The sequence below is a fragment of the Populus alba genome, chromosome 12 (assembly GCF_005239225.2).
Source record: "Populus alba chromosome 12, ASM523922v2, whole genome shotgun sequence".
Lineage (NCBI taxonomy): Eukaryota > Viridiplantae > Streptophyta > Magnoliopsida > Malpighiales > Salicaceae > Populus > Populus alba.
Genome location: NC_133295.1, coordinates 12,557,832 through 12,670,635, shown reverse-complemented (window position 1 = coordinate 12,670,635; position 112,804 = coordinate 12,557,832). Strand labels below are relative to the sequence as shown.

Sequence of the window (112,804 nt, the reverse complement as noted above, 5' to 3'; positions counted from 1 at the left end):
ATTCGCGAAGATTTTCAAGGTGAATAAAAAAGACAGCTTATCTTTAATGCAACGACTGAAAAGTTTAATAAGGATTCGTTGTGATATGACAGGTCCTTCTTCCACTTGCGAGAGTGTCTGTCCCTTTTTCCTTATAACCCTAGCCGCTCATCTGATTTATTTTATTCCTTATTGGTGGTCTCTCATTGATTTATCTTCCAATCTTCATACTTCCTTTCTTTTTCCTCTATAAGAATGGATCTCCATATGAATAGCCCTGATTCTAGAAGAACAAATTCGTTTTTGTCTCGAGAGGGTTGTGGAGGGGACCCAAACCCCCCTGAGCTTGAAGCTGGAGGAAGCCGTACCCCTCCTCCCAGAAGTCTCGGTAACCATACGCCCCAGAGGTGATTGCGAGTGCTGCTGCCAGTAGTAAAAAGAGGAGGCGCTCTCAATCCTCGACAGTTGAAGTGCCTGTCTCTCCATCTTTGGACCAGATGTCTAAATAAAGCTTCGACAGTCATTTGGCCTTGACTGCCAAAATGGCTTATAATGTACAGCTCAAATGGCTTTTAATTTACTGTCACTTTTTTATTTTTCCTCTTTGGGTTTCCTTTCTATCTTGTCCTTTTTCAGACTTTTATGATGTTCGCCTGCTCTACAGCGCGTTGGGCGGTGGAGGAAAGGCAATTGAAGGACCTTATTTCGCGACATCGAGTAGATCAAACCGCTCATCACAACCTTCGAGATAAGAAAAACGTCTTGGAGACTGAGTTACGGGATGTGAAGGCATCCTACGCTTCCTTATTTGCAGCTTCTGCTTGTCTCATACAATCCCTTTCTGTAGCCCAACGCCTCTAGAAGGTGGCACACATCATAAAAACCTGCCAAAAAAGGTTGTTAAAAGAAGACACCACCTGATTAAAATAGAATAGCAGCAGTTTTTCCTTACATTAAAAGCCATTTGGCTAACTAAAGCCAAATGGCGATGAAAGCTTTCATCAAACATCTCCGAGATGTCTGCTGGGATAGTAAGGACCCTCTCCAGAGTACTCATCGTTTGGAGGCCAGCCTCCCCAAGTTCAGTTCTTCCTCCAACTAGGGATTCCATGTGTTGCCTCTCCTCGTCCGACAAGTTTGGAAAATCAAACAAATTACGGCACAGAGCTAGCTCAGAGAAGACGTCCCTAAACTCCCTTAGAGCAGCTCCAGTGGAGGTACTAGCAACTGCTTCTTCAGTAGTTAGGGCCGGGGTTTGAGGCAAGGGAAATATCGTTGTGGGGTTGGGGGGCCGAGTGGCTACCTGTGCCGTAATTTTTCTCCTCTTGAAGCAGGTGGTGACACCCCCAATTACATCTAAATTCAAGATTACTTCCCTTGACAAGGAAAGACCAGGACTATCTGCTTTGGGGGTTTCGGCCCCCATTGTTGTCTGTAGGTGGATAGTGCCCTCAAGCGTAGGGAGTTCCCTTACCAACAAGGAAGAGTCTTCTCTCCCTTTTTCATCTCTGCCATCACTAGTGGCCTGAGACGAAGACCCCTCAGGGAGGCTCTTGACAGGAGGCATCCATGACGCCACTCCTCCAACTATCAAACCTAGAGAACAATAGGTTAGATTCTGAAACAAGCCAAAAAAAAAGAAAATCTAGTAGGATGACTATACCTTTCAAAACTTCCTAATAGTATTCCCTGGCCATCTTGTCAACTTCAAAGTTGGTTTTGGCTACATCCAACACGACGTAGTTCTTCGCCTCGTTGGTGGTTAGACGAGTCTTTCTATTTACTTCAGAGGGAGGAGTCCTCCAATAATAAGAACATCCCAAGATTTATTGCATTCCTCCCCGCTGAGTAATCGACCCGGTGTATCAAATGACAACCCACCTCTCCCTCCATTTTTTATGGGAGCAGAGCTTTATAGTAAACATATCCTTCATGGCGCCTTGGTTCTTATTAGCAAAGGTGAAGAACCAACGTACGTCAATGCCACCATCTGAGCTAGTGACCAGTTGGTAACAACCCCTGAAAACATTCACAGATGGCTCGAGCCCGACCATTCTACAAAACTTTTCAAAGGCAGACACGAGCATGCACCCGTTAGGATGCAGCTTTCCCAGGCTCAGTTGGTAATAGCTAAACACATCCCTCACAAATCCCTAGAGAGGGAAAGAATACCCTATCTTGTATATGGAGAGGGGGGCGGTGATATCAGAGAAGCCTCAGGAGGTTTCCTAGGTTAGTTTGCTGATACGCTCGTCAGGGAGAGGCATCTGGGCAATGTACTTGCCAGGTTGGTGGAGAGCCATGAATTCCAAGTTTGTCACACAGATGTTGCTGGGGACATCATCCTTGGGTGTCTGAGGCAACCTCCCTCTCTCCCTAGGGTCTCTCGTGGGAATAGAGTGGGGACTCTGATTGTACCCGCTCTCTTGAACAACACTTGAAGGGGAAACAAGTGAGCTCCTAGAAGAGGATCTTCTCACCTCCTAATTAGAGGACAACGCCAATGTGGCATCACCCCGACCCTTTGGACCTAAACTGAGGGACCCATGTGCCTTTTTACTCTTCTCAGGTTCTGGCTGGAACCTGAACTCCTCGTCAGAAGTTAGAGCACTTCTTTTTCTTGAATGGAGTTTGGTGTCTTTAGGCTCTATTGATTTTGATTGAAAAAGGTCCTTTAAAAGTTTTTTAGGATGTTCTTACAAGGATTTTTCTTGGGTCAAGAAAGACCTGGCTTGGGTTTTTTTGGCGAATGCAATTTCTTATATTTTAACAGATCTGAAGAAGAAGTGAAGGAAGGCAAAATATATAGAACCTTTCAGTGTCCTCACATATCTTGAAAAGGCTGAAGAACCTCATTAATCAGAACATCCCGAGATTTGTTGCATTCCTCCCCGCTGAGCAATTAACCTGGTGTATCGTATGACAACCCACTTCTCCTTCAACTTTTTATGGGAGCAGAGCTTCCCAGTAAACGTGTTCTTTATGGCACCTTGGTTCTTATTAGCCAAGGTGAAGAACCAACGCACATCAATGCCACCATCCGAGCTGGCGACCAATTGGTAACAGCCCCTGAAAACATTCACAAGTGGCTCGAGCCTGACCATTCTACAAAACTTTTCAAAGGCAGACACGAGCATGTACCCGTTGGGATGCAGCTGTCCCGGGCTCAGCTGATAATAGCTTAACACATCCCTCACAAATCCCTGGAGAGGGAAATAATACCCCATCTTGTACATGCAGAGGGGGGCGGTGATCTTAGAGAAGCCTCGGGAGGTTCCCTCAATCAGTTTGCTGATACGCTCGTTAGGGAGAGGCATTTGAACAACATACTCGCCAGGTTGGTGGTGAGCCACGAATTCCATGTCCGTCGCACAGATGTTGCTGGGGACGTCATCCTTGGGTGTCTGAGGCAACCTCCCTCTCTCCCTAAGGTCTCTCGCGGGAACAAAGTGGGGACTCCAATTGTATCCCCTCTCTTAAATAACACTTGAAGGGGAAACAAGTGAGCTCCTAAAAGAGGATCTTCTCACCTCCTAATTAGAGGACAACGCCAATGTGGCATCACCCCGACCCTTTGGACCTAAACTGAGGGACCCATGTGCCTTTTTACTCTTCTCAGGTTCTGGCTGGAACCTGAACTCCTCGTCAGAAGTTAGAGCACGTCTTTTTCTTGAATGGAGTTTGGTGTCTTTGGGCTCCATTGATTTTGATTGAAAAAGGTCCTTTAAAAGTTTTTGAGGATGTTTGTACAAGGATTTTTCTTTGGTCAAGGAAGACCTGGGTTGGGTTTTTTTGGCGAATGCAATTTCTTCTATTTTAACATATCCAAAGAAGAAGTGAAGGAAGGCAAAATGTATAGAACCTTTCAGTGTCCTCACATATCTTGAAAAGGTTAAAGGACCTTATTAATCATAACATCATGAGATTTGTTGCATTCCTCCCCGCCGAGCAATCAGCTCGGTGTATCGTATGACAACCCACTTCTCCTTCAACTTCTTATGGGAGCAGAGCTTCCCAGTAAACGTGTTCTTTATGGCACCTTGGTTCTTATTAGCCAAGGTGAAGAACCAACGCACATCAATGCCACCATCCGAGCTGGCGACCAGTTGGTAACAGCCCCTGAAAACATTCACAAGTGGCTCGAGCCCGACCATTCTACAAAACTTTTCAAAGGCAAACACGAGCATGCACCCGTTGGGATGCAGCTGTCCCGGGCTCAGTTGGTAATAGCTTAACACATCCCTCACAAATCCCTAGAGAGGGAAAGAATACCCTATCTTGTACATGCAGAGGGGGGCGGTGATCTCAGAGAAGCCTCGGGAGGTTCCCTCGGTCAGTTTGTTGATACGCTCGTCAGGGAGAGGCATTTGAGCAACGTACTCGCCAGGTTGGTGGTGAGCCACGAATTCCACGTCTGTCACATAGATGTTATTGGGGATGTCATCCTTGAGTGTTTGAGGCAACCTCCCTCTCTCTCTAGGGTCTCTCGCGGGAACAGAGTGGGGACTCTGATTGCACCCCCTCTCTTGAATAACACTTGAAGAGGAATCAAGTGAGCTCCTAGGAGAGGATCTTCTCACCTCCCAATTAAAGGACAACGCCAATATGGCATCACCGCAAACCTTTGGACCTAAACTGAGGGACCCATGTGCCTTTTTACTCTTCTCAGGTTCTGGCTAGAACTTGAACTCCTCAATAGAAGTTAGAGAAGTCCTCTTTCTTGAACAGAGTTTGGTATCTTTGGGATCCATTGATTTTGATTAAAAAAGGTCATTTAAAAGTTTTTGAGGATGTTCGTACAAGGATTTTTCTTATGTCAAGAAAGACCTGGCTTGGGTTTTTTCGGTGAATGCAATTTCTTCTATTTTAATAGATCCAAAGAAGTGAAGGAAGGCAAAACATATAGAACATTTTAGTGTACCAAACACTCTTAGTTACTGATAGATTAATTGGCTCTTCTGCGTTCTATGGGTTGTTCGACCTTCCTATAAAACGAATTTGAAACCCCATATCTCTCATTACATCATACTCAATATTGCAATTGCATGCATAAAAAATGTAAGCAGGCTTTACCATACCTTCATAAACGTCACGGAAATCAATGTGATTGAACTCCTCTTATCTCTATAAAAAGAGAATTGCATGCGATTGATTCCAAAGAGTGTCTCTATCAGGCTGTTGTACAACTCGAATACTTGTTCTCAAACCTGGTCGAAAACATTTTCCAGTCACTTGATGAGGTACTCTAGGATCATAAATCCAAACCCTTGCACCTTCCACCACCAATTTCTCACAAATATAGAGTGATGGGGAATCTCAGATATTACTTGTATTCGGCTTACAGGAGAATCCCATAACAACAATAGTTGTACCTTGCAAAGAAGTGAGGTTGCGTATCATTTTTTTCACTACGAGTTTCTTGAATCTCTTATTCGTCTTTATGGTATTCTTAAAAAGTTTGCTACGACACTCAAAGGCACGATTACCGGCTAGATATACTGAGTATTGCACATCCCTTTACAGTTTTGGACTAGAAATTCCAACATTATGTTTAATTTCTGTATGGTTTGTTCTTCTATCTCGAGAGATAATTCCTTCAACTTCAGTAACATCCGCTCCAAACTCATCGCAAAGTAGTGTAAAATAATTAATGGAAGCAATATCCATAGCTTGAATGACATTACAAGCCATCTTACTGATTATTGCTATTTGAGGAGAAATATTTCTGAATATTCTACCTAGAATAACCCATTTTTCATACAGCTCAACAATTAGATTCGAGTTTTGATTTTTACTTCTTGCTATGATAGTAACTTGTGTAGGGTTGCGAAGATCAGCTATTATTGTGCCCTGAGAAAAAAAGCAGGGGTTTGAGAAAATGTGATGGGAAGTGGCTAGACTATTGTTACGAAAAATCTCACCAATGAAATTCTTGAAAAGTGCAAGATCCTTAAAAGGAAAACATGACATGTCAACAATAAATTTTGCTTAGGTGGCCACATTAAGAATCATTCTCATTACCTCTTTCCATTTGACAAAGTCTAAGCATCCTCCCATTCCTTCCCCATTTCTCTTTGTTTGTATATCAGAAGCGACAAATACAATCTTGCCTCAATTATTTCTTCTCCTATGTAATTACTGAAACGTAAATTTGCATTCATTCTTTGCGCCAACAACATTTGAAGTCCTGGTTCAAACACAGGTAAATCTTGGTATTGACAAGCATTTATTACATCGTGATTATCATCGGCCACAACAAATTATTTCTCTCGCCAGTGTAATGCCATGATGAGCATTGTCATGGCTCCAAAATCTGTGCAGCCAATGCACAATATAGTGTGAATATTTTGCATAGTCATCTATGATTAGATGAAAAGAATGGTATAGGTCATCCATTTATGAGAAAAATAACAAAAAAAAAAAACAAATAGAGAGAGGTTGGGCTGCGGGGTTATAACTAATTACCTGATTTAATTGTTGGTATTGACTTGTAGATGGACCATCCATTCTGATTGCCCCATTAAGAATCATTCTCACTACCTCCTTCCATTTGGCAAAGTCTAAGCATCCTCCCATTCCTTCCCCATTTCTCTTTGTTTGTTTATTAGGAGCGACAAATACAATTCTTGCCTCATTTATTTCTTCTCCAATGTAATTACTGAAACGTAAATTTGCATTCCTTCTTTGCGCCAGCAACATTTGAAGTCCTGGTTCAAACACAGGTAAATCTTGGTATTGCCAAGCATTTATTACATCGTGATTATCATCGGCCACAACAAATTGTTTCTCTGGCCAGTATGATGCCATGACGAGCATAGTCATGGCTCCAAAGTCTGTGCAGCCAATGCACAATATAGTGTGAATATTTTGCATAGTCATCTATGATTAGATGAAAAGAATGGTATAGGTCATCCATATATGAGAAAAAATAACAAAAAAAAACAAATAGAGAGAGGTTGGGCTGCGGGGTTATAACTAATTACCTGATTTAATTGTTGGTATTGACTTGTAGATGGACCATCCATTCTGGTTGCCCCATTAAGAATCATTCTCACTACCTCCTTCCATTTGGCAAAGTCTAAGCATCCTCCCATTCCTTCCCCATTTTTCTTTGTTTGTTTATTATGAGCGATAAATACAATTTTTGCCTCATTTATTTATTCTCCAATGTAATTACTGAAACGTAAATTTGCATTCCTTCTTTGCGCCAGCAACATTTGAAGTCCTGGTTCAAACACAGGTAAATCTTGGTATTGCCAAGCATTTATTACATCGTGATTATCATCGGCCACAACAAATTGTTTCTCTGGCCAGTATGATGCCATGACGAGCATATTCATGGCTCCAAAGTCTGTGCAGCCAATGCATAATATAGTGTGAATATTTTGCATAGTCATCTATGATTAGATGAAAAGAATGGTAAAGGTCATCCATATATGAGAAAAATAACAAAAAAAAACAAATAGAGAGAGGTTGGGCTACGGGGTTATAACTAATTACCTGATTTAATTGTTGGTATTCACTTGTAGATGGACCATCCATTCTGGTTGCCCCATTAAGAATCATTCTCACTACCTCCTTCCATTTTGCAAAGTCTAAGCATCCTCCCATTCCTTCCCCATTTCTCTTTGTTTGTTTATTATGAGCGACAAATACAATTCTTGCCTCATTTATTTCTTCTCCAATGTAATTACTGAAACGTAAATTTGCATTCCTGCTTTGCGCCAGCAACATTTGAAGTCCTGGTTCAAACACAGGTAAATCTTGGTATTGCCAAGCATTTATTACATCGTGATTATCATCGGCCACAACAAATTGTTTCTCTGGCCAGTATGATGCCATCACGAGCATAGTCATGGCTTCAAAATCTGTGCAGCCAATGCACAATATAGTGTGAATATTTTGAATAATCATCTATGATAAGATGAAAAGAATGGTATAGGTCATCCATATATGAGAAAAATAACCAAAAAAAACAAATAGAGAGAGGTTGGGCTGCGGGGTTATAAGTAATTACCGGATTTAATAGTTGGTATTGACTTGTAGATGGACCATCCATTCTGGATGCCCCATTAAGAATCATTCTCACTACCTCCTTCCATTTGGCAAAGTCTAAGCATCCTCCAATTCCTTCCCCATTTCTCTGTTTTTGTTTATCAGGAGCGACAAATACAATTCTTGCCTCATTTATTTCTTCTCCAATGTAATTACTGAAACGTAAATTTGCATTCCTTCTTTGCGCCAGCAACATTTGAAGTCCTGGTTCAAAAACAGGTAAATCTTGGTATTGGCAAGCATTTAGTACATCGTGATTATCATCGGCCACAACAAATTGTTTCTCTGGCCAGTATAATGCCATGACGAGCATAGTCATGGCTCCAATGTCTGTGCACCCAATGCACAATATAGTGTGAATATTTTGCATAGTCATCTATGATTAGATGAAAAGAATGGTAAAGGTCATCCATATATGAGAAAAATAACAAAAAAAAAAACAAATAGAGAGAGGTTGGGCTGCGGGGTTATAACTAATTACCTGATTTAATTGTTGGTATTGACTTGTAGATGGACCATCCATTCTGGTTTGCCCCATTAAGAATCATTCTCACTACCTCCTTCCATTTGGCAAAGTCTAAGCATCCTCCCATTCCTTCCCCATTTCTCTTTGTTTGTTTATTATGAGCGACAAATACAATTCTTGCCTCATTTATTTTTTCTCCAATGTAATTATTGAAACGTAAATTTGCATTCCTTCTTTGCGCCAGCAACATTTGAAGTCCTGGTTCAAAAACAGGTAAATCTTGGTATTGGCAAGCATTTAGTACATCGTGATTATCATCGGCCACAACAAATTGTTTCTCTGGCCAGTATAATGCCATGACGAGCATAGTCATGGCTCCAATGTCTGTGCACCCAATGCACAATATAGTGTGAATATTTTGCATAGTCATCTATGATTAGAAGAAAAGAATGGTAAAGGTCATCCATATATGAGAAAAATAACAAAAAAAAAACAAATAGAGAGAGGTTGGGCTGCGGGGTTATAACTAATTACCTGATTTAATTGTTGGTATTGACTTGTAGATGGACCATCCATTCTGGTTGCCCCATTAAGAATCATTCTCACTACCTCCTTCCATTTGGCAAAGTCTAAGCATCCTCCCATTCCTTCCCCATTTCTCTTTGTTTGTTTATTATGAGCGACAAATACAATTCTTGCCTCATTTATTTTTTCTCCAATGTAATTACTGAAACGTAAATTTGCATTCCTTCTTTGCGCCAGCAACATTTGAAGTCCTGGTTCAAACACAGGTAAATCTTGGTATTGCCAAGCATTTATTACATCGTGATTATCATCGGCCACAACAAATTGTTTCTCTGGCCAGTATGATGCCATGACGAGCATATTCATGGCTCCAAAGTCTGTGCAGCCAATGCACAATATAGTGTGAATATTTTGAATAGTCATCTATGATAAGATGAAAAGAATGGTATAGGTCATCCATATATGAGAAAAATAACCAAAAAAAAACAAATAGAGAGAGGTTGGGCTGCGGGTTTAATAATTACCGTATTTAATTGTTGGTATCCCCATCCATTCCCATTTGGCAAAGTCTAAGCATCCTCCAATTCCTTCCCCATTTCTCTTTTTTTGTTTATCAGGAGCGACAAATACAATTCTTGCCTCATTTATTTCTTCTCCAATGTAATTACTGAAACGTAAATTTGCATTCCTTCTTTGCGCCAGCAACATTTGAAGTCCTGGTTCAAACACAGGTAAATCTTGGTATTGTCAAGCATTTATTACATCGTGATTATCATCGGCCACAACAAATTGTTTCTCTGGCCAGTATAATGCCATGACGAGCATAGTCATGGCTCCAATGTCTGTGCAACCAATGCACAATATAGTGTGAATATTTTGCATAGTCATCTATGATTAGATGAAAAGAATGGTAAAGGTCATCCATATATGAGAAAAATAACAAAAAAAAAAAAACAATTAGAGAGAGGTTGGGCTGCGGGGTTATCAGTAATTACCTGATTTAATTGTTGGTATTGACTTGTAGATGGACCATCCATTCTGATTGCCCCATTAAGAATCATTCTCACTACCTCCTTCCATTTGGCAAAGTCTAAGCATCCTCCCATTCCTTCCCCATTTCTCTTTGTTTGTTTATCAGGAGCGACAAATACAATTCTTGCCTCATTTATTTCTTCTCCTATGTAATTACTGAAATGTAAATTTGCATTACTTCTTTGCGCCAGCAAAGTTTGAAGTCATCATTCAAACACAGGTAAATCTTGGTATTGCCAAGCATTTATTACATCGTGATTATCATCGGCCACAACAAATTGTTTCTCTGGCCAGTATGATGCCATGACGAGCATAGTCATGGCTTCAAAGTCTGTGCACCCAATGCACAATATACTGTGAATATTTTGCATAGTCATCTATGATTAGATGAAAAGAATGGTATTGGTCATCCATATATGAGAAAAATAACAAAAAAAAACAAATAGAGAGAGGTTGGGCTGCGGGGTTATAACTAATTACCTGATTTAATTGTTGGTATTGACTTGTAGATGGACCATCCATTCTGTTTGCCCCATTAAGAATCATTCTCCCTACCTCATTCCATTTGGCAAAGTCTAAGCATCCTCCCCTTCCTTCCCCATTTCTCTTTATTTGTTTATTAGGAGCGACAAATACAATTCTTCCCTCATTTATATCTTGTCCTATGTAATTACTGAAACGTACATTTGCATTCCTTCTTTGCGCCAGCAACATTTGAAGTCCTGGTTCAAACACAGGTAAATCTTGGTATTGCCAAGCATTTATTACATCTAGATTATCATCGGCCACAACAAATTGTTTCTCTGGCTAGTAAGAAGCCATGAGGAGCATTACAATGGCTCCAAAGTCTGTGCAGCCAATGCACAATATAGTTTGAATATTTTGCATAGTCATCTATGATTAGATGAAAAGAATGGTATAGGTCATCCATATATGAGAAAAATAACAAAAAAAAAAATAGAGAGAGGTTGGGTTCCGTGGTTATAACTAATTACCTGATTTAATTGTTGGTATTGACTTGTAGATGGACCATCCATTCCGGTTGCCACAATAAGAATCATTCTCACTACCTCCTTCCATTTGGCAAAGTCTAAGCATCCTCCCATTCCTTCACCATTTCTCTTTGTTTGTTTATTAGGAGCGACAAATACAATTCATGCCTCATTTATTTCTTCTCCAATGTAATTACTGAAACGTAAATTTGCATTCTTTCTTTGCGCCAGCAACATTTGAAGTCCTGGTTCAAACACAGGTAAATCTTGGTATTGCCAAGCATTTATTACATCCTGATTATCATCGGCCACAACGAATTGTTTCTATGGCCAGTATGATGCCATGACGAGCATAGTCATGGCTCCAAATTCTGTGCAGCCAATGCACAATATAGTTTGAATATTTTACATAGTCATCTATGATTAGATGAAAAGAATGGTATAGGTCATCCATATTCGAGAAAAATAACAAAAAAACAAATAGAGAGAGGTTGGGCTGCGGGCTTATAACTAATTACCTGATTTAATTGTTGGTGTTGACTTGTAGATGGACCATCCATTCTTGTTGCCCCATTAAGAATCATTCTCACTACCTCCTTCCATTTGGCAAAGTCTAAGCATCCTCTCATTCCTTCCCCATTTCTCTTTGTTTGTTTATCAGGAGCGACAAATACAATTCTTGCCTCATTTATTTCTTCTCCAATGTAATTACTGAAACGTAAATTTACATTCCTTCTTTGCGCCAGCAACATTTGAAGTCCTGGTTCAAACACAGGTAAATCTTGGTATTGCCAAGCATTTATTACATCGTAATTATCATCCGCCACAACAAATTATTTCTCTGGCCAGTATGATGCCATGACAAGCATAGTCATGGCTCCAAAGTCTGTGCAGCCAATGTACAATATAGTGTGAATATTTTGCATAGTCATCTATGATTAGATGAAAAGAATGGTATAGATCATCCATTTATGAGAAAAATAACAAAAAAAAACAAATAGAGAGAGGTTGGGCTGCGGGGTTATAATTAATTACCTGATTTAATTGTTGGTATTGACTTGTAGATGGACCATCCATTCTGGTTGCCACAATAAGAATCATTCTCACTACCTCCTTCCATTTTCCTCCCATTCCTTCCCCATTTCTCTTTGTTTGTTTATCAGGAGCGACAAATACAATTCTTGCCTCATTTATTTCTTCTCCAATGTAATTACTGAAACGTAAATTTGCATTCCTTCTTTGCGCCAGCAACATTTGAAGTCCTGCTTCAAACACAGGTAAATCTTGGTATTGAAAAGCATTTATTACATCGTGATTATCATCGGCCACAACAAATTGTTTCTATGGCCAGTATGATGCCATGACGAGCATAGTCATGGCTCCAATGTCTATGCAGCCAATGCACAATATAGTTTGAATATTTTGCATAGTCATCTATGATTAGATGAAAAGAATGGTAGAGGTCATCCATATTCGAGAAAAATAACAAAAAAACAAATAGAGAGAGGTTGGGCTGCGGGGTTATAACTAATTACCTAATTTAATTGTTGGTATTGACTTGTAGATGGACCATCCATTCTGGTTGCCCCATTAAAAATCATTCTCACTACCTCCTTCCATTTGGCAAAGTCTAAGCATCCTCCCATTCCTTCCCCATTTCTCTTTGTTTGTTTATTATGAGCGACAAATACAATTCTTGCCTCATTTATTTTTTCTCCAATGTAATTACTGAAACGTAAATTTGCATTCCTTCTTTGCGCCAGCAACATTTGAAGTCCTGGTTCAAACACAGGTAAATCTTGGTATTGCCAAGCATTTATTACATCGTGATTATCATCGGCCACAACAAATTGTTTCTCTGGCCAGTATGATGCCATGACGAGCATAGTCATGGCTCCAAAGTCTGTGCAACCAATGCACAATTATAGTTGAATATTTGCATAAGTCATCTATGATTAGATGAAAAGAAATGGTATAGGTCATCTATATATGAGAAAAATAACAAAAGAAACAAATAGAGAGAGGTTGGGCTGCGGGGTTATAACTAATTACCTGATTTAATTGTTGGTATTGACTTGTAGATGGACCATCCATTCCGGTTGCCACAAGAAGAATCATTCTCACTACCTCTTTCCATTTTCCTCACATTCCTTCCCCATTTCTCTTTGTTTGTTTATCAGGAGCGACAAATACAATGCTTGCCTCATTTATTTCTTCTCCAATGTAATTACTGAAACGTAAATTTGCATTCCTTCTTTGCGCCAGCAAAATTTGAAGTCATAGTTCAAACACAGGTAAATCTTGGTATTGCCAAGCATTTATTACATCCTGATTATCATCGGCCCCAACAAATTGTTTTTCTCTGGCGAGTATGCCATGACGAGCATAGTCCATGGCTCTCTGTGCAACCAATGCACAATATAGTTTGAATATTTTGCATAGTCATCTATGATTCGATGAAAAGAATGGTATAGGTCATCCATATATGAGAAAAATAACAAAAAAACAAATAGAGAGGTTCGGCTGCGGGGTTATAATTAATTACTTGATTTAATTGTTGGTATTGACTTGTAGATGGACCATCCATTCTGGTTGCCGCATTAAGAATCATTCTCACTACCTCCTTCCATTTGGCAAAGTCTAAGCATCCTCCCCTTCCTTCCCCATTTCTCTATGTTTGTTTATCAGGAGCGACAAATAATGCCTCATTTATTTCTTCTCCAATGTAATTACTGAAATGTAAATTTGCATTCATTCTTTGCGCCAACAACATTTGAAGTCCTGGTTCAAACACAGGTAAATCTTGGTATTGACAAGCATTTATTACATCGTGATTATCATCGGCCACAACAAATTGTTTCTCTCGCCAGTGTAATGCCATGATGAGCATTGTCATGGCTCCAAAGTCTGTGCAGCCAATGCACAATATAGTGTGAATATTTTGCATAGTCATCTATGATTAGATGAAAAGAATGGTATAGGTCATCCATTTATGAGAAAAATAACAAAAAAAAACAAATAGAGAGAGGTTGGGCTGCGGGGTTATAACTAATTACCTGATTTAATTGTTGGTATTGACTTGTAGATGAACCATCCATTCTGCTCAATGCCTCAATAAACCCTTCCAAAATCCAAAACTCTACAAAGCTCACCAATTCGAATCAAAACCGTGAACAATAAAAAACTATTAAATAAGTGAAATATTCATCGAAAACAAAGAAAACACTAATTTTACAAAATCAACTAATCAATTAAAACAACAAAAGAAGAAGTCAAACTTAATTAAAGATCAATCAATACATACCTTGAAATAGAGATCTCTGAGAGCTAGAGAGGAATTTAATAGATCAATTCCTATTATTAAAATCGTTAGATAATTCTTGAGTGTCGATGTATAAGAGATTTTGGTACTAGAGACAGAGATTTTTTTCTTCTTTTTCTTCTAAATTTGTGATGCAATTATCCAGTTCTTGATCAATTTGAGTGTTATCCTCTCATCATAGGCTCTTTCTTTGGTGTTATTGTTGGTTTTGACAGCCATTGATGAATTAACAATTCTTGATTTTCACAGAGAGAGAGAGAGAGAGAGAGAGAGAGGATCGACAAGAAAAGTGAATGGGTTGGTGTTGAAGAGGGAAAGGCGCCAAAGTGAAGTGATTTGAATAAGGTTTTTATTTTATATTTTATTCCTCGTTGAGAGAAATGGTTAAGGCCACGTGTTGGTGCCAATAAGGTTTTTATTTTATATGTTTTTCCTGTTGAAATTGCTATATAATCCTTTTGTATTTGTTAATGAATAGACATCACTATACACTTAATATTATAATTACAATTAAAAACTAAAAGAGCGGGGTTTCACTGTATACACACTATCACTTTTTATTATGGATTACAATAACAACTTTTTTTTCTTTTTGATTGCATCCTTGCATGTGTAGCTTATGGTGTTTTGTGAGTTGATGGTTTCTTCACTCTACATGTTCTTGTGAGTTAATTTAATGAGGTATGGTTGGAATTTGTAGCATAAAGATAAATTTAAAAGAAAAGGGACCGAAATGACAGCAACAAAACAACATAACCATTCTCAAATTTGGTGAAAAGTACATTTTAAACCACATATTCTCCGTTGACTTCTTTTCTGGTCCCATTAGTTTTTGAATTTTAATTTTTTTTCCATGAAAATTTGATTATTTTTGCTTCAAATGAATTATTTTTGTTTGTTTTTAAATCGTTGTGATTTGAAAAATAAATAAATAAAATTTTAAAAAAATTATTTTGATGCATTTTTTAGCAAAAAAAAACTTTTAAAAGCAACCGCTACCACACTCCCAAATACCACCAGGTGTATAGTGCCTGCTTGAGGCTGCGGTTCAATATGTTTTTCATGAAAATTTGAAGTATTTTGCTTCAAATTATTTTTTAATGTTTTTGGATCATTTTGATGTGTTGATGTCAAAAATACATTTTTTTAAAAAAATAAAAAAAAAAATATTATTTTGATATATTTTTAATTAAAAAATACTTTGAAAAATAACCGTACTACACTCTGAATCACCTCCTTAATAGTTTCGCTAACTAACTAACTAACACATGAGTGAGCCAATGAGAGAGGTAAGGCAATTTATTGAACCCCAATTAGCTTTAGGCCAACATAATGAAAGCTTAAACAGAGTCCAACTCAGAAAATATTAGAGAATTCCTAATTTGAGAGCATCATTTCATAATCAATATCTCAATGTCATTGATGACTGCACATTGTATTGAAAGGAGAAAAGATAATTATTCCCCCAATTATTAAAAATTTAAAATTGCTAATATAACCTTTTTGTATTTGTTAATGAATAGACACCACTATACACTTAATATTATAATTACAATTACAAGAAAAAAAAACAAACTAAAAGAGCAGGTTTTCACTGTATGCACGCTATCACATTTAATTTTGGATTACAATAACAATTTTTTTTTATTTGGTTATCGAAGTTTTTTTATTTTTTGATTGCACCCTTGCATGTGTAGTTTGTGGTGTTTTGTGAGTTGATGGTTTCTTCACTGTATGAAAGCATAATTAGTGGCAGGCTAGCGGCTTGCAGGTGCTTATTTATTTGTTCAACTGCAATTACTTTCATGCAGCTCATTTACAAACACATCAAGCCTCTCATTAGAATTTATTTTTGTTACTCCTTACAGCCACTTAGGCAAGGGGAAAAGAAGATAACATCCAAGAAGATAGCCCAAAAATAAAAAGACTAATGAGCAAAAGGAAAACAAAAGATGAAAAGAATTGGACTGAAATAACAGGTCCAAGTATCAGCATATAAACGTTCACAAACTTCTAATAGCCGCACCATTTTTGCTTCTTTCTAAAACAAAGAATATCAAAAGAAGATATAGGTAATTCAGAGTAGGTTACTGGAACTTTATCTTGCAAATAAGTGAAAAAATCATTTCCAAAAAAAATTTCTTTCCTTTGTTGTTTCTTACTTCTTCTCACTAAAGAAATTTTATTATCATTAAAAGGTGCACAAGAAATCTTATCATTTAATGGATAATATATTTAAAGAATTCTGTATTTTTTGTTTCAATAATAGTATTGTAATGGGGCACATCACTCTTCAAAACTAGAAACCTATATGTTGCATTATTTGTGGCATAGCCAATAAACATACAATCAGAAGTTTTTGAACCTATCTTTCTCTTTTTCGTTCAGGTAACATAACCTTAGCTAAACACCCCCACACTTTTAGATATTTTAAATTAGGAGTATAATCTTTCCATAATTTATAAGGTGTTATGCCAGTTTTCTTATAAGGAATTCTATTTTGTAAATAACATGCAGATAAAATAGCTTCACCTTATAAATTATCAGGTGTTAAAGAACTAACTAGTATAGCATTCATCATTAAACATTAGCCTTCAAGCCTAACCGTGATCGGGTCTGGCCTTACGATGCATAAGGCTTGGAACACTTCCAACCCCAGGGTGCCCTGAGCTTGGCAAACTACTAAAGCCAACCATGGTCGGGTCTGGCTAGCGTCAGAACCACCGCACCTTTATTGAGGCATGTTTTGGTAAAGATATACTGATAGAATCTTGGTCCATCACCAAGTGACTCAGGAAGAGAGCGCGTGATAAGCGATTTCTTGAAAAATCGAGTGATTCTAGTTAATCCAATGAAATTGTTTCACCATAAGTTCAACGCCATTAACCGTAGAAGATTGGCTATTTTTTCTGGATTTTCCCCGATTAATCTGTTTCGAGAAAAATCAATAATCATTAACAGTCCAAGAAAGCATTCATGCTCATACCATCTTACTTTCCTTTCAACATAGGCCTTGTTGATGTTGGAACAGAACTACTCACAAACCAAGAAATAATTAATGGTTCGGCAAAAGCTAGTCCCCGAAACATCATTATCAAATTAAAATTAATCAAACACAAACATCTTCCAATCCAAAAGACAGATACACCCAATAAATCGTTCATAAAAAAAATACCATACTAATGTTTTTGGTAAATCTTTACCAAAAAAGTCAGTTCAAGAAAGACTAACGAGTCTAAATTTTCAGGAACATAAACACGCCCTAGTGAGAAGAAGGCTTGGTATGGCTAGTGTCAGACCCAGACATATTAGGCTTGGCAGTGTGCCAAGCTCCGGACACGCTGGGTCTGGTAGTGTGAAATGGTTATCCTTCCTTGTGTATACCCAGGGGAGTGTGCTCATTCTAGGCTTGGCAGTGTGCTCGTTTCTTTGGGCGGGTTCAAGGAAAGAGGGTTATTAAGGTTTTTTAGGCTCGTTAAAAATAAATTTATCACTTTGTTTTCCTTTTGTCTCTTATTCTGCATCTCCCTATTTCTTTAGGATAAAAAAATCTGAATTCTCTCTTCCAATTTGGATGTATATGAAATGTATGTATGATCCAAATATCAGTTCTCAATTTGGAATCATGTATTTTTAATGACACAATACATATGTGAAGTGCTAGTTAATAACTTCTTTTTTTCCTGTAAAAAGGGACCTTAATTTGATGGCAACGTGGTTAAAGAAACAGTCTCAAAAACTGCCAATGTCATAGGTGTCGCCACCGCCACCGTACCGGAGATGTAACAACAAAGTGAAAACCAATCTAAAAACAAAGAGATGGCAGAGAGTTTCAAGAAAATACACCAGCCACAGTAATAAAACAAGTACTAAGGCACATGCTACCAACCAGAATACCAAAGCAGAGAGAAGAAATAATGAGAAAAATACAAAGAATAAAATAGATTTTTAAGAAGCCTAGAAATAAAAGTGGAGAAGCAAACCAAGAAAGCATAAAGAACTGCACCGACAGCGGGGATAAAGCCTCGGAAGAACTATAAAAACAAATTAGCAACTTATAAAGCACACACAATTGATCAAACAACAGCTCAAACCAGTAAAAGAGAAACGCAAAGACAGGAAAAAGGAGAACATAAAGAAAAAAAACAAAGTCACCAATCACAGTCCCAACTATATAGAAGACCTGGCAAAAAACAAAGGAAGCAGAAGCGAAATCTAAAGCGAAGCAGATAGCACATGTATCACAGTGTGCGAGTTAGGAAAGTAACTATAATAGGCAAAGGGAAATGAAGATAACGTCCAAGAAGATAACCCAGAAATAAAAAGACAGAAGAGCAAAAGGAAAACAAAAGACAAAAAGAATTAGACTGAAATAACAGGTCCAAGTATCAGCATATATACAGACGTTCACAAACTTCTCATAACAGCTCCATGTTAATTGTTATTATTAGTATATAGATAAGAGCTAAAACCAGTAACAGGGAGTTGTATTTCATTTGAACCTGAGCAAGGGAAAATTTGCATTGCAATGTGAAGTTGACAAGAGAGCTTGGGTCACCTAAAACACATCATCAGTTGGTCTTGAAGCAATCCATTTCTCTATGGAACTTCCTATCAACAATTCAAAGCCTATATGGGAGTGGAATATTGACATTAAAATTATGTAGGGGAGAAATTTTATTACCTTAAGAAAATCGCCTTCCTAGAAGCTTGGGTACCTTTCACGAATGGAAATTCTTGATCTCGGCTTTAATGTTGATGTTCATTTTGACAGGCGATGTGAGTTACAAAACGATCCTTTTGAATTGGGATGATTTGCATCGAGTAAAAAATTATAATCAAAATAGTGAAGGGTACGCAAATACATTTCCAAAAGTGGACGTGAACTACTGTTTCCTAGCATCCATGATGTTAGACCCCATCAACTCCTGGGTTTTGCTATTACCAGAGTTTGTGTACTCGGGGTTAGATAAATTGCCAAACCCAATTTTGATTGGGTCTAGCCTGAGCCAGATCCAAAATTAATGGGATTAGACGCACTGTCAAGCTCAATCATAGCTGAGACTCGCTAGTTGCAGACCCGCCTCGCCCGGGGCTTGGCGCATTGCCAAACCCAAAATACTCGGGGCTTGGCACGCTACCACGCCCAATTATGGCCAGGTCTTGCTAAAACCAGACCCACCGCACCTAGGACTTGACACACTGCTGAACCCTGGGTGCCTAGAGTGCCAAGCCCAGCAGTACTCGAGTCTGGGAACACCATGCCTTTACTTGAATGTAAAAATATATTGATAAAATCTTAGCTCATCACCAATGAAATTGTTTCTCCATAAGTTCAACACCATTAACCGTAGAAGATCAGCTATTTTTTCTGGATTTTTCTCGATTAATCTGTTGCAAGAAAAATCAATAACCATTAACAGTCCAAGAATGCTTTCATACTTGTACTATCATCCATGTACTAGTCTACCCTATAAGATACTTCAATGCCTTTAACTTCATATCTAATAGCTCCTAAATCATTTTCTTTTGGAATTAACTTTATAATTCAACCATTAAAATTCATTAGTGACATCCAATTATTTCATTTAATACATAGTATTTTTTATGAATCGAACTTAGAAAGAATATTTCTTAAGATTAGAGTTGCTTATTTATTAGTCATGACGCAAGACCCCCGAGTCTGGGGCGTGGCATGCTGCCAAACCCTTGGCTGGGTGTGGCTTGCGCCTGACCCGGCATGCCTAGGACGTGGCATCCCCTTTTTGAAGTGTTTTGGGTCTGGCTTTGCAACCAGACGCAATAGCGTTTGTTCCAACTGCCAAGCCAAACCTAACAGCTTTTGGTAGAGAAGGTAACACCCCCAGCCACAATTCTTGATCAAAAACACAACAGAGGAACACCTCCTCTATCATTTTACAGTGTTGTCCATAGTGAAAACAGTCTATGGCTACAGTGTTATCCACGGTGCAATGTATATGTGTCCACTCAACGTTTTGAAAGAGGCCAATAGTCACTCCTCTCCCTCTACTTGATGCGAGGAGTACCATGTATCACAAGGAAAATGATACAACCTCTCTGTCACTCCTCTCCCCTTAGCTGACAAAGCCCTAAAAGGATCGACAGTCCAAGACTTAACTGATGCCGGTGGGAAAAACCGTGCTGGAATGGTGTGATTCAAACTCATGACGCTTAGTCATCAAAACTTTGATACCATGTCAAAGAATCAAGTTAATTAAAAAATTCTAAAGAATATTATTTTTAATGGGTTAATCCAAGAAAAAGTGAATAAGACTTTCATTTTTACTGATAATAAAGCCTAGTTCTATTTGGCGGTCTACTCGTTGCGTGATTTGCTCAAATTAATAAATGCAGATTCTATTTAATTTAGTTTCGTTATTTTTCCTTGATTATTCTATATCTTTATGATTTTTAGCAATCCTTTTGTTTTGTTTTAGAATTATGATTTTGTCTATCTTGTAAAGTCTATTTCAAGCCTATCTTTGTAGAGAGATAAACTTAATCAGATCAATATTTTATAAATAAAATTAAGATTTTAGAATTTTTTTTTTTTTTTTGTGTTTTAACTCTATTTGAATATTTAAATGATTGTTGTTATCCGTCTTGTGCTTTGGACTGCATCAATTACATGATGCTTTCCCCTTGGAAGATCCAAAACACCACGCTGCTGCTACAAAAATAAGGTTAGCAGGTGAATGAACAAGATAAAAAAATAAAAGAAAAGGCATTGGATAATTGAAAAGGTAAAAGCATCAAACCAGCAAGGGAAACAACTCATTCTAATACGAAATTTTGTCGGACAATCATCAATCACATTGAGCTCAAAGACACTTGAATCACATTGAGCTCAAAGACACTTGAATTGGATTATGATTGTTTCCTCAAGAGAGAAAAGAACAATCATCAATCACATTGAGCTCAAAGACACTTGAATTGGATTATGATCCTTCTCTTGTAAGTGAAAAGTGGAAAATCAAAAGTTTAACAAGCACGATGTTTCTTTCTTTTTCTTTTTCTTTTTAATTAATTGAGCTTTGCACTAAACCTCATTAATTGGAATATATTCCCAGGGAAAAAGCAAGGCTCTTCTGATTGCTGGTCTCACTTTCATGTCCAGGAGGAAACACAAGATCCCTCCACTCTAAATCTGGTTTTATAAAGCTTGCCAGACTTGCTTTAGAAGTAAGAAATTCGTGCCCTAATGGTGGTGGGGCCTATTCAGGATCCATGGAGGTGATAATCTTATCAGAGACTTCATGGTTCATGGTTATGAGTATACTGATAACCTAAAAGGATTTCATTCAAAGGAAACATTCAGCCATTTGGTTCCGAGAGCTAGTGTACTTTCTACAGTAAACGAAGAACATCAACGAAAACACGTCCACACCATAAGTTCTCTCAAATAAAATGGTAGTAATCAAAGTAAAAAAACACAGAGAGGAAGCTGAGGATCCCACTATGGAACAGTTTGCCAAGTGGTGAGCCAGTGAGTCAGAGTGGCAATGTTGTTGGTGATATCGTCGATAGAATCACTCCTTAACGCCACCACAATGCCTTCTGGATAACTTTCTTTTGCCTCCTCCAACAGTACTTGGAAGATTTCACATTCCATGTTGTTGGATATCTTCGTCTCTGAGTACCCTCTTTTGTTTTGTTTAAAAGAAAAATGAAGATGGAAAAAAGATTAATCCTGACATTTGCTATTGCAGAAGCTACAAAACACACACAACTATACTTTTAAGGACGTTCAAGATGAGTTAGATAGGCTGAACTACCTCTTGCTTAAACGATCGTACAAAACAGAATTGTCAGTTTGCAGAACCACAACTTGATCAAACCATCGCTCTGGAAAGAAATCACAGCCATGATAGTCCACTATGTTTCCACCTTCTTCCATTATATCTTCGAGTTCATCACACACCTACCTCCCGCCCCAAAAAAGGTAATATAAATTTTAGAAAATGAACATCCTGAAAATTTGACTAACATTTCAAATATCCATGTTAACATAGGAAATGAGATTGAAGTTCGGTAATATATGGGGTTTTACCAGGTCTTCATTAATTATGTAGCAGTCAAACTGGTCATCCCATCCATCATGCAAGTTCTTCTCTTTGACCAAATCTCCAATATTAATGTGGCGGAACTGGGTGGCCTCTGCCAGAGCAGATGCGGTAGTTGTTTTTCCAGTTCCGGGTGTGCCAGTTATCAATATGTTTGGTTTCTTCCTCATGTCACTATCTCTTTGTGCCATGCTAACTGCTTTTCTCACTAATGAAACTATCAATTTGGTTAATTACACGAAACTAGAAAAAACTATAATTGCATAAATCTCATACAGCACTAATAATAGCATATTAGAAGAGCAGCTCAACCCCACGTTTCCAATAATTAATTTGAAAGGAACAAAAAACCTCAAAATTTACAAATGAAGATTAAAGCTGGGTTTAGTAAGTCTTTTGAGGTCAAGACACCATTCCTTTGTCAAGGGCGCAATATTCCATTTGTTTGCAACTATTAAATAAGGCTGAATAACTATCTGTCTTTCCAACTGACCTCCTCAATAGGGAATATAATAGATATGGCCATCCAGAAATACCCAAGTGGTTTGTTCACTTCAAACCAGCAAAAGGATTTCAATTGATGGAAGCATATTGCATATATCCATATAATTTACATTTACAATGACTTACACAACCCGCATATATATTGTTTATTTAAAGAACAACAATTCAAAAGGGAAAACTTTACCCTTCCCAAAGGTTAGGGGTATTAATAAAAAGAATTAGACAAATGAAGATCGAAGAGTATAGAGAAAAGAACAGAGAAGTAGATAGGGTTTTGATTATCCTTCAATGATCATAGAAAGAGAGAGAGATTTTACTTACTCAATTTATAAAGTGAGAATGAAAGTCATGAGAGCAAGAGAGAAGCAGAGCCACCAACAAGAAGCAGAGCCACCCACGAGAAGGAGGACTTTTTTATCCGGTGGAAGAAGGATTTGTTTCGATGGGGGCCAGGGGTTTTGTCTCTTAGGATGGGAGCGGTGATTTAGGGTTTATGGATAATAGGGAGGGGTAATTTGGTGCAAAGAACATAACAAAAGAAACTATTCTCTTCTGTTGAGGTTGAACCTGAATTTCGAATGGTTCAATTTACTTAATGATAAACTTCTTCCCAATTCTAACCAGTAAGTTAACTAATCATTAAGGGCCTTGAAAGGCCCTTTTGTACAAAGCCCATAAATGGTTAATTGAATTTAGCCCATATTTGGACTGTCCCCTTTCCTTTCTTCCGCTCCCATTTCTAAGCAGAGAGACAGAAATTTCAAAACCAGATAGAGTGAGGGAGAAGGGGACGGAGGAGAGAGAGAAAGAGTACGGAAAATATGCAACTAAATGTGATAAAGAGGCTGACTACACAGCCTCATATGGGAATTATTAGGTGGAACCGTTCCTACAGTTCAGTACCAGTCTCTTCTCCTCCTCAGCAACATAATACAGGTATTGTTTGATCACTTGCTCTGGTCTCTAGGTAATTTCTTAAAAAAAAATTTATTGATGAGAGATTGACACTTCATTAGACACTTTTAGTGATGAAATTTGTTTTTGTGTTTAAATTAATGAAAGACTGTAACTTGAGACCCTTAACTGATAATTTAATTATCCCCTTAGAACTTATTCCGGTCATCAAATTATATTATTGTCATTAGTGAAAGATTCTAAGTTTAGACCTCTTTTTTTTTACAATTTAATGAATGGTACTTTTGCAGATTACCAAGAACTGTATAACCTTCTTCAATCAGACAAAACCTCAATGGATATCAAAACTCTGAGTAAAATCCACTCAAGAATTATTACATTTAGTTATGGTACCAGTCCGTCTCTTATGGCTTCTTTGATGTTGAAATATGTGCATTGCAATTGCCGTAGTATTGTTTATAAAGTTATTGATCAAGTTTTCTGTTGGAGTACTGATTTGGTGGAGTTGAATTTGATCATTGATAAGTTAATGAGAACGGAAAATTATAGGGTTGCCAAAATGGTTTTTAATAAAATGCCTGCACGAGATGTGGTTACATGGAACACGATGATTGGAGGTTATGTTAGAAAAGCACGATTTGAGGAGGCGTTGAGACTTTTTAGATTTATGAATAAATCCAACATTGAGCCAGATAAATTTACATTTGCGTCAGTTATAAATGGGTGTGCAAAACTTGGAGCCCTTAAACATGCTCAGTGGGTGCACGAGTTGTTGATTGAGAAAAGAATTGAGTTGAATTTTATTTTGAGTTCAGCATTGATTGATATGTATTCCAAGTGCGGTAAAATTCAGACTGCCAAGGATATTTTTGATGGTGTCCAACGCAACAATGTTTGTATTTGGAATGCAATGATCAGTGGTTTAGCAGTTCATGGGCTTGCTTTAGATGCAATCAAAGTCTTTACAAAGATGGAGGTGGAAAATGTTTTGCCTGATTCTATAACTTTTCTTGGAATTTTAACAGCATGTAGCCATTGTGGTTTGGTTAAAGAAGGTCGCAAATACTTTGATTTAATGAGAAGTCAATATTCGGTTCAGCCACATATTGAGCATTACGGAGCCATGGTTGATCTCTTTGGTCGAGCTGGGCTTCTAGAAGAGGCGTTTGCCATGATCAAATCAATGCCAATGGAACCAGATGTTGTTATATGGAGGGCACTTCTTGGTGCCTGTAGAACATACAAGAAGCCAGAACTGGGTGAAGCAGCCATGGCAAATATATCTCGTCTCAGGAGTGGGGATTATGTCTTGTTGTCAAATATCTACTGCTCTCAAAAGAGATGGGATACTGCACAGGGAGTGTGGGAAATGATGAAAAAGAAGGGAGTTCATAAGGTCCGGGGAAAGAGTTGTTTTGAGTGGGCTGGTTTTCTTCACCCATTTAAGGCAGGTGATAGATCACATCCTGAAACAGAAGCGATATACAAAATGTTGGAAGGATTAATCCAGAGAACAAAGCTGGCTGGATATGTGCCCACAACAGACTTAGTTACAATGGATGTCTCTGAAGAGGAAAAGGAGGGAAATTTGTATCATCATAGTGAAAAGTTGGCGTTGGCCTATGGGATCCTCAAGACTACCTCTGGAGCAGAAGTTAGGATTTCAAAGAACCTCCGAATCTGTTATGACTGTCACAATTGGATAAAAATGGTTTCAAGACTTTTAAGCAGAGTTATTATTGTAAGGGATCGAATCCGATTTCACCAGTTTGAAAATGGTTTATGTTCTTGTGGAGACTATTGGTAGTAGTTCCTTAAAATTCTTGATAAAATATGTGGTGCTTTTATGATTTTATGTAGTTCCACAACTCAACAAGCAGAGGTGGCTTGGTTAATCTATACCAATGACATCCACAATTCGCTTTCCAATGAATAAATTACTGTGAAGTTCAGGAGTTGCTTGGATGTTAATGAAATGATATGATTCTGCTGAGAACACAGTTGGTTGCTCACAAATTTGGATGAGATAGCCTGAATTTGTTGCTTGAAATAGAAGTCAAGTTCACTTGGGAACTAACAGCATTAGGAGGAATTTGCTTAGATTGAGCCTATGGAAATGGGACTTGCCAAAATTTGCAATATCTGGTAGCTGAAATTTGATCACAGGAAGAGTTTAAAGGATTGGCATTGATTAGAGCTAGCCCAATGAAACTTTTGGAGGATGCACATGTGAAATGGATGTTCTGTCATTGACAGGTTCAATTGGATGTGGGACACATTTGCATGAACCTCACAACACTTGATTGAAAACATTCAGCAAGGTGTGTCAATCTTTACAAGTTGAATGTTTATAATTGTATATTTTGTTCTCATTGAAATTAGTTTACTAATCCTGATGTCTTTAGTTCCTAATGCCCTTTTTCCATTACCTATACAGCTATCTTTCTTTCTGTTTCGAGACGTGAAGTTTGTGATTGAAATTTTGCTTTTATCAGAAATGATGAATGATTCATCATGAAGCTGAGGAAATCAAGCTTGGATTAGACTTATCCTATAAACAAAACACAAGGAAATTATATATAGCTAGTGATTCAATGAGTACTAGCAAGACATGCAAAGTTATTAGATTAGTTAGAGACATCATTTATAAGTTTGAGAATATGTGATATTGTGTATACAGAGCAAAATTACATGAGATGGTTTTTATTAGAATGCATGCATGAGATGTTATGTGGAACTCAAAGATGGGAGGCTGTGTTAGAAAAGCGTGATTTGGGGAGATATGAGACTTTCTTGAGTTATACTGACAGATTGAATGTTGAACCAGATAAAATTATATTTGCTTCAGTAAATCTTGTGCAAGACTTGGAGTTCTTAATCATGCTCAGTGGCCAGTGGGTGAATACAATTATCTTGTGCAAGACTTGCATTAAAACTATTATCTTCTACATGCAATTATATTATCATAATCCAGCCACCATTCCTACACCATCATAATGTTATTATAACCTTTATTTATTCCAAATACTGTCGGTAGGAATACTATTTGACATAGTAGTTTGTGTGATATTTAGCCAAAAATATTTTTTGCACCATCACTACCCTACCCTTTACAATTTTAAAAACCTCCTTTATCTCGTTCATCAATCGTTCTTATTTTAATACATATCTAATATCAAATAAAATATCTACTTTCTATAATATTAATGGAAATAAAATATCTTTTATATATCATTAATGATATAATAAATATAATAAGTTCCTTAAAAGATTTTATATACAACCTATAAACTTAGAAAGATCATTAGCTTAGTATGAATAATTATTCTACATAGAGAGGCATGACGATTTATTACATCATTAATATTTATATTATTGATGATTGTTTAGAATCAGATATTAAAATCTTAAAATTTGATAATATCTAAGTATTCCGAGTCTGACTTTATATACTAGTTCTATGTTACTTATAAAATAACATAACAATTTATATTTTCATAATAGAATATAAAATTAAAATAGCAATCATCATAGTAATCTTTGAAATCTATTTTTTTTTAATAGAATAAAAAAATGGTGGGGTTTATATTTTAAAATTCTTACAAACTCTTCATCAATGTAAACATTAATCTCTTTAAATTTATTTTTCATTCATTAAGTCACTGAAGTTTATTTCATGTATTTTGTTAAAGAAGAGCTTTAAGGAAATATTGCTAAGCTAAAATGATAATAGGTGGTATAATTGCAATAATTCATAAATTGATGATTTTTTTTGGAGTCTTGCCGAGGAACTGGTTAGTCAGCAGCTGTGCCTTTTCAAGTGTCAATGACACGTGCCTTCATAACCCGATTTTCTTTTGAAGCTCACGCATGAACACATTGTCAGATAGATCTTTCTGTTTCTTAAGATCAACTAACCTATATGTAAGTGTCGTTCACGTAAAATCTTTTTCCTTTTTCACATTCAAAGTTTTCATTTAAATATATCACCAAAATCTGCATCGATAACTGTTTCGCCCGGGTTTTCACCCCGAGTTTTGCAGCGATTGCCACACCCTTTTATTCACTAGGGCCTGGCGCTTCCCTCAACAATCAGGTATAAGTCGTGTACTTCAGTGTCAGCAGGTGAGTTGTTACTCATGGGTGGTTTTCGACTTTCATTTTGAAACTCGACCCGGTTGAATGGATCAATCCAAGATTGGAATTGACTAGGTTAAAATAAAAAATAAAAAACTTGGCTGACCCAATAACTCGATTGTAAACCTGTTTGCTTTTATTTTTTTATTATAATGATATTATTTTAATTTTTAAAAATAAATTATAAATCTAACTAACCTAATGATTCAATTAAAACTTGAAATCTGAATCTTAAACCGAGAGGGTATTAAAGCTATTCTTTCAACCACTTCCCTGCCGGGCAGGCTGATTCTCTTCATTTGAATAGAAGTCCGTGTGTTTCACGACTCCCCTTTCATTTCCAAAAATTCAAAATTCCCGGATTTTTTTTTTAAAAGAAAACCCTTACAGTAAACTATTTCCCGCCAAAATGGTGATTGGCCACCGTAGACCTCCGATCTCGCCGTCACCGTCAAGAGCGATTCTCCAGTCGAAGCTCACAAAACTAGTCTCTCGCCACGAGCAAATGAAGATCTCATATCAGCAGCTGAAGTCTCAAATCGACACCGGTTTGCATCAAGTACCAAATCGTATTTATCACTATCAGTTGTTCGCTTCGATTTTTTGGTTCTTCGGTTTTGTAGCTAAATTTCATTGATTTTGTAGGCAGAAGAAGTGTTTGCGTCTTTGGCGATTCCGTTGATGAAGCTTGTTGGTTTAAAAACTGTGGAAATGGCCAGTAGAGGACGATTCACTACAATTGTAATCGATGATAGTGATCTTAACCAGGTAATCATATCCTGAATCCATGCTTATTATTATTAGGTTATTACATTTTGATTTAATTGATATATTAATAGATCTGTTTGGCAGAGGAGTGGAGGAGTTGCTGGAGGAGCTGGAGACCGAAATAATCAGATTAGTGCATTTGAAGTATAATATATTTTTTTTTTTTTGAATTTTGAGATCTTGCTGTTAATTTGAATTAGAAAACAGAGTTGCCTTTTGCCATAGTCACAGCCATAGAAAATGCTAGTGGCAAATGTTCTGTTGGGACATGCCTTGTATTTACTCTCAACCGGTGTTCCATGTATGCAGGGAGAAAATTTTGCTGCTGGAGCAGCCATAGCTGGAAAAGAAATCATAGAGAAACGGAAGGTGCAATTTGTACAACTTGTCAAAGTCCTTAGACAAATTGAGTCCCAGGTCAATTCAAGCCAAGATGAAATCCTCCAGAACCTTGATAACCACCATGGCTTCCTACAAAAACTCATTCAGAAATCCATAGGTTTAGTGTCCACCCTTGACAGTGAAAACCACGACACCACTGTCATCACAGTACGGCTTCTCCAAACCATATCCCACCATGTAACTACAGTGCTTAGATCAGTAAAGGATGGTGTGGATGACCTAATACAGGGATTATCTCAACAGATGTGTAATCCTATGTTGGATTATGCCAAGAGCCTCAAGGATGATATGAAAAATGGAGCGTGCATGCGTTTATTGGCCATGGCGGATAAGATGGAAAAAGTGATGAAAGATGGCAGGGTTGAGTTGGAGGATGCAAGGAAGAAAGCGAGACTGGCTGAAGAGAGGAAGATTGAAGCATTATACAAGCTGAAGGAAACAGTAGAAAGAATGAGGAAATTGAAGGAACACCTGACCTCTCTTTCAGAACCCAAAAGAGGACTAAGAGATTCTTCATTTTCAGAAAAGGTACACTCACTTCACTCGTTCATCCTTGATAAATGACCTATCCCTCTTTTCTCCTCTGTTCTACATCAATCCCTTGTTCTCGAGCATTTGAGCATTTGATTTGAATTGATTACTGCACGTGTATGAAATGCATTGCTTTCGTGTTTTGATTAGGAGTACTGATATGGTGTAGAAGCTGGCACACAGAATCAGCGAAAGTTGATATCTCTATTTCACTTGGGTAACACAGTGGTTTTGCTAGAAAACGTAATGAGAGGTGCTGGCTTTAGCCACTCCATCTGATCATTATGGAACTACTTTGTTTCACAAGGATAGAAAAAAACTGTTGTTATTATTATTTTGCTACTGCAACAATAATTTATCGTTTTAAATGAGAAGGAAAACAAACTCCTTGGCTGTCTTTACAAACTCTTTGTTGCTTCTTTGACATTATACTGAAATGAGTCAATAAGGAGTTGGAGATTCCAAGAATGACAAGATTAGTGGTTTCCATCAGCTCTTCATTCTAGCAACCAGTATTTGTCTCCCCTTTTTTCTGGAAAATCTTAAGAAAGCAAAAGGTTTGACTCATTAGTTCCTGCTTCAAATCTGAAAGAATATCACAGAGACCACTAAACTTGTTATCGGACACATGATAAAAGCTATTGTATGTGGGTTTGTCGTTGTTCTGTGTTTTTCCTCCATCTCCATTTATTCATGTTCTGATTGGTCAACTTAACTCCAGGAAAAACATATGAAAGCAATTCACTTGAAAACATTTTCTTTTCTTTTAGTATTTGACGGTTTTGCTGAGATATTAAGCATCTGGATGGAGTCTTGCTTTTGTGAGTTCTTGGAAACAGTTGATAATATCTTTCTTTTCCATCTCTTTGAAGTTCTCAGACATGGAGGAAGACCGAACAAAAGATGACAAGCTATTGTGGGGGATATTGAAGAAGAAAAGAAAATGTAAAGTACCAGAGAGCCCCTTGGGACCTGAAATGCTTTTGTATTTTGGTGCCACTAAGGATAACCATAAGCCCAAAGGGGTGAGGCCATTGTCCATTCACAGACCAGCCAGAAGGAGCTGTACAGCAGGGCTGAGTCCAAAAACTCCATTCTTGAATGCTCTGATTCCTTTGGGCTCATCACCTTCAGCGGTAAATCAACCAGTAACTTCATTGAGGCACACTGCTCACTGAATACTTGCTTAAACTTGTGGATTTGCTAGCTTTCATTGTCAATGGAGGGTTTTGCTTCCTTTTCAGTTAGCATGCCTGTTAACCTTTTAACGGGCTCGCACTAAGGTGCCATTTCTCAAAATGGAAGCAAATGCATGATTAAAATAGCACAACAGTCCCTTAGTACTGGAAGAGTTCTTTGCTTGTTTAAAGTTCACATATAAGATTAGTTGTAGGCCATTGCATCCTGTTTGCAGAATGAGAGTGCACTCTATAGTGACACTCACAATGATTAGAACTGAGTGAATTACTGAAAAGAAATGAAGTATGGTTCCCTTTTATTAAAACTGTTTTCTACTTGTGCAGATCTTCTGCAAATCATCCAAAAGTGCATTTCTTCTCTTTCAAGCTTTTGATGGTTGGTCTTTCAGAAAAACAGTCACATAAGTTAGAAAGGCTCTTGGTCCAATTGGAGAACAGGCCTCAAAAACAATATTATGACGTAGTTTGTATAATCTAGTGGTGTATAATCTTCACCTCTCTTTGATTACCTAAACTGCAAGTAACAGTAAAGTTTCGAAAATTATGAAGCAAATGCTGAAAAATAGGCAAAGCTAGAGAACCAGGGGGAAAAGTTATAAACTAGAAATTTCCAGTAGCACAAAGACTAAAACAACCCAGGGCCGACCATAGCTTCATATCACAGTGCTCAACCCAATCTGGCCAATCAGGTCAACTCGGGGACCCCACAAGCCGACCCCTAGACCCATTGGGTTTTGTTTAAAAAAAATTTTAAGTTTTTTGAATAAAAATATAATAGATCTGAATTAACCTACTAACAAATATACATGGATCCACCGAAACTCATGACTCAAGTCTTAATGGAGACTTACTTTTCATATTGAATTCCATATAATCAGCACCTATATGATTCACAAGGACAATCAAACACTATTTTACCATACTTTGAGAAAGTTCGATAGACTAAATATTCTACTCGAGATATGATTTTGCAAGGAAGTTTATTTTAGACTTCTGCTTGATGATACAGACAATAGCTCTTCGTTATAAGGGTAAAGAAATGGGATTTAAAAATGATTATAAAGTAATAATAGCATGAGTCAAGCTAATTAATGCATGGCTTTGCACGCATCACCTAGCTAGATGATGTAGCTAGAGAAGAATTTGCTGCTTGGAATTTGGAAGGGACAATTGCAAGAAGAGAATGATACAGTATTAGTTTTCATACATGTTTCTGCCTAAGATTTTGCAAATATGACATTAATCCGTAGCTGGACAGGTTCGTTCAGATATTTGGAGAGATTAGATGCTTGTGCTAGTCAATTCAAAACCAAAATGGACGGCCTTGATTCTTGAATATCGATGTTCTCCGAATCGCGATAATGCTTCCAGGGATAATTTGATATATTCTGTCCGCCATAGATTCCAAGTCTAGAATGTATAGGGTTTGTAGCGGCATCTTCTTGTTAATTTCCTGATTTCAAGAGACATGTTTTCCATTGAAAGTATACATCAACGTTGAATCCCCCTTAATCAATGTGTTGACTTTTGAAGAGGGAATAATTCAATTGAATATCTATATATCTATTATTCTCCAAAAGCTGGCAACTATATATATACTGCTTTTGCCAGTGGTTTTACAGAAAACCAACAGCAGACAGTATATTTAAGTGGAAATTCAACAGTAAGGTGCACATCAGATATGATATCCCTTCACTTTACAGGTATTAATTGAGATTTGGTTATGTGCACATGAGATAATGTAGAACGCTAAAGAAAATGCTTCTTTTGTACGGATGATTCCACCAGAATTCAACAGCAAGGGGGCAAAACCAATCTATATAAACCCCATGAAGGCCTGTATTTTGTTATAGCAACCTAGAATAGGGTTTCATGTATAGTTCAACAATGGTTGCAGAAGCTTCCAATACCTCAGTTTATAGTAATTGCTTCAAATAAGGAGAATGTTGGATGCCTTTGGGGGAGATTGAGAGCTGACTCCCCACGACTAAATGGGATAGATTCAATAAATTTATAAAAATACAGTCCACGATTCCTTCTCACCAGCAAAGCTCGATCTATGCTTCTCTTTTCAAGGATGTTGAAGATCCAACTTCTTCTGAACTCTCTCCCTCAACCGCTACTCTAGAGCTTGGCAATCCTTGTCGATTGTTTCTGTGTAGCGGTTGAGGTGAGGGGTTCAGAACATGTTGGCTTCGATCAGCAGCGAACTCCAGGCCATTTGCTGGTAAAACTCACTTTACAGTATTTTCTTCTTAACTAATTTTTATTTTTGGTGCTCATTTTCTTCTCATGCAATGATGGCACCAATTAATTTCTTCTCACGTATCCTCCATGTTTTTCTCTCATTTTTTCCTCTAAGTCCACATGTATATTATAATATTTTTTTTTAAAATCAAAACCTATATAAAAACTAAAAAACAAATTTAAAAAGTAGGCTATTTAATGGTAGCATCACACTTTTAAAACATTAGAGAGGTAATGTTGAAAAATCTTAAAATGAAAGATTCGAAGTGAAACATTGAGGAAACTAGAGGGATAAAATTAAAGTTTACCCTAAATTATTTTAAAAAATATAAAAAGAATGGAACAGAGAATGGCAGCCATAACGTCCTTAACCTTTTCACGTGCCGAAAAGTATGTCGTTTGGCCCTAAAGGAAGAGGTCCATTGATGACCATTGTATTATGGACACCAATGACACATTAGTGTCTGCAAAACCAATCCACCAAAGCAAACCTCCTTGACCCATGGTCCCAATTAGGCACCCATGCTAGCACAAAAATGAATGTACTTGGCAACACAAGCCCACGATAAAAAAGGACCAAAGAGAGTGGAATGAGTCGGGTCGGGTTTTAGTTGATTCTTTTTTGTTTTTTTAGCTTTAAATTATTGTTTTTAAATTATTTTAATGTATTAATATTAAAAATAATTTTTAAAAAGTAAAAAAAAAAAATATTAGTTACTCAATATCCACCTTCATACTATCCTTAACCCAAGCAAAATCCTAATTTTTTCATCCACATTAGTCACTCAATATCCACCTTCATATTTTGTAATGCAATTATATATATAGGTTTTTATTTATTTTAATAGCGTATAAAATAATTGAAACGTCAACGAAATACATATATATATACACAAGGAATTATTAAGGTCAGAAGCAGCAAATCAGGGTAACAGCTATTTTGCAAATTTTCCAGGCATTTTAAAGCCTTGAACATCAACATAATGACCTCAAACAAAATCGTTATTTCTCAAATTTTAGACAAGAAAGATCCCAATAAAATTTATTTATTATAACGATAAACCCAAGGGATCATTGATCAGATCAATATTTACAAATACAGCTAAACGATGCTGATGATCGTGGTCAAACAGCCTGGATCTCTTCTGGGTCTTCAAAGTTAGGGTCCTTCACGTCCACAGCTTCCTTCTCGAACCCAATCTCGGCCTGGGTGTAGCCATCACCAACCCAAGTGAACTTGCCTCCATGGCCTCCTTTCTTAGGCGATCCACTCAATCCAGTACCTGATTTCCTATCTTTCCTAACTTCAGACTTCGGATTGCTGTTGCTTTTGCTGCTCTTCTTCATTCTCACTGTAATCTCTCTCTTATCTCAACAAGTGAAGCCTCTACAATGTGGAAAATGGTGGCTTGGGTGGTGTTTTTTATAGCGAAGGTTATCGATATTGAGGTAGGTGCGTCAGCCTTTGATTTGAGAACAGAAAATGGATAAGATCAACTATGTGAAAAATATTATAATATCATGCAATTCTGATTTCTGTGGGTCATGGATCAATCTTTTTGATGGCCCATGTGATCATGACTCAGGAAGTTCATATCTTGCCAAACCCTCGAGACCCTGTTTGGATCTGATTTGATAGCCGATGAGCTCGCACCTCCATCTATATTTGATTACTTGTATTTCCCTCTTCTTAGAGATCTCAGGTTGAAGCTATATTTGTAATAAAATAAAAAAATGATTTTGGGATTTTTTTTATCTGGGAAAATTATGATGACTCTTGACTGATCATAAAATTACAAATACTATCAATTCAAATACATTAAACACCAATATGGTAATGGTTCTTGACAAAAAAATCATGTGGCGGTGGTTCTAATTTAAATAATCGATGCATGATATTTGGATGTTAAGACAATGGTGGTCTCTCTCTCGTCCGAAGTTAAGTTTTTTTTTTTTTGTTTAATTTTTACTTTTAAAGGGAAAAGAGGACATTTGTTGAATTTATATTGTTTTGAATTCAAAAGAGAAACAAAAGAAAAATTAATCAGAAACATGTTTTTTGTTAAATTTTTATTTATGTATGTAGAATAGAAGTATTTATTTTAATTAGATGTGCTTTTTATCAGCTTATAAAATAAAAATACTTTACATTATTAATTTTGTAAACTTAGTGCTCAACTATAAATATCAAATGATAAATTCAAAGAATTGATTTTATAGCCTTAAGGATAAAATATTTAATATAACCAATTACATATAAAATATTTCAAAAATAAAATGAAACTAAAACTTAAACAAAATATTTAATATACTTATTTGTTGAAACATTCACACTGTATAAAAAGATGTAGACATTTTGATTTTAATGATTAAATCTTTATTCTTAAGATTTTATAACTAAAAAAAAATTACTCAAAATCTTTTTATCAAATATAAGAATCTAAGCTTCAAAATAGAAAAAATTAAGTAAAAACAAAGGAAAATAAGGAAAAAAGAGCTATAATGTACCAAAGTCTTATTAACCATTACAGTCCAATGTTTATATTTCAAAAATAAGGAATTGTACTTATTGTCGGGGTTCAGGTTCATCATTTGCTCTAAATTAAAAGGTTTTTTTCCTATCAATTTCATCCTTTTGTTTTTCCAATTTTATACTTTAAATTTTTTTTATTATTTAACTAGATTATCTTTATACATGTCAAGTCGATCAAGTCACTTTAGAATAACTATCATAAGGTTTAATTTTAAACTTGGATTAGACAAGAAATTAGATGAGGAAGTTCTTTTTTGTCTAACTCATCATTATTTGTCAATTGTATCCTCAAATGTTTTTTACAGGTTGATTAGGATGCTTTTCAATCAACCAAATTGATCGGATCACATCGACGCAACTCCCACGCGATTTAATTTAAAACTTGGGTTAGGTAGGAGTCAAGTTCGAAGGTTTCATGGTTGATATGTTTAGCCGAGTTTAATAAAAATATCAAATAGCTCTTTATAACTTGAATATATTTTTATTTATTTTAAAAAAATTATCTAACATGCAATGTAGCATATAACCATCACCTTTCCTCAAAATGCTTGTTATATTTTTAGTAATGAAATTAAATCTATAGCCCGTGTTCTAAGAGGTTATGGTGTTTTTAAAAGGTTATGAAGTGTGTTAGTTCCACGTGATAAGTTAGTTTTTTTTTTTCCTAATCTTATCATAGAAGAGTCGTGTAAGACCCAAAATTTTTAGCCTAAACTCAAGTCAACCCAAACCTACCTAAAATAACCTAGGTATTTTGAGAAAAATTTACTAAAAGCATTGTTTTCCTCTCATCCTTTTTCTTTCTCTTTGTCATGACTCTCATCTCCTGTATACAAAAGGATTTCAGTTTTGAACTTAAGATTTTGAGATCGAGAAAAGTTGAAGGATCAAGTAGGTGATTCCCTCTCATGTTACTTTCGATTATGGTTTGTATATGGAAGGATTAAAAAAAGAAATTATGGTTTTGTTATGATTTTTTATGATTGTTTAATCTTGGTGTTATAATTGAAATATTAGGGTGTTAGTTAGCTTAAAACAAATTAATTTGATGTTTGGATTATGGGTTTGTTGAAGAACAATTTGTGTATTTGAGAAATTTACTGAATTGAAGATTAGCAAATTATGATTCTGAGAATCTCGATCAACCGGTCGACCAGTTCACTTGTTGCTACCATTCGATCGGTTGGTTTAAACTGGTTGACTAGTTGGTATGTGTAGTAATCAATCGATTGGTCAATACAGTCGATTGGTTGACCTGATAGTAGAGTTTTATCATGTTTGTTGGGTTTGATCGGGTAAAAAAGTTGGGCCTTATAATTATGACTTGGTCTCTAAGTTTAGGGTTTTAATATTTTATGATATGTGTTTTGAGTTGTTTTTTAGTGTTTTCCATATCTATTATAGGTTTTGCTAACGTTTCTCCTAATTAGCTTCATTAATCTCTGATTTTGTATTCGTTTATCTTTTTGCTCTATTTTTTAGGTGAGCGGGAAAATTTATAGTATACATTACACACACACACACACACATATATATTGGTATTAAATGATGAGTAAACTATGATTATTAATTATATAAGCTTGATTGATTTGTTGTCTTTTTTATACTCATCATATGTTGTTTGATATAAACATGGTCCATATAACCCTTATTTTTGTTATGATGTGACCATGCTTGCATTGTGAATTATTGTTATTAAACCATGAACCCTTTACATATGATATTTATTCATTTGGAAACCTACGATTCTTGTTATCTTATCGGGCAGTTATCAGAAACTCCAAACTAATAGAGAATAATTAGTTACTCCATGCTAATAAATAGTAGTTAGCCTCTATGAATATGATATTATGTTTTCTAGCTGGCGAGTAAGGTGTCAGTATCGTGTGGATTGGTCTCCCACGGTTATATATATATATATATATATATATATTATATAGCTGATAAGTAGGATATCGGTAATATGATGTAATTATAACATGCATACCTCTTTGGTATACCATTTGATATGATATTTATGATATACTTGTTTCGTTATGTACTTGATTTATTTAACAATATTCATTTATTTTAAAATGTTTATTAACATGTATTATAGTTATTACCTCTCATTAAATGATTGGACCCACCTCTCCATTCATAATTTTTGGGTCTTTAGTTCAATTTCAGTAGCAAGATCTTTTAGCCATGCACTTCCTACTTTTTTAAGTTGACATGCCTCGTTTGTTCCCTAAAGCTACTAGTTTAATCTTTATTTGTTATTCATAGATACTTCATATAATTGTTTTTAATTATATTTTGAATTTGTTTTGGATTATTTATGAAAAGAGTCAGATTTTAACTTTATTTATTGAATTCCTCAGTATTTGATATATTTTTTTTATAATGTACTATTTTATTATTTTTATGATATTAAATATGTAAGTTTTGAGGCTTAACACATGCGGAGCACCTTGAGGTATTATGTTTGTGTTGTTAGTTATGGATCCGGGAATCAGGTCATAACAAGTTGTTTGAACAAATTTTTTTGGGGAATTTTAGGATTTAGTAGTTTGAAGATTGGTAATATTTAGAGTGTTTTTTTGTTTTTATGTAAATAGAGCAATGAAAAATTCATTAATCCCAGAGCTATTATCTAAAACCAAACAAATTCGATGAAACAACAAATTAGGTTGGATACCATAAAGATTAAAGCAATGCAAAGAAGCTTTAAGGATACCCATTATGCTTGCTACAAAGTTAGCATTATATTTATTGGTCTCTCCACGTTTGAAGGATGGTTGGAGGTAAATATAAATGGGGCAAGTTGCAAAAATACTGGGAGTAATGGGAATAAGGGGCTTGTTAGAGATCATATTGGTTGATTTGTTGCTGGAGTTGCAACATAGGAGTTGAAAGATGTGCAACGGTTAAACAAGAGTTATGTTCTGTTAAACTTATGCAACGGATTTTCAAATGGGTTTTAAATAGCATTTTATAAAAATTTAATTATTATTTTTTATTTAAAATTATTTATTTTTTATGTTTTTAGTTTTTTTAATGTATTAATGTAAAAAATAATTAATATATATATATATATTATTTTAATATATTTTTAAATAAAAAAAATATTTTAAAATAATTACTCGCTTTAGCTAGCAAAGGAATCTTAGAGCTCGAAAAATTGAACATCAGGTGGATTTTCAACTGATTAAAAGGCTCATAATCAATGATGGAGATGGAAGGGAGATTTTTGTTATTGTTATGAAGTCCGATTAAGTTATTGCTTAGGAAAATGGTGGTCGGTCTATATAAATCATTTTTGAACTTGGATTGAAAGTTTTTGTATTTCATAGAATTTTTCAAAGAATCCTCCATATAGTTTTGTTGTGGTTTCGTGGGCCCTCTTTCTATTATATATATTAAAAAAAAAAACAAAAAGAGTTCTAGTATGAATCCATAAAGTATCACATAATTCTAAGTTTTTTTCATTTTTCTTAATGAATAACACCAAGCGTTCCTCCAAATGGTACTTTTTTATTGCATGATGCATACAACTTATAAGAAAAATATAAACTTAATGGAAGAAAATCTAGTAATTTAAGGATCCATTTGAGAAAATTATAGCTTGGAGACCTAGATACCTATTAATGGATAAATTCAGGACTAATTGGGAGGTTTGCTCTTTTCTTAAGCATCTTCTCTCGAACCCTAAAGTTCAAGCCCAATAACCCAAATCTGTACCTTCTAGTGGGCTCGGTAAGTAACCGCCATATTGGTAGGGTGGAAGCCCGGACCTTTTTCCAGCGATGGAAACATTTGGTTTTGTTAAAACTCAAGACCCTAACATTTTACTTCCCCTTCAGCAAGAAACAACCTCAAACGACAACCTGCTTTCTCACAGCTTCAAATTTTCTCCTGTAAGAAGATTTTCTGCTTCTTTTGATCTAACTTTTTTATTGCTGATAAACTGTGTTGTCTCAATCAGTTCTGACGTTATCAATTCAAAGCTTGTTTATGAATAATAATGTTGAATGCCGCCTGGATTAGTTTAGCTTCTTTTAGAATTGGTTTTCTCTGTAAGAAAAGTAATCTTAACAATATCTTGATGGGTTTTGTCTCTCTTTTTATTTTTCAATGGTATTGAAGGATTTTTTTTATATATATAATTATGTGCATAGCAGTGTAAAGGGAGATATTTTGTGCTGCATTGTCAGTTTTGCATACAAACTCTTTAACTTTGGAAAATAGTTGGTAAATTTGAGTTTTAGTTTAGAAAGAAATGACTTGATCTGTCAAATTTTGAAATTTTTTTTTCAAGTTTGTTGATGATGTATGTAATTTATTGTAGATTGAAGGTGATTGATGAAAGCTATTGCGTAGCTGCATTATTAATTTCTCTTCATCTTTTTTTCTTCTGATAATTAAATATATATCTTCTTTGGAAAAATGTTTGTTTTCTTTATAATTTTTTAGGTTTCTTTGTTTTGTTTTTTCAATTACGTTGGAAATACATCTGTGTCTGAACAGCTTGCTATGACATTGTAGGTTTGTTGAATTCTTAACTAATCTTTCCAGGGCCTGCTGTTCTGGAATTATACATCTCCTCAAGCGATGGTATGTTTTCTTTGATCATGTTATTCTTTTTTTTTTAATCTTCTTTCATGCATCACATTACATCTCCTGACAAATATATGTTTTTTTTTTCTCCTGTCCATCCTTGACTGTAGATAGTTTTGTTGTGGTATTACCCTGTTGATAAGCAATTGAATGACTTGTTGCTGACAAGAGCTTATTTTGAGCACCATGGCTGCTGCTTCCTAAAGTGGCCTAGCCAAATCCATTGTCTAGTATCAGGGGTGCGGGTGTCATGGAGTTGTTTGGTCTCATAGTGAGCCACTTTGGAAACTATGTTGTCAATGCCTATTTGCTTGCTAAGTGCATCTCTTTTAAAAAAATAAAGGGGGAATAGTGCCATTTTTATGCACGGGCTTTATTTGGTGAGAGGTAGTAGGTTCCCTTATGGAAACTTCTTGGTAATTTACATGGCATTTTCAACTTAACTTGAAAAATATAGATGCTTTAAGAGTGAATCTATGTGATATGTTGCTAAATGTTTTGCTTGACTAGAAGTGTCATAGAGTTGTTTGGTCTCATAGCGAGCCACTTTGGAAACCATGTTTTCAATGCCTATGTGCTAACTAAGTGCATCTCTTATAGAAAAATAAGGGTGGAAATAGTGCCTTTTGTTTTTCATGGGTTTTATTTGGTGAGAGGTAGTGGGTTCCCTTACGGAAACTTCTTGGTAATTTACATGGCATTTTCAACATAACTTGAAAAATATAGATGCTTTAAGAGTGAATCTATGTTATCTGTTGCTAAATGTTTTGCTTGACTAGAATTGTAGGCACCAGATATCTTTAGATGAAAATGAAGGCCTCAATTCCCTTGACAATCTCATCTTAGTAATGACGTAATAACTAGTTTTTGATTGGTGTATGCAGTTTATCTGCTAGGTTAATATTGCCCATCTTGCCTTTTGTGCTTGTTGTATTTTCACATCATGGAGGTATTTTAGACCGTACAATCAGATAAGACAGGTTCACAATGCTTCAATTTAATAGTCTTTTGCAGAACCCAATAGATGATTTGTTTTGATTATGCTATTTAACCGATACATGTTCAATCTAAATTTTGGATAATGCTAAAGGCCTAGATGGGCACAGTAAGACTGGTTGCTGGTTTATTATTCTTGTCAGCCAATGTTATATGCTATTTGTGTGGAGATCAGTAGTAGAGTTCACCATGTGGTCCATTAGACAATTCGGAATGGCATGGATCTTTGGACCCAGCACACCTCAAGTGAAAGTGAGAAAGGGATTATTGAAGATAAATGATTATGTAGCTAACATGCTTTTATTTGTTTGTTCAGGCTGCAAGGCTGCTTGCTAATTTGCTTGTCATGGGATCTGGAATTATGGTGAGGGCATTTGCTCAAGCGTACCGTCAGGCACTTGCAAGTATGGTTTTCTTTCCAAATTCAGCACTTGGAGATCCTAACATTGGGTCACCAATCCAGAAAGCCTCACTTTTAGTTATATTCATTTTGTATTTAGCCTTCTTCAATATCTGGTTCACAACTTCTGTTACCAATTGCAGATGCTTCAAAATCTGGTGTTGCCCACGAAACAGTGCAGAATATTAGAAGAGGAAGTAAAATGATATCTGAACCAGAAGCCAGGCAAATTCTAGGCATCACTGAGCATTCAACATGGGAGGAGATCTTGCAGGTATGTCTTCAATCCCTAGTAATGTATGTCCGTGGTGGAAAATAATGCCATTAACTATAACACTATAAGTAGTTATTATTTCAGAACAATATGTTTTCTAGCAAATTAGAAATCCTATTTCAATACCTTTGTTCCTTATCGCATTTTCTTTTATGAGAAATGCAAATCCATTTAAATGAAACATCTAAGATGGTAAAAAATGAAGCATTCTGTTATGTATATCTTATTTTTAGCTTTTACATGTTGCATGGAACCTATTCTCCATGAAATATAAACAAGCATCATAGGAGATTAGCTCTTCTTAAATTTTATGTTCTGAAATTCGCATGGATTAGTGAAAATTACAGAATTAGCATACAAGTTAGGGATCACACTGGGTTCTCCACGAAGACATGAAATATTAGGAATTATTATTTAGATCAAACTGTACTTTGACTTTTTGTTATAGTATTAGATCTCTCATGGATTCCTAACAATATGTCAATTGTTGCTTGCTTGTAGAAATATGACAAACTGTTTGAGAATAATGCCAAAAACGGTAGCTTTTATCTCCAGTCGAAGGTTCATAGAGCTAAAGAATGCCTTGAAGAAGTATATCAAAAGAAAGCTGAGGGAAATGTATGATTTCTTTAGAGGTCTGATCTTGAATGTTCATCAATGTGTTGATGCATCCTCCAGAAACTCTACTTTGATTTCATAGAATTATCAGCTATGAAGCCCGTTTTGACCTCCTTGAGTTACTCTAGATCAAATAGGTAGTGATCCAATAGTACACCAATTGTCAGTGTCATAACCTTAATGTAATCTCATCAGTGGATTAAATTCTTGTGGACATTAATACATCAGTTGGGGTGTGTGGGTTTCTTTTAATTGGAAAGGATACTTTTGTATTTTGATTATAGGTAGCTTCTCCAATGCCTCCGGTGAAAAGCCAAAGGTGACTGGTCTTTTGCCGTCTTTCTGTAACGATTTCAGCATCAGAACAGCTGCGTTTTTGACTGGATAACAACAGGTTAATTTGTGCTGCAGCAGAAAATGACTGGTATCCAATCGAGGCAATGCCTTATTTTCTACCAGAGGCATTGGAAAAGTTCCCAGGCGTTATCTGGATTTGGAACTAGTTTGGGACGGACGGAGATCACACGCTGTAGGTGTCCCTGTTATTTCTGTTTCATGGCCTTCGCTCATAAATGACCTTATTTAGAGATTGAGCTTTATGTCTTGACAATCGAAAATTATGTTTGGAAATCAGGACACCAAGCATTGACTTGTGTGTCAGCCCTTGGGACCAGACAGCTGATGTCGAGACAAATAGATCGGACTTCGGTCAATTTAAAGTAGGATAGAACGAATTTGGTCAGTTTAGGCAGCTTCCAGTGCCATTCACCCTCTGCAAGTCCGCATCTCTCTTTCTATAACAAGTGGCTATTTTGGGCTATTAGCATAGAAAATAATATGTTTTGGTGAATTAGCACAATTTGATGTTGTTATAGTTCTAAAACATGATATTTAAATAATGTTTCTGTTATGAAACGGAACACAAAACTAAGATTCTGAAGTTGAGATACACAGAATTTGTTTGGTTGATTGTTAACATAAAATATCATTATATTCAATCCATTTTATGTGAAAAATTTTATTATTGTTTTAAAATTATCATCACATACATTCAATACAAGATAATATTCATATTCATCAACTTGACACCTCTAAAATACATCAACTACAATATTACTATAATTTCGTCCAGGTCCATGACTAGATGATACCAATGTTCATGTCAGGAATAATTTTACCATTGTAATGATATAGCATAAAGATATTATTAGACATTCTATAAAAAAAAAAAAAAATTGATTTCAATCAATTGAACATAATTTTAATTAAATTGAATTAAATCAACCCTAATCCTAATCGTCAAAATTCATAAAAAATTTAAACATAATTCCTCAAATTTAACTCAATACATTATTCACCAAAATCCAATATAATTCATGATATTAAACCTAATTGATATTTCCACTCTCAATTGTATAAAATTAAACATAAATTCATAGAAAATTCAAATAATTGAAGGAAAATATCAAATTCGGCAACCCATCCACAATTCAACGGCAAATGCATAACTCATCAAAATTCTACTTCATTCATGCTTTATTGCAAGCAATTGTCAAGCATAATTGATAGCATTCTTAGCTAATTCCAACCAATTCATAAAATATATATAATTCAATAATTTATCTAAAATTCTATGCAATGCCATTGTAGTGGAGACTAAGTTATTCTTGAGAAATTAGTTTATAGTATCCTTGTAGTCTGTTTGATATTATAATAGTAGTTGCTTTTCAAATTATTTTTTGTTTAAAAATATATTGAAATAATATTTTTTTTATTTTTAATATCAGTCCATTAAAATAATAAAAATCACAAAAAAAAATATTTTAAAGCAAGAAATATAAAAAATATTTAAATTTTTTTAAAAATATTTTTAAAGCATGAAAACAAATAAAGACTTACTATACGTAGCTTAGAGGTTTGGACCCCGCACCATGCTTCATCAAAAACCACGTCTGGTTACTCTAACTAGAATTGGAAATCAACCCTGGGATGATTCTGTTAGATTGAGCTTTGCTTTCAATTCTGAATGGACTTTCGTTGACTCCTGTAACGACGGTGCCCACCCACGACGAATGACTCCCTCAAATAGATTCCCAATTTTTTGAATGGTAAGAGTCCCAGTCCTTGAATGTATATATATACATAATTTTTATCTATCAAATAATAAATAATAGGTATTATTAAATAAAATTAAAAACACAAATACATGTATTGAATTGGTTTTGAAAACACATATGTAAATATTTAAATTTCATACTCGTTAAATAATAAATAAAATATAAATATTGGTTTTGATATCAGTGCATATGAGCACAGATATGCTATAAAAATCCTATTCATGTATTGAAATTGGAACACGCTTATTTGATTTAAGTATTCTGTATAAGGTTCAACATAAGTACTGGTCTCGGTAAAATTATTTTTATTAGTCAATATAAAACTTTTTAAAAAAATTGTTTGAATATTAGCCTTTTTGAATTTCCGATATGCAGACGTAATTCGTAAGTAAGAACATGTAGATTTTTTTTCCTCGTAAAGTTAAGTTGGTGTTCGTGGGAGTGTGCTTGTTTTATAAAATATTTTTTATATTAAAATATATTAAAATAATATTTTTTTTAAAAAAATATTTTTAATATTAACGTATTAAAACGATTTAAAATATTTAATTTTTTTTAAATTTTTTACAAAAGAAATTTATTTATTTTTTAAATACAGGCACCATTAAATAAAGCATCATTACTCGTTTACAGCAAGGGTTCTTTTCTACTATTAGAAGGTGGGTTGGTCTATAGATAATTTTTTCAAAAGTCCAAAACTCATTTATTAGCAAAGAAAGTATCAATAAATTAACTCGGAGATCATATCAAAGCACCTCTTATGTCAGTCACAAGCATAAACTCCCATGCTCAGATTCTAGAAGCATAAAGAAGAAACTAAGCCATGAGTTTGTCGACTTTAGCACCTTCAAAGTTCAATAAAGAAGTATTTAGCTTGAAGCTAAAACTTGGATTCCTATGGAGAAAAGGAGCAAAGAATATGTGAAAGGGGACAAAACCACGAGTCAAGTAAAAGGTTCCTTATTACGACAAGGTGAGAGCCGAAAACATTGACATGGAAAACCGACAAAAGCGCGGAAGCAGCCGAAGTTAGGGATGCGAATTATTGAACCCACAAGTTTACTCTTACTCCACCACCGCCCCACCGTCGGTTTCTGAGTACGTGGGGACTGGGAGGGAGTGTCACGGCTGCGTTTAGTGTTCTTCCACTTGTCTAGTGAACATCTTGAGCTTTTGACTCTTTTTGTGAGCCTGTCTCTCTCCAGAAAAAGGTAGAGGGAGCTGCTCTCATCTCTTGGATTCAGGCTTCTTCCATTCCCATTCTATTGTTTGACCTCTGGAGGAGTGTAGCGCTTAGTTCTGTTAGTTTTCATCAGCAAGCTCAATCTTACACGCTCAAACATAGATCTGGATCATGTATATTATTACAGGTATTTGTTTACAATGGATCGTCTTCTTGTAAGAATTGATCGTTGTGTTAGAATTGGGCCCAGCCAGCAGCCATTTGAAGGATTTGGATCCTTTAGATTCCTGATCTTATTCGTGACACAAAATAGGATTAGAGCCGATATTTTTGATTTTGTTGTTTTTTAAAATAAAATTTGTTATCGTTGTTTATGAAAAGTAGCCCGCTTTATTCCTTAATTTCATATCATATCAAAAAAATTTATAACTCCAATCTTTAAGAAGATAATTTTCAAATCAATCATTTTTTATGGGAAATCTGAAATCCAAGTCTTTGAATCAAATATTCAACCATTTTAATGTTTCAAGTACTGAGATTCAAAGATGCAAGCTTAATATCAAGGAGTGTTTTGAGTGTTTGAAACGGTAGTAATTTTAGTTTTTTAATAGGTTTTTAAAATGTGTTTCACTTAAAAAAATATATATTAAATTTAAAAAAAAAATTAATGTTTTTTCTTTATAGTTTTAACATGCTAGAATAATAATAAAAAAACTGGAAAAATTTATAATAATTTTAAGTGGAAAGCACAAGCACTAATTACAGCTTTTATTGAAAACACCACAACAATAGGACACACTAAAGCTAAGATGTACAAAATATAAAAGTAATTATTGAAAACAAGAATTTGGATGGTGGAATGGGTAGGTTCTATTCCAATTGCAGCTCTCTTTAATTAACCCCACTTCTCTTTTGTTGCTTTTTAACCCTAGAAGCCATATGACACACGTAGGTTTTATGTTGTTTTCCCTTTCCTTTTCTTCTCTCTTAAAGTGAACGGTGCCGTAAAGCAAGTTGCAGTGATGGGGATAGTGTAGCCGAAATAATTAGTAAATTACGCGTCTTCAACCTTTAATCTTTAAGAACTTGAATATATATATTTGCTTATTAAAAAATATATGATTTTTGTAAAATGCTATAATCATGTTACTGAACATTACAGTGACTTGGTTGTTGAGGATGCCCTCCTTTATCCTAGCTATATGTTCCAGCTGAGCTTTCTGCTAGTTTCAATGAACTGATCTAGGCTTTGCACTAAAGTGGGTTCAGATGTATATAATGGAATATAAATTATTGATGTCGGGGTTCACTTTATCCTTAATCCTATATGCAGGCCTAATTACATCTTCATGAGAGGCTAGGACTCCTAAGATAAAAGTACATGTATGTTTTCTGTGTGTAGAACAATTTGATAGAAAAAATTCAAGGAGGATGTAATTTAATGAAAAAAAAATATAAAATAATTTTAAATAAAATAAATATCAATTAAAAAATAAGAACCAAATTTTAAAAATTAAAAAAAAAAATCATAAGAGATAAAATTAAAAATATCTATAAAAACAAAGCAAATCCGGACAAATATCCTAAACATGATTAAAAATCATAAAAAGCTCACAACCTATAAAATTCTAGATCTGTGTCCTATCAAGAAGTTTATTATAAATCAATTTAAAAATATAAATTTTTAAAACTTGTCACCGAAAAAAAAAAAAAAAAAAAAAAAACCTCATGTGAACCCGTCAATCAACCTGGGTAAACAAATCAAATACATGAGATAGAAAATGAAATTGGGTTGACCCTATAAATAGAAAAGCAAAAACAATACTGCCCAAAAAATATTCAAAAAATGCTTTAAAAAAAATGGAATTCGACATAGACTAATTCTTCAAATTTATTATCCAGGTCATGAGACGGGGTGACTCCATTAATTAAAGACAAACCTGAAAAAATAAAGATGCAAGATTCTTAATCAAATAAATATTGAGGGATGAATTTGAGGGGTTAAAAAAGCAATGCAAAAGAAAAAAAATAGCAATTAAAAGAATTAAAACTAAATTTAACATAAAAATTAAATGTTTAGGGATTGAACTGTAAGAAACAAATACATTAAGAAAATGACTAAAAAATAGCAATTAAAAGAATTATGATCAAATCTGACATAAAAATTAAATAAAAATCAATTCCTAGGGGTGGAATTGAAAAAAAAAAAAACAAATCAATCAATAAAAACTATAATTCAAAACAAAATAAATTGTAATTAAAATAATAAGTACCAAAATTGAAAACAAATAAAAAAAATCAAATGAACAGGAATGAGATTGAAAATAAAATCCAATAATAAAAAATCAATATAAACAAAATAATTGCAAATAAGAGAAGATAGATTGAATCAAAAAAAAACATAAATTGAAGGGTTGATATAATTTTTTGCATGGCCAGCATGCAATCCGAGAAAGAAAGAGGGAAAAGAAAGAAAAAAAAGAAAAGCAACTTCATGCTAAAATAAGTTGAATCCCCAGACACGCGCCACCTAGATAGAAGAGGATGCCAAGAAAAATAAAATGATATGGCAGAATTACAATCATAACCATCAATGTCAGCTATACGTGGTGCCAAAAGGCAGCAGGGCAGCTGAGGTATACAAGGCTTGTGTTAGCAAATTTTTTGTTTTATTTGTACAAAATAAAAAAATACCTGTGAAGGTTAAAAAAAATAACAAACAAACTATGATGAAATTACAACCAAGCCCCTGAAATTAAGGTTAAAAAAATCAAATGATAAGGGTAATGTAATAATTATATTGTTCTATCAAATGCAAAAAAAAAAAAAAAAAAATCATTGTACAGAAGTCATTAGATTATTTTATTTAAGGGTAACACTACTAATTGTATTATGCATTAAAAAGTCAATCACCAAAATAGCCTCACAAAATCATCAAAAGATATTTATGTCAGGATGAAAAGATTATTTTATCTTTGAAGCAAAGGTAAAAAATAAAATATCAAGAGGTAAAAATAATAATTATACTATTATAATGAATAATAATATGTGTCTTTGGACACAATAACATCTTCAAGGAGTTCAATTTTTTTTGGATAATATGAGATGGATAATGCATGTAGGGATACAACAATATATTTATAGAGACAGGATATGATAATTCTTAAAAATAAATTTAGGATCACTATATATATATATATATATATAGAGAGAGAGAGAGAGAGAGAGAGAGAAAGAGATATATGTTGTACAAAAATATTATCTTGACAAAAAAAAAAAAAAAACCTTTAAAATTAATATTATAGATATTGTTGAAAGAATATGTTTTTGTTTGTATCTTTGAAGCATGAAAGAAAAAAAATTATTAAAAAAATTTTTGCTCATATTACAAAAAAAAAAAAAAAAAAAAAGAAGCATGCTGTTATTATGATTAAAAACAACCATTGTTATAACATTATGTCTTTTGAGATGTTAATAGTTTTCATTTCCTTGCTTAATGACCCCTGAAATTTTAGTATTAAACATTATCCCTCTTATTTATTAAAAAATAACCAGCAATAATATATGATCAATTGAAATAAAAATATATATGTGAAGTCATACAGAAACATAGACAATATCATGTATATATATTTCTTTTGTGATTATAAATTAATTTAAGTATTTAGAATAAAATTATCTTGATAATTACATTATGAAAGGATCTATGAATGCTTCATTTTTTCTATATTAAATTCAATTTTCACTCTGATGATTATTTCTTTAATTTGTTATCTTATGGTATAAAAACAAATGATTTTTAGTTTAGAAATATGTAATAATATCATGTTTATTTATAAAAATACAAATGATTTATCATGCTTAAAAAATAATTTTAAAAATAAATAAAAAGCAGTACCTATAAAAGTCAATATTATAACCAATAATAATATATAATCAATTGAAAATACAATGCGTGAAATTTATAAGATAAAAAATAGCCATCACTTCAATTATGTTTCTTTCTTCTTCGTCTTCTTTTTCGCAAATATAAAATTAAATTATCTTTATACTTATTATATATAATGATCATGAAAGAATGCATGGCAATTTCATTTTTCTATGTCAGATTTAATTATCAGCACTAATGGTTTATGATGAATATGGAATATATTTAGTTTAGAAATACTAATTTTTGTTATAAATAGTATTTAGTATAGAAATAATAATAACTAATGCATCTCATATGAGAATATGATCATTTATCAATCATACCATGACATTAATTAAAACCTATGAAATAAAAATAAGATAGTATAAGAAATTAATTAAATCTAGTAAAAGCAATTAATTCAAACAAAGTTGAAGTGAAGTTATATTTAATTTGTTTAATATTTCAACTAAAATTAAAAATAAAATCATAATTGGATCTAAATTATAAGTTCTTAATCCTAAAGCAATCTTGATTATGTCCCATTTTTTATAATTAAATTTACCTTTTCTCATATTAATCTATATTTATACATATTTATATTATATACTAGTGTCATCAGAGTTTGTTTGGTATTGTAATAACAATTATTTTTCAAAGTATTTTTTACATGAAAATAAATCAAAATATTTTTTTATTTTTTAAAATTTATTTTAATAATAGCATATCAAAACGATTAGAAAATACAAAAAAATTAATTTAAAGCAAGAAAACATAACAATTTTTTTTTTTAATAAAATTCTTTTAAAATATAAAAATAATCAGATTATTAAACCCAAATCATACCGCATAAAACATTGTTTGAATGGAAATTGGTTTTCTAATCATCCTAAGGGGATTCCAATGATCAAAAAACGCAAGAGACCAAGTCAAAATCCATCAAATCTTGTAATTGAGTCGATGGATCAAACATTATATATATGGTTAAAAAATATAATTAATTTGCATCCCACGTATGTAACTTAAACTTGGTACCGATCTATCCTCTTAAATCTTGCACTCACCATTTCTTGTAATATTTTATATGCAAAAAAATATACATATCAAGCCACCGGTCTAACCATTTATCTATTGGTTGAATAAAAAAATCGATAATTTGACTAGATCATAGCACTAGACGTCCGACTCAATAATTACCTGATATAGATGTAGTTGTCATTTGAACGTGTTCGTGTAGTTCATCTAAGAAGAAAAAAAGAACCTAAGTCAACGTACATTGTTTCTTTCTTCTTTTAAAAGTCTTAAGAAATCGTTTTCCCATAATTTATTTAATCGATTCATTTATAGAAATCAAGTCCACGATTAATTGTTCAATGAATCAATCAAGCTAAAAAAATAAAACCTCTAAAGTATTAAATCCGACAAAAAAAAATAAAAAGAAAACCGAGGAAATTAAGCAAAAGAATCATTTCTGATCGATACCTACATGTATATTATCCCATCCCCAGGGCTCTAACAGTCAAAACTAGAATGAAGTTGAACAAGAATTTTTCTTTTTTTTCCTTTTTCAACAAATGAATGAGTTTGTCTGCGATGGACGAGAGAGCTCGACGTTCCAGGGCTGCGCGCCTGACAAAATAACGCGTATTGCAAAAAACACGTATGGCAGCCCTAATTGTTCTTTTCTCATCTGTTTTGCATTGAACATCAGATTTCGTCAACTCTCCAGCCGAATTCCATGACAAATAAAAGTTGGAGATTTTCACACCACTGACTTGAAACTGAAACCGCTAGGTGCTGCCTCATAGCTCAAGTTTCAGTGGTATACAATATATATTTTCTGGGGGTTATACAGATAATTTAGAGATCCATATCAAGCTACTTATATATGTATTAAGTCTCTTACCGTATACTATATAGTCCATAACCACTTATATTAAAAATTAGAACACATGGTTATATGATAATATCCATACCGCAAATTAAACCTCTGCAAAAATATATATCCAAGTATATTACATCAGTACTCTTTGAAATCTGATCCCGATCGAGTTTGCATGGCTGCTTCTCTCTTTGCTATTCAAGGTCTTCCCTGCGATCGATCGATCCTGTTTCATTTATAGTGGCATTAGCTTCGTATATATGCATGATGAAAGCATGCACCTCCAGCCTCCTTCCCAGCTTCCACGTGTCTCAGGTTTCGTACAGTAGCTGGAGACACGGAATTGCAGTGGTGTATCTTAGATTTTCCTCTGCAAATATACTGTCGGAGATCGAGCTAGAGAGACATTAACAGTGATCAGGTAATATCTAGCTGCTGCTGTTAATTCATTCGTCATGTATATTTACGTGTCTGCTCTCGGCTTCACGACATGAAATCTTGATGATCAATACATCAGCAGCAAATTTTATCAACTCTCTTTGTGGCTTGTTGCACCAATTCTATCGATGTTTTTATTCTCAGTATTTACATAATCTCCATAAACTCTAATACAATTTTCATAAATTCGAATCTAAAATAAAGCTAGAGGTTATTGCAATTTGATGTGCATATATACATATGGAACTGAATCAATTGCACGGAGAGATTATCCAGGAGCGAAGATGCAAACAAAATTTATTAAACAACATTTCTTGATCACCCTAGATGGGATTGTGGAAAATTATATTATAAGCTCAACAAGGAAAGTAATTAAGACAAGAAGAAAAGAAAAGGTAAAAAAAAACAGCAAGTGAAAAAGAAACACCAACATCATAACTAGGAATTCAGCTCTCACCGATCTTTCCAACATCATAACTAGAAATTCAGCTCTCACTGATCTTTCCTAATTAACTTGCTCTCTTTGATCATGATACTTGATTAATCAGAGCCCCTCGTCTTTGTATTTAGAAGGATCATAACGAGAGTTGTAAGAACTTCCAAACTGCATTGATAATCTTAAAAGTTCCTCTTGCTGCTGCTGCTGTTGAGAAGATATCGGCCACGAATTAGAAGATGCACTGGAGGAAGTCGGTGAAAGAAATGTTTCTCCACCAAATGAAACTGCTGACGGCATGACATGGCTTAAGCCATAGCCTGATGTGGTTCCAAGAAATTGTGGATATTGGAAATTATTTGGATTATATGCTTCCAGTGCTCGTTGGGAACGATCTAGAGGAGCCATAATGTGATTAGGGACAGGTTCAGTAACCGTATGCAAATCTTGACCTCTAGTAAAGAAACCTAATTCGGTCCCGCCAGATGGAACCCTTTCAGGAAAGTTGAGCTTAGCCTTGCTTCCTTTGAACCTAAGAGCTGCTTCATCGTAAGCAAGGGCGGCAGCCTCAGCCGTTTCGAAAGTGCCTAGCCACACTCGAGCTGCCTTCTTCGGATCTCGGATCTCAGCCGCAAACTTTCCCCAAGGCCTTTGCCTAACTCCTCTATAATGTCGTCTCCTTGCATTCCCTTCACCAGCAAAAACATGTTTTTGTTTCCAGGTTAGTATTCATGAAATAACGTATAAATAATTAGTTTCATTCGAATAAAATAAAGTCATACTTGCTAGCTAAAAGACTGATTTAAAGTGTTAAAAAGCCCGAAGCATGGAAATAGCTAGAAAATTGATAGAACAAAAGGTAAAATATTAGTGGGGTAAAGGGTATACGTAACAGCACTTTCAAATGGTTTTCTTAGAAGAAAACACAATGATTATTGCACTCATGTCATGATGAACAGAAAAATTGGAAGTATATGATCTCTTCATTGCTTAACTATTATATATATATATAGGATCCATGCATTATTGTAAAGGTTCATCATTAAATGCTAAAAGTGATTTTAACCTTAAAAATGCCTTGTCGAAAACTCATTTTTGGTCTGATGTGTAGGAATTTGAATTTTATATAGTTCAATTCATTTTTGTTTGTTTGTATAGCTTCATAGAAGGGTCACAATTTAGCGTCGAGTTTCTTCATTCATCCATTCCTGGAAGATTTTTACCTTTAAGAGAAAAAAAATAATAAAAAAAAATTCATGAAGAATTTGAAAGACATGCAATCAGCAAACAAATATATATCCTACCCCCAAAGTCCTAATTAACAAGTGATCATGATCCATATATATATATTGTTACCTGGAGATTTTGGATAGGAAAGAAAGAATTTGGGGAATTTCCAAAAATTATTATATATGTGCATGATATATACCTTGGTCTTGAACAGCTGGTTGGGTTTGATCATTTTCTGTGCTCGATTGTGTTGAGGTCAATGGATTTTCATGCACTTGAGCTGAGTTATTGTGGCTGCTTCCAATTACTTGAGCTAGAGCTGAAACCATCACATCCATGTCTTGTTGAGATCGAGCTGAGTAGACAGGGAAGGTGTGATCTTCCTCTTTCTCCTCCGGTTCATCGGATGGAAGGGGCCTCTTCCCATGTCTTCGATCCACTTTGTGAGCTATTGATAATACCTTGTTATATGTTTTTTCTGCTAAAGCATGAAGCAATAAATTAATGAGAGCGACAAATTTGTTGCTAGAAGCTATCCTCGTTGCATTTTTGGGGGTGTCAAGTCAAGACAGGGAGCATAAGAGGGACTGGTATTAAGATCGGAAAGATGCCAAGAAAAGCCAGAAATTAAGTAAGAAAACAAGAATGGGAAGAAGGAAGACCTCAGCTCTAGGGTTTTTTATACATCTTTGGCGTGGCTTTGTGTGAACAGGAGTCAGTCCAGAAGAAACAGCTGGTTGTCCAATAATCTCTCTCTCTCTCTCTCTCTCTCTCTCTCTCTCTCTCTCCTTTTAACATAACATTTTTTTTTATTATTAAAAACAGCTGAACGTATGTATGTGCAAAGGAAGGTATCTGCTTCGGACTTTTAAGTATAAAGTTGCTAAGATGTATCAAGAGATAAATGGGGATCGAGATCCTTTCACATTTTAAATGACTTTAATTTATTAAACTAGAAAAATGAAATATAAAAGGTGCTCGCTCGCTTTTTTTTTTTTTTTTTTTTATCATTCATAATATTGCTATTATTATGTGTGGAAAAGGCGCTACTTATTAGTTATTGTGATGCCAATTTGTTTAAAACTGTGATGCAATGAGATTAAAATAAAATCCTTCTTTTATAAATCAAGAGAGAATCAAATCTTTATATATTTGAGTGTACGTACACCTCTAAGGATAGGAATAATATATGATCTATCATGTCGGTGAGATTCATATCAATATTAATTTGTATTTATCGGTTAAGATTGCATTATAATTTCACCTAGGTTAGTGAATGATTATGAATTTTTAAATTTATTAACTATTTTTTATGAATAAAATTAATGATTTATATATATATATATATAATTTTTAAAATATTTGATGATAATTAAAAGAAAAATGCTAGCAACTCACGAGTGAGAAAGTTTGATGTTAGTTAATTAATATTTTTTATCATTATTAATATGAATATTTGGATTAATTTGCATGCATCTTGACTAATTTTACAAGTTTTGAAATTAATATAATTAAAATCTTAATTAAAGAATTTCACGAGAAATATATCAACCATACGTTAATGTGAGATTTTTTTTGTCAATACAAAGTCAAATAAGTATTAAATAATTGAGAAAAAACAGTTTTTCAATTAATTGAAACATGATGCTCTCTTTAATTTCCCAACGAAACACACTGCTACACCTTAGAAAAAGAAGAAACATTGCTGCACCGCACCTTGACAATTTTTTATATTTTTTTAGATTAATATGAGTCTTCGGGTTAGTTTACGTGTACCTCAACTAATCCTACAAATTTTAAAATTAACGATTATATAAGTATTTAGTGACCATGAAGTTTATGAGATTCGAATTAGTGACTTCTAAAAAATAAATCTAAAAAAATTTGACCAGTTAAATTAATCTCTGATAATTATCTTAATGAATATAAATTAAGATATAAATACGATGATGAAGTAAGCCAGTGGACTTATTGATGTGGTAGTAAATATATAAATCAACATTCCATTAATTTGCCATGTAAGAAAAAATGTCGAATATTTTATAAGCAGGCAAATCAACATACAAATAGGTTGTATAATGTATATATCATGATATATATAGCATTCTATATGATAACTTGATGAACACTTGATGTGGGTCATGTATTGTGTGATTTTTGTTTTAGATGTTTTTATTACAAGTGCATAGATCAGACAGATAAGATCAAGTTCAAGAATGAGTTTGAATAAATCAAGCAACCTTTCTAACAGAAACGTGCTTAAGTTCTTGATCCGATTGTTAGATACAGGGTTAAAACAATTTGAGCATGTTCGTAAGGCTTGTTCTCGTATAAGATTAGCTGAGTCGGGAATTAGACTCGGAATTAATTACTAGCTGTTTTCTTTTTAAAAAAAATATTTTTCTATTTTTATCAAAATTCTATTTGATTTAAGTTTTAGTTAGCTATGGCAGCACTTTAGTTTACTATTTAAACAGATTCTGCGAGCTATTCACATTCAGAATTTATCAAATTAAGATTTCTTTATAATTTTAAGATATGTAAACCCTTTGTTTTTCCTCTATACATTGTGTTGAATAATGTTACAACGACATTCATATAAAGTCCATTAATTATTATTAAATTGATAAGAAACAACTCAGTTTTTTTATATTTATGAAGCATAACAAAATTATTAACTTGCCCTTAAAAATAAAAAAATATTTAACTGGTGTCTAAGGGATTTTATTTATTTTCACTTTTAAAAAACACATCAAAATAACTAAATCATCCTTAATTATAAAAGGAAAAAAATTAACTAACACCCAGGGGCATTTTTGCATTTTCACTATGATTATTTGGTTATAATCAATTTGATTGAGGAGCATTTTGGTATTTTAATAAATATGAAATCTAATTTTTTTAAAAAAAATTTAGTTGGCACATGCAAGGAACACAGCAGCGAGTGGGCAATGCCCGCGCATGAGACATCTCCCGATGACCAAACACTGCATTCCGCAATGGCATTAGAATCGTCTCAGTGGCACCTCCGTCCCTAAATAGCACGCGTGACTTACTAACCTTTGATTTGGTATCAATGGCTTTTTTTCCATTTCTTTTCTCTTTTCTTCTCGATTTCTACATCTGACTCTTCAAATTTTCAAAATAGCTTTTTAACTTGTTTTTCCTTCAAATTTGATCTTTGTTATTTTGATTACTATATATTTTATTTAAAATAACTTATAAAATTAAAATTCTTTTTCAATTTGAACCTCCTTCATTTTTTTTATCTATTATATTGGCCCCTATTTTTTATGTTATTTTTTTTTATTTGAGATAATATTTTTTTTTTTTTATGATTTTATTCTTCTTTATTTTTTTCGTATCATATTTGATCCTTATTTTTTTAATTGTTATTTTTTTTACTTTGATAATTTTTTTAAATTGATATTATTTTTCAAGTTTCATCTTTTAATATTAAATTGGTTGGGAATTGAACTTATTGATTAAGTCAAGGTATAGGATTTCACAGGTTGGGTTTTTTTAAAACTTATATTTTTTTTAATTTCATCATTCAACATTTATTTAATGGAGATTGAGCTTTGTTATTTTTTTTCCTTGCATTCTATACGATTTTTCACTAATATAGAAAATAACTTGGGTTATCTTGAGTATTATTATTTGTCATTATTTATTAAATTTAGCTTTTTAAAAAATAAATTTGTTTTTGAGTTAAAATAAATGAATTGAATGCTGATTTTATTATATTTTATTTATTTTGTTTTCTGGGTCATTACTCTAAAAGCGTATGTAGTCTCTTTTGTTGTCTTCATGCAACATTTAGTAGTGGCATTAGAACCATCTCTATGAGCTCTTGTTGATGGTGGGGCATTGTCTTTGGCGGAGCGATATTGAGTTTCTAACTAACTTTTTTTTTTTTTTTTCCTTTTAAGTATAATATTGGTAATTCATTTTTTATAGTTATTTACTTTTTTTTTTTGCTTGTTTTATTTATTATATTTAATCATATTATTAATTTAACTAAGATTATTGAAACCAAACAAGTTTCTTGAGATTTTTTTTAGGTGTTTATGGGTGAAACCACCCTGAAAACAAGTTTTTAAGATTCAAAAACTAGAACCCACCAAAGATATCTGGATTTTGAACAAGTTAACAACATGTTATCTACCGAAATGAATGATGAAGTTGTTTTTTTATATAAATATCTATTTTAATTGTAATATAACTGAATAAAAATAATTTTTTAAAACTGCTACGTAACATCCATGAGAAAAAAAAAATTCGATAGATACTGTATAATTAATTATATGGGAATGACATAGTGATTTCATCACCCAAATTTTTATAGCAGTCACGGTAGCGCTATGATGCAAGCTCATACGTCAGATTGTCTATTTCTCAAAAATAGTAAGTCAATGATTAAGGCACACTAATTATTAAAAATCGAGTAACAAGTGGAAATCTAATCCAATTTCACATTATATTTACATGCATATAATAATTCCAAAAAATAAAAGAAAGTTTTTCTTTTCATTTTTTGTATGGCTCAAAAAAAAAGAAGTTATTGACGCTGGAATAGCTCTAATACCCTGAAAATGCTTAAGAGTTTGTATTCTATATATTTTGATAATTATGTATTAATATGTAGTTATAAAACTTACCATGTGGATATAAAAAATATTAATAGTGTATCAATAGGGTTTTAACAAGGTTATCTAAATTTAATCAAGTTAATTCCTCAAGCGATTCAACATCAAACATGGCTCGGATTATATTTTGAATTATTAATTTAACCCATCTAATTAAATTTGATAATTATAATTAAAATTGATGTGTTATTCATTTTTATTTTTATATATTATTTTTGTTTTTTCAAATAAGATTAATCATGTTGACTTTAATGCAATATTCAATTTGTGGGCATGATTTAATATATGTTGATGGAGTGATAAATATTTCGCACTAGAGTTATTTCCAATTTTGTTTAAAATGAAATCATTTCAGGACATTATTAATTAGCTTATTTAAGCCTTTTTTAATATTTAAAGCGTATCAATATTATTCGTGTTTTTTAAAATCTGATAATTTAAATTTAAAATATATAATGAGATATATTACACACCGAAATATATAATCCGTGTAGTAAAAAAGGGTCAGCTTGGCTCTGATAGCGAAACATCAGCCGAGGGAGATAGAAAATTGAAAAATACCTCTTTAATTGACAATAGAAGGCATTAACACGTGGTCTTGGATAACATTTAGACCAAACTCAAGAGGATGTCGTTTTGGACCACAAAATTCGTAAGCAGTATTTTCAACCTGATCTAAGTGCATGCTTTCAGTCTCTATGACGGCCCAATACCCACAGTTTTTTTTATCAAGAACTTTCAATATTATATTCTTGGTATTAATAATTTGCAAGTTGGTCTCATGATTTTTGTTTTGCGTGTGGTTTAATTGGCTGATCATAGGAATTGTCAGATTTTTCTTCTTTGTGTGCTGTGGATATTAATTTATTCACCACATAAACATGATAAAACTTTATAAGAAGAACGGGTGTTGTGGATATAATTTTTTAGAGTGACTATGGATGAAACTTGGCGGTGTGTTAGGTGTGATTTCTTGTTGTGATGGCGATTGGAAAACATTGGTGGGTGAAATTTAGTTTTGGAGACTTGAATGTTATGATATAAATTTTTGTGTTAAAATGTATGGTAATGATTTTTTTTTAAAAAAAAATTATTTTTGACATTAGCACATCAAAATGATTTGAAAATAGTAAAAAGAAAAATTAATTTGTAGTTAATAAAAAAATAAAAAAAATTAAATTTTTTTTAAAAAAACACTTTTAAAATGTAAAAATAAATAAGCTAATTAGTAGTGAAATGTAATTTTTCAAAGTTAATAGATAAATATAATTTTGACCAGTTTTATAAGATGCTGGAGTAATTTTTTGTTTTTTTTAAAAGAAAAAAAGTTCCAACAGAAATATTTCTTTTGGACCAGGGAGTTCACAGTATCTTAATTTGCTGCAACACCCGAACTATATATTAAAATATATGCATATATTTTTCTCCCGAATTGTTCCTACTAATGAAGGTTTGATCCTTTAAACATAGGAATACAAAGTGTCATATGATATTGAACCAGGAATTGGGCCTGAAACACCAGACTAAAACCCAGTCTACCTGACTTCCGCATTGTTGTTATTGGACTTGGACCAGTGATTTTAGGCCTACCCAGAATTGCATCAAGCGGGGACGTTTGGCATTAGGGTTTCGAAGAAAACCCCAGCTATAAACTCTCTGTACCTCCTTTCCCAGCCTCCTCTCCTTTGTCTGCCCACCATACACCACACAGAGACTGAAGAGCTGGTGATCTGAAAATGGTGCAGCGTCTGACTTACCGGAAGCGTCACAGCTACGCCACAAAATCTAACCAACACCGTGTGGTCAAAACCCCTGGTCAGTAACACTTCCTTTTCATAAAAAAAATGTTTTTTTTTTTTCTTTTGTTTATGCTAAAGAAAGTAGCAAGGTGGGTTAATGGGTGTATTTTTTGTTTTGTTTTTGGATTGAAGGTGGGAAATTGGTTTACCAAACCACCAAGAAGAGGGCTAGCGGACCCAAGTGCCCAGTTACTGGCAAGAGGATTCAAGGGGTAATTTTTTTCTTAATCTGTAATGTTCTTTTTGTGCATCTAACTGGGATGTTATTTCTTGAAACTGAATCCACCATTCTTACAACATTGGACTCCTAAGGTTCTTTTTTATTTTTCTAGTATGGAAACCTGTGTACCTTTGATTTGCTTGTCTTAAGCTTTTGTTAAGGATTCTGGATGAAATTATAGACATGGTTGAAGTTGATGCGTCAATTTTTTTGGTTAATAGTTGGAAACTTAACAATCTGTATCATGTTGAATTACGTTAACTTTTTACATGCCGTAAGTCCATTAATGCCTGTATAAGGGTAGGTCGATTAATGCCTGTATAAGGGGAGGAGTGATTGGCTGAGAGTTTAGGAGGTACAGATCACTTCTTTTTTTGTTATGCTGATTGGTATCGCCCAGAAATCTGGTGAAGCAGGTTGCTGCAATCTCATCTTACAAGTTTTAAACCATAGAAGGGTGAATTCGAACAATATTTTGTAGTTTTGATGCTGGTTTGAAGTCAGCCCTGCTTAAATGCACTTCTGCGATGTTTGTTGTTTGCATGATAATCTACAACACTTTGTGTGGTTGTCTTATAAGAATTTTTTTCTTTAATCTTGTTAATGGTATTAACTTCTACATATTGTTGCTTATTTGACATAAGTTTCTGATTTATATGTGTCTGGTTCATGATTTCTTACTTATTTTTAAAGATTCAAGCGAGTGAGCACTCGATGATTGCAAACCGCAGTGTTTTGAACTCTGCTTTTCTTAACAAAGAGTGATCTGATAGTACTGGTTCTGATTGAATTTTCTCTTTCTTTGCAGATCCCTCACTTGAGACCTGCTGAATACAAGAGGTCTAGACTGTCAAGGAATCGCAGGACTGTGAACCGTGCGTATGGCGGAGTCTTATCTGGAAGTGCTGTTAGGGAGAGGTATGTAACCCTGATAATATATTGTTTTGTGGTTTTTTGGAAGTGATGAAGGCTGGCTTTGAGTGTGGTTTCGCGTGTTTATTCTACAGAATTATCCGGGCTTTCTTGGTGGAGGAGCAAAAGATTGTGAAGAAGGTTTTGAAGATTCAGAAGGCAAAGGAAAAACAGGCCTCAAAGAGCTAAAAGAGATGATGAAGTTAAGTCTTTTGAGTTAGAGGATGTGTTTGAGCAAAATTTTGTTATGATTAATGACAGTCAAATGTGGAGTTGATTGTTAGCGTGTTTGATTCTCCGATGACTTGGATGTGTTCATTTCACCTTTTGTCAATTTGATTTCCTTTGCCTATATTTGGATAGATTGCCAATTTCCTTTGCCTATATTTGGATAGATTGCCAATTTCCTTGCATTCCATGTTCTTGCCTCCTGCCATAAGATATCTAGAATCTGCTTGGTCTCTAACAAGTATGAATTCTTCTAGCTGCTCTTAGTTTTTTCATTATCTCTTATCTCATTTTTTGCTGCAGCAATTTAACAATACCTTTCATTAACATTTTTAAAATTTAAATTCAGTTAAATATATTAAATTTTTTGGAGGGTGAAGCCATGCATCCGTTATCCTGTGTAAGCATAAGGATGATCAGCTGATAAAGTGGGGAGGAATTAAAAGATGAAAGGAAAGAGCTTTGGTCGAAGGGTTGAAGATTATGCACATGATTAGGGCCTTCATTCATTATGCGCCAGTTGGTTCCTGCGCGTCAATTCCTCAGCAATTAATCAATTTAAAATAGTTTATAATTAAAAAATACGAACTTAAAACAATAAAAAATAGCTTACAGTTGTTTTTAAGAATGAAAACTACGATATTTTCTGAAATTTTGTATAAAATATTTTCCCAATAAGTTATTTTACATGGAATAAATAGAAACTTTAATAATCCTTCCATAACCTACTAAATGCAGTCTAACGTGTATTTTTTTTTTAATTATTATTTTGTTTAATTTTTTTTTATCAAAAATAAATTTTAAAAAATAAAAAATATATATATTATTTTAATATATTATTAAACAAGAAACATTTTGAAAAATAATTTACATCTCTCCTAAAACAAACTCATTAATCAGAAGAAAGTTTATCCAAAATTATATAAGGAATACTACTATATAAACGCTCAAATCAATCACCTATGTTCAAACATTTTTTTATCATAAACTCCCATCACAAATATAATTAAAAAATATATATAATTCACATCCTGCTCACCAACAATTTGTTTTGGAAAAAAAATCTTCACAAACATATTGCAGGCTTAACAAACCCAATTCTCACCAGGTTTGTTTATATTGGACCGATCATTTTTTAGGCCCGCCCAAACTCATTAAGCGGCAACGTTTTTGCATTAGGATTCCAAGGAAAACCTTACTTGTAATAAACTCTCTGCTTTTGGTCGCTGCCTCTGTGTCACTCGTCTGCATACTACACACGAACACAGAGACTAAAGAGCTGATACGAAAATGGTGCAGCGACTCACGTACCGGAAGCGCCACAGCAATCTAACCAGCACCGCGTTGTCAAAACCCCTGGTAAGTCCGTAACATTTACACTAAATGACCTATAATTTTGTTGTGTGTGTGTATATATTTGTTTATGGTGAAAAAAAATGGCAACTGGGCTAATGGGTATTTGTTTGGTTTCTGGATTGAAGGTGGGAAATTGGTATATCAAACCACCAGCAACATGGCTAGTGGACCCAAATGTCCAGTTACTGGAAAGAGGATTCAAGGGGTATTTGTTTAATAATCTGTTAAAGATTTTGTTTTTTATTGCATTTAATGTAATTTTGTTACAGCCTTGAATTGGTAAGTTTTGTTTATGATGATATTGTTTTGTGTCAAAGTGATGAAAACCAGCTCTAACTGTTCTCGGTGTGCGTGTAGGATTATCGGGGCTTTCTTGGTGGAGGAGCAAAGGATTGTGAAGAAAGTTTTGAAGATTCAGAAGGCAATCAAAACTATAAACTTAAATTTTGAGCAAAGAAAAGCAACATGCAGTTCTTCAGCAATTACAAAATCTTGTCAAACAAATTGATATTTAAGAAACATAATATAGAGCACCAACACACTTACTCGACTTTCATCCAGTCCGTCTCGAATCACAAAGTCGCTTGAATACAATCATCTCAGAACCATGAATATTGGACGTTACAATCACGACTTTGTTCCTTGCATGGTCTTCCAGCTCTGCAAGATCATGCACTTGGCCCGTAGGTTCTACCTCCCATCTGCATAAACAGGACTAGATGGTTCCAATGTATCAGTTCTTTCCTCGTAGGGTTGAATCCATGAAAAGATCTTCATTATGGATCCTCCCCAAGCATGTTTCAAAGCCATCAAAAGCCACTATTTCAATCTGGGAATGAACGTAGAACCTGTCCGGCCAATATGAACGTGACGAAGAATTGGATGTACACTATTTCAAATTGAGAGCCCACCTTTTCTGTTCAGCATGAGGTTTCTGTTGATGAATCAGTGTTCAAATTGGGAACGCACTTCTAACCTCTTCTAGTAGAGGATGACCAGGGCCCAATCGCCTAAGAAACATTGCGCGTTTGGCACCATGGCCTACAAAGGAAAACTCTAGCATGAATGTCCAGACAGAAAATTGTATGTACACTTCTTTTTACATGATCAAATGTTTGGTTGGATATTTCTCGATCGCATGTAGGATAAAAATTGGGTCGGTAGCTCTGCCAGAAGTTCTTGAACAACAGAAATCTCTCCACCTGCAAATATCATGCATGTTAAAAATAAAAAATAAAATTTACGAAACCATTGAAGCTTCCATCCCAAATTGATTTACTAGATATGCACTTACTTTGTACATCTCGTAATGGTATAAACTGGACTATATCACGCGAAGCTACACGCCCAGTTGAACTTTCTAGTCTATCTCCTTTATCAGCATCTAAAATCTAGGAAGCAATTGAACTTCAGATAATTGGAGGCAGCCATAAAATAATTGAGGTTTATACAACGGTACATTTCCACTACAGAGAGGTCTTGGTGTGAAAAAAGATACCTCCATTTCTTTAAAGTCAGCTCCTCCAACTCCAACAATGAGGATTGATAGAGGTAGGTCAGATGCTTTCACTATGGCATCTTTGGTTTCTTGGAGATCAGTTACAACTCCATCCTGAGACAGTCACGTTTAAGTGCACAAGAACATGAAAGGAATTAAACATGAAAGTTTTGTTTTCCCGAGAACATGATAAATCCATTTGGAAAAACATAATACATTACAGAATCAGAAAAGGCTAGTGCTGAAAAGAACGCCTCGAAATGAAAAACAAAAGGTGCTAAACCGTGAAATTGGTGATAGAACTGGTAAGCGCGTTTACCAAAGAAAAAACTAACAGTGCAAAGAAAGATCAGCTTGATTTTCTATCTCATTCTTACTGTAATTATTAACAAAACAAAATATTTTCTTCCTCCATTTGCAAGGGACTGGCTAGCAATTAGCGCAGCATTGCTGATCACAGGTCCAAAGAGTGTTGGCCCTGCCAGAGAAACATTATAGAGAGCACTGGTATATGCTATCATAATTCCCTGCACACCATCAACCTGGAAGAGAGGCATGCTCTTAAAACACGGGCATTGTAAGAAGGAACATTTGACTGCTGAGGCAATAAAAGCAAGTGAATGATTTCCGAGTATTTCACCTCACAGTGATTATTGCTTCCGTTCAAGTTAAAACAATGTGAGACTGGACCATCAATTGGTCGTGCTCCAAATCCCCAGGCTGGAAAGCGCTTATCTGAATCATAAAACTGCAACACTTCCCCGACCTCTATGATTGCCTGGAAAACAAATTGACCAATTTAGTGACGTATGTATGTTGTGTAAAGAAGGTAAAAGGTAATGAACAAATCAAATAGAAGGGAGCAATTTTCTTACTCTTTGGTATGCATTTAGCCGTCCAGAAGGATCAAGATAATGCAAGGAATCAGGGAGGCGGGGATTTCCATTAGAAGCTGTAATATGAAAAATCAAAGGCAGAAGAAGAATATGTTAGGGTGACTAAAACATATAAACTACAAAGTTATTTAATCATTTTACAAACTATTTATTCATTTTTATGAACAATTTTTTAGATGGAAACATCTTACATAATGAGTGGGAGTGAGATGACCACAAGAATAAATGTGGAGATAAATTATCATAAATGCGATAAACACCTCAAAACATGACTCTGCTTCCAGCTAAAAAGATTTAGCCCCTTGTGATTTATCATATTACAAAACCTCAAATTGTTCAGACATGCTTTGAATCAGAGTAAATTTTGCTCTTTTTTTTCCAGGTCTGTAGATCAAATAAAAATTCCTAAAGATCATCATAAGTTCTGTAGTTGGTTAAAAACATTGTGCCACCTGTAGTTATAGATGAAAGCTGAGAGAAAATGTCAAAGAAACTGACGGAACTGGAACGAGAACAAGGATATACAATATTCAAGAACAAGAAAAAATATTGACATGGAATCACAAACTAGCTCATCAAACCAAAAACATTTATGATTTGCATTACACTCCAAATGTTATTGGAAGAAAAGGAGCTTGATTCATACGGAGAGAAAAAAGAAAAAGCGCTGTCGCAGCAAACATTTACCTGTGAAATCAATTGCCACCATGAAGTTCAGTTCACATCCCCCGGTCAAGTAATCCAGAAAAGTGTGTCGGCTACTTTGGGAAAAATTTTCCACAAATATCTGGCTCTTTAATAGCTGCATTAAAATATGCAAATTAGGCATGCAACAAAAAATACAGAAAGATTAATGATTGAAATAAGCAGAGACCTTATTCTGATAGCTATGCCCAATGGTAGTGGGTAAAAATAAATGCACTCCTTCACCACTAGAATGAAGCTTTTCCAACTCAGCTAATGATTTTTGAACTTTTCTGATAAATCAACAATGAAGAAGATCCATCATCATGTCAGTGGATGGAGGTAAGGTAAAAATTAAAAACAGAAGAAAAAGAGATCACCGTTTACCCAATTAAATCATGCTTGCCACTGCTATTGAAGTTAAAGCACTCGATCATTAATGGATTTTCCTGCAGTTTCAATTAGAAAGGTAACATTGCCCTGGAAGGCCATAGTGGGTATTGAACTCAAATTAAAGAGAAAAAAACTTGGACAGCTCAAGGAACTTGCTGTTACCTTGCTTCCAACTTGTTGAATGCTCAAAAAGACTGGTTTCCATATTGGGTGGTTATCGTTTTTTAGGACTTCTGTTTTACACACAGGTATGGGGAGCCCAGCCTCAACAATTTTTGATATTAACAAAAAAGGGTCCTGCAAATATAAAACAAAACCATTATTTATGTTTCTCGTGAAAAGTCTAACAAAAGAACAAGAAATAAGATTAGCTCATACACTTCTTGAGAACAGATCCTTTTGTTCCAAATTTGAGCACTTTAATATCATCTCTGTTGTTGTCTTTGAGCTAATGCATTCCTCGGCATGTACAATAAGCTGTCCACAGCGACGTGGATTGCCTGGTATCGTAGGATCTTCTCTGTATACAAGATCTAAAGTCAATGACCTGCTTGGCCTGGTCACAACCTGCACCAACAGACACAAGACTGGTTCAGTAATTAAAATTTCAACTTCAAACAAGTTACTAAGGTCATTCAATTTTTATACATGTATCTCTCTTACTGAGAACAAAACATATTCGATAGTAATTTAGCTCTCAGCTTTCATCGTGGTTACTATAAGGTCTTTCTCACTAGAATAGAGTAAGAAGGATTCCCTCCTTTAGACGTAAAATAATGAGATTCCCATTCTTTGTTATTTATAAAGAAAGAAGTGAAGAAGAGTGGCACTCTAATCATACCTCAGATAACACACAAGATGCTTCACCAAGAAATTGTTGCTCCTCTAGCTTAAGCATCTGCATTTGTTGAATCACTAATTATAGATAGGGCATGCTTCCATTCATTCCAATGACAATAACTTGTGATTTCTGCACTGTTTCTTGAAAACAATGTTCTGAACACTGAACTATATCCATGTAATGGGTGATCATTTACGTGCATCTTACAAATCAACCAGCAAAACACCTTTGATATGGAAAGCTAAAGCCCAGGGAAACAGGCAGCAATTTGCTCAAATATAGTCAGTGCAAATCTATTTATGAACACAAGTTTCTCTCCCCTGTTTGCACAGAAATACATCATCAGCCATAAATATGGGGCATAACAACCATTAATTCCATTTTTTTTTCCAGTTTAAATTCATATCAAATTAAGTACCTATAGAGATTTTTGTATTTTATCCAGCGAAACTGATTTATCCTCAACAGGGAGGGTGCAAAGGAGTGTCTCTAGTTTAACTGTAATTAGCTGTCCAATTTCATCTCAAATTCAAAGAGTGTATCTCTTGAAAATTTATTAAAAACATTTTTAGAATATAATGTCACTGTCATTTACTGTACCTAGAAACATATTATCCACCTCCAAAGTAGTCCCTATAATAAAATATCGACAAGGATAAGAGCATGTCCCTTAAGGAGGCCATTCAGCGCTTAAACTTGGAGATTTGAAGGTCAAATTCAGGGATGAGAGGACAGAAGTTTAAAAGGTTTACTTTGATTATGAAGCCCATGGCTTAATCAGTCTCCTGATGCCCTAAACCAAAAACAAAAGTAGCATTAAGGATGGGCGGTTTATGGAACCCTATTTCAAGTTGTGCAATTGTGGATTTCTTTTCCTTGTTCTCATTTGAGTTGTTAAGTGCATTTTCAACGTTATCAAAACCATAATATTTGACCATCCATCTTTTTAATTAAATTGATCCTTTACACTTGGTCTTGCAAATTCCAACCAAGACTTCACCAAGAATAGCATGAATGGTGAAACATTTACATGTTGCTCTAGACAGAGAGTTATTATTGACCAAACATACTGATCTTGCAAAGAGAATTAACTTTGTTAGGGAGATTTTTTTATAATAAACTACAAATAACAAAATCACGGTTAAACCAATTTCTTCCTCAACGAAGGGCAGAAACAAAGGAAGAAGTATACATGACTATTACAGGGTTACCTTAACATCTATGTTGTGAAATTGAGTGTCAACGTCATATGCGTGAAACCTGTGGTAAATTACACAGATTAAAATAGAGTGAAACCATTAAAACTCATATTTGGTTGAGGAAAATATAGAGATACAGGCACAAAACTTACACCAACGTCTGAACAACTTCAAACTGGAATGTAATAGTGTGTTTTGCAATCCACGTTGGATTTAATGAATTAAGAACTACTTCTGTGCGAAAAGCTTCAGTAAGTGTTCCATCTCTTCCTTTGGTATAACCAACCAACATAGGGTCACTCTAAAGCAGATAAAACTTAAATGGTAAGAAACAGAACATACAAAAAAATCTGAAATTATTAAAAATATCAGGCTATTGAACAAGAGCTTAAAAATATCTAAAGTAACTAAACATGCCCCTCTGATCCCATGATTGGAAGTTCAATCACTGTTTTATAGCAGTGTCCTTACAGTCAACCCCCAGCTTTAGGCTAGTCATTTGAGAGCCAAAGGCAATCAAAATCATCTTTAATGAAGTTATTATAATCAGAAAAAAAATGAGGAAATTTGCTTATATCACATATAACAAGTTGGAAGCTACATGGCCAACTTATACAAGATTAACACATGACTTCAATAAGTTGCCACTCTTCAACTATTAATTCTTAATCAAATTGCATAAGAAAACAAAAAACCACAAACCTTTGAAAGCACATCCCGGTCACGCATGTTCGTAGCAGAAAACGATAACTGCAAAGATATTTGTTTTCAGAACACAAAATCAATACGAAGTGCGCAAAGAGCAACCTACACATGAAAATACACTATTTGTGTGTGTGTGTGTGTGTGTGTAAAACAATCTATCATTCCATTTTGTTGCCAAATGTCTAATACTTACTGGCTAAAATTCAACAAAAAAAAAAAAACCTAATTAATAATCAACCAACTCTGCTTCAGCTGATAGCTTCTATTTAATCAGAAAATTTAGCATCTTAACAACACTAATTAACTACTGGCTAAAAACTGTTAACAGCTGGAAAAAAGAGTCACTTCAGAATTTCATCTAATCTAACTAAACAATGCTACACATAACATTACACAACTTGATTTTCAACGGTTAATAATTCTAAATCAAATTTATTTGCCGTAGTGAAGCAAGCGAGATAATCAATGACTGACCTCGATCTGAGAGCCGTACAAGCCACGAGACTTAAGAAAATGATCTACAGCGTCGTTTCCAGCTGCGGCAGAAGCGGCATCGGCGCTGCCGCCAACTGCCGCCCTACCGCCGGCAACGTCAGAGAAGCAATTCCCCATTATACTGCGCCAGTAGTCAACGGAGCTGTAAATTAGCAGCAAATATACGTTTTTTTTCACAAGAAAAACACGGAAAATAAGTAAAGAGAGGAGAAGAGAGAAAGAAGTCTGATTATTTTATAACAAAAACAAAAAAAGACAAAATAGGTAAGTAAACTGTAAATGTAAGTAAACTGTAAATAAAGGAAGAGGTGCATGTTTGGTACGTTTTGTATTGGGGTCCCCGTCGTGTCGTCTCTGTTGTTTGTCGAGTCTGTCTCTCCCATTATATACATATCCGTTTCTTTAATAACGCGTTTTGCTTAAACCAAACTACATTTTGATCCCTGTAAGTTCATCGATAAACACCTGTGGTCTGAAACTTAATACTATTACTCTTGTAATCCTTAAGAACCTTTTTCTAAAAAACAATGAGTCTTTTCACGTTTTTATTCTTAATATATATATATATATATATAGAGAGAGAGTTAACGTTTGGTTCGAGTATAAAGTTTATATACCATTTATCAAAATGGGCAGGTGTAAGATTTTTATTACGTAAAAAACTATGAAAATAAAAAATCCAATTCAAAGTGTAGGTTTTTCTTATAAAAATAGTGAAAGAGTTTAATTATTAGGGATGGTATCAAAACTAATTAGAAACAAGGAGGATAATATTGAAAACTTTTAAGCTGAGTGGTAGAGAAATGATTTACCGTTTACCCTTAAAATTTCTCGATGGTCTAATAAGGTGAACACCTATCATTTTATAACAAGCTAAAGCTGTATTTAATATTGTGTTTTGAAAATGTTTTTTTTATAAGAATTAAATAATATTTTTTTAGATTATTTTGATATATCAATATTAAAAATAAATTTTAAAAAAATAAAAAAAAATATTATTTTAATTTATTTTTTAATAAAAAATATTTTTAAAAATAATTGCTATTATACTTTTAAATATGGTCATGTAATCCTTTAAAAGGATTTTTAAGGACCAGAATAGGATTTGAGATGAGGTCAAATTACTTTGATGCCATCGAGTCTGGGATTTGTGGGTAAGTGACTGGTGCTGCATATAGTTTGAAAAATGGTTGGTTTTACGGCTTCAAGATTGAATTTGAAAAATAAAAGTAGGAAAGTTAAAGATTGTATCTGGGGCGGTGATTGCTGAGAAATTTAACCATTTTGAATGGAAGGCATCGTTGAATTTGAAATTCCAGAAATAACTCGAAACTTGGAAGGCAATTTCCAAGTAATTTTCCATGTATATGACTCACCAATAAAATATTAACGGGGTGAGTTTTATATTAAACCCAAAAATAAATCAAACTGGCTAACTCCGTTAACCATGTTAAAATTAAGAATTGTTTTTTTAAATAGAATAACATTATTTTAATAAAAACAATTGACTCGGACAGTATTATATGATTTCGCTTTTAATCTTCTGGTTTTTAAAACCGATATGCTTGGACTTTACACTTTATTTTTTTTTTATAGCCTAAGTTAAACTGGAAATTAAATTTCAATTTAATGCTTTGAAATATTTCTTTTTATTATTATTATTATTAACATGAATATTTGGACCAGCTTGCGCATATTTAAACTAATTTTATAAATTTTAAAATTAATAATCATAATAATATTTAAAAAATAAATTTAAAACTTGATTAATTGAGGTATACCTTTTGAATTTTAAAATATTTTTTTCTTAAACAATAAAGACTTCGAGCCTAATAAATATGATTGAATATATCACGAGGGGAAAACGTGTGGGACCTTTTTACAAGAATTTTTTATGTACAGCAACTATTTATTTATAACACAATTTAGTTTAGAAAACCTTTCATTGTGTAATTTTCTTAAAGTTGCTCATCTTGTATTCTTTTTTCCCTTCCAAATCTTGATTAAATTTCTTGTTAAAACACACACACACACATATACACACACACACGTCACAATAATTCTATGTTGAGATTTTATCCTGTAATTCTTGAAAAAATATTTAATATATGAAGAGTTGTATTTTTCATATAATAATTCCGCCCTCTCCTGTTACTTTCACAAGACCAGGGACCTGATCTCCAATTGGAATATTAAATTTTATTTTAAATGTTTTAAATTTATGTCCTGGTTCATCTGTATTTTGAAAATCGAGTGGGTCCATCATATAAAAATCAGCCAATTATTCAATCATTTTAATCACCAGCACCAAGACATGATTCAGATTTGTCATGGACCCAGGGTTATAATCTCACAGCTTCTTGAGCAAGTTTATGAAAAGTATTTAAAATATTAAAAAGAATATAATATCTTTTTAGAAACGCCACTAATCGTGTCTATCAATGTTAGAATATGACTAATTTGTCCTTGTCAGCTTAACATATAAGAGTCTATGATGGGTAACCCTCCCACCTATCCCTTCATGTGTGCTAGTTTCTTGATCAAGGATAAATTTGAATTTTTTTTTTTTTTTCTTGATCCAAATCTCATATTGATAACCAATAAACAGTAAAAAATTATGAGTTCAAATCTTATCTCTAAAATATTCGAGTTCATATCAAATCTTGATTTTCATAGCAGTAAATTATCTAGTTTGATATATTTCTATCTTAAAACAAAATTTCATGTTGATAATTCATGATGACCATAAGTAATTATTGAGTATTTACTAGTAAATAACAAGGTTGCTCTCTTTTTTTATTTGATTTGTTATTGATGAACAGCCAAAAATTCAACTAATTTAAGAATAGGACTCCCGAGTTAGATAATTGGGTAATCAATTGGTCCTAACAATTCATCCATTCTTCTTAGCCAAAGTAGTTGATAGGTTATACTTGATGTTTGGTATATCAATGTGGCTTATAACTAGTACTGGTAAAAGGTTTCATTTGGTGGAAGTAAGGACTCTCTGATGCTTAAATAAATATATTTTTAGATAGAGAAAATATAATTATATTCTAGAGAGAATGCTATGAAAATATATGTGCAGTTGAAAATGAAAATTGTGAACATTTATTCTGAATGTTTCATAGTGTATTTACAACTCATGAGTCTTGTTCTGTTATGAAGAGGAAAGTCTAAAGTATAATCTTACTCTAATAACATTTAATAAAGGATAAATACCCCTTACATCTATATTAATGTTTGATGGGAATTTGGTGGATCATTAGAAGACTTTTATATACTAAAAAAAAATATAATCTTATCCTAATAGCATTTAATGAGAGGTACATATCCCCTGCACCTATATTAATATTTGATGGGAATATGTTAGGTCCTTGAAGAACTTTTATACACCTAAAAGGTGTAGGGAGATTAGGGTTCAAGGTGTCAAATTTAACTAAGCACATGGAGGTTGAGTTCTTCTCTGATGTTAGACCCAATGGAGGTTAATCATTCACTTAAGCATGCCAAGAGAAGATGATCGTTATCTTGAACTTGGCTGACTTCCACATTCAAGTATCTTGGGTCTGGCATGTTTACCACACCCACGTTGACTTGGACGTTGCTGACGACCATGTCCAAGTGTCTTGGAGCCGACTGACTATTAAGTCCAAATGCCTGGGTTTGACATGTTTGTTAAATTTGCATTACCTCATTCCCTTGGGTGTGCCAAAGAAGGATGGTCATTCTTTTGGACGTTTCAAGGAAGGATGTGCATTATGATGGGCATGTCAGGGGTTTGACATACTATCAAGCCTAGAATCTAGGGCTTTGTACACTGCATACCAAAAATAACTAATCAAGTTACATGGAAATATCGATATCAATGTAGCTCATCGATATCATTAACTATTCCTTACCCGGAATAGTTAATTAAGTTCAACATCCCTCATGTTCCAGGATGATCATGTCGATGTTAGTAAACCATATTGACATCATTAGCCTCTCATTCTCAGAACTGACTAATCAAATTCAGGGGAATGTCGATATCAATAGAACTCATTGATATCATTAATTATTCCCAACTAGAATAGTGAATCAAGTCTGTTTCTATTTCTCATTCATTTCATTATATGCTTTTTTTTTTGTAACATTTATATGTAAAATCCAAAAATTAAAAAAGCTTTCATAATTATGTACACTTAAGAAAAATATGGGTGTAGAACACTTACCTGTTGCAGAAGCTCCACTCGTGCTCCCTTGTTGTTGTTGTGTAGCTCTTGTGGTCCCTCCTGTATTCACAGATATGCCACATTATTTCATATTCAAGTTATATTTCTTTTAATAACAATAAAATCAACAAATATTGACTTCCCTTCAACAATTTCTTCCTTCATATTTATGTTTCCCAATGCATCACTTAAGGTCATTGTTTTTTTTTTTTAATCATAACTAACATTACAAATCTCAGTTCCAAACACAACTTATTTTCTTTGAATGTTAAAACACAAAACTACACATATTCTGAAGGAGAGAAACCCAATTTTTCCCCTAACACATCTAAATTACTTGTTTTAGCAACTTGTTGAAATTGCCAACAAAAATGATAGCTTAACCTCTCTTCATATTCTTAGTTATATCTGGATTTCTAGAACTTCAAATTAGACGTTGTTGGAAAGCTAACATCCTTGGCTATAACTTCTATAAAATGATTTTTCCCAAATTCTATCATTTATAGGCTCGAGTCCCTTATGAAAGTTAGGGAGATGAATCTGTCTAGTTTCATCAATGTTTTAAATGAACCCTCAAACATCCTTATTTTCCACTCTCTATCTAAAACAACTATTTCTTCACATTATAAACAACATATGACAAGCAATTTACAAAGAAAATCATAAATTCTTCTCTTCTAATTCACCCCCAATGTCGACCATCTTTGCTTCTTTAACCATTGAATTATTTTCATTGGTATCTTTACATAATTTCATGTTCAAGACAATCTTCAAAACTCTAATTAATTCAATTCCACAAGATTCTATATTTCCTCCAAATTCTACTTAAGAACCCTAACTTAAATTCAAGATTAATACACCAATTCCTAATAGAATTTAAATTGGCTTACATATTCAAGTTTAAGGCTCCTTACCTGGTGATAAATTAGACTTCAATCCTTAATCAATTGAAAAAAATTTACTATTCCCTTTTTGCATGCCAGCCGACCCTTACTCTCTCCCTCTCTCCCCCATAATTTTCTTCACTTGTTTCTTGCTAATTTCCTTGTCTGATGATGCTTTCCCTATCAATTGATCTAAACCATATATAAACTTAGCAAATTTGGTGTTTTTCTCTCAATTTTGTTTTTGGTGGAAAAATTCAAATTTATGTCCTCCTTTTTGTTGTTGTTGCAACCAATCTTAAGGAGAAGAAAATGGGGGATTTATAATCTCTTTTTTTATTTGACATTTGACCCCACTCACATAAGTATTTTATTTTTTATCCCCTTCTTTCTTCCTTTTATTATTTAAGTTACATCCCTTTTTATCTTTTATAATTTCACCCCTCGACATTTAAATTTAATTTGTTTTCCTTACATTTAACCTTACCCTCTTTATCTTCAAGCTAATTAAAACTTTCTTTTTGTATATATATTTCAAAATATCTTACTCGGGAAATTCAAACCAAAAAATTTTATGATCCCTGAATTTATTTAATTTGTACATTAATTATCTCATTTCTCATTTTCCATTCATATTATTTTCAATTTATGTGAAAGTTTATTCCCAGGATTTACATCACTTCTCACTTACAAGTTGGGGTCTCATACTCTTTTTGTCTATCATGCCATCTTTTATTTTGAATTGCTCAAACAATGTTTATTTTATATTGATATCTCTTTACATTTTACAATTTGATTCTTGTATGAAATTTTAGATAATTTAAACAAGTTTTTTACATGTTACTTCTTTGTTACTTACAAGCCAAATTATATACATTTTAATGCTACCATCTCTTAATTGCATGCTTAGATAACATTTTATTTTATTTTTTAATTGTCACACAATTAAAAGTATTTTTTAAAGTAGTTCACGCGTCAACTTATTTAGTAAGATTCTAAGTGACTCCTTGATTCAAGCTGACTAGAACCTATAATAGACTAACCAAATACAAATTACATGAAACATGCTTGAAATCCTCTTCAACGATGCTAGTGGGCACAGTTTAATAGCTGCCAACGGGCGACCATAGCAAGGGAAAAAAGAAGAAGAAGAAGAAGAAGTTCAGAAGGTGCTGCTGCCTAGTTTGGAGAAATTGGGAAGTACACATGGTTTGCGGATGCCTTTTTTCTCCCCTCGTGTAAAAGCTTTTGTGGTGCAAGCTGGAATAATTAATTGTTTTTATATTATTATTATTCACCTTAACTCGAGAATTCCCGTTGGAATTCAATAATTTTATTTTTAGCTACACGAAACCATTATGGAGGAAAAGGAATTGGGCCCCCGGCAGAAAAGAACCTGCACGAAAAGGCAGGGACACAGACATGGCAAACTAAAGGCAAAAACCATGCATGTCCCTTGCTATTTGGCAAGCTAAACCAGCGGCTTGCTTCCTATTACCCCTTAAAAGCATGGCATGATAGCTAGACTCCATGCCCACCCAACAATAATGCTGCATGGTGTCATGATTGGTGTAGAAAAATAAAGAAGCATCATCTCACCAATCAGAAGCACTGCCTACGGTAAATAAAGTAGCAATTCAGGCCCACAAGAAAGATACTCCAACTTTTGCTACTGCTATAACAATTTATAGAAATTCATCCAGGGAGGGTTCTATCATTGAATACTGTATTACGGCCAATAAAAGGATTTTTAAAAACTGATTTGGAGTTCCAAACTTGTCATGGAGTCAACGAGCACAAAGTTCAGGTCCAGGAGGTCAAGCACTAAAGGGTGGATAGTGGTGGGAACAGATAGACTTGCCGAGCGTGTCCTAGCCCCTAGGTCGTCGATCTAATGGCCACATTTGGTCGAATGATGTCAACACTCTATGTTAGGATTAGAACGCCATCCCATCTTGGCCCATATAACTCGAAAATCCATTTCAAATTTCGAGGTTTCCCACACGGAAGAAGACCAGAATTATAAAGCTTGACGCCCTAAATGGAAGTCAAGTCTTTGGGGGCCAGGTGCTTCATCTCCATCCTGGAACAAGAAAATTGTTACTGTTTTATTGACGGGTCAACGGGCTCAAGTCCATCGTGGCACCGCATGGAGTTTCGCTGGCAAATGCACAAGTATCTTTCCGAGAAAAGAACCATGGCAATGATGAGGTGACATTTATCAAGATTCCAAGATGTAAACATAGGTTGTCACCACTTGAAAATTGACAAGGAGTTCAACCATTGAATATAATAAAAATTGTTTTTTTAAATATAATTTATTTAAAAATACATCAAAATAATATTATTTTTTTTATTTTTTAAAATTTTACACTAGCACATTAAAACAATCTAAAAATATATAAAACAATAAAACTAAAAAACTTTCCAAGAGCACATCCCAAACACCACCTAGAATTCAAGGTGTTAGACAGCGTCGCAAAAAGTGCAGGATTAGGGTGGGCTACAATGCTCGAACCAAAAGATCAAACCAAAAACATCCCCTGCCATGATTTAAAACAGCAAGATCGGACCGGTGACAACATCGCAAACTTTCAAACCATGCTTCCAAGTTCATAACTATAGACTGCATATTGTCTTTCTATCTTCTTGCATTCTTCTTGAATCAGCATGCATCGTATTGACTATTAACATTTATAACAAGCGTTATGGGATATAAGACGACCATTGGATTTATGAAAGGAATGGCATTTAATTCCAATAATTTCAAGTGAACAAAATCAAGTTTGGATAATGCCTCTAGTGTGCATCTCCTTGTGTTTATCTCATCAGGCCAGTTTGATACCTCAGACAGACGCGGGACATTACTAGAAAATCAAAAATTGGGCGTGGAGACTGTTGTTACCTCCAGCAGTGAGGGAAAAAGATTTGAGTGAATGGCTTGTTCGTTTCAAATCATGTTGGCCACCTAGAACATGTATCAAGGCCCGCAGCTGAAATCTTCCATTTGGCAACTATTGGTTCATTCCCCTCGAGTTCTTTCTCTCACATTTCAATGGCAAACTTGCATCTCGACCCAAAAATGCTCCAAGATAAGCTGTTCCTCTTGAAAACAAATCATAGGACTTCCGCCCAAAGCAAAATGAGGTGCACAGCCAGCATGAACAACAAATGCATGAAACACAGCTACAAAGGTTATATGATCTTGTGCAGTCCGATGTGCAGATCAGAAGATATGGAAATCAGAAGCGGGAGGGAATAATGCCATACTGCTTTAAAGACTCGTTTCTGATGAGCTTTTATGGACTGGGATGGCTTGTGGTAATTGTACCTTATATCAAAGACATGGATCACAGGGTCTACCGAACCAGATGTGAGGTACAAACCATCAGGAGACCAAGCTTGATTGATCAGAGCTGACTGAGAGTCACTACTCTCTTGTTTAAACCCAAAGGAATGAATTTCCGTTTGCCTCAATCTAATATCGAACAACCTAAGTTGCTTCCCAAGAGTCCTGAATATGAGATCTTCTATTAGAAGATTCAAGAAGGTTAGAAAAAATATGGAATTACATGGAAAAAAAAGAAGATGAAACTTAGTTCTATGAACATGCCTCCCCGGTGATTGCAATAGTTCTCTATAGCTGCAATATATGTTTAGTGCTATTTTTATTAATTTTTTTGCTTCAAAGTCCTCGCAAAACAATATTAATTCAAATATAATGAAGTTTATCTAGAAACCCAATGGAAGAGATGACAGTGTGTGAAACAATGTCACACCTAGTTAATTTTGTAGATTTCAAAGCATAATAAGCACATTATTATTAATACTAATTGGCAAATGAGCTGACAAGGACTCAGGTCAGAAAGAGAGGAAGAATGCTAATTCTTACCCTGTTTGGACCATGAATAGATTGAAGTCGCATGGATTTGGCAGAACACTCATGCATCTGCTGTCGAGTTGATGTTTAAAGTCTGCTCTCCCAACTTGCACATCAAACCCAACAATTCTCTTGTCTGCACCAGCAGACAGTACAATCTGCTTTTGCTGCATCCCAGCAACCCCCATGACTGCAGAAGAATGCATATTCCTGTGCAATGCCTTTGGCTTCCATGAGTTCTCTTCATCTTTCTCATTCCAAAGAACAACACCATGATCACTGCCACCAGTGACAAAACAGGTATTTTCCCAAGGCATGAACTCTATGCCGTTTATAATACCCTTAATATGAGGTTTGTCCTCCAAGAAAGTTACCCGTGCTCTCTGCCAACACAAAAGACAAAATTAAGATTATTTATCCAAAACCCTACATTTTACACGGAAGTGCATGCTCATATAGCATGATGGTGTGTGTACAGAGCATGCTAACCCCACTGTTGTCAAATCCAAGTTATACATATGTAATTGAGACATCTATTTAAATGGCACTAGCATATTTATTCAGAAAGTATATTTCAACCATGATCCATACCCCTTGTGTTTTATTCAAATTCAGAACTGATATCTGAGCATCCCCACTATCTGCAGTGTAAGCAGAAAATAAGCTATTTCCCAGAGGGTGCCAAGCTATATCTTCTGGCCATCGCCGTTGCACTGGAGACGCACTATCAGTGGTGCTAAGCAGAGAGGCACCTGACCTGCAATTTCAAAGGGGGTAAAGTAGATGCTAGATGAGAATCTTCACATTGCAGTGCTGAAGATTAAACGATGAAACTGCATGTTTTAAACAGTGAAAATGTTTCATGCTTCAACCAACTCAAATGGAAGCAACTGAGAATTCTCTCTCTTGCATAATCAATAGCACCTGCAGTTCTTTCTAATAATGATGGAAAAACCACTGATTCCTTCCCCTTTACATAACCCTCCTTACAGTTGGAAAAACAAAAGAAATGGAAAGAGAGAAAAAGGGGTGGCTGGTCTAGAGACAAAAAACCAAGACACTATTGTAACCATCAAGAATGAGCTTAGAATCACATTTAGATAAATAACTCTTCCAATTATGTATAAAAATCATGCCACCTTCAGCAAGTATTTTTATCAAGAATCCTGCTCTCCATACCTCGAGTCTGATTATAGAACCAATGAGTAGGTCTCATAGGAGGCTGCCGTAAGTTGCTGATTGCTATGTTTGTCATAGTAGGGGATCTAAAGGCAGGAAGGTACATGAATGTATTTCCTTTGGCTTGTAATATTAATCTTGTCACAACTTGATGCTTGCAATCTATTGCAGTAACAAATTTATTACAGCATCTACTTTGTGTATGTTCCTTGGAAATGTGACATAATGAGTGCTGAAAAGGAAATGTGCTTATGGTAGTGGGATATAGAACGAAATCCTCTGGAACGTGACAAGGCAAATGGTGTTAGGGCTGGGACACAGTGTCTGAAAGAAGTGAAGTCTTGAAATTGTTTTTAAATCTGTTCTTTGTCAATGCAATAGCAAATAGATGTCAAATGTTTTTTTTCCAGAAAACAGCAATGGATGCTTGTGATTTGAAGGAAGCTGGTTGCTCAAATAAAAAAATTATCAATCCTCTCACTAGTTGCTGTCAACAGAGGTCTTCTCCAGAAGTATTTATTAATATTATAAACAAAATAAGCAGTTAAATAACATAGGCCTGGAGGATTGTGAATTTGAAGTTGGTGGTAATTTTCATAGACACAAGTGTGGGCATAATACCTTTCTTTCTTTGCAAAAAATGTCATTTGACAAAAATCAAGAGAAGTACACATGAAGCATGCATGAGAGACGACCCTTATCAAAGTACTTGCCAAATTGATATTGGGAAACATGATAATAGTTTCCATTAACCAGTGAATAGCACCCAGTATACTGACTGGAGTACCCCCCCTCCCCCCCTCCCTGAAAAAAAGAAGAAGAGGAAGAAGACGAGCAAACAATACAACTCTGAATAGAGTCCCTGGAAAACACAAAGAAAACAAGCCTGGAAGGGAATCATATTGCTGCATCCATCATCAACTACTCGTGGAACCACAAACAAGCCTAGAAATTTCTCAGTGAAAATGCAACTCTCAGCTTCATATTTGTAGGAAGAGGTTGAACTACAAAGCATTTATTCTAAGAAATTCTTCAGACATTACAAACTACCCGTTTCTATCAAATTGCTCTTGGATTAAATTAGAATCTATGGAGAGCTTTCCACACCCTAATCAATCCATAACATAAACCTTACACTGAAACAAGTCCAGGATTTAGCAACTACATTCCTGTTAAGATGTAAAATCTTAACTTGTGCACAGAGGATATTCCATACAGTATCATAAATTTAAGGAACTGACTACCTAATTGAAATATCAATGCGAAAGCATCAACCATTCTTTGCAACTCTAAACCTAGCATAGGCATCATGTTTGTGGTTCACCGTATGCTGTATCTCTATCAAATGTACAAAAATGCACAACAGCATGGCAAGCATGCTCGTCACATGCTGGATCTATTTGTCAGCTATTCATGAAAGCTAATGTACACAATTGCACACAAACTTTAAGGCTTACCCTCTAGCTTGTAGTTGCCATAGGTTGATCATTCCATCTAAAGCACTGTATGTATTCAAAACATTATACAGAGGTTAGATTTCATAGATTATATGATTGAATAAGAGAAAACTAATACCACATGGCCATTTTACATATTTCCCTAACAAACATTATAAATTGGAAAAACATTAAGCAAGAAAAACATGCAAGATCAAATTGAGATGAACTTCTCCTCATAAAACCACCAATAGTCATGCATGTACTTCCTTAAAACCATAGAAGTTATAGCTGGAACAAAAATTCTTCATGTTCGACGGCACTTGCAAGTGCACTCTATGAGTTATGAACGATGTTGTTTTAAGTGATTGTAATAAAGTAAATGCCATTGTTGTAGCCTTCTTGTTCAGATAAGGAATAAAGTATCTTTGAAAAGGGTTGCTGTTCTGGTCATGTACATTTCATTTTTTTTGTTACTGCCACTCCACATGGTATTCTTCTCTTCATGACTCAATCTCTCTAGCTAAGAACTTGAGTACCAAATATCCATCTCTTCATGGCCCATGTGCGCTTCAGATGATCTTCTTTCTACCTATTGGCTAAATCAGTCTAACCTCCCAACAAGCACTATTTGATGATGCTTAATGCTTCTACATATTTGTAAGAGCTAATGTGTTATGAAAGTTGTCCAAAGCAAAGAATTTTGATTAAGTGAAATAAGTTGATGATGTTCTTCATATGGAAAACCACAATCTAAAATGTCAAAAAGAAATGGGAAACAGCAACAAATTATCATCTCTAGGTGATAGCACAAATATTTTTTAAACTACCTTCACCATCCTAATGGTGAAAGGCTAAGAAAATCAAATGTGATCAAATTTCATTTCATTTTCTTTAGTTTGATAGGTGATTCATTTATAAGTGAAATTTAGAGACAATAGATTCTCAAGTCAAGGATCATGTCAAAAGAACTTAAATTCATTCGTGACAACTACGACTACTGTCAAAATTAATCGGGCAAATCACCTGGATACAAAAAGCTGATCATTCACCGGACATACAGCAACACTTCTCAACTTTCTTTTGTGCTGACTAGAGATATGATTACTTGTATGGCAGTGGACTGTGCATGGAGCAGAGCTCCTAGACACCAGCGGAATCAATTCCTTGTGTTCTTTCTGTTCTGAAATTTGATAGGAAAAAATACAAGTGAACATGTAATGACATACCAAATGAAGCACAATGCAACCCCAAGCATGCAATTATAAACAAAAAACATACACAATAGTAAAATATATATATATGTATATATATAAAAACGTATGTATGTATGTATGTATAAATGTATAAATGTATGTATGTATGTATGTACCAATCTTCCTTTTATTTCCTCGATCCTGAATTTCAACAACTTCAACATCAGAAGAACTTCTGTGACACTTTTCAATCTTCACTTTCACTGCACTATTGGATTTTTCCACTTTCACATTCGCAGCACTATAAGGTTTTTCTACTTTCACATTTACAACACCATTAGAAGGAGCAAGAGAACTCAGTTGAGCACTAGAACCACATGAAATCCTCGCACCAGAACCCACCGATCTTACTGTTTGGGGAACTTTCGGATTCACAGCAGGAATCACAAGTTCAGTTCTAGATTGAGGCTGACTGCTAGAAGAAGCTTCATTCAAACGAACAGGACTTGGCGACTTCCTCTCCATCTTCACTTTCTTGATACCGTTCTCCACAGAAGGTTTATTCGCCACTGATGCATTGCTTCTTCCACTTAACCGAGCCAATTTCGTCTGAGAATCCTCTAACCTCTTCTCCGCTTCAACAAGCTGCACACCTTTCCAAGCATATAATCAAGCACCGATTTAATTTTGTTAATTAAACCACTAATTTCAGTATTTTTCTTTCTATTTCAATCAATCTATCAAACAATCAAAAACCTACTTAATATTCGAGAATTGATTTATTCTGTTAACTTGCAATCGATAATTAGAAAAATCAGATAAAAACCCAAAATTTAATTATAACAATAAAAAAAGACCAAAAATAATATTTTATTGAAAAAAAATAGGAAATGAAAAGATTTGAACATTAAAGAAGAAGAAGAAGAAGAAGGAACCTGAGTTTTATAATAAGAAAGGCGTTGCTTAAGATGTTGGACTTCACGAGAGCGGTGTTCGATTAAAGCAATGAAAGCGACCTTTTGCTCTTCTACGCTATCTTCTTCTTCTCTACCGTTGTTCTCGTTCGATTTTTGATTTAGCGACGCTTCATTATCGTCTTCGTTGTTTCGCTGCTCTAGTTTTGGCCTTTTCAGGATCGGAGAAGGCGTGCTCATTTTTTCTTTGTGTCTCTGTGTGTGTTTGTACAGTGCGGTTTTGGGTTTGCTTTGTTTTGGCGACGAGCGCGAGAGGGAGGGAGGGAGGAAACGACGGTATTAATATTTATATTTATGGGGACGAGGAAGGTGAAAATCTGGATTGTTTATTGGCGATTTATAGAAAGATTAAATGATAATATTGCATATTCAATGTTTTTTTAAAAACAAATAGTAAAATTTTGGAAATGTGATCATCCCAAAGCTAGTTTAAAAGTGGGTAGGTAATGCTTTTTAAAATATTTTTTTTTTTAAATTTAAATAATATTTTTTATTTTTAAAAATATTAATAATATTAATATGTCAAAAATAATTTGAAAATATAAAAAAAAAATAATTTAAAAAAATATTAATTTATTTCAAAAATATTTTTAAAATACAAAAATAATTAATTAACTCTTATTGTGATTACCCGCAAAAAAAATTTCCTGAGAGATTTTACAATAATTGTAATTACATTAATTGATTTAAATAGCTAAATCAATTTATTATCCTTAGAAAAGATGAGATGTATAATAATGTTATCATGATTGAAATAATGAAAATAAAATAATTAGTTTTTTTTAGAAAAAATATAGAAATCTCATTGGTCTAAATAAAATACAAACGGATCACTATTTTTATATTACATTTATAAATATCATAAATTGTTATTTAAAAATAATATTGGAAGACAATTGAAAGGAAAAAAACCGTTTTCTAAGCTTGCAATAAAATATTTGGTATCATTAAAAGGTATATAATTTGATTTTCAAGCAATATATAAATAATATGTAAAAAAACATGCTTAAATTATCTTAAATTTCATATAAAATTAAATTGTAAAATATAAAAAAACATCAATCTAACATAGATATTATTTGAGTAATTCAAAACAAAAGGTAATGTGATAAACAAAACGAGTATAAAAACCCAAGTTTTGAGTTAAAAGTGAAATTTTAATAACTATTAACAAGTAAAGAGCTTACCAAAATAGTAGTTTTAGCAACTAAACAACATTATGGCTTAGAGAACTATTGAAAATGATTTATGGCATCGTTTAAGAACTTAAGGTGTCATGTGCATTTTATTTCAATCCACCAATATCCCCCCTGCATTCCCTCCTTATGTTCTGAAAAAATAGTAGTTTTAGCATTGTTTCCGGATTGAACTTGTATTATTTTACAGCAAATGCTTGTAAGAATCCAACAACCATTTTCATTCTACAGAAACATGCTCAAGCGAGGGTAAACTGTACATTTCTATCAGCAAGATAGAGCTCCTTGCTCATGCTATTAAGATCACAACTTACCTTTCAAGATTTTGGCTGGAGTCATCAACCGGAAGATATAATCCCTCCGAATGCACTGTTCAATGCCTGATAGAGGCAAGCAAGTTTTCAACTTTTCCACCTTTATATGCAACCAATATTTGGAATGTAACCTTCTCTCTTCATCTCCTCATTCAGCAGCTGGTATATGTTCACCGAATGATGATGTAAGCTTTCACCAGCATGAAATTCATGAACATGAGCTCCAATGTCAATCCAGCTACAGCCAGGGGTTTTAGAGACACCATACTGCCTCATCAACACCCTCATCTTTGCAGAATCACCCCACCTTCTCATATTTGCATATATCTTAGATGAGATAACATAGTTTCCTGAATTTGATAGCTCCGTCTCTAGAAACAATTGAATGACCCTTTCACCAACATCTGCATTTCTACGCCTCTGACAGGCACCAAGCAATGACCCCAACACAATTTCATCTGGTTTTCCAGGCATCTTCTTGATTAAGTCCCAAGCTTCGTACAGAAGTCCTGCACGCGCACAAAGATCAACCATGCAAGAATAATGCTCGACTTTTGGGACCAATCCAAAGGACAAATTCATTGATTCAAACAATTGGCGGCCCTCATCAACTAACCCGGCATGCACACATGCAGAGAGTACTCCTATGAAAGTGATGTCATTAGGCTGAACAGTGCCATTATCCTTTGACATGCGCCTGAATAATGACAAAGCTTCCTGGGCCTTCCCATGGAAAGCAAGAGCTGAAATCATAGCATTCCATGAAACCTCATTTTTATGGGGCATGCTCTCAAAAACCCTGAGTGCATCATCCAAGCTCCCACATTTTGCATACATATCAATTAATGCACTCGCAACATAGACATCGTTCTGTATATCTTTTTCTGATGCATAAGTCTCTACCCATTTCCCCAAATCAAGGGCCCCTATTGTGGAACATGCAGACAATACTTCAATCATTGTGACTCTATCTGGATGAGGACCTGCCTCTCTCATTCCATTGAATAGGACAATTGCTTCATTGGAAGCTCCATTCTGTGCACACCTATGAAGCGATAGTTGAACAAAAAAAAATCATATTAATTTGAAATGCATTTACAAATTTCATGTATCTTAGTGGTTTTTATTTCATAGCTGATTAATTACGAAGAATTCAAATTTCAAGTTAGTTCAAAGGAACAGAAATAGACACAATTCCATTATATGTGACAATTACAAAGTATAAAACCGATTTAATTACCCTGTAATAATGGCATTCCAGGTGACAACATCCTTGTTTGGCATCGAATCAAAGACCCTCCTCGCAGATATCAAATCCCCACACTTACCATACATGTCAATCAAAGCAGACCCCACATACGAATTTACCTCCATCTTCTTCCCCAAAACAAACCCCTCCACCCATCTCCCCAAAACCAAATCCCCCAAATCCCCACACGCCCCAAGAACACTCACCAACGTCATCTCATCTGGCTCAAACCCCTCCTCCGTCATTTCCATAAACAACCCAATTGCCTCTTTAGCAAAACCCATCTTAGAATACCCTGAAATCATCGAATTCCAGGACACCAAGTCTCTATCACCCATTTCATCAAACACCTTCCGTGCAAAACCCATTTCACCACACCTTGCGTACATAGTAATCAAAGAATGATTCACATACTCATCACCATCCAAACCAGCCTTAAACACCAGACAATGACCAATCTTTCCATGAACCAAACCCCAAACATTCCCACAAGCTATAAACAAAAAAGGGTATGTAAAATTATTTGCTTTTAGGCCTACAGACTTCAGCTTGTAATACAATTCAACACAAAAGGCATACTTTTTCCATGTGGTAGCTAACCCACGAAGCATGACATTGAAGGCATAAATATTGGGTTTGGTGAGTTGATTAAAAACAAGGGATGCATAGGCCAAGTCTTTGAGGTCAATGATTTTGGAAAGAAGGAAATTGGGTTTTGGTATTGAGTTTATAAGCATTTGTGCGTGGATTTGTTTTAATAGGTTTTTGGATTTGCATTGTTTTATCAGAGACAAAAGCTTTTCAGTTAAGGTTTGATGATGTTCTTTTTGGGTTTGGAAGTTGAGGTTTGAAAGAGGGAGATGGTAGGGGGGTAGAAAAGAGGCGGGTCTTGTCTTGAGCATTGTTATGGAACTCGACTTTGCTTACGCTTCCAAAACATATAACTAAGGCAGCGTTTGCTACTGTCTCCGGACACAACAGGCATAGCATAGATAGTTACCATCATTGTTTTAAAACCTCGTCCAGAGATTGTCCAGGACAAGGCCCGAGTTAAAGCAAAAAAATCGAGCTCATGTAGGTTTTGTCCAGAGATTGACCCAAAAAACAAATTTTAAAAAATCAAAATCACTTCGTTTTGATTAAAAAAAAAAAGAAGAAGAAGTTTTTTCTTGCAACACCAATTTGATTTCTTGCATGTTCTCTATGTAGTCACCAATCAACATTTGACAGATTATATGCCCGGGAGAAGAAACTCTACCAAGAAGTCAGGGTACATCTCAAAGTTTATGCATAACTTTTTGAATGATGCATTCTGAGCGTCCCTAGTTTTCAAGACCATGGTTATAAAATCGAATTTCAATGTATTTATCTATGCACAGCAGCTAAGAGACGATCCACACAGGATCCCTGTCGCTTCAAAGAGATTTGGAGCAGGATTGTCAGTTGAATGAGGCAGAAGTATTGAAATGGTGGAGGTTGGTGAAGTAGAAGATATAATGACTACAGAGTAAATGACTGAAATTGCCATAAAGGTACTTTGTGCAGGAATGTCAGTTGCAATGAGCTCACTGACTGAATTTGCTATTGGTTCTGCAGAGAGGGATATGCAGAATATGTTAAGCAATGGGAGAATGCCATTGCCAAGTGCTCCAGAGTTCTAGCAGGCCTAGAACTTAATTTAGGATATCCCAGTGGCTAATTTTGCTAGCATCAGTGATGTAATTACATGTTATAACCTAAATGACAAAGGTATCGTAGAGCAATTGCAGCTCCTGCTAGCATATTTCTTTGTGATCTATTAGTTGGCAAGCTAACCAAAGATGAACAGCAGATATCCTTCGAAATTTCTGGGATTGGAAACTGCCTGAATCTATCAGAAACAGAAGCTCACATATCTTTTTTCATCTATTTTGTTATAGCATCGCTGAGTCGTCTCTCATATTTTGTCCCAATATTGTAAATTGAACCGGTTGCAATCAATAAACAAATGCTTCTCAGCTACGTTTAGTTTCTTATAGCTGTTTAAAAAGGTGAACCAACCAAAAAATCGAACTGAATATCACCAGAAACGGTAAACAAAGAACCAGAAATAGGAAGAAGGAATTGGATGAGTGCTCACATATCCAAGAGTCTTTGGTTGTGGAGTCAAATTCAATAGTATTGGCTCTAGTAGCAAAGCAAAATCTAATATCCCTGGATTAATATTAAATTCAAACTCGAATTCAAAGAATATTAAATCCAAACTCAAAAAATAATATTTTGGTAATTTATTGAGTAGAAAATGTTATTGCCCCTATGATACCGTAATTTTAATATTTAATGTTTATCAATATAATGTGCTTTTTAGATTTTTTTTTTCTTTTGATTGAAATAAAGTTTTTTAATATTAGAATCATGTCAAATTAAATTTATCATAGTTTATTAAAAATTAAAAAAAATATAAAAAACGGATTCTATATATATAAAAATTATTTTTAAGTTTATAAACTACATGCACCATTAAAAGTATTTACGCTTTTTATTTTAAAAACTTCTAAATAGTGTTTTATATGGTCACGTCCTAAAAATGAAGCATGGTAATGAAGAAATAGCCGGTCTACGGATCCCGACAAATAGTAAGGGAATATGCAGAAATCCTTGGCAGCTGTCCTTAATGCTAGCAGCATAATGTTACCAACTTGATTAATATCTGACAAGTACTTGTCTCTCATCGTCCTCTATTTCTACACATTATAGGTTGTACTTGCATGCACCATGTTCTTTGTTCTGCATTTCATTAATGTTATCATTCTCCCTCTGCTGCATCGGGTTCTTCCTTTAAACAGCTTGCTCCCATCTGCGGTCGTTTTAGCTGCAACAACATCATAAAATACCAATGAGAATAATTCCTGATTTACAAAAACACAGATAAATGAACTTTTTCTTCAATCAGAAAATTAATCACATAATTGTTTATTCCTCCAAAAATCACTCTCGTCAATCAATGCCAAATGATCATATCATTTGGGGGTGGGGGTCTTCTGATCAAGGGAACTTCCCCGCAAAGTCAGCATATGGTATTTTTTTAGGGCAGGTTTGGGATGCGGTGCTTCAAATGGTGGAAGATTGTTTGGAAATGTCCTGGGCTCCAACGGATTCCAGTTTTCCTATGGCTGGTTTTGCATAATCGCTTGTTAACAAATGTGGAATGTGAGTTGCAAATAACGACATATGACTGATGTTAGCTCTACACGTGCGCCCTCTTTGGTCAGACATGGTAGAACAATCAACACAACTCACGCGCACAGCCAATAGTTTGATTCCGAGGCGTGCCAATTACAGTTCCCAAGTACATAAACATAGAATTACCAGATAAACTAAAGGAAAGAAACATGGTAGCCAAGAAAGTATATGAAAAATGAAAAGGAATGAATCAACAATTGGAGAAGACAGCAGAATGTGTTATTCAATTGATGAAGCAGAAAACATTTTCCAAGCAATCACAGCACTCACATTAAGAGACGATCCAGCAAGACACGTCAGCCTTGATTTTGTGTTAGCCTCAGCCAATGGATTTGGCTTCTCTTTCATGGACATGCGAACATCCCAAACACGTATAACCCCATCGGATGATGCAGATGCCAATAAATATGGATCATCCACGGTGCTGTCATTCCTCGTGAGCACAACGATACCTTTCACACGGGCAGAATGTGCATCATCAATGCAATATGCAACCTTCCCACTATTCACATCCCATGCTGTAATACTCCGATCCTCACCACCAGTGAACAGAAGTCCATTCTGTCAAAATTAGGGAAATTAAGCATAAAAATGAAAGATGGCAAAGATACGGTCATACCCAGAAAACAATGTGGGCTTGCATGGAAATACTGGTGTTCTAGATGTTCATCCATCTCCATTCCACAATTAATAGTTTGCATATAGATGCCAAGCACATCCAGTTTTATGAGATGGAACTCTAGCTACAAGTCTGAACGCAATATTCCAACTTCATTTGGATAGAAGTAGAATGCTCTTCTTGGGTAGTTATGACAAGCAGATTAAATAAACTTAAGTATAATTCTAAAGCAGAATCTGATCAGCTGTCTTGCATGCCCATGAATAACATATGGGAAAACTAGTTGTAAGGCAAAGAATGTAGGAGTCTTGGAAGACCTACTCTTCAGGGAAACCAAGCCCCTTTGAAATCATTAAATTGTAAAGCCATAAACAAATTGACATATAAGGATCTGAGAGATGAAGCATGATAAGTTGACTATGCTATAAATTCTTACAACAAATTTAATGTGATACAACTCTTGCCAAATGAAGGTGACATGTGCAAGCAAAAATTTATATCAACACTTTTAGTAAGAAGCTAGGAAGCTTAGTGATAATATAGTTCAACATGAACAGTGAGTCTCAAACTTGCTGACAAGTTTAATGAGGAGGACCGGTGAATAACAAGATCATTCTCTTCATAAGGACAATTCAAGAGGATCAATCATGCAAAGAAGGTGAATTGAATCAATAAATGAAATCATTTAAGAGTAACAACAACAACTATATACACAACTAAAACAGAAAATCATGGACACAGGGACAAAAACCAAAATCAATCAAAACATGAAAAGCATAACAAGTGCTCCATGTGCTCATCCTTCTTCAGTGCACACATTTAATAGTTTGCTTTCACATATATGCCAAGCACGTTGAGTTTTGTGTGATGGAAGTTCAGAAACAAGTCTTTAGGCGATTTTGAACTTCATTTAGAAAGAAGCAGAGGGATCTTCCTGGGATGGGTATGATAAGCAACTTAAATAACTTAAGACTGGTCCTGAAATAGAATCAGACCATGTAGCTACCTAGATAACATATAGGAAAATCAATTGTAAGCGAAAAAATGTCAAGGTATAAAAAGAATCATTCTCTTTCTTAAATATACCAAGCCCACTGACATAATTAATCTGCACAGCAATAATCAAAACCCTTTGTAAAGATGTTTTCAGAAATGAAGAGATGATAACTTGATTTGTATCCGAGTTACAACAAATCAAACATGACTCAACAAATGGTGTTGCAAAATACAAACAAAAATCATTAGGATGAGTTTAGGAAGCTTAATAGTTACAGAGCTTATTTCCGTAAGAGCGAATTCTCAATTCAACAAGAATTTTGCATGCCAAAACCAAGCTTAACAGGAAAGACTAACAAGCTATTCTCTTAGCATAAAGGATCATTGAACTGAGATAAATAACAATTCAAGAAGATTGATCAAAGAAACAAGTTTAATTAACAACAACAATGAGAATATTTAAGATCGTATCACAAAACAAAACAAAATCAAGCTACCACCGGCAACAAGAAACTAACCTCTCCAGGAGCAGCAGCAAGAACCCGTTTCTGACATTCAAATTCAGTAACCAATTTAGCATCTTCAGCCTCATGAACCCCAACTTTCTCCTCAGTAACCATAAAAAACCTCTCCCCACCCAAATCAAACTTCACCAAACTGGCCTCCTTCCCCAATCTACAATAAAAGCTCCTTCTCCCTCTCACCAAATTCAACATCGCCAAACACTCATCTCTTCCAACAGTAAGCGCCAACTTCCCAGACGGGTGCACCGAGAGGTCGTTGACGGCCTTCTTGTGGACCAAAACAGTCTTCAAGTGGACAAAAGGGTCAGTGTCAAAAATGCAAACGGAGCCATCAGCAGAGGCAGAGAGAAGGTTGCGAGGGAAAGAGAGGGAAGGAGGGGTGAAGAAGGTGACAGAGGTGACGGAGGAGGTGTGTTGGTGGAGGGAGCCGAGGGAGGAAGCAGAAGGGAGGTCATAGAGGTGTATTGTGTCATCAGCAGAGCCAGAAGCGGCGGCGGGGCCGGCGGCAGCGGCTGAGGTGATGTGAGCGAGGTGAGATTGATAGGAGAAAAGTGGGGTTAGCGTGAGGTTTTGAGAAGAAGGTTCGTGTTTTAAAGTTTTGAGTTTGAAACCCCATATGAATTTCTCGTAGGAACCTGCTATTAGACTCATTGTTCTTCTGCTTGCTTTCTAGAGGGTTTGGTGATTCTGCCAAAACCCTACAAATACAACAAGACTGAAAATTAGGGTTTTTCCAAGCAAAGGGTCTCTGTTACGACATTAAAATTGTCATCAATATAAAGAAACTTACCACTAGAAAAATAGCTTTAACCTAAATCAACCTAAAAAATAGCTTTTAATTAAAAAAATAAAATGCATAAGTGATTTATTTGCGGTTATGCACAAGTGCATAGTCTTTTAATTATAATAAAAATAAAAATAATTATAACATAAATAATATTATTTTTAATATTAATATTTTTAATCATAATTAAAAAATAATAGTATTTTTAATATTAATATTTGTATTCATAATAAAAATAATTATAACATAAATAATTTTTTTAATATTAATAATATATTTTTAAAAAAACTTATTAATTATTTTTTAATAATATTTATAATACAAATGATAATATTTTTAGTATTCACATTATTAATCATAATTAAAATAATAATATTTATAACATAAATAATTATATTAAGAATTTAAGGATGATCACAACACAAATAATAATATTTTTTATATCAATATTTAGAATTATAATAATAATTATAGCACAAATAATTATTTTTTATCTAAATTATAAGAAAAAAATAATATTTATAATATATATTATTATATTAAAATATATGATTGGGCAACGGATACGGCCATACCCAACATCTAGGTGGGCGTGGACGCCAAGTTCGTCTGGTCTTTGTATTGGATCGCCCATCCGCCAGGTGGCGATCGGGTTTTCCAAAGGGCCATGTGACATTTTAGCTGCCGAAGCTATTCGGGCCTTTTGGCAATACCCAAGCGCCGGCGGCCGAATCCAATCAGAGGCTTGGGTCTGCCCGTATTGAAATATACAGAAAAATGTAGTAGTTTTGTAAGAATTGAGAAGTGAAGTTTACCCTATGGTAACAAGTTCCACTGTCATGTCCAAACTCCAGTCGAAATAGCCGCTTAAGGTCCTCGGTCTCCTCTACGTCCTTTCTTCTTTCTCCCTTCGAGGTTTTTTCTTTATAATCTGTTTCAATGGAAGCTCAAAATTTGCTTTCTGGGTTTTTCCCAAACTACAAAATTCCATTAACCCGGACCTCTAAAAAACCCTTCTCTTCTTCTTTACCATCAAACCCTTCTTTTCACTCTTTGCTTCAATCCCACAATTGCGTCTCCTTCAAAACACACCATTCACCATGCTATAAAGGGTCTTTGAAGAAGATATTTTTTTGTGTAAACGCTTCAGAAAATGCTGTTCTTGAAGAGAAAGATTACAAGAGGCCCCAGGTTGTTAAAAGGAAGAAGCTAGCTGTTTTCGTCTCTGGTGGTGGTTCAAACTTTAAGTCTATTCATGATGCTTGCTTCGAGGGGTTAGTTCATGGAGATATTGTTGTTTTGGTTACGAATAAACCTGGTATGTTTTTCCTTTTGTTTTCTTTATAATCCTTTTATGTGCCTCAACTGACCACTTTGCTGGTAAAGTCACTATCTTTCTTTTGATTTTTGGGTGTTCTCGGTTTTGTTGCCCAAGTTCCATGTTTTTGTATGTAATTTGGTGCCCCTTATGATTAGCAGTGAGAGTGTTTATTGATTGTGGCTTTCGTTTGGTTTTTTTTTTGTTTCTGGTTTTTAAGCACTCCATGAGATGAGTAGTGTAACTTGCTTACTCTTTATATTGTTATGAAGAATCTTTTGATCAGAATTAGAGGCATTCTACAATTTGTTATTTGTATCTTTCCCTTAAGGAGCTAGATATGTGTTACAAGCTAAAAGACAACGTAAAAAATTGTTGTTTGGAGATGTAATGCTTGAATTTTGTTTGGCATTTGCATAAGACTTCAAATGTGTTCCTTCTGTTTATCTCACAGATTGTGGAGGTGCAGAGTATGCAAAAAATAAGGAAATCCCTGTTGTTCTGTTTCCTCGAACAAAAGATGCCACTGATGGGTTATCTCCTGGTGACCTTGTTGCAGCTCTTAGGTTGGGCTTGCTAACTTGTATAATTTGATTTTCTTACTTTTGTTGGCATTTGTGAATGTAGAATTACTATTTATGCTTTGTTAACTAGTGAGATGGTTCCCTCCCACGCATATTTTACCTTCATTCAAGCTCTAGTCTCCTGATTAATCCTTCTAGATTTTCAGACTTCCAGCCATTATATAAAGAGTAGTTATGTGGAAATTAAGTGCTGGGAATTTCTAGCTTGTATGCTATCCATGATTGATTAGAGATATGGTGTAAGAATTATGGTCACTTGATAATGTAACCAAAGGCTCCTCTTTTGCCCTTCATTCCCTCTTAAACCAGAATCATCATATAGTATTTAAGCATATGCAAGTGCTTGAGTTATTGTGTTCTTGGGGTGATTGTTAATGGTGTCACTGACCCATCTGTTAAGGAGTCTGAGGTTCCTGCTTTAGCTAGTAATTTTGGATGCTCTCAACCCAGTATTGTCATTGCCATTGAACTGTGCAGTATGCTTTAGATATTAGAATTAATGGAAAAAACGAACACAAATTCTTTAAATTTTAAAGAAATTTGCTCAATGGTCCAAATTGTATTGAGGAAATATAACTCTTAAGGTTTTATATAATGAAATTATACGCTTCAGTAGGGGCCGCCTCTGGCTATCTTGCCAACTTAATGAAGTAACTTAAATGGAGTTGAACAAATTGCTTAGGCCATTAACAGGTTCCATTTTCTCTTCATTGTTGTATTGACATTGTATGTCATAGTCACGTCCTGCACAAAGGCCTCAGAAATTTGAAAGAATGAGAGAAAAATGTACATGAATCATACACTCCATATAATCTACAATACAGCCATGAAACTTTTTTCCAGTGTTTCCCATGTCATTCCAGCATAATTCTGGAACTATGTTATACTAACTGGAAATTATATGTTCTTTTACCTTTCCTAATCAAAACAGAAAAAGAAAAGGAAAAATAGAAGAGGAAGGAGAAGAAAGAAATATTTAGTGTTTGAGAAATGTGCTTCTGAAAATTTTCAAATTGCATATAGATAGATCTAGTGCAATTTCTATGTAGACAAACAAAACCTAAAGAAAGGGTAATGATTACTAAAATATGCATCTAATGTTTAATGCATTTTCTTAATCAGGAGTCTTGAGGTTGACTTTATTCTTCTGGCTGGATATCTCAAACTTATACCAGCTGAGTTGATCCGAGCTTATCCCCAATCCATATTGAACATCCATCCATCACTGCTTCCAGCTTTCGGTGGCAAAGGTTATTATGGTATGAAGGTGCATAAAGCAGTCATTGCTTCAGGAGCCAGGTAATTACATATCATGGTGTTACATGTTTCACTACCCTTTTCTGTACACAAAATCATGAATTATTTTGGAAAATGCAACCAAAATTTATTTCCTATTTGAGCTTCCCCCCCACAAACAAAAAAAGAAGTTATTGTAAGTGTTCTGAACAAGTGTCCTTGTGCCCGTTTTGCCTGGTTAGATACTCAGGGCCAACCATCCACTTTGTTGATGAGCATTATGACACAGGGCGTATCCTGGCTCAAAGAGTTGTACCTGTTCTTGCAAATGACACTGCAGAGGAGCTAGCTGCAAGGGTACTCCATGAGGTAATGAAGCAGTATTCTTTTTCTTTTTCTTTTTTTCTCAGGACAAACACATTTTAATGTATTCTTGCAGTCAAATTGATTTCTTTTACGGTTTATGATGTCCGCATCAGTTTATCCAGATGATTATCATAAATATTGAACCTAAATTAGTGCATTAGTCAATTTGTTTGATTTGAGGACAGTTGTCAAACTTGTTCTTGATAGCTTCACAAGATGATGTTATTCAATGATGAAACTGTAATTTTCTTTGAGATGTTCATCCAGGAATTACTATACAAGAACCTACTATTGGATGACTAGGGTATTTTGAACTTACTATTTAGTGTATTATAAGATTGCATTTTGGCTTCAAATTTATTTAGTAATCTTCCTTTGCTTTTCAATAATAGGAGCATCAGTTATATGTGGAGGTAACGGCTGCATTGTGTGAAGAGCGTTTAATTTGGAGGGAAGATGGTGTCCCTCTCATCCAAAATAGGGAAAACCCCAATGAATACAGCTAACATAATCAAATATGTTTTGCTTATAGGTAAGGTCTTGACTGAAACCTCAATACTCTCTCGACCAACCTATTTAAACAATTCTATGCCTTCATAACATGTATTGCTTGTTAGCAATCAGCTCACCTAACTATTGATTTACTATTCATTTGCAGGTTGTATCCTGTTGAAGAGTGTGACATACATGCGGATATTTTGACAATAGCATGATAGGGGATGTACTTTCTAACTAAGGTTGTCTTGACACCCTTGATTGCATAGAAAATGATGTTGATTTCCTAGCGCTTTCAAGCTTTGCCTAAAGCTTACATGGTTTATAAAAATCTATCTCTTCATAAAAATGATATTTTGACAACAGCCAAATGGTTTTGCTTTGAGGGTGTGATGTCAAATCTGATGTAAGGATGCATGTTCCAGTTCTTTCAATGGCCGAGAGTTTTTTGACACTGGGCAGTCTTGGCTAACATCTTAAGAAAAGTTCCTTAAAATAGATCTTTTTTTATAGCTTTTGGAAATCAGTCTTTGTATAGAATCTGCATGTGCTTTGGAATGTTGAGCAATAACTTTGGCACCTATATTTCTCAAGTTCATTTAATTGAATAAAAAGAAAGTAGCAAATGACTGGAAAAGCAGCTTAGGAGCTGGCGTCGTCTGGGTTGCTGCAGGGCAATTGGTATACCATCAATGCATAAAGAATGGTGCCAGGAGTATTTTTTATTGTGGATTTCGGATGAGCTTCTGATTGCCACTCCAATGTGGGTATAATTGTTTTGGTGACAACCATTTTCTAACACTGCAAGAGGGTAGGTATCTGATTATTAATGGAATGCCTATAAGTTCACCATGGTTCATGGCTCTTTCTCACTGCATTGGTGACTGTTGATCAATGGCCGTGGTGATACTGTGTTTTCTGACTTGTAACAAAGTTTCTGAGCTCTGTCCAACGATGTTTTTGAATTCTGTCTGCCTGGCTGAAGATGACCAAGTTCTGACTTATATCACCCCACTCGTGTACAGCAGAGGCTGGTCGTTAACAGCTCAAAGCAGGATGAACGACTGTTTTCTGGTCTCTAATTATCTCCCATGGCAAAAGTTCAAAAGAACCCTCGCATCCTCTGCCCCAAGTCGTTTCCTAACTGGGACAGACAGGAGAGTAAATGCACTTAACTATTATAGCAAGCTTATGATGACTTGATGGCTTCGGCTTTTCAATCTCTTAGCTGGACTGAATCATTAAGAATGAGTTGAACATGCCAAAAACTCATTGGATGAGATCACTGTCATCGCATTAACGCCAGCACTGAATGCAAAAGGATAGACACTTAACTGTTGATCACCTGCACGATATTCCACCATGATTTCATCGAGTGATTTGGTAGGCTCTTGCCATAACTGCTAGACGATTAGGGTGGTCAGTGGTCAGTGGCCAAAGTTTATGCTGGCTTTAATCTCATGTTAAACATAAAGGACAGAGTGTATTTGGCTGAAGAGACAGAGAAAAAACCATAATGTAAATCTATTTTTATAATAATTTTAAAATAAATTTATATTTTCTCAAAATTAAAAATATAAACAAACATGTCACTTCTATCTCCGTATCTCCAGTATTTATGTTTAATTTAACTTCATTTCAGGCTGATGCTTCAATAAATCAGGCCCATTTGAAGTGTATATCAGTCTTTCAGATGAATATGTTCTTGAGTAGACAAACCACATCTGAGCTGTTAAAAAGGAAAAATGTCAGATGGGTTTCAACTACTACTCACAGAGCATTAATGGCAGGGCATTTGGTGTCACATTATCTGACTGGGACAAAATTATTTCTCATCACTTTCTAGAACTATAAATACCCCACACCACATTGAGTTTTCAATGCACCAACTATCAGAAAGAGATGGGCTCTTCTCCATTACTCTCTTTCCTTGTTCTCACTTCTCTGATGTTCTTGTTCGTCACCCCTTCCCATTCTTCAGAGTACGATGTTGCTCAGGAACCAGCGCCTCCCATTACGTCCAGGAAAATCTCTCGCAATCCTGAGAAAGTTACAATGTCTTTATATTATGAATCTCTGTGTCCATATTGCGGCAGTTTCATTGTAGGTCCCCTGGCTCAGGTCCTGGAGACTGATCTCATGACCATTCTCAATCTCAGGCTGGTTCCATGGGGAAATGCTATTCTAGACTCCAACAATACCATTGAGTGTCAGGTTGCAATTTCCATCTTCAGTATTGTTCTTTCTTTTTGTTTCTTGTTCTTTCCATTGTTTGATCAATCACCTTTTACTTTGGTATTTTGCAGCATGGGGAAGATGAATGCTATCTGAACATCATACATTCTTGTGCCATCAACCTCTGGCCTGATTTGGTAAACCTGCTCTCTCTGATAAATACTTATCTGTGAACAGAAATAAACATGGTGAAAAAACAAGCATTTATTGTAATTTAGATGATACAATTCAGCCACAGAATGAAATTGATCTTCAGTTAATTGCTATGCAGAAGAAGCACTTCAATTTCATCAAGTGTATCGAAAAGCAATATAAAGCTCCTGAAAGAAATGGAGCAGAAGAATCCTGGGAAGTATGTTCTGGTAAATTGAGACTGTCTACACAATCCATCAAGAAATGCTATGACAGTGGACATGGAAAAAAGGTTTGGTTCATCCACTGATCACATTTTATTTGATTAAAAAATTAATTATATTTGTTTGCCTGGAATTCAGACAAGCCTAAAGGTAGGCGATTCAAATTTTCAAGAAGGTGGTGCACAGTTTTAGATGCAAAGTTACTTGCAATGGTTCTTGGCTTCTTTAAGCACTTTTTCCTGTCGTTCATCCTGTGAAAATGAAGCATACTGCATTCTAAGTTTAAATGCTAGAACTGATGTTTCAAGTAAATAAACATGCAGCTTGTCCTACAAAATGGCAAAGAAACAGATCATCTCAGACCGCCTCACGAATACGTGCCATGGGTGGTTGTAGATGATACACCTCTCCTCGATGTCAGTCTCAACCCTTCTACAATCTCTTTTCCCCTCTGAACAATATCCTTGTTTGTGTTTATTTATTTATATATATATTTTTTTTTAATGCAGGACTATGTGAATTTCATTCACTATGTTTGCAAGGCATACAAAGGCAAGTCTTTGCCCAAGACTTGCAGTTCACATCCCAGCACCTCAACTAACAAGGACACCTCACTCCAATCAGCCTGCCATGCAAGCGAAGCAAGGTCAGGTGACAGTTCAGGGAAGCACCAGATGAAGATGGAACCCCTTGCATGATATTATTATACATGCATCCTTTTATTATAGAATAAAATAAAGAGAGTATGTACCCGTGGCTTTCAATTTTCCAGGCATGGTTCTTGCACAAGGAACTCCCCAGGTGGATTCCTGTAGTTCATAAGCCACAGGGTGATGTAATTAGTGGTTCTGCAAGCATATAAATGAAAGGGAAAATGCATTTAATAAAGCTCCACTCCATGTGCTGTGATTTCGTAGAATAAGTGACCAAGTATATTACAGAAAGACGCATTAAAACCAGGTAGAATCACGCAAGCCAGCTGAAGATATCCAAACATCTGTTGCTTATTTATCATCTCCCAAGTGCTCTTACATATTTCAAATGAACTTATCTTTGTCGGAACAAATTCAAATTTCTCAGCAGCCTTGTTATCTCTATACACAGTATCTATAACCAATATTAAGGACAGCCAACCTTCCACGATTAGCAAACAGCATTGAACCTGCAAGAAAGGCACTCGATAGGAAGAAAGAATTCCAGCACAATAAAAAAACAAAACAAAAGGAAATCCATGGGAGTCGATTGTAATATAAAGGATACGGCCAGAGATTTTGGAGTGATCATCCAAGTCTGGAATGATATTAGTCACAGATGCATACATTGAAAGCATCCTCCTGCAAGCACAAACAAAAATGGGAAGCATTGCTAGGTATCACAGAGTCATCAACACCTCGTCTTTGCAATGCTTATTAAAAACCAAATGCACATTATAAGATCTTCTGAATTGGGATTGAACAAATGCACATTAAAAAACAAAATTCACAACTGGGATTGAACACAAAGACTTTAAAAAATTAAACAATCGAAATCAATCTTCTGAATTACCAGTTAATCAAGCTACTATAATGCTTATTTATAATGTTTTTTTACATTAGTGTTTTTTATGGTTTTTTCTCTAAATTTTTTTAATTTATATTTAAATTAATATCCCTTCTCAATGACAATTATTTTTTTAGTTTTTCATTTAAATTTGAAGAGTTTTTTTTATTTATCTATAATTTTTTTTTATCTTTTGTATAGATGAACTTTATTTTTTAAAATAAAAAATATATTTTTTTAAATAATATTTTTAATATATGCAGTCTTACAAGGTGTTTTTTTCTCTTTTTATTTTATTTGATCAATGTAATTTAGTTTTTATTTCTAATATCATTTATTTAAATAAATAAATTATTTTAATAAATAAATTTAGCAAACTAGGTAAATGTTCTATCTTTTAATATTAAATATCTTAATTTATATCTATTTTTTTATTTTTATTTTTTATATATCATTAATAACTTATTTATTTATTTATTCGGATATATAATTCTTAATTTATTTGATTACATGTATACATAAAAAAAATTTATTTGAAGTTAAATTTTTTAAATTATAGAAATATATTGAAAAAACTTGTATATATAATTTTTTTATATAAAATAAAAAATCAGACTGATGGAGGAGTGCAAGCAACATAACTAGTATATCCCTGCAAAAAGTCCTATCCCTTTGGAATTGTGGTTAGATAACACTTCTTATCATCGAAAGATACCAACAGTCTCTAATGAGCATAACTATCGTATAATTAAATTATTATACACAGTATCTCTTCCTCTTCTCCAGAACCAAACCTAAATATCATGAAGTTCAGAAAAAAATACCAACTTGGTGACTTAAGACCTTCACCCAGGCCCTTCCATTGCTCTCCTTCAAGAGCAATTCTATGGCTTTGCTTCTCAATTTCTCTTCTCTACAACCTTTACATCTTGAATTTACTGGATTATTCAATAACTCCTAACAACATTAAACACTTTAATAAACCTTACATCCTCAGCATCGAAGAACATAAGAAAGCAGAAAACACAAGTCTTCATCACCTAGTTTTTGGCATTGCTGGATCTTCTCATACATGGAGCGGGAGGCAAAAGTGTATTCAGTTATGGTGGAGACCTGATGAGATGAGGGGTGCAGTTTGGTTAGATCAGATAGTGAAAAATGGTACAAACGATCATCTTCTGCCCCCAATAAAAATCTCCAGTAACACATCACCTTTCAAGTATGAAAATCCCATTGGCGACAGGTCTGCGTTACGGTTGACAAGGATAGTGTCAGAGACCTTGAAGCTAGGCATGAAGGATGTGAGGTGGTTTGTGATGGGAGACGATGATACACTATTTTTTCCTGATAATTTGGTTAAGGTCTTATCAAAGTACGACCATAATCAGTATTATTATATAGGGAGCACATCAGAGAGTCACAAGCAGAATATGGTCTACAATTATGGTATGGCATATGGTGGAGGTGGATTTGCTATAAGTTATCCTCTAGCAAAGGCTTTAGCAAAGATGCAAGATAGATGTATTGAGAGATATCCAGGTTTATATGGATCTGATGACAGGATTCATGCTTGTATGTCTGAGCTTGGTGTCCCTCTCACCAAGGAACGAGGGTTTCATCAGGTTAGTTAAATTTATTCTATTTTTTTCTTCAAAATTAAAAGTTTAACAATCTGTTTTCTGTCCATTTTTTCTTATCAGAATGATTTCTACGGCAACATATTTGGCATCCTCGCAGCTCATCCTATCACCCCTCTAGTCTCCCTCCACCACTACAATGTGACCAACGCAATATTTCCGCTCATGGATAAGTTAGAAGCCCTGGAAAAGCTTAGAGTTCCGGCCAAACTAGACTCTGCTGCACTCATGCAACAATCCATTTGCTACGACGCAACACGAAATTGGACTATATCGGTATCTTGGGGCTATGCAGTTCAAATAATTCGGGGCATACTTCATCCACGAGAAATAGAAATGATAGCGAGGACATTTTACAGTTGGCATCAGACAGTTGAACGTGAAGGTTTCATATTCAACAACCGCCCCTATTACGAGCACGTATGTCAGAAGCCATTTGTGCATTTCTTTTCTAATGCAACGTACAACAGCAGTACAGATCAGACACTCAGTGAATACATCAGGCATGATCATCGGTACCCACGTTGTGATTGGAAAATGGCCGATCCTTTGCCAATAGCTCGAGTGGAGGTTCTAAAGAGACCTGACCCTTACGTATGGGATAGGGTAAGAAAATCTCTTTTAAACTACTTGTTTTATTTGCCTTTTTTAAGAAATATTAATGTGATAATGTTATAGTTTTTAATTTTTATGTGTGCGTGTTGAGTAGGCTCCTAGAAGAAACTGTTGCAGGATCTTACCCACGGAGAAAAATGACACTTTGGTAGTCGATGTCGGAGAATGCGGAGAAGATGAATCCATTGAAGTAAAGTGACAGAAATGGAAGAGAGCCCATCTTTTTTTTTTATCCTTTGATGTGCCTTTTGTAATTGATTAAGTTTTCCTCCTATGACCATTAAGCATTAGATACGTCGATGATGGAAATTTTTTATTATTTTTTTTTTAATGTAGTTGTCCAGGATAGCTTGTATGTCCACCAACTAATTTTACGGGTCCTGAAATTAACAATTATATAAATCTCTAATAATATTAAAATTTATGAAGCCCGAACTGATAATTTTTAAAAAATAAATCTAAGATCATAAATCATATTTCTCAAGATTAATGATAAGAATTATAGCGTGTCATAAGAAGGAAAGGAGGAAGTTCATTCTTGTAAGTTATTAGGATTGAATTGTATAGGTTAGGAAAAACACCATCTACAGTTCATTATGTTTTATTTAGGACAACCTCAAGACTTATATTGTGTTTTTTTCAACATTTGCCATAGAAGCAATACTCTTGTGGGATTTATATTTTTTTCACTTTCCAGTTTCTCAATTTTAAATTGCTTTGTCTAGCGTTAAATTGCTGAAAGGACCCCCCATCCCCAGTGCCAGGCTGTTACGTTAAATTATAGGGTTTGGAAACGTAGTTGATAACTTGATATTGTACTTTTTAGGATTTAATTTTTCTTGTTTTATATTTTAAATTATTATTATTATTATATCGTTTTGAATTTCACTGCACCATGCTGCTTGAAATTAGAGACCAAAAGAAGGTAATTACCACAATTTCTTGTTCCAAGACTCTAAATTTGTTATCAAGTTATGATTGATCAACCTGGAATCAACAAGCATACATGCTGCTTCTAGAGGATATCCAAGTTCCCCAGCAACACTTGCAAAAAAGAAACAACAGCTGATTGAACGACAAATAAATAATATTATCATTAACAGCACTCTGAGCACATAAAAAATTTCTACAATCGGGATACATTAATGGGCGATGGCTCTCCTTTGGCAACCACATTTGGCCTAGAACAGTAACAGAACCACCAAGGAACCCCAAAATATATGGGGAAAAATGAAATTACAGAGGTCCAAAAATGAACAAAAACAGAGATCCCTCCTCTGGTGCACAACCAGGGAGCTTCTGTACATGATTCGATTATCCAAAATTTGAAGCCTAGTTAAGCCACATTCTCTATAATCATAATTAGGCTAGATGGGAAAATTTTTGCGGGAACAAAGAAAATTCTGAACCCACCTGATGCTGAACATGCACTCTGGCATTCAGAACTTGGTCAAATGAGTCTATATAGCCAAAAAGGGAGTTGTCACTAGTCAGGTCACCCCTAATCTACAGAGCTGGGGTGGATATGACGATTTACACCCGTACAGGGTTCGAGTTAGTGTCTTGGCCAAAGAAAGCCACATAACCAGAACCCGAGGGAGAGTGTATTCCATTTGGAGAGTCCTCTTCATTTGCCAAAGTGGACAGGCTCCCACTACGGTGGTTCTCCTCGTTGCCAGTGGATTGAGGTTTACCCAACCTAGATCGAATATGATGAGTACCCATAGGGAATGGTTCCTGTAAAGATAAATAAAAAAAAAAATGGTTTAGCATCCATAAAAATAAGTGAAAGAATCAAGTTATTGAGAAGGCAAAATACCGAGTAACACCAAAAATAGTCCTAAAAAAACAATCCTCTTTCACAAATTTCAGTGTAATAAAATGACTAGCCACAACTACTACTTAAAACTCGTAATCCAGAGAGAAACTAAAAAAGAAAAATCCTAATCACCAAAAAACCAAAGTTTGCAACAACTTCAACTTTGCTTATATTCTGATATTCTTTACTATTTTTTATTCTCATTATGATGTGGAGTTAATCATCAAAAGAAGCTTCCAGACAACAACTGGATCAGGAGACATGGCTGGCAGCTATTGATCCAAGACATACTTTCAGTTGATCAAATATTTTTTTTTTGCTTGTTTTTTGGGAAAAAAGAAAAGCTCTACATTGGTTACTATCAGATGCAACTGGTAGAAAAGAGGTAACAAGATGTAAGCATTTGGTTATTAGCCCTTACTAAATCTTAAATGTAAGGATATCTCCATTTATAAAGATGCTTGAACCAGAGGCAGCGTAATAGCATACAACAAATCTCTACAATAATTAGACATTTTAACAAGCCAACTGAATGGCAAAATATCATACCGGATCACCAGCGTTCGGACCATCAGTATGAAAGAGTATAGGACGACAACGTTTATCCTCATTCATCAAGCTTGAATTCTGGAAATGCGCAATAAGAGCAGCTTTTCCCTGAATCCGAGCATATGCAAGAGATGCTACTTTTTCACTATTGAACTTCTCCCACTTTTTGCCATTGAACACCTGTAAAAGACACGTTCAGCCTCAATTAGTTTCATCATTTCATATATGTGAAGGGGAATTCATTTCATATATGTGAAGGGGAATTCATTTCATACCAATGAAAAACATAAATTACTATCATCCCACTCAAGCCAATAACATACCTTATGGAATGGAATGATCTGTTGAGGATCAATCATGTTGATGAATGCATAGCCCACATTGCATTTGTTCTGTCAAATCATGTTGTAAATCAGAATTAGAGCTTAAAAGCTAAAAACAATAAATGATGTTACATACATGTGTATGCACTGTGCACCCTAGAGTAAAATTGTAGAGGTTGATCCAACAGAAAAATCACTTGCCTTGAAGTCAATTGGCAAGTAAATAAAATCATAGGTTCCTCGGCAGTGATCATCAATTGCAGCCAGAAGCATCTTTGAAGTATATCTACAAGAAACACCAAATAAAATCAGAAGATGGAAAAAAATTAAGTGCAATGAACACTGAAAATGCACCCAAGGGATCAAAATACCTTCTGATTCAATAAGCAAACTTGACATCCTAGTTTTAAAGTAGCAAACTTGACATGCAATCAATGTGAACATCACCTTGGTATGCAATAAAGTCCTGGTCTGCTAAAATGGTTGAATTAGATGGCCTTGACCAAAAACATCCTAATGTTAAATTAGGATGGTCAAGTGGGGGTGGTGTTTTAACAAGCTGTGAAATGTTCCGAAGCAGAGAAATAGGAAGCTAACTCAAAATATTACTATCCAGCATGGATGGAAATCATGAGAGAACAAGCTATACATTGTAACTTTGTCACAGAACTAGACAAGATAATAAATTTTAAACAGTTCAAAAAAACTTTAAGACATAATTTTGCAAAGAAAAAGTTCAGATTATACAAGAAAAGGGTTGCAAGGGCTAGCAGGATTTTCACATACTTGTTTGGAATGTTCTTTATCATCAACGTGGTTCGGCTGTCTTCGCCACGCAATATGCAATCAATATCAAGTTCATATAGTTTCTTATCTGAATGGTTTGAATTAGATTCTATTCTACGATGTGAGAGATTCCGCACACGCTCATTAGGAGAACCAAATGAAGCTGGCATTGCAATCATTGAGTTCCTCCCAGGGAACACATGGCACATCTGTGGAGAAGAGGGCAGTACGGTGCCTTTAGTCATGTCCATACAACTTCTACCAACATGGGAGAAAATGTTGTGGGAGGCAATTTCCGCTGGATGTGGTGGAGAGCTACCAGGAAAACCCACACTCCCAAGAGAACCCAAGTGAAAACTAGAAGTTTCAGGAGACTCCCCAGAAAATGAGTGCTGCCTCTCCCACAGAGAAGGATTAACAGCTGGTGCTGATCCAATGTGATGGGGTGCAGGTGCAGAGTTCAGCATAACTGTACGGCCTCTAGGAAATCCAGGCATGTGTTGGAGGTGATGAGCATGAACACCAGTGACAAATGATGGTGAATTTGGCCAAATCATGCCACTTGAAGGATGTTGCTGACCTGACTTGGAATTTTTCCATCCATAATGATGCCCAGGAAGAGAACAGCTTCCAGCTCCAGGAGATCCAGAAACTAGGAAAATATTTCACACAACAATGAAAAATAACAACAGTAATTGGTAGATTAAAAATTGAGGAAGATTTAATAACAATGGTAAATTAAATTAACTTCTAAATAAAAAAGAATGAGAAGCGATTCATTTTCCACGTAAACAACAGTACTTGCAGCTAAATGGGTTTTCTACAATAAAGATTTTATAACAGAGTTAGATGATCATAATTATTCAATATGTCTGAAGCATAACTAGATCTGTTCTTCTCTTATTATTATCTATGCATCAAACATTTAAATTTGTAACTTTTTTAGAAAGCCCAAGGTCAACTTCTAGATCAGGAATCTAAATTCTCTCATCATAAAAAAAAAAAAAAAAAAATTTACTGATTTTCAAACCTCTTACCAAAAAGATAAACATGAAAAAGACAGTATAAATGGAATGGAGGATGATCGATCATCTGCGCTTACCCCCTCCAATAAGCTCCATCAGGTGCCCATTTGACCCTACTCCTCGAATGTGTAAGCTGTTGATTCCTTCTGCCACTTTGGAAGTGAAACTGCTGGGCATGTCTCTGATAGTGCCTGGAGAGTTGTATGAAATAGTATTGGCTAAACTATCACGATACTCTGGCACAGAATGAGGATGAATACTTGGAATACATTGGTTGCCAAACTTCATTTCACTAATGGAGATTTGTTTGGCAGCACTTGCTGTCACTGGAGATGGTAAGTTAATTGAAACACTAGAGCTCCGATGAAGATCAGGGAATGCACCCCGCTGTGATGGGATAGCAGAGTGTAAAACCTGAGTAGATCTGTTTTCCATGTAGCTGGAGGCTGATACTCCAGGAGAAAATGTGGCTGCAAGACATGTTTTCAGAGGATGGGGGAAAATTTTCTTTTAAGAAACACAATTTAAGGTCATATAATCAAAACAAATGCCAAATAAAATCCTACCCAATGATCCAGACAACAAGTCTTTAAAAGGGCTTTGAAAAGGTTGCGGTTCAGTTTGCTCATGCTCAGACTGTTGCATCAAGCTGCAAACAAAAATTTTAATAAACTATCAGCACAGCATTGATTGAGATTAAGAGTCAGAAGATAGGTTGGTAATCTGCTAGCAGCGTATTAAAGAAACTGAATCACCAATCCGAGCTAAAAAAGAAGATACAAGCAAAAAGTTAAAAAGAACATAAGGTAGCAAGCAATGTGGATTCCTCCTTATTTTAAGGTCACATGATAAATACTAGGTTCACAAATCCCCATTCAAAGTTACTGTCAATCTTGACAGGGAACTATGCCATAGAAAAAATTTCATGAGAAGTTAAATACCTTCTAGTGCCCCCTGGGAGACTTGATTCAACCTTGATCAGCTTGCCAGCAATGTCACTCCTATTTAGTGCAGAAAGGGCGGCATCTGCATCCCTAATGTCATAATACTCTATGAATTTATCATGATGCCTTTGTGGGGATTCACGGATCTGCAAACCACAGACAAATAAAGGTATTTATTGGGAAATTCCTCATCCTTTATAAATGTAAAAACCAAAACAAAACCCCGTAAACCAATTACCTCTTTAATTTCCCCATAAACACCAAATATTTGGTGAAGCTCATCAATTGAAATAGAGGAATCAAGGTTGAGGCCCACTAGAGTGCCCTGGTTCATATCTTTCTCTGATGGATTGTCCTGATAGAATAGAAAGTAAGAAGAAAAAAAGGTCAAATGAACGGGGTGCATTCAAACATATACACAAAAATCAGAAAAACAAAAATAATAATGTCCATAAATTCAAAATATTAATAGAATAACAATGACTCACTTTTGGAATTGAATAGTGAATGTCAAGTTTCCTACACCTCAATGGTTTATTTTGAAGTGCATTCATTGCATTTCGAGCTGCTCTTGTATCATAATAAGAAACCATTACAAAGCCGCGGTGTTTGCACGCTGTATAAAGAGTTCGGATATCTCCATATTGCTGACAGAACAAAAAAAAAATTGTTCAATAACTTGCAGGACAAACTGGATGGACCTGCCAACACAAAAGTCAAATAAAGCACTGCATGATGTAGAATGATATGCACCTCAAAAATAGCCTTCAATTCAGAATCTTCAACATTGCTATTGATGTTTCTGACAAAAAGTGTTCTAGAAGGATGTCCAACAGCAGTTGAACCATTAAAGTCCCCTTGACCATTGGGAACTCCCCCAAGGAGACCTGACTTTCCTTGGCCCCCTTCCCCTTCTAATTCCATGCCTCCGCCACTGCTGAACAGGTCAAAATCTTCTAGATCATCCAAGTTATTGTTCTGAGCATCATGCCCCAACTCAGTAGTCACTCCAGAAAACATGTTATCTTCAGGAGGGAGGAGATTTCCAATAGTTTTCGCCTCAAGTTCTTCAAGAGATTCAAAGGGCTCTTCTTCCTCGTTGGAGGAAGTAATGGTTTTTGCAGGTTGATGAGAATGAATGTCATTTCCTGATAACCTCACTGCAAAATATGCACACTAAATTTTTTCAAACATAGGGCAATTGGTAACATTAAATTTTTTAGATAGGACCAGCAGCAGGAAGAAAAGAATCAACCTACAAAATGCATTGATGGAAAAGAAAAAAAAAGGAGAAGAGAAAACTAGACACGTTCAAAGATTTATCAAGACAAAATTGAGTTAGCAGTTTACATGTACAATCAATTGATGCTCTTTGTAATAACACATAATACGATAACGAATAGCATAAGAGAACACAGGATAAAATACAGTTGACTGCGTGATGAAAAGGAAGCTTACACTTTCTGCTGAATATTTCAGAAAATGAGCTTGAGAAGAGACTGTTTTCCCACTGGGCCGATCTGATATCAGCCCTACTTCTCCCCTTGCTATAAGATGCAGGTTGCAATGATAAACTTGACCAGGATTTTGGATGATGATCCATAGAACTCCATGCATGCTCGCACATATTAGCTCCTTGTTCACTAATGAGTGACTTCTCTTTTATATCTCTGTCTAGGATTGACTGTGATAACTCTGCATAATGCATTGATGGTGGCCCGCCTGATGAAAGTTTTTACAGAGGTGAAGAACAAACACATTTGCTGCTAGGAATAAGTATCTTTCCATCCATTCCAACTGACGGACAAAATTACACAACATTTAAAACTGGGAGATCCTCTAGGCAAATCCAGTAAGAAATAACATACTTCATAGAGACTTCATATGTTGATCCAGAACACAACCAGAGATTCATTTGACAGATTTTAAAATATATGGCACTAAGATATTGATTAAAAATTATTAGATGCTAAAACAGGGACACTACAATTATTACATCCTTTATAAAAACTTGCACGCGTGGTTTCAGAACACTGAAACAGGAACAGGGAAAAAAGATTGACAAAAGGATCTGAACTTCAGTGGACTAAGATTCTAATATAGATATCACGATTGTCAGACAACAAACATGGACTGTAAACAGCCATAGATAGACCAGAAACACTTGCACAAAACTACAGATGATGCTTGAATAAATCAGTTTAAAATGTCTTAAATCATTCACTATATCAATGTGCTCAATCATTCACTCATTTGGAGCACTCAAATTCTGTAATGAATTGACTTTCACACCAAAAAGGTCCAAGCTAAGCTATGTCAGCTGCATTCCACTACAAATAGCCAATTCCATCAGAGAAGGCTTTTAAGAAACACTAATTAGCAGATTTAAATAGTTCAAAGGGTAAATAATTAAATGGCACCAACCTTGGTGATCAGGCATTGTATTCGGATTCCAAAACCGAATTTGTCTCTGTCCAATAAAAGTCGCAAGCAAATTACTTAAATAACAAACAAAAATTAAATCACAGTACTGCTTCTTTCCAACACATAAAGATAACCTAAGAGCACACATAGATATAAAGCAATCTATATTGCTTGAAAAAAAGGTCACCGCATAAATCTTTGAACTTACCTCAGCAGGCAAATGAATGTCCTCAAAATAGTGAGAAGATGCCGTAGTACTACCCCAATGATCCATAACTTCAAACGGCATGGTGCAGCTTAAGACACCCAAAAACTCTAAACAAAAATCTCTCTTTACTATCGAAATTGGTGGCTCTGCCCACTGCTCATTGCTTGCCTTTCTATTATACAAAACTCAAAAAAGTCAATTTCTTGAAACATAACAAGCAACTGGGAGACTTTTATGTCCTTTACACTGTTAATGGGAGAAAACAAAAACAGTGCAAACCCGCATGATTTTAAACTCTAAAAAGTGGGGAAACAGTTATCAAAATTAAAGAAACATGAACCCATAAAGCAATTTCTTGTTCAATGACACAAAAAGGTTGGTGCTTTCTTGTTAAATTAGCAAACCCGAAAAAAAAAAAAAAAAAAAAAAAACCTACATGAAAATGACTCTTTTACAACCAGAAAAGACCATAAACATCAGTATAGTTGTATATTATTATCAAAGAGGGGGGAAACCCCACTTACCTACCACCAACCACAACATTAATGCAAATGCACCCCTTGATTTCTTGAACAGAATAATAATTATATCTTCCTAGTCACTTTTACTTCAGAAAAAAATAAAATAAAACCTCAAACACACCTTAATGGCTTTATAAAAAATACAAGTTTTCCCACTTTTAGAAAACTCAAAGACAGAAAGGAAATGTAACAGATCTAGCAAAAAGAAAAAAAAAATAGCAAGCAAGCTGCAGTCTTGAAGGAGTTGTGATTTTACTTAAAATTAACCATTTTTAAACACATGGTATCAAAAGCTAAAAGCCTAAAACACAAAGGACCTAAAAAATAAGCTACCCAAATTCCCTATCTGACGAACCACGATGAACCAAAAACAAGCAAAATTCAAACTTCAAATTTGATTATATAGCTAAGCCTCAAAATAAATAAATAAATATTTTTTAAGAAAAAAAAAAAACAACTTTTAAAACACAGTAATCACTGGGAAAAAAAAAAAAGGTTGAATTTCGTATGACCGGGATTTGACCTGGTCCAATAAAACAGAAAAAACTCACCTTTCCAAAAAAAAAAAGCTAAATCACCTTCACCACCTCCAATTTCCCTCCCTCCCTCTCTCTCTCTCTCTCTGAAAATTGTGAATATTAAAAATACAAAAAGCAAACATAAAACGATATACAAAATTAAGCAAGCAGGATCAAAGAGAGGAGCAGGAGGAGATGAAATTGAAATTTTGTTGCCTACAATGCAAGCTTCTTGAAATGTAAAGAGCGAGAGAGAATTACAAATTAAAGGATAATATACAACAAGAAAAAAGAGAAATTTTACTTTTGTTATGACATGATTCGCAAACAGGAAGTGAAAATCCCGGGGAATTAAAAAGGAATTCCCGGAGCGATTTGGGTGTCCGGTGACTCAGTGAGTTTGAGAGAGAGAGAGAGAGAGAGAGAGGAGGGGTGCTGTGTTAGCTGAGAGAGGTTTGGTTTGAAAAAGAGACAAAACAAAAAAGAAATAGGCGGGTGTACGTGTAAGTGGGTGTTTGGATATGCTGCTTTGACTGCAGTTAAAATTAAAAGTTGTTTTAAAATGTTTGGTTAATGTTAACCGTATTTTTTATATATGGACCCTACTTCAAAACTGAGGACCAATCTCAATTTGTGAAACAATTTGTGCTCTCCTCTCTCTCTCACCTACACTATATAAATTTAATTAACATTATAAATCTTTTCCAGCGCTGTTTTTCGCCAAGGAGCAAAAATACAAGTTTTCAATAAAATAAAGACTATTTGTCAAAAGTAACTGAAGTAGTATGTTTTTGTTTTGCTTTTTTTTTAATAATAGTATTACTAAAATAACCTTTTAAAAAAATCAATTTTATGTAGAGGCTGTGTTGTAATTTTCTTTTTACATGAATATTAAAAATGCTTGAATACATGTGGTTGTGCTTTGAAAAAAATTATTTTAAAAAAACATTTTTAATTGAGGTTAGTTTAGAAAAATATATGTTTAGTTAA

General features: G+C 34.7%; 15 protein-coding genes and 1 long non-coding RNA gene across 24 annotated transcripts; 8 read left to right on the top strand and 8 right to left on the bottom strand.

The window, feature by feature from the left end:
* Nucleotides 1-21,668: 21,668 nt before the first annotated feature.
* On the bottom strand, nucleotides 21,669-23,539 carry LOC118044879 (adenylate kinase isoenzyme 6 homolog). Of its 2 annotated transcripts, none has more exons than XM_035053357.2 (4): nucleotides 23,281-23,539; nucleotides 22,443-22,672; nucleotides 22,168-22,313; nucleotides 21,669-22,035 (listed from the first exon to the last, which is right to left on the bottom strand). In XM_035053357.2, the coding sequence occupies exons 2-4, from the start codon at nucleotides 22,644-22,646 to the stop codon at nucleotides 21,849-21,851; spliced, it is 537 nt and encodes a 178-aa protein (XP_034909248.1). In that variant the 5' UTR covers nucleotides 22,647-22,672; nucleotides 23,281-23,539; the 3' UTR covers nucleotides 21,669-21,848. The 2 variants fall into 2 exon arrangements, with proteins under 2 accessions (XP_034909248.1, XP_034909249.1); XM_035053358.2 differs by having other exon boundaries at nucleotides 22,443-22,663; nucleotides 23,281-23,538.
* A 140-nt stretch (nucleotides 23,540-23,679) lies between these two features.
* LOC118044877 (pentatricopeptide repeat-containing protein At5g50990) lies at nucleotides 23,680-26,286 on the top strand. The gene is made up of 2 exons (XM_035053356.2): nucleotides 23,680-23,895; nucleotides 24,165-26,286. The coding sequence occupies exons 1-2, from the start codon at nucleotides 23,781-23,783 to the stop codon at nucleotides 25,679-25,681; spliced, it is 1,632 nt and encodes a 543-aa protein (XP_034909247.1). The 5' UTR covers nucleotides 23,680-23,780; the 3' UTR covers nucleotides 25,682-26,286.
* A 1,213-nt stretch (nucleotides 26,287-27,499) lies between these two features.
* Nucleotides 27,500-31,034, top strand: LOC118044880 (uncharacterized). 2 transcript variants are annotated; one of them, XM_035053362.2, is made up of 5 exons: nucleotides 27,500-28,570; nucleotides 28,657-28,779; nucleotides 28,864-28,923; nucleotides 29,089-29,709; nucleotides 30,592-30,789. In XM_035053362.2, the coding sequence occupies exons 1-5, from the start codon at nucleotides 28,421-28,423 to the stop codon at nucleotides 30,640-30,642; spliced, it is 1,005 nt and encodes a 334-aa protein (XP_034909253.1). In that variant the 5' UTR covers nucleotides 27,500-28,420; the 3' UTR covers nucleotides 30,643-30,789. The 2 variants fall into 2 exon arrangements, with proteins under 2 accessions (XP_034909253.1, XP_034909250.1); XM_035053359.2 differs by having other exon boundaries at nucleotides 28,070-28,570; nucleotides 30,585-31,034.
* Nucleotides 31,035-39,466: 8,432 nt separating this feature from the next.
* LOC118044881 (mitochondrial import inner membrane translocase subunit PAM16 like 2) lies at nucleotides 39,467-42,859 on the top strand. The gene is made up of 5 exons (XM_035053363.2): nucleotides 39,467-39,590; nucleotides 40,219-40,287; nucleotides 41,603-41,690; nucleotides 41,830-41,960; nucleotides 42,462-42,859. Exons 2-5 carry the CDS (start codon nucleotides 40,285-40,287, stop codon nucleotides 42,582-42,584), a joined length of 345 nt encoding a protein of 114 aa, XP_034909254.1. The 5' UTR covers nucleotides 39,467-39,590; nucleotides 40,219-40,284; the 3' UTR covers nucleotides 42,585-42,859.
* Nucleotides 42,860-52,383: 9,524 nt separating this feature from the next.
* LOC118044675 (ethylene-responsive transcription factor ERF114) lies at nucleotides 52,384-54,576 on the bottom strand. The gene is made up of 2 exons (XM_035053094.2): nucleotides 53,974-54,576; nucleotides 52,384-53,233 (listed from the first exon to the last, which is right to left on the bottom strand). The coding sequence occupies exons 1-2, from the start codon at nucleotides 54,110-54,112 to the stop codon at nucleotides 52,653-52,655; spliced, it is 720 nt and encodes a 239-aa protein (XP_034908985.1). The 5' UTR covers nucleotides 54,113-54,576; the 3' UTR covers nucleotides 52,384-52,652.
* Nucleotides 54,577-60,068: 5,492 nt separating this feature from the next.
* LOC118044864 (large ribosomal subunit protein eL34) lies at nucleotides 60,069-61,708 on the top strand. Its single transcript, XM_035053340.2, has 4 exons — nucleotides 60,069-60,238; nucleotides 60,355-60,434; nucleotides 61,251-61,360; nucleotides 61,450-61,708. Exons 1-4 carry the CDS (start codon nucleotides 60,160-60,162, stop codon nucleotides 61,541-61,543), a joined length of 363 nt encoding a protein of 120 aa, XP_034909231.1. The 5' UTR covers nucleotides 60,069-60,159; the 3' UTR covers nucleotides 61,544-61,708.
* Nucleotides 61,474-62,334, bottom strand: LOC140956224 (uncharacterized). Its single transcript, XR_012171390.1, has 2 exons — nucleotides 61,736-62,334; nucleotides 61,474-61,703 (listed from the first exon to the last, which is right to left on the bottom strand). It is a non-coding gene; the product is annotated as an uncharacterized lncRNA (long non-coding RNA).
* Nucleotides 62,335-62,872: 538 nt separating this feature from the next.
* On the top strand, nucleotides 62,873-63,647 carry LOC140956235 (large ribosomal subunit protein eL34-like). The gene is made up of 4 exons (XM_073412936.1): nucleotides 62,873-62,941; nucleotides 63,064-63,143; nucleotides 63,296-63,359; nucleotides 63,597-63,647. Exons 1-4 carry the CDS (start codon nucleotides 62,873-62,875, stop codon nucleotides 63,645-63,647), a joined length of 264 nt encoding a protein of 87 aa, XP_073269037.1.
* On the bottom strand, nucleotides 63,359-70,015 carry LOC118044666 (protein BONZAI 1). 2 transcript variants are annotated; one of them, XM_035053078.2, is made up of 17 exons: nucleotides 69,973-70,015; nucleotides 69,629-69,770; nucleotides 69,152-69,199; nucleotides 68,602-68,750; nucleotides 68,462-68,510; nucleotides 67,251-67,307; nucleotides 66,788-66,976; nucleotides 66,572-66,706; nucleotides 66,404-66,465; nucleotides 66,207-66,309; nucleotides 66,020-66,134; nucleotides 65,312-65,388; nucleotides 65,077-65,214; nucleotides 64,814-64,978; nucleotides 64,437-64,550; nucleotides 64,233-64,329; nucleotides 63,359-64,140 (listed from the first exon to the last, which is right to left on the bottom strand). In XM_035053078.2, exons 2-17 carry the CDS (start codon nucleotides 69,764-69,766, stop codon nucleotides 64,046-64,048), a joined length of 1,731 nt encoding a protein of 576 aa, XP_034908969.1. In that variant the 5' UTR covers nucleotides 69,767-69,770; nucleotides 69,973-70,015; the 3' UTR covers nucleotides 63,359-64,045. The 2 variants fall into 2 exon arrangements, with proteins under 2 accessions (XP_034908969.1, XP_034908967.1); XM_035053076.2 differs by lacking the exon at nucleotides 69,973-70,015 and having other exon boundaries at nucleotides 69,629-69,893.
* A 7,464-nt stretch (nucleotides 70,016-77,479) lies between these two features.
* LOC118044597 (uncharacterized) lies at nucleotides 77,480-83,739 on the bottom strand. Of its 4 annotated transcripts, none has more exons than XM_035052968.2 (7): nucleotides 83,374-83,737; nucleotides 82,615-83,083; nucleotides 82,269-82,425; nucleotides 81,264-81,308; nucleotides 79,219-79,384; nucleotides 78,640-79,010; nucleotides 77,480-78,261 (listed from the first exon to the last, which is right to left on the bottom strand). In XM_035052968.2, exons 1-7 carry the CDS (start codon nucleotides 83,590-83,592, stop codon nucleotides 77,943-77,945), a joined length of 1,746 nt encoding a protein of 581 aa, XP_034908859.1. In that variant the 5' UTR covers nucleotides 83,593-83,737; the 3' UTR covers nucleotides 77,480-77,942. The 4 variants fall into 4 exon arrangements, with proteins under 4 accessions (XP_034908859.1, XP_034908862.1, XP_034908860.1 ...); XM_035052971.2 differs by having other exon boundaries at nucleotides 82,615-83,091; nucleotides 83,374-83,513; XM_035052969.2 differs by having other exon boundaries at nucleotides 78,095-78,277; nucleotides 83,374-83,739.
* Nucleotides 83,740-84,735: 996 nt separating this feature from the next.
* LOC118044599 (pentatricopeptide repeat-containing protein At2g34400) lies at nucleotides 84,736-87,898 on the bottom strand. The gene is made up of 2 exons (XM_035052972.2): nucleotides 86,163-87,898; nucleotides 84,736-85,967 (listed from the first exon to the last, which is right to left on the bottom strand). Exons 1-2 carry the CDS (start codon nucleotides 87,071-87,073, stop codon nucleotides 85,025-85,027), a joined length of 1,854 nt encoding a protein of 617 aa, XP_034908863.1. The 5' UTR covers nucleotides 87,074-87,898; the 3' UTR covers nucleotides 84,736-85,024.
* An 853-nt stretch (nucleotides 87,899-88,751) lies between these two features.
* Nucleotides 88,752-92,308, bottom strand: LOC118044600 (uncharacterized). Its single transcript, XM_035052973.2, has 3 exons — nucleotides 91,527-92,308; nucleotides 89,664-89,954; nucleotides 88,752-89,022 (listed from the first exon to the last, which is right to left on the bottom strand). The coding sequence occupies exons 1-3, from the start codon at nucleotides 92,181-92,183 to the stop codon at nucleotides 88,957-88,959; spliced, it is 1,014 nt and encodes a 337-aa protein (XP_034908864.1). The 5' UTR covers nucleotides 92,184-92,308; the 3' UTR covers nucleotides 88,752-88,956.
* Nucleotides 92,309-92,941: 633 nt separating this feature from the next.
* On the top strand, nucleotides 92,942-96,825 carry LOC118044601 (phosphoribosylglycinamide formyltransferase, chloroplastic). Its single transcript, XM_035052975.2, has 6 exons — nucleotides 92,942-93,634; nucleotides 94,089-94,200; nucleotides 95,341-95,517; nucleotides 95,697-95,823; nucleotides 96,213-96,352; nucleotides 96,479-96,825. Exons 1-5 carry the CDS (start codon nucleotides 93,256-93,258, stop codon nucleotides 96,324-96,326), a joined length of 909 nt encoding a protein of 302 aa, XP_034908866.1. The 5' UTR covers nucleotides 92,942-93,255; the 3' UTR covers nucleotides 96,327-96,352; nucleotides 96,479-96,825.
* Nucleotides 96,826-96,966: 141 nt separating this feature from the next.
* On the top strand, nucleotides 96,967-99,804 carry LOC118044602 (gamma-interferon-responsive lysosomal thiol protein). The gene is made up of 5 exons (XM_035052976.2): nucleotides 96,967-98,529; nucleotides 98,622-98,687; nucleotides 98,822-98,974; nucleotides 99,230-99,322; nucleotides 99,416-99,804. The coding sequence occupies exons 1-5, from the start codon at nucleotides 98,218-98,220 to the stop codon at nucleotides 99,602-99,604; spliced, it is 813 nt and encodes a 270-aa protein (XP_034908867.1). The 5' UTR covers nucleotides 96,967-98,217; the 3' UTR covers nucleotides 99,605-99,804.
* Nucleotides 99,805-101,248: 1,444 nt separating this feature from the next.
* On the top strand, nucleotides 101,249-102,961 carry LOC118044836 (uncharacterized). Its single transcript, XM_035053322.1, has 3 exons — nucleotides 101,249-102,067; nucleotides 102,146-102,688; nucleotides 102,792-102,961. The coding sequence occupies exons 1-3, from the start codon at nucleotides 101,249-101,251 to the stop codon at nucleotides 102,894-102,896; spliced, it is 1,467 nt and encodes a 488-aa protein (XP_034909213.1). The 3' UTR covers nucleotides 102,897-102,961.
* Nucleotides 102,962-103,766: 805 nt separating this feature from the next.
* On the bottom strand, nucleotides 103,767-112,283 carry LOC118044603 (protein MEI2-like 1). 3 transcript variants are annotated; one of them, XM_035052977.2, is made up of 15 exons: nucleotides 112,119-112,283; nucleotides 110,776-110,947; nucleotides 110,568-110,613; nucleotides 109,602-109,865; nucleotides 108,897-109,303; nucleotides 108,632-108,790; nucleotides 108,382-108,498; nucleotides 108,141-108,289; nucleotides 107,766-107,848; nucleotides 107,277-107,669; nucleotides 106,175-106,826; nucleotides 105,590-105,674; nucleotides 105,389-105,457; nucleotides 105,066-105,245; nucleotides 103,767-104,434 (listed from the first exon to the last, which is right to left on the bottom strand). In XM_035052977.2, the coding sequence occupies exons 2-15, from the start codon at nucleotides 110,854-110,856 to the stop codon at nucleotides 104,231-104,233; spliced, it is 2,889 nt and encodes a 962-aa protein (XP_034908868.1). In that variant the 5' UTR covers nucleotides 110,857-110,947; nucleotides 112,119-112,283; the 3' UTR covers nucleotides 103,767-104,230. The 3 variants fall into 3 exon arrangements, with proteins under 3 accessions (XP_034908868.1, XP_034908869.1, XP_073259712.1); XM_035052978.2 differs by having other exon boundaries at nucleotides 111,848-112,268; XM_073403611.1 differs by lacking the exon at nucleotides 112,119-112,283 and having other exon boundaries at nucleotides 110,776-111,753.
* Nucleotides 112,284-112,804: the final 521 nt, after the last annotated feature.

Bases quoted from the DNA above. Each gene is read 5' to 3' on its own strand.
- LOC118044597 (XM_035052968.2), bottom strand. From the start codon at position 83,592: ATGAGCACGCCTTCTCCGATCCTGAAAAGGCCAAAACTAGAGCAGCGA. The intron at 83,084-83,373 runs GTTCCTTCTTCT...AAAGGTGTGCAG, and splicing joins TTTCTTATTATAAAACTCAG to CTTGTTGAAGCGGAGAAGAG. The intron at 81,309-82,268 runs GTGATTTGCCCG...GAATACATACAG, and splicing joins GATCAGCTTTTTGTATCCAG to TGCTTTAGATGGAATGATCA.
- LOC118044877 (XM_035053356.2), top strand. From the start codon at position 23,781: ATGCAACTAAATGTGATAAAGAGGCTGACTACACAGCCTCATATGGGA. The intron at 23,896-24,164 runs GTATTGTTTGAT...GTACTTTTGCAG, and splicing joins TCCTCAGCAACATAATACAG to ATTACCAAGAACTGTATAAC.
- LOC118044836 (XM_035053322.1), top strand. From the start codon at position 101,249: ATGAAGTTCAGAAAAAAATACCAACTTGGTGACTTAAGACCTTCACCC. The intron at 102,068-102,145 runs GTTAGTTAAATT...TTTTCTTATCAG, and splicing joins AGGAACGAGGGTTTCATCAG to AATGATTTCTACGGCAACAT. The intron at 102,689-102,791 runs GTAAGAAAATCT...CGTGTTGAGTAG, and splicing joins ACCCTTACGTATGGGATAGG to GCTCCTAGAAGAAACTGTTG.
- LOC140956235 (XM_073412936.1), top strand. From the start codon at position 62,873: ATGGTGCAGCGACTCACGTACCGGAAGCGCCACAGCAATCTAACCAGC. The intron at 63,144-63,295 runs GTATTTGTTTAA...GTGTGCGTGTAG, and splicing joins CTGGAAAGAGGATTCAAGGG to GATTATCGGGGCTTTCTTGG. The intron at 63,360-63,596 runs GCAATCAAAACT...ATGGTCTTCCAG, and splicing joins AAGTTTTGAAGATTCAGAAG to CTCTGCAAGATCATGCACTT.
- LOC118044880 (XM_035053359.2), top strand. From the start codon at position 28,421: ATGGTGATTGGCCACCGTAGACCTCCGATCTCGCCGTCACCGTCAAGA. The intron at 28,780-28,863 runs GTAATCATATCC...TCTGTTTGGCAG, and splicing joins ATGATAGTGATCTTAACCAG to AGGAGTGGAGGAGTTGCTGG. The intron at 29,710-30,584 runs GTACACTCACTT...ATCTCTTTGAAG, and splicing joins ATTCTTCATTTTCAGAAAAG to TTCTCAGACATGGAGGAAGA.
- LOC118044603 (XM_035052977.2), bottom strand. From the start codon at position 110,856: ATGCCGTTTGAAGTTATGGATCATTGGGGTAGTACTACGGCATCTTCT. The intron at 109,304-109,601 runs GTAAGCTTCCTT...CATATTTTGCAG, and splicing joins TGAAATATTCAGCAGAAAGT to TGAGGTTATCAGGAAATGAC. The intron at 108,499-108,631 runs GTGAGTCATTGT...CTATTCTATCAG, and splicing joins TTCACTATTCAATTCCAAAA to GACAATCCATCAGAGAAAGA.
- LOC118044675 (XM_035053094.2), bottom strand. From the start codon at position 54,112: ATGGATGTGATGGTTTCAGCTCTAGCTCAAGTAATTGGAAGCAGCCAC. The intron at 53,234-53,973 runs GTATATATCATG...TTGCTGGTGAAG, and splicing joins ACCAGCTGTTCAAGACCAAG to GGAATGCAAGGAGACGACAT.
- LOC118044600 (XM_035052973.2), bottom strand. From the start codon at position 92,183: ATGAGTCTAATAGCAGGTTCCTACGAGAAATTCATATGGGGTTTCAAA. The intron at 89,955-91,526 runs GTTAGTTTCTTG...TAATTTTGACAG, and splicing joins TTGCTGCTGCTCCTGGAGAG to AATGGACTTCTGTTCACTGG. The intron at 89,023-89,663 runs GTGAGTGCTGTG...ATGTTGTTGCAG, and splicing joins TTGCTGGATCGTCTCTTAAT to CTAAAACGACCGCAGATGGG.
- LOC118044666 (XM_035053078.2), bottom strand. From the start codon at position 69,766: ATGGGGAATTGCTTCTCTGACGTTGCCGGCGGTAGGGCGGCAGTTGGC. The intron at 66,466-66,571 runs GTAACAGCAAGT...TTGAAACTGCAG, and splicing joins TTCAACAAGTTGGAAGCAAG to GAAAATCCATTAATGATCGA. The intron at 64,330-64,436 runs GTATCTTTTTTC...ATTGCTTCCTAG, and splicing joins CTGACTTTAAAGAAATGGAG to ATTTTAGATGCTGATAAAGG.
- LOC118044602 (XM_035052976.2), top strand. From the start codon at position 98,218: ATGGGCTCTTCTCCATTACTCTCTTTCCTTGTTCTCACTTCTCTGATG. The intron at 98,688-98,821 runs GTAAACCTGCTC...ATTGCTATGCAG, and splicing joins TCAACCTCTGGCCTGATTTG to AAGAAGCACTTCAATTTCAT. The intron at 99,323-99,415 runs GTCAGTCTCAAC...TTTTTAATGCAG, and splicing joins ATGATACACCTCTCCTCGAT to GACTATGTGAATTTCATTCA.
- LOC118044599 (XM_035052972.2), bottom strand. From the start codon at position 87,073: ATGCTCAAGACAAGACCCGCCTCTTTTCTACCCCCCTACCATCTCCCT. The intron at 85,968-86,162 runs GTAATTAAATCG...ATCGCTTCATAG, and splicing joins TGGAATGCCATTATTACAGG to GTGTGCACAGAATGGAGCTT.
- LOC118044881 (XM_035053363.2), top strand. The intron at 41,691-41,829 runs GTATGGTTTTCT...TACCAATTGCAG, and splicing joins GTACCGTCAGGCACTTGCAA to ATGCTTCAAAATCTGGTGTT. The intron at 41,961-42,461 runs GTATGTCTTCAA...GCTTGCTTGTAG, and splicing joins CATGGGAGGAGATCTTGCAG to AAATATGACAAACTGTTTGA.
- LOC118044879 (XM_035053358.2), bottom strand. The intron at 22,314-22,442 runs GTAAAACCCCAT...GGCGGGAGGTAG, and splicing joins ACATAATTAATGAAGACCTG to GTGTGTGATGAACTCGAAGA. The intron at 22,036-22,167 runs GTAGTTCAGCCT...ACAAAACAAAAG, and splicing joins TACGATCGTTTAAGCAAGAG to AGGGTACTCAGAGACGAAGA.
- LOC118044864 (XM_035053340.2), top strand. From the start codon at position 60,160: ATGGTGCAGCGTCTGACTTACCGGAAGCGTCACAGCTACGCCACAAAA. The intron at 60,239-60,354 runs GTCAGTAACACT...TTTGGATTGAAG, and splicing joins CCGTGTGGTCAAAACCCCTG to GTGGGAAATTGGTTTACCAA. The intron at 61,361-61,449 runs GTATGTAACCCT...TTTATTCTACAG, and splicing joins GGAAGTGCTGTTAGGGAGAG to AATTATCCGGGCTTTCTTGG.
- LOC118044601 (XM_035052975.2), top strand. From the start codon at position 93,256: ATGGAAGCTCAAAATTTGCTTTCTGGGTTTTTCCCAAACTACAAAATT. The intron at 93,635-94,088 runs GTATGTTTTTCC...TTTATCTCACAG, and splicing joins TTTGGTTACGAATAAACCTG to ATTGTGGAGGTGCAGAGTAT. The intron at 95,518-95,696 runs GTAATTACATAT...TTGCCTGGTTAG, and splicing joins GTCATTGCTTCAGGAGCCAG to ATACTCAGGGCCAACCATCC.